We start from the raw sequence: 144,179 nt of genomic DNA, 5'->3' as shown, positions 1-144,179 counted from the left end.
TTTTCATTTTTTATCTTACAGGTATAGAAACTGTGCTCTGAAACCAGGTTGAGTAAAGTGCCACAATGGGAGCTGGAGGACATCGGTGACAGCAGATTTCTAGGAATTATTTTGTGTTGGATGGAAGTATAGTGAACGGTAGTAACTGCTATCTTTAGTTCTATTAGGAAGTAAAGAAAAAGATACATGATGCTCACAATCAAACTTCCCCAAGTATTTGACTTTCATCAAGTACCCCATGTAAGTATTTCAGGTTGCAAAAAAGTTATTTTTCCTTGATTGTAATTGTGTATTATTTGGCACCACAAGTATTGTGTAATATAATAGTGTTTGTTGGCTGCATTATTTTAAACATTTTAAACTTTCTGGTAATTCAGTTGAAACACATTTCTGTTTTATTGACTTTTGCTTTTTGTGAACTAAGTTTCATTTTTACCTGTGACCTGGTTTGAAAAAAAGGTTAGGTGCTGTCCAAATAAAATTTTATTTGACACATACATTTTTGCTCAGTACAATATACATGAAATACTTAAATAGTGAATAATTAACTCTGTTAATATCAAATATTTACATTAACAGGTTTCTATTAATATTATAAAGGTAGTAAATAAATAAGCTAATATAATAGAAAGTTAAAGTACTGTATACACCTTTCTCTTTATACTTATTAATGTAGTATCTAGAATTATGCAATTAACATAGTCAAATAATCAGAATAGTATAATAGCAATACATTTTATTTATGTAGTACCTTTCCCATACTCAAGGTAGCTACATGCAGGATAATTTATAAACTCTTAGGTTTTTGATGATACTGTAGATTTCTCACATTAACATTTTTCAAGATGTGACACCTGTTTAATGCAATAGTTCCTTACAACTTAAAGCTTTACAATTATTCATCAAAAATGTATTGGGTATACCCGTCTTTCTTTCAATTGTTTATCTTTAGTGCTGTAAAATTTCCATACAATACATCTGTTACATGTAAAAGCAATGTTACAATTGAAAAAACTGTATCTAACAGTTAAAGTTCTTCTATCCCTATCTAACATGAGTGAATTGACATGAGGGACTTGTTCACAAATGCTAAAAGAACCAGCAGTCTAGCAAAAGTTTAGCACGCTATGTATAACATAGGCAAAATGCATACCAAATGATTTGTTCTTGATAAGATGTATTTCATTTTTCCTAAAATGACATGGTATGACATTTTCACATTTTATTGGGATAATCAAGTTAGGCGTCTTCTAATATAACAAAAAATAATGGCATGCTAACAGCATGGTGTGATCAATCACAATTGAGGTAGAATATATTTGAAGTCAATTACAATTCATTATTGTAAAAGTAAATGAAAAGATTTTTTCTAATGTTTTTTCAGATTGTATTAAGATTCCATTATTTTATAGCTGTGTTTAAACTAGAGGATAAAATTTGTGCTGCAGATAGTTGGGCATTATTAGGAAAGTAAGTTGGGTTTCTGTATGCTCAATCTCTGACTTACACGTAGTAGCTGCTGTATTTTAATGAATGGTTGTAATTCAGGGAAAGTTGTTAAAAGGATGCAATTATCAGTATGCAAGTCTCTGAAAATCTCAGTATCAGCAACATTCAATATTTAAAATAATACATACTTAAGCGATAGTGTAAAATGTATTTAAGAATGCACTTAAGAGTAACATCTTGCTTTCAGGTATTGCTTAAGTGCTCATCATATTACTAATAATTTTACATGTACAACACTAACTGTATCAGTAAAACATATCTTTAACAGAACAGTTCCATCTAATATTGTACTTTGTACCACTTAAACTCCTGCCACCTTGGCCTGCTCTACTGTATGGATAATTCTTGCTTATAAAATGGACCACTTTGTGTTACAACAGGCTACTGCGAAACCTACTGCAGACACATTTACTATAAATGAAATACAAACTGCTTTTGAAGATATAAAAAACTTCTTTCCACAGATCTACATTTTGGATTCCATGATACCTGTATCTGTCACTTACGAGATCTTTCTGTTCATCATTTCAATCCTTTGCTGTTTTTGAGAAGTGGAACCAAAGTATTTAGCCAGCTATTTGCTTTCAAATTTTGGTAGAACACCTGTACCACACTGCCTTTGTTGACAACTGGTATTTACTGTATTTGGGGCGACCAAGCTTGTATAATTATTTGGTAACATTAGCAAAACATTAAGTAAATTATGACTTTTTAAAAGTGAAGTTGGCAGTAACTTGATTTTGACATCCCAGCTTCGCTCGCCATCCTCCAGTTTTGATTAACCCGAAATACATTTTAAATAGATTATTTTTTTTTTGGTAATTGTTACATATGCATTATGTTCACTTTTACTTTAAAACTTCAGTTAAAACAATATTTGGAATTAACTTAAAGATTGCATTGAATTTTGATTCCTTGTTTGGTCTTACATTGTGATAATGCAACATATAACTGGCCGTGAGTGAATATTGTTTCTTTTTCTCTTATAAATAAACTGACTTTTTTGAATGGTTGTCCTTGGGATTTGTTAATTGGCATTTCAGAAGTTTCTTTATGAAGTTCTACTTTGTCTTTTATTTCTGACCAAGATTGGACCTTTCTATTCCACTTGTTCCGGCTGATTATTACTTTACTTATTTTCTGAATTTGCACATAGATTCTTATTGTTCTTTTTTTCCTTCTTTTTAGCATTCTTTTGTCTCCAACGCTTTTGTGTCTCTTTTCGCTGCGCAGCTCTTTCTTCTTTGCTTAGTCGTTTATGAAGTTGTACTTTGTCTTTTACTCTTTGTCTTTTATTTCTGACCCCATTTGCTTGCTCTTCTTCGCTTATTAATTTTTGTAGTTTTACTTTGTCTTTTTCTCTTTGTCTTTTATTTCTGACCTGGACTCCTCTTTTTTCTTTGCTTAGTCATTTATGAAGTTCAACTTTCTCTTTTAATAATTGTCTTTTATTTCTGACCCCATTTGGACCTACTCGTTTTTCAAATTTACTTGGTCCGGACTGATTATTACTTTCCTTATTTTCCGAATTTGCACATAGATTATTATTTTTCTTTATTGCTTTTTTTTTTGTGCATTTTTTTCTCTCCATCGCTTTTTGGTATCTTTTCGATGCGCAGCTCTATCTTCTTTGCTTTTTTTTTTTTTTTAAAGCTGCTCTTTGTTACTTCGCTAAGTCTTTGCTTACATTCCTTTTTTTTCTGATGAATTTAGTGCACTCGTTAAAATTTGTCCTATTTTGTTTAAATAATTCAAGGATCACAGTGGGATGACGGGATAGAATAGTGCATAGACCAGGGGTGTCAAACTCATTTTGGTTCAGGGGCCACATACAGCCTAATTAGATGTCAAGTGGGCCGGAGCAGTACAATCATAACATAATTACCTATAAATAATAATAAGTCCATGTTTTTTCCCTTTGTTTTCGTGCAAAGAAGTACCAAGTACATTACAAAATCTTAATTTAATGAAATATCCTTTTACAAAACATATCAGCATATCAAACCATATGAACAACCTCAGATTTCTTAAGAAGAGTGTTTGCACAAATACAAACAAAACTTTAAGTCAAAGGTATTTGGAACTGAAAAATATAGTATTGCACTTCACAATTTATGGCATTGCATGAACAATAGGATTCCACCAAACCAAACTCTTTTGTAGTGAAGCTGTTGACTTACATTAAATTGAACATTTTTTAACTATTTCTACAGCAAGAATTCATTTTCACAGAACTGTATTCTTTAAGTGCAATCAGTGTCTGAAGTAACATTTTAAAGGAGTTAGTCACGTCTAGACTACTTTGTTTTTGCTCCTGAAATTTGGTATCTTTTGGTCTGCACAAGTGCATCAGTATCAGGTGTCATGCCCTGACTAGCAGCCAATCTCAGAATGTCACCTAAGTGCTTGTGTGTGAGCCTTGAGCGCAATTTTGTTTTATTGATGTTCATTACTGAGAAAACTTGTTCACAAAGGTCGGTTGTCCCAAACATGCACACAATTTTTGCAGCCAGGGTTGTTAATTTGGGGTACCCTGGCAAGAGATATTGATAAAATGTGTCCAAGCCAACTGAGGCAAACTTGTCCTTCAAATCTGTATCACATTGCAAATCAGTTATCTCTAGTTGGATGTCGACAGGCACATCAGAAACTTTGACTGTGAAGGGTGAGCGAAAAACTTCAAATTCACCAAAGATCTGAAACCGTTTCTCAAACTCACACAGCAATCCCAAACATGCACACAATTTTTGCAGCCAGGGTTGTTAATTTGGGGTACCCTGGCAAGAGATATTGATAAAATGTGTCCAAGCCAACTGAGGCAAACTTGTCCTTCAAATCTGTATCACATTGCAAATCAGTTATCTCTAGTTGGATGTCGACAGGCACATCAGAAACTTTGACTGTGAAGGGTGAGCGAAAAACTTCAAATTCACCAAAGATCTGAAACCGTTTCTCAAACTCACACAGCAATCCTGCAATCTTGTCTTTATACTGTTTCATGTCAGCATTAATGCCTGTTGCACATACCTCTCTTAGGCAAGGGAAATGTGCAGGGTCACCACTTGACAGCTGTGTCTCCCACAAAGTCGGCTTCAACTTGAATGCACGTATGCTGTCATAAAACTGTGTGACAAATGTTTTGCGGCCTTGCAACATTTTAGTCAGAATATTCAAGTGCTCTGTAATATCCACCAGAAATTCAAGGTCCTGCAGCCATTCCTGACATTGTAATTCCATCACTGGATTTCCTTTTTTCTACATGAATTGTTCGATTTCCTCATGTAGATCAAAGAAACGCCTCAGCATGGCACCTCTGCTTAACCATCTTACTTCAGTGTGGTATGGCAGGGTATTAGTAACGTGATTGTCACTGAGAAGGCAGTCAAACTGACGATGATTCAGGCCTCTGGCTCGTTCAGACAACCACCTCCATGACGTGATCCATTTTTAACGACTTGCAACACAATGCCTCCTGGTGCAAAATACAGTGAAATGTCCAGAAACCATCTTCTCCATTAGCGGCTTGTACTTTCTCTCTGACTTTTGTCACAACACCTGCTTTTCTTCCGATCATTGATGGCGCGCCATCTGTAGCCAGGCTGATGGCACAGGACCAGTCCACCCCAACTCTGTTCAGCGCGCCAACCACAGAGGCGAGAATTTCCTCAGCTGTTGTGGTGTCACTCATAGGCACCAATTCAAGGAACTCCTCAGTGACGGTCAATGTCTCATCAACTCCACGAATAAATATGGCCAGTTGAGCAACGTCTGTAATGCAAGTGCTCTCATCATATGCATCAGAAAATGCAAGAAATGACTTGACCTTGTGTTTCAACTGCCTGTCTAAATCAGCCGATAGTTCTGATATCCTCTCTGCTATAATATTTCTCGTCAGACTAATGTTGGCAAATGCTTGTCGCTTCTCAGGACACACGAGTTCTGCAGCCTTCATCATGCATCTTTTAACAAACTCACCATCGGAATACGGCTTTGATGCTAATGCTATTTCATTAGCAATTACATAGGTGGCTTTTACTGCTGCTTCACTGACCTCTCGGCTCCGGGTGAAAATTGACTACTGTTTTCTCAGACCCAACAGCAAATCATTTTTCTTCTCTCTCCACAGCTGTCCTTGCAAGATGTCGTATTTTCCACCATGATGAGTTTCATAGTGCCGCCGAATATTATATTCCTTGAGCACTGACACTTGTTGATTACACACCAAGCACACAGGTTTCCCATTTATCTCTGTGAATAAATAGGAAGCGGTCCATTTCTCTTGGAAAACCCTACACTCTGTATCCACTTTTCTCCTTTTTGGCTAATGAGGGTGTCAGGGTGAGTAGAAAATAAGGTAGCCTACACCATAATTAGCTGAGGGCACATTGCTACCATCTGCTGTTCAGACTGAGTGGCAGAGTTGCTGCTTCTTTTACTCTAATTAAAACAGTGCAGCCCTCCCCTTTGACTAACATAGTGCACCCCTCTCCTCTGATTAACACCCAAGCGGACGTTTTAGGAATTGCATTTTATTACAAATTTTGAGTTTGTGTCTTTTATGAATTTTTTTACTTTCAAAATACATCCAGCGGGCCGGATTGAACCCCCTAGCGGGCTGTTCGTTTGACACCCCTGGCATAGACATTATATTATACATCAGACTATCATTGTTGGGGATTTTAAGCCATTCCAAGTTACTTTCCTGCAGTCTGTTTTAAATATCCCATTATTTTTTGAGGTAGCTTAGTATCCTTCAAAATCTGGTGATAATTTAATTTCTGAGTTTCCTTTTGGTAATAAAAAATGTAGTATCTTAAATTTTGGTGATTTTAATACAAATATAGACCGTTGTTTCTCAGCTTTTACTACCTCATGACCCAGATTTAACTATTTGAATGTATTGACGACCCATAAGCAGAGTAGGCAATAAAACAAGCAGTAATGTAAGAGCTGACCCCCTTGGTATGAAAATGTGAGCAGGATTACAGTCCTTGTCCTAAAAAGTCTGCAGAAATAAATAGGAGTAAATATTATACAATGTTGCCAATTGCTTAGATGACACACTGCAACACACATTTTCCGCCAATGATTGCAGCCCATTACGCACTTTTGGATGCAGTGGTTGAGAAACAATGGATCATCTATGACAGTAACACTTACTGGACCATTAAAATATTATCAAAGCTGTTAACTTTGTGAAGCAGGTTAATGGTCATACAACTTAGCATTTCCATACTGCAGATTTAGTTTTAGCATTTGATGATAATATTAATCTTGTACCATGTGCTATTTTACTGGATCTTAATATTTTTATTTCTTTGTCAATTGTATTCAATCACATCTTTATATATGATATTCGACCATTGCTGTTTGTTTGTCTGTCCAGGATTTTAAATCACCTGTAGCTTGCAAACCGTTTGACCTATTAACCTGAAATTTGGTACACATATATTACGTGATGTCAACTGTCCGCTTTTGGAGTAATGATTGACCTCTGAGGTCATTCCTCTTTTTTTTTTATTTTATTGTAGAATCAGCTCTTGACAGCGGCCAGTAGTTCTCATCCCTATCACCTTCGCCGTCACTTCCCCTACCTCTTCATATCTTAAATCACTTTTGAGGTAGATTGAAGACTTAAGTGCCAGCTTAAGTGATAAAATAAAGAAAACGTACTAAGTAATTGCAACACAAATACTGACTTAATCAGTGGGTAGGAGTTGGAGGAGTATGCTAAGGATCAATTCATGGATAGACAGTAGAAGAATCCCCTTGGATTACCAAGGTGTGTACCTCATCCACCAGAGCCTACCTTGTAGTTAGATACTTCTTCCAAATGGTCTGAAGTAAAACAGGTGGTAGAACGTGCGAGAGCTGCATCTGAACCCAGACCAAATGGCATACCTTATAAGGTGTATTAGAACTGCCCTGTGCCCTTGAAGCTTTTGTGGAGGCTGACGGTGGTTTCCTGAAGAAAACAGTCTATCCCATCAGCTTGGAGCTGAGCAGTCACCACCTTTATCCCAAATGAGAAAGATTCCCACAACATCCATCAATTTAGAGGAATCACTTTACTAAATGTTGAAGGAAAGATCATCTTCTCGGTGGTAGGGAAAACGTATGACTATCTCCTGGCAAACAACTATATTAACACCAGTTGACAGAAGGCGGCCTCCCAGGTTCCACACAGCCTTGATTTTCTGAACAAATCTAGACAGCCCAGGGCAAGTTGGATCTCCACATAGCATGGCTGGTCCTTGTAAATGCTTATGGGTTGGTTCCCCACCAGCTCATCATGTTTTCTGTCAGTTTCTTCCACATACCATTGTGCATTCAGAAGCTTGTTGCGGGCTATTTGTACCACTTTTGTATCTGCTACACAACAAAGGAGACCTCAGTTGATTTGCACAGGATGGGAGAAAGGGATAACAGTAATCTTTTGCATCTCGCAATAGGATTTTGAAGTTTAAATTAAGTAAATTAAATACTCTTTGAACAGCCATTCTTTCCTGTTGGCTTGTATTAACTTGTCATGTAAGATGCAGTATTTTAGTTCTTCCTTGCATGCTTTGAGTGATTTTCAGAATGTTCATGCCGGTATTATGCTGAAGTGAATTAAGTCTTTAGTTTCCTTTTTAACTGATATAACTTAACAATTAAGGACTAGAAAATTAGAGTTGCGTGGTGAAAGTTTACAGTGACCTTACAATTTAAAGATCTTACTTACTATTACTTATGTTCTGTTATTTTTATTGTATTGTATTTACCCTCTTTTTTCTGACACCCATTGCACACCCAACCTACCTAGGAAAGTGGTCTCTCTTTGAACTGCCTTTCCCAAGGTTTCTTCATTTTTTTTTTTTCCCTACAATTTTTTTTTTGGGGGGGGGGAGAGTTTTTCCTTGTCTTCTTAGAGAGACAAGGCTGGGAGTCTGTGAAAATGCAGAACCTGTTAAAGCCCATTGTGGCACTTCTTGTGTGATTTTGGGCTATGCCAAAAATAAATTGTATTGTATTATAATTGTAAAGATCTAATAAAAAAAATAGCAGGTTATCACCAATAGGGAGATACTGGAGATTTGTTTTAATTATTAGGGTGTTAAAAAAAAAATAAACACACCCTCACATAAATGATAAAAGTCGCAATTGATGGTATTGAACACCAAAGCAGTGCTCAATTGTCAAAATGGATAAGCAAGTATAACAGGCTACATCATTTATAAAAAGATGTTCCCCTTCAGTACATAATATATACAGTATAGCACATACATTGTTTCCTAAATGTATGCACATTTTATTAATTTACATTGGTGAGTTTAGACTATTTACCAATAAACAGTATAGGAATATGGGTGCTTGTAGAATTTTTGGCTTCACCTTTTCAGCAATGCATTTGTTTCCTTGTATACATCAAAAAGCTCATCACTGACAATTGTGATATTAAGTGTATAGTCCCTGTGTGTCATCCTCATGCAGTCGATAAGAATTTGTTACAAGGAAGGCTTTGTGTACTCTTAGCAAAAATAAATAAATAAAAGCACCGTCAACAAGCAACATTATATTGACACATGATGTGGCACAGTGCTGTATAAGCACCTAATCTAAGTATGAATTAACAAAATATAAGTATTTCTAATCAATGATGACATTACCTCTGGCTTCGTTCGTGCACCACCTGAATGTTTTTATTTTTTCTATGAACAGTTTCATGTATTTAAGAAAGTGTTAACACAGCCGCATGAATTTTACTGTGTATTTGCTGAAGGTCAAAATGATTCCAAAGCCTTTTACAGTTTAAATGTCAGTATTGTTTTCATTTATCTTCTCTGCTGCTACACTGTATTTGCAAACTTGTTAGCCTTTCCTTTCCTTCGTCACTGAAGATGTTGCTGTTTTAATATTTAGAGATAATTTCGATTACTTGCTTACCTTGCATTTGCTAGAAGTGTACAATAATAATGACAGTTTGAAATCATGAAGGAATTTGTTTGAAGTTTAACTGCATTTAACTGCCATATACAGTTAGGTCCATAAATATTTGGACAGAGACAACATTTTTCTAATTTTGGTTCTGTACATTACCACAATGAATTTTAAATGAAACAACTCAGATGCAGTTGAAGTGCAGACTTTCATCTTTAATTCAGTGGGTTGAACAAAATGATTGCATAAAAATGTGAGGCAACTAAAGCATTTTTTAACACAATCCCTTCATTTCAGGTGCTCAGAAGTAATTGAACAAATTAAGTAACTGGAAATAAAATGTTCATTTCTAATACTTGGTTGAAAACCCTTTGCTGGCAATGACAGCCTGAAGTCTTGAACTCATGGACATCACCAGATGCTGGGTTTCCTCCTTTTTAATGCTCTGCCAGGCCTTTACTGCAGCGGCTTTCGGTTGCTGTTTGTTTGTGGGCCTTTCTGTCTGAAGTTTAGTCTTCAACAAGTGAAATGCATGCTCAGTTGGGTTAAGATCAGGTGACTGACTTGGCCATTCAAGAATTTTCCACTTCTTTGCTTTAATAAACTCCTGGGTTGCTTTGACTGTATGTTTTGGGTTATTGTCCATCTGTATCATGAAACGCCGCCCAATCAATTTGACTGCATTTAGCTGGATTTGAGCATACAGTATGTCTCTGAACATCTCAGAATTCATTCGGCTGCTTCTGTCCTGTGTTACATTCAGTAATAAACACTAGTGTCCCAGTGCCACTGGCAGCCATGCACGCCCAAGCCATCACACTGCCTCCACCGTGTTTTACAGATGATGTGGTATGCTTTGGATAATGAGCTGTTGCACGCCTTCTCCATACTTTTTTCTTGCCATCATTCTGGTAGAGGTTGATCTTTGTTTCATCTGTCCAAAGAATGTTTTTCCAGAACTGTGCTGGCTTTTTTAGATGTTCTTTAGCAAAGTCCAATCTAGGCTTTCTATTCTTGAAGCTTATGAGTGGCTTGCACCTTGCAGTGCACCCTCTGTATTTACTTTCATGTAGTCTTCTCTTTATGGTAGACTTGGATATCGATACGCCTACGCCCTGGAGAGTGTTGTTCACTTGGTTGGCTGTTCTGAAGGGGTTTCTCTTCACCATGGAAATGATTCTGTGATCATCCACCACTGTTGTCTTCTGTGGACGTCCAGGTCTTTTTGCTTTGCTGAGTTCACCAGTGCTTGCTTTCTTTCTCAGGATGTACCAAACTGTAGATTTTGCCACTCGTAATATTGTAGCAGTTTCTCAGATGGGTTTTTTCTGTTTTTGCAGCTTAAGGATGGCTTCTTTTACCTGCATGGAGAGCTCTTTTGACCGCATGTTGTCTGTTCACAGCAAAATCTTCCACATGCAAATCAACTCCAGGCCTTTTATCTGCTTAATTGATAATGACATAACGACGGACTTGCCCACATCTGCCCATGAAATAGCCTTTGAGTCAATTGTCCAATTACTTTTGAGCCCCTGAAAGGAAGGGGTTGTGTTAAAAAAAATGCTTTAGTTGCCTCACATTTTTATGCAATCTTTTTGTTCAACCCACTGAATTAAAGATGAAAGTCTGCACTTCAACTGCATCTGAGTTGTTTCATTTAAAATTCATTGTGGTAATGTACAGAACCAAAATTAGAAAAAAGTTGTTTCTGTGCAGATATTTATGGACCTAACTGTATAGCACACTATTTCTCTTTCAGAGTGTGTCTGTATGAATATATGTTATTAATATGCCTTTTGATAAATAAACCTGTTGTATTGTGGTTCTTATGCTTTCTTATACAGTACACAGCAGTAATATGTTGAGGATATTTTCTAAGTAATTAAATTGCACTTTTACATAAGTAATTTTGCTTTCTTTATCTGAGAATTTTCCATGTCATATGCATAAGTACATTTTTTTTTCGTCGTAATACCACCTCTATATCAGTAAAATGTTTTCTGTACTGTTTTCACCTCTGCCTGTTACTAAGTGGACTGCAAGCTAAATATTACCAATACTTGCAATCAGCTAGATGTCCCTTTCTGTTTCTTCTCCAGTATTTGAGCATTTCAGTACATACTGTATATTGAATATATTAAATTTAGAAAGTACTTGGATTCTTTCAGTGTTTTTAAATATAAAAGGTTTCTTTTTGTGGTGAATTGGGCAGGATAGAGAAGCTTGTATTACATTCCTCTGTTTCATAAAACATTTAAAAGATGCCATCAAAAAATCTATGCGCCATAGCAGTTAAGAAGATATAAACCCAAAACTTTCCATCGATTTTCTCAGTCCCAAATAAGAATTATTTTGATCATGAAATCAATCAAAAAAACAAAAGTGGTTTTCTCACAACTGGACAGTCAGTGAACCTTAGGTCAGAGGCATATTACATTAGTTCATGACATGGGACATTAACTTTCTAATAAGCAAACTGAATTCCAACTGAACTTATACGTATACCTGTATAAAAATATAGGAGCAAATAGAAGTACAAGTACTGTAAAATTCAATATAAACCCTTAAATATTCTAATATAATATTAAAGGCCTTTTAGAGACTAACTTTTTTTTTTTTTTTGCTTTTTTTTCCTGCATCTTTGATTTTCTGCAGCTCCCTATGGACATGAAGTTCTGGAGCAAATCTAGTAAGCAACATGTGTAAGGAAGGAATAAGCCTTCAGAGCTAGACTAGTTATTCATTGTGCAGCCTTGACCACGCATCTATACTCATTGACAGCTGGCCAAGTTTAAACTTGCAAGTAATACTCTTGATATACATTTCAACTGTGAGAGGAAGCTGGAGTTCTGTCAGGTGGACATACAAATTGTACAATGAAGGCATCCCTGTTAGGAACTGAGCTCAGATGTAAATGTTATGATGCAGCAAATTTACTGGCTGCTCACTATATTCATCATATTTTCACTTTCATTCTTCTGTATTTCAGTACTTAGTATGTTTGTATTTGAGATTCTGCAGCATATTTACATATTACAGTTAGAACTGTTTGGTAATCAGGTTTAATTAGTGGCAAATAAGAGAATCTAGTTTTGAAAAGTAATTGTTGTGGACCTGCATTGGCTGTTTAGCATAGCATAACTTACAACAGTGGTTTTCAAGTTAAGTCTTGGAGGCCCCTTGTGATTGCAGGTTTTTGTCCCACCCAGTTTCACAATCAGTCATTTTTACTTTTAATTGATCTCATTGTTTAACTGTCCTTTTTATTTCTTATTTTGCATTGAGAACTACACTGGAAATTAATTTTTGCCAGATCTTTAGATGCTTAACTCATTAAGCAAATTTATTTAAAGTTGACTTTTTCTGTGGAGTTTGCTCTCTAAACTGTAACCTGACAATAATGACAAGCAAAGGAGACTCTGGGGCAGACAACAAATGGCATCTATTTTTGTATTACCCACTTAATTTCTTATTTATGTCATTATTTACTAATAACCAGAAAGCTAAAAAAAACATATCTAAAGCAAAAATGCATTCCTAATGCCTGAATCACACATACTCCTGCTTCATTCAGTAAAAATTTAGCTTTACAACAACAACAATAACAACATTTATTTATATAGCACATTTTCATAAAAAAAATTTAGCTCAAAGTGCTTTACAAAATGAAGAATAGAAAAATAAAAGACACAGTAAGAAAATAAAATAAGTCAACATTAATTAACATAGAAACAAAAAAAAAACTCCAGACGGCTAGAGAAAAAAAAATAAAATCTGCAAGGATTCCAGACCATGAGACCACCCAGTCCCCTCTGGGCAATCTACCTAACATAAATGAAACAGTCCTCTTTGTATTTAGAGTTCTCATGGAAGAATTTGATGATGATGGTCACATAGACTTCTGGCATCAATGTTGGAGCATCATGATGCTTTGAGTATGTGGTGGTGGCACAAGCAAAAAGAAACAGAAGAGAGAGTAGGGGTTAGTACGGATTTTAGAGCCACTATGAATGGTTATTATGATGAATTGAACATGCAGAGTATCCGGATTAAGTTAAAGTGAAGTTAGGAGAAGGCCATGTTAAAGTAATGTGTTTTCAGCAGTGTTTTAAAGTGCTCCACTGTATCAGCCTGGTGAATTCCTATTGGCAGGCTATTCCAGATTTTAGGTGCATAATAGCAGAAGGCCGCCTCAACACTTCTTTTAAGTTTAGCTTTTGGAATTGTAAGGAGACACTCATTTGAGGATCTAAGGTTACGATTTGGAATATAACGTGTCAGGCATTCCGATAAATAAGATGGAGCAAGATTATTTAAGGCTTTATAAACCATAAGCCGTATTTTAAAGTCAATTCTGAACGACACAGGTAACCAGTGTAGTGACATCAAAACTGGAGAAATGTGTTCAGATTTTCTTTTCCTAGTTAGGATTCTAGCAGCTTCATTCTGCACTCTTTGCAAATGATTTATGTCTTTTTTGGGTAGTCCTGAGAGGAGTGCATTACAGTAATCTATTCGACTGAAAACAAAAGCGTGAACTAATTTCTCAGCATCTTTCAATGATATAACAGGTCTAACTTTTGCTATGTTTCTTAGCAAAACACGTCCCAGCTTTAGCTGCCTCGAAAGCTTGCATATTGTAATCTGTTCAGTTACACAATAAAAGTTGTCATTTTGCTTGACTTCTCATTGCATCCATAATGCCTAAAATAGTACAACATACATCGGCATACTTGGTTTATAATTTCTGGATTGATGCAAATCACACACACACACACACACACACACACATACACACACACAACTGGACAGTAACAACTTGCTTAATTAATGTAACCCTAACCCTAATTAATCCAAAAACTTGGTTGAGGTGAAAACCTGCTGCCATAAGGAGCCTCCAGGACTGAACTTGAGATCCACTGAAGCATGGATAGGAGTCTCTTTTTTCCCAGCACACTATAGGAAAGGCTTGAATATGTCCAACTAATCTTGGACTAAGCTATTAATATTTAATCCAAAATTCTATTTGTAGAACTGCAAACTGCCCTGGATGAGATTACATTAGCCCTCCAAATAGAGTGATCGAAAATAAAAAATTGCAGTAGAAAACCTAAGCCTGTGGCTGCTAAATCATATATTGTCATGTATATTAAAAGATGATAGTTTAATTAAGAATGCCATCTTAGGAACATTCTTATAGAAGAGTTCTTCACTCCAGCATATCATATGTTAGCATTTTTTTTAATTAAATATTTCTCTTCCTTATCTTGTTAATTTTAATTGCATAAGTTTCAAAGTCTTGCATTTCAGATGGTAGAAGTAAACATAATCTATAATATTTATTGCCCTTGAAAGTTTGTAATTGATCACAATTTATCAGACCCCTGGAGATTTCTAAACCCAAACTCAAGAGCATATTCCTTTTTCTCCCTAGTATACCACTGTTATTCTAGAATTGATTATTTCTTTATAGTTAACCATTTCTTGCCCACAATCAAATCTTGTAAGTTGTTATCTCGCTATCTTGCTAGTGTTATCTCCGATCACGTCCCTTTGATCCGAGACCTCAAATCATTATGCCCCACATGCACAGCTGGCGTCTTAACCCACTTTTATTAGCAGACGAGAATTATACAGTTTATATCCAAGCAAATTAATTTTTTTCTTGGAGACAAATATGTCCTTGGTGGTCCCTGCAGGAAGTACTCTGGGGAAACTCTGAAGGCTTTCTTAAAATTACAAATTATTTCATATCTTTCCCACAAAAATAAATCAGAAACGCAGAAGGCATCAGAGTTAATCAGTGAAATTACTAGATTAGATCAAGAACATGCCAGGTTTCCAAATGAGGCACTTTACAAGAATAGGCTTTGCATTCAGAACTCAACGTCTTGACAACAAACGAAACAGGGCAACTCATTTTTAAATCACAACATCATTACTATGAACACGGAGAGAAGCTCAACAAAACCACAACAGAAAGTTCACAGTGCAATACCAATAATTACCAACACAGATGAAGGCAATCATTGACCATAAAAATACAATGCATACATTTAGAGACTACTATAAGTACTTATACTCTACTCAGTTTAAAGAAGACAAGACACAACCTAATGTGTTTTTGGATGCATTACAAATGCCATAGCTAGATACTCTCAGTGCAGTGGAATTGAATAAACCTCTGGCACTCTCAGAATTACTAGATACTATAAACTCATTTCAAACTGGGAAAGCAGCAGGCCCAAATGGCTACCCTGCCAAATTTTATGAAAAAAAATATTCAATTAACTTAGCTCCCCTTTTTATTAGGAACATTTACAGAAGCCAGAGACAATAAAATTCTACCTCAAATGTTTGCCAGGCTTTAATTGCCATCTTTCCTAAGAAAAATAAGGACTTATTACAAGGTGCATCATAAAGACCAATTTCACTTCTGAATAATGATGTTAAGATACTCGCCAACGTTCTAGCTAGAAGGATTTATTAAAATCGGACACTTAGCTTCCAATATTCAACGCCTTTTTAATGTAATATATTCACTCACTGGACACATTATCGTTGGATGCAGAAAAAGCATTTGATATGGTTGAATGGGACTACCTTTTCACTACATTGGAGAAATTTGGGTTTAGTCCAAACATATGTGCATGGATTAAACTCCTGTATACCAGTCCAGAAGCATCAGTTTGTATTAATAACATTATTTCATACTACTTCAAACTAGAAAGTGGTACTAGACAAGGATGCCCCCTGTCACCAATGCTATTTGCAATCGCTGTTGGGCCACTGGGAGTTCACTTTTGAAATGCTTATGAGACAAAGAATATTATCAGAGAGGGACTTGAACAGAAAATATCACTTAATGCAAATTATATTGTACTCTATAAATCAGGTCCATAAAATACTGTGCCTGCAATCCTAACCGCACTAGCAGAATTTCAAAAGATTTCTGGACTCAAAAATAATTTGAGTAAAATTGTCCTGTTTCCAGTGAACTCTGTAGCACAGATCAGTTTAAATATATAGGGGTAAATATCACAAGTATACATAAATTTTGCTGTCTGCTTGACTTGGACAGCATTTCTGTAATAAATCAAAACATTTTAAAGCCCCTTCCTTTCCGAGATTACAGAGTACAGTGGGAAAAGGATCTCTTACTCAACATTTCAGAAAAGGAGTGGAAGACAGCCATGCACAGAATTCACTGTAGCTCCATATGTGTAAAGCACACAGTTATTCAACTTAAAATCCTGTATTGAACACATCCTCCTCGTTTAAAATTGTCCACAATGTTTCCAGGGCAAGTTCCAACCTGTAAAACTTGCAATCGAGCTGTAGCCTCACTGGGTCACACCTGCACCAAATTAACAACATTCTGGACCAAAATCTTTAAATGCCTTTCAGATAGCCTTGGTGTCACAATCTCTCCAAATCCATTTATAGCTGTATTCAGTGTACTCCCAGATGAACTGAAAGTGGAGGAGGACAAACAAATTGAAATTGCCTTTACTTCACTATTGCCACATAGACTTATCTTGCTCAACTGGAAGAATCCTAACCCACCTCTTTTAAGTCAGTGGCCAACTGATGTTGTACACTATTTGAAATTGGAAAAAATCAAATTATATATTAGAGGATCTGTTAAAAACCTGACAGGATCTAATCAATAACATTTTAGAATAAGCACATAAATTGGGGAAAAGGATTTTCTCCTCCTTTTTTTTTTTTTTTTCTTTCTACTCTTAAAGTTTTACTCTGGCTTTTGGCCTTGCTCTCTCTCTCTTGGGTGGGAGTTTATTTGAACTTAGTTTTGTCAAGCTTGACTTGCTTGTATGGAATGTTACTTGCTTTTAATAAATGCAGTATTTTGTTTGTCTAAATAGCTTTTTTACACACTTTTTTATGTATTTTTTTTATTCTAGTCTTCTATACATGAATGCTATTATTTGAAAACCTAAATAATTGTACCATTTTGAAGTCAGTGGGGAGTTTTGTTAAAATACGATAACATGAAAAATAGGTCCTATTATTCTACTTGTCTATTGGTGAAAAAAAGTACAGTTTTGTCTTTTTTAAGTACATAATTTTTTATAGTGTATGCAGTATATTGTAGCTCAGTCAGTCAGATATTATCTATATTGCTATATATGAATATTTAGGATCTTTATTAGTGTTGAATTACTACATGTGTTTGTATGGTTTATTACTGTGGTAATCATGACTAGCATATTTCTAATCCATCAATATGTTTTTCAGGTTTTCCGTGAGGATGGCATTATTTCTGGGTATCGGCATCCTCGCAGTTCTGCTCTAGACTGCGTTCTTAGCAGCTTCCAAATGACAAATGAGACCATCAATATCTGGACCCATTTCCTACCTACATGGTGTGTGAATAGGAAAGGTTTTTTTTGTTCTTTTTATTTTGCAAAATAGCAGATATAAGGAAAAACTAACATTTTAAAAACAATTTCAATGACTTATAATGCACAGCTTATATGTGTTTGTAATACCTAGTGTCTTTCTCCAGATGTTTCCAAAAACTGTTTATATTAAAATCAATGACAAAAGTATTTTACTATCCATATACAGTGGAACCTCGGTATACGTCCTTAATCCGTTCCAGACCCTTTGACTTATACCAAACAGGATGTATACCAAACAAATTTTTCCCATAAGAAATAATGGGAAAATGATTAATCTGTTCCCATGAAATATATATATATATACATATATATATGTATATGTATTGTGGCCCCCGGCGGGACGCCCAGGAGGACGTGAGGAGGGCTTGTGCCTCCTCCAGACCGCGAGGGGGCGTCCGTCCTGGTTCTGTTGGGGGCCACGGGTTGAGGGCATGGAAGCCCTTCCCTGTAGGGGCCCGTGGTCACCGCCAGGCGGCGCCCCGATGCCGGTTTATCCCGTGCGGTTGCCGGTTGGGGCTGGAGCCCGGCCGGGGCGCCTTGGAGGACGGAGGAGGGCGAGTGCCTCCTCCAGGCGGAGTGGGGGCGTCCGTCCTGGTTAGGCAGGGGCCTCGGGTACAGGGCTTTGAAGCCCAGCCCTGTAGGGACCCGTGGCCACCGCCAGCGGCGCCCGGTGCCTAATATCCGGGAGCCCGGCACTTCCGCCACACCAGGAAGTGCCGGGGAAGACTTTGTGTGGCACCCGGAGAGCTGCCAGGAAGACAGCCGACACTTCCGCCACGCTTGGGCGTGGCTAGAGGCGGAAGCACCTGGGGCTCATCCGGGGCATTATTTAAGGGGCCGCCTCCCTCCAGTGATTGGTGGAAGTCGGGAGGAAGAAGGACTGAGCTGGAGAGTGAGGACAGGAGGCGGCCAGGAAGGCACAAGAGACTGTGGGCCCTGGACTTTGGGGGAATCGGTGCAAGAAGGCACTGGGGTTGCGTGAGTGCACTGAACTGTAAATAGTGTCAATAAACAGTGTGTGGAGCAAAGTATGCTGTCCGTCTGTCTGTGCCGGGGCCAGCCTTCACAATGGCGCCCGAACAGGGACCAACCCCCTGCTAAAAGGGGGGGACCCCGTCTTTATAAATATTTTGTGAACGGCCCGGCGCAGCAGCGACCCACACACTGGCGCGGAGCGCCCGTACCTAACCCCCGCTGGAGCGTTTTACCCCGGAAACCGCCGCCGGAATGAAGAGAGGCCATCCCCGGGTGCGGAGGAGGAGCGGGCCTCGCTGGAGCGCAGCGGGCTCCGAAAGTCGCGCTGTCGACACGGACAGCCAGGCGGCGTGGCGGCGCAAAGGCCACACCGAGGTGGGGCCTCGGCAAGACGGGATCCGGGAGGTGAGTGCCCTGCCCTGCAGTAATCGGCCCTTCGGGGTCGGTCATACCTTGTTTTCCACAGGGAGGGACAGACCGGATCCGCGTCTGTGGCAGGAGCGCGCCGGGCCACGGGCTGTCGGCAGTGCGGCTACGGAGGCAGCAAAGGAGGCTGCGGAATCGGAGCCGCTGCGGCTCGAGGAATCGCTGCAGCTACAACGCGGTGAGGAGGCACGCCTCCGCACTCCAGCGCAGGGGAGACAAGATGGCAGCGGGCGGTGGTCCCGCCAGCTGACAGGCACGGGATTGGCGGTGTGTCTTGCGTGCCGCCGATGATTGGATAGAGGCGGGCCCAAGGAATGCCAGTCTCGTGCCAAACCGAGACCCGATTGGGCCAGAGGGAGTGGCCCAGAGGAGGCAGGCGTCGCGTGGAGCTGATGGACAGGTAAGCCCACCGGCGTCTGTCTCTCTCTCCACCAGCGGCTCGGCGTCGCGCGGAGGAGTCCCTTCGGCCCGCCAAGCCGCCTTTAGAGGAACTGCTACGTGTTCTCGCCGCTCAGTGTGAGCAGCTGATGGAGATGGCGGTCGCGTCGAGAAAGCCACCGACTGAGACGGAGGATCGGCGCGGCGCTGGAACCGGAGGCAGGCAGAACACGGCGGGAGTGGTGAGTGTTGCCGTTCCGTAGAGCAAGGGGGTTCGCGAACATGGCGTGACCGATTACGGGACGACCAGCTCCGGTAGGCAACCTCCCAACAGCGGATGCGGCGGTGCAGACAGCTAGCGGGCGAGGAGCTCGAACACGCAAGGGCGGGTAGGATCGGGGCTGCTGAGTGCCCTGGGTCCTAGCGCCCTGCGCTTCAAGCCTGCAGCTGTCTCCTGTCGCTCTGCCTGGACGCAGACGGGCTGGATTTGAGCTTTGCTGTGCTCAGACCCAGACCGTCAGCGCGTCCAAGAAAAGAAGGAGGAACCGAAGGGTGAATGCCGGTTCCTCCGATAGGAGAGGACGCGGCGCTGGGTGCGCGCGTCCGGAGAAGGGCCGTCCTCTGGATGGACAGAGGAGATCCCCTGGGCGGCTGGACGAGCTGCCTGCGAGGCGGTGCCGGAGACCGGCGAACGGACGGGCATGGAACCTGCGGCGGAGGACTTCAGCAGGCAAGTTGGGGGCTGTCGGAGGGGGCAGGAGCACGGTCGTCGGAGACCGACGGGGCGCTCGGGATGAGTGTCCTGGCTGTGCTTCTGGCCCTCTTTTCCTTTATTTTACAGGCCCGAAGCCCCGACGAGCGCTGAGGCCGACGTCGACAGGGACCTGCCCTCCTGGAACGGGCCGCTCCGCGGGAGTGCTCCACGCCGGGAGGACTACGGTGACCCGCTGGGGAACAGCGAGGCGGAGCGGCGCAGACCACAGGGGGACGTTTGCGCCGGCGAGGGTGCCGAAGACAGATGTCCCAGGGTGCCGTGTTGGACCCTGGGGACATAGTAGGACCCTCGCTGGGGACGTGCTGCCCTTTCGGGTTGTGCCGTTCGGACCCACGTGTCTCCTCCAGACCGCGAGGGGGTGTCCGTCCTGGTTCTGTTGGGGGCCACGGGTTGAGGGCATGGAAGCCCTTCCCTGTAGGGGCCCGTGGTCACCGCCAGGCGGCGCCCCGATGCCGGTTTATCCCGTGCGGTTGCCGGTTGGGGCTGGAGCCCGGCCGGGACGCCTTGGAGGACCGGAGGAGGGCGAGTGCCTCCTCCAGACGGAGTGGCGGCGTCCGTCCTGGTTAGGCAAGGGCCTCGGGTACAGGGCTTTGAAGCCCAGCCCTGTAGGGACCCGTGGCCACCGCCAGGCGGCGCCCCGGTGCCTAATTATCCCGGGAGCCCGCACTTCCGCCACACCAGGAAGTGCGGGGAAGACTTTGTGTGGCACCCGGAGAGCTGCCAGGAAGACAGCCGACACTTCCGCCACGCTTGGGGGGCTAGAGGCGGAAGCACCTGGGGCTCATCCGGGGCATTATTTAAGGGCCGCCTCCCTCCAGTGATTGGTGGAAGTCGGGAGGAAGAAGGACTGAGCTGGAGAGTGAGGACAGGAGGCGGCCAGGAAGGCACAAGAGACTGTGGGCCCTGGACTTTGGGGGAATCGGTGCAAGAAGGCACTGGGGTTGCGTGAGTGCACTGAACTGTAAATAGTGTCAATAAACAGTGTGTGGAGCAAAGTATGCTGTCCGTCTGTCTGTGCCGGGGCCAGCCTTCACAGTATATATATATATATATGTATATATATATATATATATATATATATATATATATATATATATATATATATATATATATATATATATATATATGTATGTATATATATATATATGTATATGTATGTATATATATATATGTATATGTATGTATGTATATATATATATGTATGTATATATATATATATGTATGTATATATATATATGTATGTATATATATATATATATGTATGTATATATATATGTATGTATGTATGTATGTATATATATATATATGTATGTATGTATGTATATATATATATGTGTATATATATATATATGTGTGTATATATATGTGTATATATGTATGTATATATATGTATGTATATATATATGTATATGTATAGTAAAATTGTACAGGCTATCTGAGTCAACCGAAGTCATTGTCATGTTCATGGAGACAGTTTCAAATAATACACGCTTTGTGACATTATCATTTGAAATTATCCATTTGAAAAAATAGTACATTGTGGCCTTTTAGTGAGATATTATTGCACATGGTCTGCAACAAGGCTAGATTTGCTATGGCAATCAAATGATGTTCAGCAGATTTTAACAGACCTATTATGCACAAAGAAAACATTTCTAATGAAGATTACACTATTACCACCAGGTTGCACTGTTGACACAACATAAGATGAATTTGTTGACATCTATGCCAGATTTTGACTGTGCCATTTGTATGTTGCAGCAAAAATCATCTTGTTCTTAGCTGAAGAAAAGCAGTGTCTTCGGCTGCTGTAAGGAATGATATGTTGTGCATTCAAAGTAATCCTCCTGTTAACTACTTTTGTAGAGAGCTGTGATTTGAGTATTTCTGTTAGCCTGAATGAGCTCAGCTTTTCTCCTCTGACATCTTTTAAATAAAAGCTATTTTTTGCTCTCCAAGCTGCCACACAGGAGGGCAGCTGTTTCTGAGATGCTGGCAATAACACACTTTACACCAGTTCTCATACAACAGTCCAAGGTTACTTAGATGAGGCATATTTTACCTATTCAGATGTTTCATTGAACAGCAGCAAATGGCTATATGCTTATGTATTCAGGTACAGAAACAAGATCGATTGTGTGGAGGCGCTGCATATATGTATTAAGCATGTGAGCAGGTGTATATAATGAAAGGAGTCTCGGAGTGTGTATGCCAGACTGTAGAGTTTCATAGGATCAGAGATGGATACAATTTCTCTGCCAAGTAAATACTACCATTGTAGTGGACTTATCAAGCAGTTTCTAAAACTTGAAAATGTATTCTTTATTTTAGTAATTATTAATTCTAGGATAGAGTTAAGCAAAAGTAACAATGTTTTGTACATGTCGGGCATTATGGTAATTCAACAGTGAAAATATAAAACATGCACAAATCTTTCAGGTGCTACTATTTGAAGAAATAGAAGAATTTGGGCAGTATTGTGCAACTACCATATATACTCGTGTAAAAGTCAGGTCTCGAAACTCGAAAAATCTATCATAAAATCACACCCATTCAAAAATGCGACACTTACATTTTTTTCTTCTTGCCTCCTCCAGTCTCGCATCAGTTTCTCAGACACATTGAATTTTGTTGTAGCAGCGCAGTTACCAATTTCTTTCACCACATCAAAAGCTCTTAATTTAAAACCAGCTTCATATTTTCTTCTGATTGAATGTTCCATCGTAGATAAGGGATGCTCTTATGATAAAGGTGTATGAGGGTGTGAGATACAAAAATAGTTTGGGTATTACTGTGTGGTCATGTAGGCACAATACATATAGAAAAAAAAGGCAGTGTACTCTGTGGTTAGCGTTAGCATATCATAACCTCTTGGACCAATAGTGTGAGTTTTCCGCATTCGACTTATACGACCGACATTATAAAATACCAGAAATTATACGGTAAAATCAAGTCTCGACCCTACTTTTAGGCAAGTATATATAGTATTTAAAGGAGTATTTTGCAGTTAAAGTATGTTTGGCCCAAAAGACATGATATTAAGATTCCTAACCGAAAACCTCATTATTTGAGCTATAATTATTAGATAAAAGAAGAAAATATGATATCGTCATGCTCTTGGATTCAGAGATGCATTGGAACAGGAATGTTTTTGTAGTCCACGGTCACAATTAAATGAGCAAAAGTCCTGAATATTGTAATTAAAAAATCGAACATTTTATAATAGTCAAGATGTTCTTATTGACATGATTTCTGGATCTTCATTCTGTTAATGTTGCATATGTTTAGTTATATTTTAGCCATGTTAATTTTTTACCTTTGCAAAAATATCCATTGCAGACAAACATGGAGTTCGAACAGAATACCTATTTTAATATTATCTAAGTTAATTTGGTTAGATGCACCAAATTAACACCATTTTGGACAAACATTTTTAAATGCCTCTCTTAGGCAGCCTGGGCGTCACAATCCCTCCTAATCCACTAACAGCTGTATTTGGTGTACTTCTAGATGGGCTTAAAGTGAAGAAGGACAAACAAATTGTAATTGCCTTTACTTCACTATTGGCACGTAGACTTATCTTGCTCAAAAGGAAGAATCCTAACTCACCTGTTTTAAGTCAGTGGATAACTGATGTTATATATTATCTAAAATTGGAAAAAATCTAATTCTCACTTAGAGGATCTGTACAAAACAGTTTCAAAGCCTGGCAGAATCTGATAAATAACATTTTAGAACAAGCATTTAAATTGAGGAAGTGGAGTCTCTCTCTTTTCCTATTCTATCTATCTATTTACAAATTTTTACTATAAATAAAGTGCTACTCTTTTTCATGGGTGGTGCTCAATTTGTTTCAAACCAGTTTTGTTAAACTTGACTTGCATGTATGGAATGTTTTTTGATTTTAATAAAATAAAATATAAACAAAATCTAAATTTAAGAATAATAGTCTTCAACGTAATACACTCGAGAAAAGTAATTTCCAACAAGTATGTTGAAAGGATAATCAGTTGTTCATTTCTCCAACTGTCTGGTCATTTGTCATATTCCTTCTCCTCATTAATTAATATTTTAGTTATTCAAATTATTAATTAGCTTTGTTATTTAGTGGCTGTCATACTCAGGAAGTAGCTGTTGCTATGTCAGATAGTGTCCTTGTGAGGAAGTCCGATGTCGCACCTTTCAACGAGCGTATTATGAGACTCGGATTAAGGCACTCTCTGGGTGCCTTCTCTGTTATCTCAGGATATGCTCCAACCATGTTGAGTGATGTCTCAGTAAGTTAGAAATTTTATTCGCAACTTCACTCGATGGTTAATGGGCGCCTGTGAGGTGACCCTCCTCCGGTCATGGGTGACTTCACTGTGACCACTGGCACTGACTGGGCTGGCAATAAGGATTGTGTTGGTCCCCATCAGTCTAGCAACCATGGTGAAAGTGGCTCCATTTTCCTTGACTTTGCAAAAGGTCAGGGGCTGCGGATCGTTAGATCCTGGTTCCAGCACCCTGAACCGCATCGTTGGACTTGGTACTCCATTACTGGTGATGCAGTGAAGGAAATTGATCACATCCTCTTGGGAAAATGCTGGAGGCTTGTACATAACTGCAGGGTCTACAGAAGTTCCCAGTTTGTGAATTCTGATCACAGACTTGTTGCTATTCTGAACATCCAGTTTAGGTCCAGTAGGCTACCACCTACTAGGAAAATGAGGCTTGACCTGGCCAGACTCCAAGATCAGGCTGTTTGTAATGAGTTTGCATGCAGTTTGTGTGAGGAACTTACAGACTTGGTTGCGACTGCTGATCCTAATGTGATATGGGAGACCTTCCGTGACAAGACTCTGAAGGTTGCTGAGGGTTCTATGCATTAAATTTCCTAGTGTTCCCAGATGGAAGTGTTTTGTCTTGCCTGGCACCCTGGATAACATCAAGAGGATTCGCAGCACACAGCTTGATGGCAACTCCAGTCTGTACTGGGAACTGAGGAGAGTTGCAAGGGCTCTGAGAGAATCTGTGAGCAAGTGACACACCATCTAAGGTCTAGCCACCCACATCCTGCTTACAGAGGAATCAAAGTATTACATACATCCAAAAGTGTTCTGCGTAAAGTTGCAGTCAGGGCGGCTGATGAAACTGTCCTTACTAATGACACTACAGTTGTGACTCGCTGGGCTGGCTACATCGAGCAGCTGTTTAAAGCTGAGCCTATGGCAAGGGCATTGGATATCTCTGGGTCCACGGTTCTTGAGGCTGATCCTCTAATTAGTTGTGGACCACCCAGTCTCACTGAGATTGCACAGATGGTGAAAGAGCTAAGGTTAGGGAAGGCTGCAGGGATCTGTGGCATTAAGGGTGATCTTCTCCAGGCTGGTGGTAAGTCTGTCTTAACATTACAAGCAATCTTTGCTTCCATATGGGAGACAGCCTTCATCCCAACTGACTGGAAAACAGAACTTGCCGTCCCTGTCTGGAAAGGGAAGGGATTGTGGCAACTTCAAAGGGATAACACTACTGTCTGTGCCAGGTAAGGGCCTTGCTAGGATCATCTTCAATAGGATCTGTAAACACTTGCTCACCTACCAGCGACCAGAGCAGTCTGGTTTTACATCTAAGAAGTCTACCATCGACCACATCCTGGCACTGAGAGTTCTCATGGAGCGCAAATACAAATATCGGCAGAGTTTCTTTGTAGCCTTTGTCAATTTTGTTAAAGCATTCGACTCATTTGATCAAGCTGTCCTATGTGACATCCTGAGACTTTGCGGGATCCCCTCAATGTTGCTGGATATCATGGCTGGCCCGTACACTAGTACTGTGAGTGCTGTGCAGAGTGGAGGCAGAACGTCTGCATTTTTTCCCAGTTGATTCGGGCGTTTGTCAGGGGTGTGTTCTTGCTCCAACTCTGTTCAATGCTTGCATGGACTGGGTGTTGGGGTTTAGGAGCTGTGGGGCATCTGTTGATGAAGAGAGATTCACTGATCTTGACTTTTCCAATGATGCTGTGATGTTCGTGGAGTCAATGGAGGCTCTAATCGGGGCGCTCAAGAGACTGAGCGAGCAGTCTTGAGTGGCTGGGCTTGAGATTGTCCTGGATAAAAACCAAGATCCAGGCCTTTAATGACCTCAGCATCAGCAGTGTGTCTGTCTGCAGAGAGAATGTCGACCTTGTCGAAAGGTTTAATTACCTCGGCAGCTACATTCATGTCTCTAGCGACACTTCTTTTGAATTCAGTAGACAAATTGGGAAAGCATTGAGCGATGGGGTGGGGGTCATGAGGTTGCTGGAAAGGGGTGTGTGGCACTCCCAATATCTTTGCAAAAGGGCAAAGTCTTTAGAGCCCTAGAGTTTCCTGTTTTGCTATATGGTTATGAGACATGGGCACTATCTAGTGACCCGAGACAAAGACTGGACTCCTTTAGTGCTGTGTCTCTTTGAAGAATCCTTAGGTACCGCTGTTTTGACAATGTTTTTGAATGAGCGCTTGCTTATTGAGTCTTGAATGAGGCACATTACCTGCATTGTGAGGGAGCATCAGTTGCGACACTATAGCCATGTGGCGTGATTCCCTGAGGATGATTTGGCTGGACCAGGCCAAGGGGTTGCCCACGTAACACCTGGCTGTAGCAGATAGGTGGTCATTTCCGGAGGGTGGGACTGGACCACATGTCTGCCTCTGGGGGGGTTGCCAACCACGACCCTGAGCTGTTTTGTCATGTGGTGGGTGTGGCAATGCACTGTACTAGTGCATGCTCCCGTAATTATAAATATATTTGTATTAGTTCTGCCATATGTAGGCATGCCATTTGTTATCCATGTGAGGAATTTCTGTTGGCTTACATTTCCTGAAAGCTAATATTTCGGGTCAGGTTAGCAAATAATTTGTTAGTAATTATTTTAGGAATGCAGTACTTTTTATTATGTTGAGGTATTCTGAAGCCTTTTATTGTTTTTGTATATTTTATGAATTTTCTTAACATTACAAAACTTTTGAATAAAGGTTTTTGACTAGGAAAAAAATAGTAAAATTATAAAAAATAACTTGATTCTCTTTCCATGTATCCTCTGAAATTACTTAATCTAATTTAAGGTGACCAAGGCACATTCACATATTTACCATTGATTACACATGTAACTAAATTCTTACTTTAGGATATGAACATGCATTTAAAAAGTAAAATAATTTAGGTTTCTTAACTTTATCATTTGCAAAGTTTCTTGTATATGACCTCGTACAAAATTTATATATATTTTTTTTGTATTGTCAGGTATTTCCTGTGGAGGTTTCTTACACTGTATTCAGTACTTGACTTCTGCAATGAGCAGTACACCTGGCCCCTCCTGGTCTACATGCTGGTCATCTGCTTGTACCCTTTCACTTCCAGTTGTGCACATACATTTAGCACTATGTCTCCTGAAGCTCGACACATCTGTTACTTTCTTGATTATGGAGCCCTAAGCCTTTACAGTCTTGGTAAATATTTTTTTTTCAGTCCCTCTGTCAAATTATTGAAAATAAGATCAATGAAGTGAGTTGCACTCTCTAAATTAGAAAATGTGAAATAGAGACATAGAAATAATGTTGTGCTTATTTATTCTTTTTTTGTATATTTAAATCAGTGCTATGGGAAGAAATAAATAATGCTAGTATTCACTTTCAGTTTTCATATTCACTTTTTTTTTCTTTCTCTCATGTAGTGTTTAGCCTATAAGAGCCTGTTGAAAAGTTGTTTAGTAGTTTACGAGCTACATTGATTTTGGAAAGGGCTTTTATTTTATGTTTTTATAGTCATTGTGTACCGTGCTTTATGTGCTTGTCATTTGTCTGAACTTGTATTAAATGTTTATATTTATCGATCAAATATAGTATATTTTTCTTTAATAGGTTCTTATTCGTGCATATGAGACAATAAACATTATGACTGTTCTACTGTACATATGTGGAAAAAGGGACATCTGTCTCTTTGAAGCAAATTATAAAACTGAATAGGGTACTAAAAGCTTTTTTTGAACACTCAACAAGAATGACAGGTTGCAGAAAAACATTGATTAACTCTATGGAGATGAAAAAATGTACATTGGAAAGTTGAAAAGGAAATGGTTGTGCTGCTTTGTCTACTTGTCTTTTCTAAATTAGTGCAGGGTCTTGTGCAGGTTTAAGATAATCTTACTCCAGATGAAATTCTCCAGTTTTATTTGGGGATATGCAATTAGGTTATAACACTCCAGTTCAATTAATTTTTATAGCTGTGATATCACATCCTTATTTTAACTGGTCAACCGATTATATATAGGGGGATCATCCTGAGGCGGAGCAAATTTTCTATTTGTAGTTAATCTTCTTTGGGCCCTTTTAAAACAATCATTGGTGGGAATAGTGCAGCTTCGTCTTTGCTTTTACATCTGTACATGTCATTTGGCACCCTAACTGCTCTGTTCTGCTGATAAATATAAAATATACATGTTTATTGCATACATAAAGTACTGTCCAAAAGTCTTTGGCTAAGAAAGTTATTTTTAAGCTAGATATCTGGGCACTGTTTATTACCAAATAGAAATATGATTGATTGATTGATTGGATGTATTTATTATCTGTCCTTTGAGTTTTATTCTTGTTTTTTATGTTTCTGCTGCTGTATGCATTTGAATTTCCCCATGGGGTTAATAAAGTTCATCTAATCTATAACATTTTAATATGCATACATGGTGGTTCATACAAAAAAGTAGCAGGAACATCTTGTGTTTTTAAAACAAGAAGGTATTTTGTGTGGCCTGTCTTAGAATGCAAAACTGAAGCAATTTGTTTAATATAATGCTGAAGTTTTCCCAATTCTCTCAGTTGTAAATTCTTCCTGGCATTTGCTGTATTTTCCGTAACTACTCTTTTGACTTTGGTGGGTTTTTTTTTTTTTGATTGTTTAATTTCCTCTGTCCTGGTGGTCCTACATAACTTCAGTTGTGTTGAAGCTGTGGTGATAAGTTGGCCAGTCTAAAACTTTTAGTGTATCATTTGTGTTTTATCTGTATTTTGAGTTGTTTTTGTTGATGAAAATTGATGATTTTGCTAGTAAGTAATTTTCTCATGGGAACAACATGATGAGTAAAAACCTATTAATATATCTTGGCAGCATCCTTTCTATTGATTTTGACTAGTTCTTCTACATTGTTAGTTAAATATACCTCCAGACCTCCTTCTTCTTTCAGCTGCTCCCCTTAGGGGTTGACACAGCGGATCATCTTCTTCCATATCTTTCTGTCCGCATCTTGCTCTGTTACACCCACCATCTGCATGTCCTCTCTTACCACATCCATCAACCTTCTCTTAGGCCTTCCTCTTTTCCACAAATTGTACACTGAAACTTTGTTCTGTGTAATATTTTGTGTTTTTTTTTTAAATTTCAAAACACTAAAACTCTATTTTTTCACCAGTGACATTGTTTTATATTAGGGAAAAAAACCTTAAAAAGAATACTTCACCCAAAAATTATGTTAAAAAATTGTTACTCACCCTAGTGATGTCATGATACCAGAATTTTTGTATTCACTACCAATAGCAGTGAAAATTTATGGTACCTTTTTGGTACCTCAGCAAAAACAGAAAAACCCATTTGATGGCTTTATGCTAAAATGCCTCAATTATGTATTAAAGTGAACAATATTGGTGCTTTTTCTGTGATACAATATATAAAGTTAAAGTTTAATGTATGGTGGGGATGGGGATCCCCCTTGTGTAACAGTAAATAGGGTTTATTGTCTTTGTGGGGATGGGATTTCAGAATAAGGTTTATAATCAATCACATCATAAGCTATATGATTTATTTTCACATGTGCACATTCTAAATTTAGTTTAACATTTACTATCTAGTAACTGAAACGTACTGTTTAAAATCCATACTAAATTTAAAAATTCAAACATGATTATATATTAAATATTATATTATATGTTAATGTAATATATGTTAAAGTCTGGTTGGTTAGTGAACCACTCTGTTAAGTTTGTAGTATTTGCTATTAAGATTTAATATTTGTATCATTAGCTGCTTAAAAAATATTACTGAAGAGTAATATTTAATGGATGATTCAAATTAATTGAAATTTCAAGTATCAGAAACTTGTGGTGCTTTAATTTTCAAAATCTGTCCCTCCTTTATTTATTTTTTTTTATGTTTGTCCCAACTTTATGGCTTCGTGTGAGAAATTAAACTTGTCAGTTTTACATGAATCCTTTATTTCAGAACTCCTATTAAACAGCTTTAGCTTTGATGTGTTAAAGGTTTCTTATGTGAGTGATCATATTTGTAGTGGCTGTCATTACGTACACTCAAAAATGTGTAACTGTGAGGCAGCATTACATTCTTCAACATACCATTCAAATGCATGACATGTGCTTTCATTTGTGGGTAATGCAAATGAACGGTAGTTTGCTTTCCAAAGCCAAATGAATGACACAAATTAAGGACTTGCAGGTTCTTATTTAACAATGAAGTATGCTGCTTTATTTGTCCTTCTAACTGGATGTTTTAACAATTATACATTTCTGTAACTTCGAAGCCTTGAAACACTAAATGCATTTTATTTTGATATTAGTGAATGGAGCAACTCATGTCATTGCTGGTGTAAATAAGCCACTTCCCACAATCCTATACGTGTCACTGTGGATACGTCTACGGTCCCCCTATTCAATCTGCAACATTAAACTCTGCACGCAAACTGGATGGATGCTTGAACTGAAGGACATTTTTAGATGTGCTCATTACCACCAAAGAATGAATATGAAGTCTCCATTCATTTATCGGGACTGTGCAAGACACTATTAAAAGGAACTAATCTTGTTACTTTTTCATCTCCTCTTACAAATGCGTGAAAATACAAGTTTAACTATTACACTTCATTTGACCGGTAACATTATTTTGCTTTCAAAGCACATGCAAATCTGCCTCTGAACTAATTCGTAATGGGAAAAGTGGCAATAATGGTTTGTGCTTGTGTGTTTTTTATTTTCAACATGTGCTGATGCAGTGCTGTAGCAACACCATTGAAAGCCATTTTTATATATAGTTTTTACTTGCCAATTTTCTCCTATATTTTTGTGCTTTCCATAATAATTTGTCTACTTGCAGCCACACATGGGCACAGTACTGACTTTCTCTGTACTACCAATACTGCAAAAAAAGATTGTATCATTACATTTTCGAAAGTTTGGTATTTAATTATCACATAGATATTGTTTCTTGTGAAATCTCTACCCTATGTAGTCATGTCCAAGAACAATTTTAAATGATATTAAAAAGTCCATGGAAAAATGGGGGAGGAAAAAAAATTACTCGTTTCACATAATCCACATGTTAGTTAAACAGTCCTATACTTAAAACGTGCAAAATACTTGCATCTTTTGCTTAAATATTGTAGCGAAGCTTTTGGAAAAATCATTGCACATCATAAACAAGAAGCATAATGAGATTGCCTTTTTAAATTGAAGACAGGTCTTATGTTTTCTTTTTTCTATTTATGGATATTTTTCAAACAGTTTGTTGTTGGTTGCCATTGGCTTGTAGAATATCAAAACTTTATCTTCATTAAAACATGAGATTAACAATGTTTTCAGCTGTCACTACAAATTACATGGGGTAAGTAACATATAAAAAATATATTTGTAGATGGAATATTCCTTTAAAAGTTACATATACTAATGGAAAAATAAATGCAACACTTGTTGATGAACAGAAATGTCTGCCCCCTGAAGCAATAACAATAAAAAAAAGAAGACAATGACTGGAAAGCATTAAACAACAGCAAAAAATAGCTACAATTAGGTTGCATTCCTTCAGTATGTTGTATGATTGCCTCTTTCAGCTGCCACTGCTTGACTGATCTGGTACAGGGAGCTAATAAGCAATTGAAACTGTAGTTGGGGTGGGTGTTATCCCATTTCTGAAACCAGATCTGACTAAGGCAGGAAGGAAGAAGGGCACATTATGATTCTGGGTATCCAAAAGGTGAAGTGAAGGGAAGACCTTGAGAGCATCTGCACACTAGTATTTATTCTTCAGGGCAGTTTTGACCACAGCAGCTACTTATGAGCTGTCATTATCCTTGATTGTGGGGTTGGGTTGTTTGGAGGAGTGAGTATCTCTGACAGGTTGTTTTGCAAAAGTCAAGGAAAATGGAGCCACTTTTCACCATGGTCGCTAGACTGATGGGGACCAACACAATCCTCTTTGCCACCTCAGTCAGTGCCAGTGGTCACAGTAAAGTCACCCATGACCAGAGCAGTTGCCTTATGATCAGTGGCATGGAAGCTGTCCCTCACTGTCATATTGTTTCAGCAACAGTATGGTTAGCAGATCTGAAATGATGTCTCAGATGGAACAATCTGACAGGGTGCAGTCTCTTGAGGGTGACTATATTTTGAATGGCAGTCTGTTTTACCAGTCTGCTGAAACTTTGCCTGCAGTCAGGATGTGGTCTAATCAACAGTTTCTGGTAACGATGCTTGCCTACCTCTCTCCTTGCAGCATGTTAGTAGCTCTCACCTTTGCTTCTGGTGATACAGTATGTAAGGTATTATGGAATGCATAGAAAACTTGGAGTGTGGCTTTTGTCTTGCTGAGATCTAAGCTTTAAATGAAGGTCTTTTTAAGTTGATCTGATCAGGCATTGTTCAAGCTGGACCTCTTTGGTTGAAAGTGCACAAAATTTGTGTTTGAGAATTTGGCAATGTGTAACTGTACAAGCTGCATTCCTGGTCAGAGGGTGTCAAACAAATTGAAAACTATTTTTGAAAGTAACCAAGCTATGTAAAATGTTTTTTCCAATTTTAGACAAATGTTTCTTTTTTTTGTTATTGTTTGTGTATTTCTATTAGTGTTGTGCACTATACTGGTAATAAATACTGCCCACCAAACTTTTTAAAATTGTGCTATACTAGCAATTATGCTAAATTCTATAATGTTGCTATAGGAAAATGTGAAATGAAATTGTTTTAAGCTTCATTTATTGAAAAGTAAGAACTCTGTATTTAAGAAAGACAGCATAGAGTAGGCCTGCTGCTGGTTCTGTGCATGCAGTGCAGTGTCTGTGTGACTTGCATAAAATCAAATCATGTTAGCTGACCTTTGTTACCTACTCTTCAATTAAGTTTACTAAAAGAGAGATAGAAACAGTTGATAACACTTGTCATTCGCATCTTGGTGATATACAGGAAAGTCGACGTGAGATAGGGCAATAATTTGTTTATAAGGCAAATGAAAAGGGTGAATCTGAAGACATTACAGTACCAGTTTGCTAACTGTGTTACAAGGCTAGCATTTTTCCCTCTGTCATCTAGACAGGTCTCAGATGATATGTATAGTAAAAACAAGAATAGTGCAATGAAACAGCAGTGTAGAATCAAATTAAGCCATATTATTTATTTATATTGTGGTTTTTCACCTGGCATTATACTAGGCACTCGAAAAAGCGTAATTTGAAGTTTACAATCGTATTATGCATTGTGCTGCATCGAAGTAAACATCATATTAATATGGACTAAAATTAATACAAATTCATTGTCTGCTCAACATCATATATGAAGGATAATGATTTTTTCAAGAAAAAGATTTAAAAAACAGCTGTTCTTGCATTTTAAAATGGAGCTAAAGGGCAGAGATACGAATGTGGTAAAAGAAAGCCTTAAAATTTGCCAAATACATGAATTGTTTGATCCAGGAGTATTACTGAATACTGATTTATATCTTAAGACTGTAGGTATATTGCAAAACTGTATATTCATGTCATTTTAGGAAGTTGAAAAAGCAAAAAATTTTTGTAATGTTTGGCCATTTAAATAAAAAAGGGCTGCTTAACCTCACTGCTCATTTCCTTCTGCAACAACATTTTAGATGAATTCATCTTTTTCATCTGTAAGTAATGAATATATGCACATTTATGCTGTTAAATGCCAGAGAGTCCTGTACAGTGCAACAAATTGTTAATGATTGCACTTGAGAAATAGGAGGAAATTATTTATTGAAAGTACTGTCTATCTTTTGGTCATTTGATTTTTATTTTGAAAAGTAATAATGAAAAAAAGAAAAGTTGATTATCTTTTTGGTCAGCAGAATGTGAACAGTTTATTTTTCTTCGAATATGAAAATTTTAAAATATCACAATAACGTAACGTCATAATCATATATTATTTTAATCTAATTGGCATTTTTACAGTACATTGCAGCACAGGTTAATTGATTGTCTGTATTCTAGTTGCAGAGTAATGTGAGAAAGAGGTCTCTATTGAAGTATAGAGCATATTTTAAAAAGACTAACATTAAGAAAAAAAGAGTTAGAATTATAACTTTAACATAAGTGACAGAATTAGCACCCAAGGTACTCATAACATTATAAGGAAATTGAAGAGATTTGGTGTCACCTTTGTAGATGAAAACATAACAATGTATCTGATCAATACAATCACTTAAGAAGTTATTTAACTGAAGAAAATGCAAAACATTCTTCAAAAGCAGAAACGGAGATTAGCAATGCTCAAAGCAACTCCCATTGCCACAGCTTTATGTTGTCTAGAGAAAGTTATCAAAGTAAAAAAAAATCCCAGTTCAAAGCTATTCCAGTTAGTTAATTGATAAAAGATGACAAATTGACCACTGAGGAAAAGTTGAATGTACAGTCTATATGCTTTTTTTTTTTTTTTTGAATATTGGTGTAAAGTTAAGCTAGTATATAAATAGATTAGCAAGATATATTCTTTAGGAAGCATATGAAATCAGTTGAGTTTTTAACATATCAGTAAAATAAGGAAACAAAATCAGAGCAATTTACCAATTGTATAATAGGTTGTAAAGTAGATTCCCCTGAAGTGACAGTGGATCTTCCTGGTAGATGTTGACGTTTATGTACCTTTGGTAACAGATAATGCAGGTGTGCATGGATAAACATTATATAGAAAGTTGTGTATTTCATATATGAGATCAGGGTTAACTATCTTCTTTAATAAAGCAGCAATATTTAAAGTAGAGTCAGTTTTCAGAATTTCATATCATGGTCGGTCTGTTAATTCCCACCAGCCTCATATTAAATATTTGTGTTGCCTTGATGACTGTGGCACCACCTTAATCTGCTTGTCTGATAGTAGTGGTTAAATCATTTCTCAGTTGACATAACACATTGCACTCACAGGTAGTAATGTTACAAAAATGATTAGGGCATTGCAAAATCTGTTTAACCTCCCTCTACCACTTTAAAGAAAGCATCATTGCAAGGATCCCAAATGATCATTTATTCTCCCTTAATTTGTCCATTTTCTTTTGATTTCATAAAAACTTTGCATATACTAGCTATATGTCAGTACTACCATAATTCCTTGTTTTAAACAAACTAGCACAATCCTCCTAAAGTGTTGTTCATGCAATATGATGCATCACTCAGCCCGTATAGAACTATATATGATTATATATATGTGATATGAATCACATATTGGCCCAGCATTTTACTAATTTGGCTAAATAGCAAATGTGCCATTTGTTTGCTGTTTTTTGGGCAAATATTTTCTGTGACTGAAAATTTGGTAAATCTCTGAAGATGAACATTATATATTGTAATTATTTAAAATAAACACCTATTTCCAGTGGTCTAGAAAATACAGTATTTTGACTTGCTGAATGTAAATTTTTAAGGAAAGGTTTTTGCCTCTATGGTGGCCATTCAGATCCCTCATGTGTATCCTGTCTAAAGCTGATTGTTAAATCTGTCTATGTGTTCTCTTAATTGATGGTGTCCCGAATAGCTACTAGAGTAGTAGTACTAGAAAGTACATCCTTCCCCATATTCAAATGAAGACAGGACATTTATATTTTGAAAAGGTTGTTGTTTTTATCATGTAAAATGTATAGAAGAGCTATAATATTCTAAAGCGTATATTAGTGATCAGTTGTAGCAGCCAACTTGAGTGATACAATCAATTAAATATTCATTTTCATGTGACTGTATATTAGATGTCTTTGCAAAGCCATACTCGGAGGTCTTATTTATGACTGTGATTGGAATGCATGTTTTAATTATTTCTAAATTACAGTATAAAATGTGCCTAACATATATAGTATGATATAGGGTGTCCTAAACTTGTACCTTGTATTTTTCAGGCTGTGCTATCACATACGGATTGTATGTAATGCCTGATTGCTGGATCAACAGCCTTCTTCAACAATACTTTATTCCATTAGCTGTTTTCAACTCTCTTATTTGCACTAGCCTGTCTTGCTATTCAAGGTGAGTGTTTTTTTTTGTTTTTTTTTTTGTATTGTTCTGTCCTTTTAATGTAATGAAAATATAATTAAGTTAATGGTCACTCAAAAATTTTAAGTGCTGTAGTGGCTGTAGGCTTGGTGTCAGTTCTTCATTTACAGTTAATCCCTTCTAATTTATTTAGTTAAAAGACTTGACAGAAATTTCAGTCTGAAATTTGAGAAATAGGCATTTTTGTTGTTTTTCTTGGCAGTGACTGCTAGCAAGACAGAGGATTATTACATGCATAGTGTACAATCAAGTGACAAGAACAGAACAAATGTTATATACATACATTTAATTTTAATCTGGTTAATGCTTAGCAAGATTAGCACAGATGCTTTAACATAGGAAGAGTGGTAGCACAGAGCTAACTTTCTCACAGTACCAAGTGTCTGCATGGAGTTTATACAGTTGATTGGCAACAATCAGCATGTTTAACTGTGGATGATTGCTGTTTTCAAAAAATACTGGAAATGTGTCAATAATACTTGTAAATTACCAACAATGTTTAGTAAATTTCATCCATCTTTTTTTTTTGTTATGTATGGAGACGTAAAGACTAGAAGTGATTGTGTGACATTTTTTTACTTGTCTACAGAGTACAGGCAGCCATTCACATCTCCAACGCATTTTTTTATTATTATTATTATTTTGAAAGCCTCAGTCTCGCTAGCGATCTATAGAGATCAGTAATCTTCTTGTTACAGCGCTTTTCGATACACTTTTGCTAGAAGGAAAGTTAGCTTTCTTGATTTGACCTTGATTCTCTGAGAGTACATGAGTAGCGAAGAGCAAATAGCTTCTAAAATGGCATGTGGAGAGATACCAAAATGAATGCTTAAAGCAAAACTTTTTTCATATTATTGTTGAATCAGATTTGTCGAACTCCAATTTTGATGCAAGTGATGTGGAGATGTAGATCAAAACAAAAGTGAGGTACCGACACTTACGATGAGAGGAGGTACAAACCATATTGCAACTCCCACCCCTGTGCACCTGTCTTGCAAAGACAGCCAGCCAGCCAGCCAACCGTGCATTCCTGCTGGCCATCGAGCTGCTGCTGCAAACAGGCACCAACAGCAGGCAAAACAGGCAGCAACAAATATTTTATGTTGATTTATGTGTGAAATCATTTCTTTGTGTGCTTTTCAGAAAACCCTCAAAGAGTTCCTACTGAACACAGACTGTTTATGTTGCTCCCTGATGTTTCTGCTGGTATCTGTTCAGATAACATTTCTAAATCTGTTTTCTTTTTTAACTTCCGTTTACTCAGAAGGAGCCTGTTATAATGTTATGATCATGGCTCTGGACTCTGAGGGTAACTTGTTTTTCTTTAACAAACTAGATAAAACGCTAATTCCCTGGCAGTGGCAAATAGCTTTGGTTTTATATTTGATTTGATTGCATTAATGTTTAAGTTGAGATTTACAAGAAATATTTTAACTGCTACTATGTAAAGGGAATACTGCTGTTAAAAATCATCTTATTTGTTTAAAGTGTTTGCAAATCAAATACACGCAATACACTGCTTTTGAGTTCATTATTGAATTTTGCACACAGCAATGTGATTGTTGTGATTGTCTGCGATTAATCACGATTAAACATTTTAATTGTTGCCTATTAAAATACCACTACTTTTTTGATTTTTTTTTCTTCTTCATAAAATGCCTTTTGCAAAATGTGTGCAATCACAAGCTGTAGATCAATCAGTACTTGAAAAATTTTGGCACATTTTAAGGCACTTTTTTTTTCACATTTGGACCTTGGTACCCTTCACCTCCATTTAAAAGCACAAGAGTAGGTTAGGTATTTTTTTAATTTTATAAAAAAAATGTTCCCTTTTAGAAAATATTTAATATAACTATTTAATATGGATAATTTAATACAGCGGCACGGTGGCGCAGTGGTAGTGCTGCTGCCTCGCAGTTAGGAGACCCTGGTTCGCTTCCCAGGTCCTCCCTGCGTGGAGTTTGCATGTTCTCCCCGTGTCTGCGTGGGTTTCCTCCGGGCGCTCCAGTTTCCTCCCACAATCCAAAGACATGCAGGTTAGGTGGATTGGTGATTCTAAATTGGCCCTAGTGTGTGCTTGGTGTGTGGGTGTGTTTCTGTGTGTCCTGCGGTGGGTTGGCACCCTGCCCAGGATTGGTTCCTGCCTTGTGCCCTGTGTTGGCTGGGATTGGCTCCAGCAGACCCCCGTGACCCTGTTCGGATTCAGCGGGTTAGACAATGGATGGATGGATGGATAATTTAATACATTCAATGATTATTGAAGGAAAAACCTGGCCTTGAAAAGTGCCAAACTTATTCTTTTAAGTAAACCAAAGGGCTTTCATACAAAAGGCAAGGCATACAAGCTAATGGATGTTTGATTTGTAATAGTGTAGATGCCTGGTTGTAACAATTGCAGGTAATGACCATCAATTTGGGTACAGTTGGTCCTTATTTATACAAGTCATCTGCATTATTTTGCCCTTTACTTTTTTCAAATTTTAATGAAAATGACTAGCAAGTAGAATATTTCATAGGCAATCCAAAAACATTTAGGTTCATCTTCAACATTATTCTCTGATAGAAGATGGTTAGACCAATAAAGCTCATTATTACAGTCTATCACAAACATCCCACTTATTTTAGTCTCATTTTACAGACTTTTCAGAGCCTGCTTTGTAAACAGAATAGTAGAAACTGATGGTAATTTAAAGTCCTACAATTTTTACTTCTTTGTAATAGTGTGCAAATATTGTTCTGTAAATGGTGATACACCTATTGCAGAAGTAAACATACCAGTTGACAAAGTCAAACTGAAATTCATTTTAAATTTGAGTTACAAGTTCTGTGCTCTTACAAAAATGTTTTACACGTCCTACATAAATTATTTCTTTAACTTGAAATCAATAATTTTTATGCCACCAGGAAGCATATAGAAATACAATATTAGCACTTATATAAACCCACCTATTTCAAACATTGATAAAGTAAAGATGATTTTATACTTGGACATTGCCTTATAATGATAATAAGGTTGCTGTCAGTTTCAAAGAAATTTAATGGGCATAGGGAATGTTATTAACATCTCTACATTATTTAGTCAGGACTAGTACCAAATACTGTAACATAACAAAACACTGTAAAATGTATATATACCTGTACATCCATAAACTGTTCAGATGTGCAGTAAATACGTTTTGTTTTGTAATGTGCAAAAATACAGTTTATAAAGTGCTTACTGCAGAGAAAATGCAGCACTTCAGGAATAACTGCATCCCAGCCAAACGTCTAGGGATATTACCTACTTCCAATTACATCAGGTTTGTCATGAGTCGAAATTTTTGTGGAAATTGGTGTAATTGTCGTGCATATAGCTCAGCAGCAGGCCAATATCAAGATCCAAAAGAGAACCCATGGTAAAGCAAATGAAAGTCAGTTCCTTTAGTGATCGAATATTTTAATTTAAAAGACTGTGAAAAAGTTAATTAAAGAGAAACTGCTGTCATCTTTTGGAAGGAACATTTATTAATTTTAATTAAAGGCAAATAACTATTCATACAATCAATTCCAACTTAACAAAACCAAAATTCAATCCCCACTCAAAAGAAAGAGAGGAGATCCAGCCAACAGAGCACATCTTTGAACAAGCAAGGAAGGAAGAGTATCCTTTTCCTCGATATAGATTATTCTGTAATGTTATTGATTAGATCTTGCCATATTTTTAAAGTTTTCAACAGATCTTCTGAGCGAGAATTAGATTTTTGCCAGTTGAGCAAAATAAGTCTACGTGCTAATAGTGATGAGGTAAAGACGGTTTGTCTTTCTCCACTTTAAGTCCATCTGGGAGTACAGCAATTAGGGGTGATTGTGACACTAAGACTGTCTGACAGGCATTCAAAGATTTTTGTCAAAAACAGTGTTAATTTGATGCACGCCCAAAACATGATTGCATGATTGCAGTGTTCACAGTTTGAACCTTACCCTGGAAACATTTTGGGCAGTTTCAAATGAGATAAATGCACTCGATAGAAGATTTTAAGTTGAATAATTGAATGCTTTGCGCATAAGGAGTTAGTGTGTATTCTGCACACAGCTGACTTCCACTCCTTTTCTGAAATGTTAAGTGAAATATCCATTTCCCCATTGTGCCCTGGCATCTTTGAAAGGAAGGAAGTGACTTTAAAATATTTTTTAAATTGTGGAGATGCTATTTGAATCCTCTGGAATAGAAACAGGTGGAAAGTGAGAAATTGGGCAGGTTCCATTTAGCAAAGTTTCTAGTTTGAAAGCAGTGGAAAAATTGTTATGAGAAGTTAAATTTGAAGCTTAATAAATGTTTTAATTCCAGACATTTTCCAATCATTAGATACTGTGCATGTTTGAGAGGACAGAAAATATTGATTGTAGAGGTGCAACAGAAGTTCTTCCTATATTGGTTCTATATTCTGCGTAGTGTATTGATGATAGTTAGTACTATATTTACTGGAGCACAGGGCAGGGAATATAAAAAAGTATTGCAAGATTTTAATTCAATTTGTATTGAAGTCCAGGGGCCTAATGTATAACACTCTGTGTAGAATTCACACTAAAACATGGCATACAGACAAAAGTGGAAATGTGTGTATGCACAAAAAAAAATCCAGATACATAAATTTCTGCGTACACCAAGTTCCACACATTTCCCCATTACAAATCCCAATGAATGTGAAACTTTACGGACGCAACTGCAGCCCCACCCCAACTCCTCCCATAATTTCACGTATTTTAATATGCAAATCAATTTAAATGTCACCTTCCCTTCAGTATTTGTTTAAAAAACAACTGGAAGAAGCATGTGAAAAAAAGAATTTCAGTGAATGCAAAGTGGAAGCCAAGAAAAGAATACTATTTGTTTTCTAACGCAGCGGTATAAGTAACAAAAAGTGTGGCGGAGACATTAGAAAGTTCAATTTCAGAAAGTCTCACAGTGCTCGTTAAAAAATAAATGTGGCATCTGATTACCTGTTTTTACATTCTGCTAATTACATTCAAAGGAAGTTGTAATGCTCTCCGAAATGGCTGATAATTTGGTGGCTCAGGGTCAGGTTCATCCTAGCACAGGGGTGCCCAACTCCAGCCCTGGAGGGCCGCAGTGGCTGCAGGTTTTCATTCTAACCCAATTCTTAATTAGTGATCTGTTTTTGCTGCTAATTAACTTCTTTTGAATTAATTTAATTGACTTGATTTTTAAAAAATGTTTCCCTGAATTTCTTCATCGTTCCTCTGAATCTATATTTTTCCTTAAATGTCTCCCAAACAGAAGTGAAATGTGAAGTGAGTGAGCCAACAGAAGACCAACTAAGTCAGGGCCTCAAACTCCAACCAGTTTCTTAATGAGACGCTGAGTCTTGTCGTTAATTAAACCTGTTCTTTAATTCCATGGCTTGTTGCTGCTCTCATTGTACAATAGCAGACATTTCTGAAATTGTGAATTTTCTCTTTTCTAAGAGCATATCAGCATTCCTAAGAGCTTCACCTTTCTTTATTTTCAGATATTGTATGATGGTCACAGTTTGCTGGTCCTGTTTTGGCTCATTTTGTATCTCATTATTGATTGGCTGCTAATTAAGGAAAAAGAAACAATTGAGGGGTCTGAGTCTTCAAGAGCAAGTCAAATATAATGAATTCGAAAGAAGTTAAGTAGCAGCAAAAACAGGTCACTAATTAAAAAAAGGGTTAGAATGAAAACCTGGAGCCAATGCGGCCCTCCAGGACTGGAGTTGGGCACCCCTGTCCTAGCGCATCTGTTCAGGTACATGCCTGCACACTATGACACACTTTCTGTGCACTATAGAGCAGCACATTAATACAGTGGAAACGCTTTCTATTTACATAAGCAAGTTGTTTCTGTGAAGGTGCCTTTGTAGTGTAGCGGCAGCACTGAGTACCACAACAAATCGATTCTGTGCTCTTTACTTTGAGGTGACTCGCTATCCTGAAAAGAACTGCTTGCCTTTTGCTGCACTAGTTGGAAACAGCACCTGCAACTCTGCAGAGCTGCTATTTTTATAGGTTTCCCAGCTATATATGATATAATGCCAGCTCATTTTTTTGGGGATTCATCCCTGGCTAATGTAGTTTGTCCAGCACCATTGCAATAGCAATGTGTGTACAGTTGACTGCTCCGATTACATTTAGAAAAGCAGACGTTGTGAATTGCGCTTTTATGTTTTCCAGTTCAGTGTACGGAAATCTGGATGATAAGTGGATAATACCATGCTATACAGCTGGCATGGTTGTGTGAAATACCTGATCCTCAGCAAGTTCATGTTGAAAAGCTCCTGTGAATAAAAAACTTAAATGAACAGAACACAAAGGAGCAGGTACAGCACAATTCCCCAAAGTCTTCATTTGTAAAGCCGGTGCCAGTTCAGCACATAGCTCCTAGAGGATAGTTCTTGGAAATCAAAATCAACTTAGAAGCTAGTGATCATAATCTGTAAATATGCACTCTCTTCTAATTGTTCCATTTGTGATGTCTTCTAACAATGCTAAAGCAGCCATGGTAGTTAGAATAGTTTGGCTATTCTATGCACAATTATATTGTTACAGAATGATTACTATCAAGTGAATTCATTTGGTAAACGATATGGAATTAATTTCGGTACATTTGATAAAACCTGCATCATAGATGTGACTCTAAAAAAGAAAAGCAGACCACAGATATAGTAGCACTGCTTTGAAGCTGGGTACCGCCAATTTACAAAACCGAGCAGAAAAGTGTTTATGCAAGGGGGGACCCTGCCATGAAAATGTGCGTAGCTTTTCTTCAAGTTTAGTTTCTATACATCTTGAAGTGAGCATGGAAATGGATGTATGCAACATTTTTGTGTGTACGCACTGTTTATGCATGAGACCCCAGGTCTTTATGGCCTGTTTATTTGCCAGCCAGTAATAAAACTGAAAGATAGAAAGTGCCATGCCCCATTCTGCTTTAGGTCGTTGTAGTGTTGCCCTTTGGATGTCTTATCGTATATAGGGAAGGTGTGAAATAGAAAAAGAAGCTTGGGAAGGATGTTCATCTTAACAGTGTTGATTCTCCCTGCTAATGATAGATGAAGGGTGGACCATCTATTTACATCTTGTTTAATTTTTTCTCATGTAGACAGCAAACCTTTGTTGAAAAACAGCTTTATATTTACTTGTGATAGTTACCCCATGACATTTAAACTAATCTGCTAAGATAAACGGTAAGGTGTCCAGTCTAGTATTGTGCGCTAGAGCGTTCACTGGAAAAAGCACACTTTTATTCAAATTAATTTTGAGTCTAAATATCTTTTCAAAATCTTGTGGGTCAGATATATGCAGTACTATATCATCTGCATATAATGATATTTTCTGTTCAAGTTATGTTCTGTGAAAATCCCCTTTATCTCTGATGCTTTTCAAAAATAAACCGCCAATGGCTCAATGGCAGTTGCAAAAGCAATTGTGATAGGGAATGGTCCTTGTCGAGAACAGCATTGTAGTTTGAAGTAGTCTGAAATAAACATTAATACGAACGGAGGCTTCTGGACTAGTACAGAGTAGTTTGATCCATGCACGTTTTGGCCAAACCCAAATTTGCGCAATGTGGTCAATAGGTAGTCCCTTTCAACCATGTCTAATTCTTTTTCTGCATCCAAAGATAGTAAGATTTCTGGGATGTTATATTTAATGGGTGAATATATATACTATTAAACAAACATCGAATATTAGAAGCTAAGTGTCTGTCTTTAATAAATTTGGTTTGGTCTTCTAAAATTGCAGAAGGAAGCACTTTCTCAATCCTTCTAGCTAGAACTTTGGATCTGCATGATACATATTGTAGTAAGTCCTTGTTTTTCTTAGAAAAGATGTAAATTAATGTTTGGCGAAACATTTTAGGTAGAATTTTGTTATCTTTAGCTTCTATAACTGTTGCTAATAATAGTGGAGCTAACTTGTTTGAAGAATATTTGTAAAATCCTACTGGATAGCCATCAGCCAGCTGCTTTCACAATCTGAAGTAATTCTACTTCCACAGCATTAAGAGCACCTAGTTATGGTATCTGTAATGAGTCAAACTCATTAGATTGCATCTTATCTTCTTTAAACCGAGTAGAATATAAGGACTTCTAGTACTCTCCAAATGTGTAGTTATATTTTCATGGTCTATGATTTTATCTCTGTGTCGATAATTGCTATTATTGCATTCTGGACTTCCTGCTTGTGAATTTGGCCCTCTCTCCGTGTTCATAATAATGATGCGATTTAAAGATGAGATGTTCCATTTTTTAATAGTTCAGAGGTTAAATTCTGATTGCAAAACCTATCTTTTCCTATACAGTGTCTCATTTGGACCACTGTCTTTTTCTAGATCTGTTACTGGTAATTTCATTGGGTAACTTAGATGCCTTCTTGGTTTCCAATTTATTTTTGTGAGCAAGATATGAAATAATCTGAACCCTTAAAAATGCCTTCAGAGTTTCCCAGAGTATTCCTACAGAGACCTCTGGGATGCATGTGTCTTCAGAAAATAATCAATTTGCTTGGATATGAATTCTGCGTAGTGGTCATCAGCTAATAACAGGGACGCCAGCTACTAGATGAATATGTAGGGCAAAGTAAGTTACGCTCCATGATCAGAGGGACGTTGTCGGAGATAACCATAACATTGTACTTACACGATTTGATAATGGGCATAAAATTATTGTCTATGAAGAAATAATCAACTCTTGAGTAACAGGGACAAACTTACACAAAGAAGGAATATGCTCTAAGGTTAGGATTTAAACGTTTCCATGGGTCTGATAAGTTCAAATCCATTATAAACTCTGTAATTATTTTTGTAGTATTAGATGTTATCGTCGCTGTAGCTGAAGATCTATTCAGGTCTGGATTTAAAACACAAAGTCTCTGACCATTATAATTTTTATGAGTGTTCACATTAGGAGTAGATGCAAATAGATTTTGGATGAAATCTCTATCATCCACATTAGGTGCATAAATATTCATTACAATCACTTTAGCATTAAATAAATTGCCCATCACATTATGTCTGATGCTAGAAATTGGATAGTTCTGTAAATTAACACTAGAATCTCTGAAGCTTGTGAAAATATTCATAATGCTGTGCCACCTTAAATTTCCTCACACCTACTCATCAGCGTGTTTGTTTTGCAAATGTGTCAACAGCACTTGCAGCAAGCAGCCTGCTAATCCTATCCAACACCAAGGTAGCAGAAGTTGGACACAAAATTCTCCCAGCTGACATCTGTGTATCTGGGAGTGAGGTGTCTGGAATTGTATAGGGTAAATTAATATATCGTTATTTGGAATACATACTTTTTATGTGTGTTCCATGTCTACAACGATTTGTATAAATGTAGGATGACAAAAATTGCAAGGCAGGAAATGTTGAACACACAACTAAAACAGAAACCTTTTTTATGTTATAGTAATAACGACAAAATCTTGACGTGAAGTGTATATAATCTCAAATAAACACTTTCACAAAAAGTGTAACGAAACAAGTGCACTTTTATTCAAGAATATAACAAAAGAAAAATAGATTGTTCAATTTACATGTTTCTTTCAATATGTAAAAACTGAATCTCAAATATCAATCGATAAGAATTTGAGATGTCTGCTTGGCTGGTACAGGGGTAAGAACTGGTCTTTCATAATCAAGAGGTCGCCAGTTTGAGTCTGGGTTATCCTTGCATTTAGCGTTTTTGATAAGTGAGCTGCAAGTATTATTACTATTCCAGTCATATGAAAAAGTTTGGGAACCCCTCTTAATTCTTTGGATTTTTGTTTATCATTGGCTGAGTTTTCAAAGTAGCAACTTCCTTTTAATAGATGGCATGCCTTATGGAAACAGTAGTATTTCAGCAGTGACATTAAGTTTATTGGATTAACAGGAAATATACAATATGCATCATAACAAAATGAGACAGGTGCATAAAGTTGGGCATCCCAACAGAAATATTACATCAATGCTTAGTTGAGCCTCCTTTTGTAAATATAACGGCCTCTAGACACCTCCTATAGCCTTTGATGAGTGTCTGGATTCTGGATGGAGGTATTTTTGACCATTCTTTTATACAAAATCTCTCCAGTTCAGTTAAATTCGATGGTTATTGAGCATGGACAGCCTCCTTCAAATCATCCCACAGATTTTCGATGATATTCAAGTCAGGGGACTATGACGGCCATTCCAGAACATTGTACTTCTCCCTCTGCATGAATGCCTTTACAGATTTCGAACTGTGTTTTGGGTCATTGTCTTGTTGGAATATCCAACCCCTGCGTAACTTTAACTTTGTGACTGATGCTTGAACATTATCATGAAGAGATTGTTGACATTGGGTTGAATTCCTCTGACCCAGTCCCTGAACTAGCCACACAGCACCACAGCATGATGGAACCTCCACCAAAGGTGACAGTAGGTAGCAGGTGTTTTTCTTGGAATGCGGTGTTCTTTTTCTGTATTGCAAAGCGCTTTTTGTTATGACCAAATAACTCAATTTTCTTCTCATCAGTCCAAAGCACTTTGTTCCCAAATGAATCTGGCTTGTCTAAATGAGCATTTGCATACAACAAGCGACTCAGTTTGTGATGTGAGTGCAGAAAGGACTTCTTTCTCATCATTCTGCCATACAGATGGTTTTTGTGCAAATTGCGCTGAATTGCACAATGAATTACTTCTGAACTTGTGTTGACATTTTGTAGTCTTAGGTCAAGGTGGTGCATTGTTACATATGATAGCTTTGACACAGATTTCATATTATTGCCAGGTGATATAGCTGTGTAGCCTATTATTATGTTGGCTCTTTTAGTTATTGGGGTAGAAGGGATTAAAAAAAAAAAGAAAGAAATAGCATTGCTCACTTTCTCTCTCTCTCTCCCCACTCCAATGCACCCCCCACTTTGCCTCCAATAGTGAGGCAGACCACACTTCTCGAAGTCCTGGTCCTCTGACATGCCAAGAGAGACAGCACATCCTGAACAAAATGAACCTCCCAGCATAGGTGCAGAAAATGTTAAAAGTGAGGTATCTTTTGAAAGTACAGCCCCAGTAAAATAAACCTAGGGAATGATATTAAAAAGTTCCATGGAGACTGAGATAACATATATGATAGTACATTCCCAATACAGTAAATCAAGGATATGACGTGAAAAAACACACTGTAAATAGCTAGTTAGTTTGTAGTTGCCAAAAAGTATATATATTCAATTAAAGAAATTTCAATGTAATATTTGAATTAAAAAAGGGGGAAAGGGAGACAGAAAGGAATTAGAATGTATAGGCATGGCAAATGTCACAGTACAAATGGTCCAAGTTACAAGCAGAGTCTTCTTTGCCTTGTCAGAACACCGTTTGACTCATGATCATGTTTCAAAAGGGTGTTGGGATCAGTCTGCTAAGCTTTCTTTCTGCTTCATTCGGAGAACTAAAAATGTAAAACTGAGTTTCAATACTGTCTTTTAATTTGGCAGGGTACAAGAGGCATGTGAGATATATGATATCAGCACTGCGAAGATGCTGTTTAATACTGTACTGTAGTATTCAGTGCGTTTAGCAACTGTAGCAGAGGAGAAATCTGAGAAAATACAAATTCTGTTATTGTCAGATACAATCGCCTCTTTCCGTCCGAGAAGGGACATGAAGTTTTGCTTGTCCTGTAGTTTGTCAAAACGGACAGTAAGGCTTCTTAGTTTTGAGGCATTTGATCCACATATACTGTAGGCTCCTGAGATCTCGGTGTCCGATATGAAGTCCTTTCCAGTTATTTTAGAGAATAGTTCAGCTATGAATTTCACTGGGTTTGGACTTTTTACATTTTTCTGGGAGACCTTCAGTTCTGCTGTTGTTCCTTCTATATCTGTCTTCCAACACAGCCAGTTTGTTAGCGAGCACTTCGCATTCTGATTTTGCAGCCGTTGCCTTTTCATCAGTGGCAGATGTTGATTGTTCAACTATTTCAATACGAGTCAAAAACATTTGCTTAACATCTTCAAGCTGTGCAGCGAGTGCTCTGATTTTACTCTCTAACTTACTTGTGTCTTCCTTGTATTTTTTCATCATTTTTCCTAGAATCTCTGTAAAAGCTGTGCTAAACTTAGTACTTAAATGTTTCTTCAAGTCTTTTATATATTGATGCTGTTTCTCATTGTCTTTGTTTAAGTCCTATATTTCTTTCTATATATGCTTTTTATATAGAACATTTCTGAAATCATATTAGTGTTTGTAGTTTTAATCCTCAACACATGATGTGAGACAAGTTTGGAATTTTTTTTTTACCACATAATGAAGTGAGAGACATCCCACAGAAAATGGGGAAAAAAAGAAAAATCAGACATATCAAAAAAAAAACCTACATGCCATTATTGAAATTTCAGCGTTTGTAGATGTGAATGTCATAACCTGTTTCATCTTTGGTAAAGTTGAAGATGAACAATGTTGCATTACATGACTGACATACTCTCATGACCACCTGTTGTGTAATGTGACATTCCCAGTGACTCGGTCATACTGGTCTGCGACTTGCCCTAACATTTTTGTCTTCAGTTGAAGGGGTTGTCTCTTGTGTTTGTGAGAATTGACATCCAATGAAAGTTCAGACAGAAGCGCAAGAATAGAATGAAAGCAGGTGTTTTCTACCACTCAAATAGAAGAGAGGTTTATCTATCCAATGTATCTTACTTGTTATACGATGACAGAAAGGAAAAAGACAGGTCATGATTGTAGCTGAATTTTGCCACACCTAAAGAAAATTTGTACAGCCACCGCCACTTTAATAAGTCAACATGGTAATTTGGTTTCAAAATGTGGAGAGGTTGTGATACTTTAGGAAATTTGAAACTGCTAACTCATGATGTAGTTGTGTGATCTGTCATTTCTTGTGATTCCTAGTCATAAATATTTGATATCTTTAAGGCAACAACATTAAGCATCTGCAGTTGCTAAATTTAATGTGCCTCTGACTCAAAATCATAGTGTGCTTCTGGCTTTAACAGGATGGGTATATATGGTTTAATCCATAGTATGGTGATTTGGATGGACTTGGAAGAAGTGATTGCAAAGTCATGCATGAGGAAAGATGAAAGCGTTTGCCATGCTAATTTATCTATAATGGAAGAAAATGATGGAGGGTAAAACAGAAAAGATGCATGTGGGTTTATTCCTTTATCCAGGAACAAATGCAACACTGTGATTTTCACAAATTGAAAGTATAGCCACACAAATTTGCTAGCAATAATTATATCAGTTTCATCATAATGCCATAGCCATCACCCATTCATACCATAGCAACTGTACAGATACAAGTTTAGTTAGGTACAGGACGTCTAGGCACAATAAGTATAAAAGTTTCCATGTCTTCTTTATTACGTCTGTGTGACTGTATAGATTTACTTTCAAGATTCTGGTATTTTTTGTTGTCCGGTAAAATCCTATATTGTCCATGAGTATTCACATTCTTTAGGCTTCTGTATAAGGGGCATCATTTCATCCATGGTGGGTGTTTTCCCTGTCTTTGTGCAAGATGAGAATTGAATTACATTTTTTCGCCTCTTCAGGTTTCCAGAGCTTGAATATCCCCAATGGAGTAAAGTTCTCCGCACAACAGCTTTTGTTTATCCATTCTTGTTTGATAACATCCCTCTCTTTTACCGGGTAAGTTTAATTCTTTTTTTTTTTTTTGGAATTTAATTGATTTGTTAAAGGTAGTGTGGTATACATGATTATTATGGTTTATACAGGTGCTGGTCATAAAATTAGAATATCATGACAAAGTTGGTTTATTTCAGTAATTCCATTCAAAAAGTGAAACTTGTATATTAGATTCATTCATTACACACAGACTGATGTATTTCAAATGTTTATTTCTTTTAATTTTGGTGATTATAACTGACAACTAATGAAAGTCCCAAATTCAGTATCTTGGAAAATTAGAATATCAATTAAGACCAATGCAAAAAAAGGATTTTTAGAAATGCTGGCCAACTGAAAGGTATGAACATGAAAAGTATGAGCATGTACAGCACTCAATATTTAGTTGGGGCTCCTTTGGCCTGGATTACTGCAGCAATGCGGCGTGACATGGAGTCGATCAGTCTGTGGCACTGCTCAGGTGTTATGAGCCTTCAGCTCTTCTAAATTGTTGGGTCTGGCGTATTGCATCTTCCTCTTCACAATACCCCATAGACCTTGGACCTCAGAAAACACAATGGACCAGCACCAGCAGATGACATGGCACCCCAAACCATCACTGACTGTGGAAACTTTACACTGGACCTCAAGCAACGTGGATTCTGTGCCTCTCCTCTCTTCCTCCAGACTCTGGGACCTTGATTTCCAAAGGAAATGTAAAATTTACTTTCATCAGAGAACATAACTTTGGACCACTCAGCAGCAGTTTTGTCTTTAGCCCAGGCGAGACGCTTCTGATGCTGTCTCTTGTTCAAGAGTGAGTTGACACAAGGAATGCGACAGCTGAAACCCATGTCTTACATACGTCTGTGCGTGGTGGTTCTTGAAGCACTGACTCCAGCTGCAGTCCACTCTTTGTGAATCTCCCCCACAGTTTTGAATGGGTTTTGTTTCACAATCCTCTCCAGGGTGCGGTTATCCCTATTGCTTGTACACTTTTTTCTACCACATCTTGTCCTTCCCTTCGCCTCTCTATTAATGTGCTTGGACACAGAGCTCTGTGAACAGCCAGCCTCTTTAGCAATGACCTTTTGTGTCTTGCCCTCCTTGTGCAAGGTGTCAATGATCAGTCTTTTGGACAACTGTCAAGTCAGCAGTCTTCCCCATGATTGTGTAGCCTACAGAACTAGACTGAGAGACCATTAAAAGGCTTTTGCAGGTGTTTTGAGTTAATTAGCTGATTAGAGTGTCGCACCAGGTGTCTTCAATATTGAACCTTTTCACAATATTCAATTTTTCCGAGATACTGAATTTAGGACTTTCATTAGTTGTCAGTTATAATCATCAAAATTACATCAATCTGTGTGTAATGAATGAATCTAATATACAATTTTCACTTTTTGAATGGAATTACTGAAATAAATCAACTTTGTCATGATATTCTAATTTTATGACCGGCACCTGTATATTGCCAAAACAGGGTTAAAGGATGCTACATTCTTTTCACTTCATACTGTCCTACAAATTTGGGCTATAAAAAGTGCTACGCCAAAATACTGTTTATAGGCTACAGCTCAGCATTTGACATTGTTGTACCATTAAAGCTGATCACTGAAAACTCCTAGACCTGGGACTTGGCATGATTCCCTGCATTTGGATTTTTAGAGTTTTTAATTGGTAGATAGCAGGAAGTGCATTTTCAGCATCACTTCCTCCACTCTGGTTCTCAACACAGACACTGCATAAAGTAGTATGTCAACAGCAATACTACAATACTACACTCCTTGTTCATGTATGACCTACATTATTAAATTTAACAATGACGGGCCTCATTTGTTGATTGCTGGCTATCAGCCCTATAACAATAAGACCACTTAACAGAGAAATGTTCTTTCCTGGACAGTAGTCTCTCCCCTAAAGTTAAGTCACAGATTTTTAGGAGACCAATCATACTCCATTATATATATCAGACAAATTCTATATACTCTACAAATGATGATTTATTAATTTTTTGTCTCTTCTTGGCATTGTATTACTGAAGCTAGTCTGTGGAATTAAAAACTATCTATACAACATAATAAAAATAAATCTGAACAAATGGCACTATTATAATACATTGCTAGTGAATATTGCACCAATACACCATATTTGATAAACCCTACATGTTTATCTGTCAAATGTCCATATGTTGAATGAAACTGTTCTTGCAGTTCTTTTCTAATTTAGTTCAGGGTTGTGGTATATTGGTGCTTGTCCCGGTATAACTGGGCATGAGGCAGTTAACAGCCCAGGACAGAGCAGCAGTTCGTCACAGAATAAAGAAAAAGATTAATATAATGACAGAATACTACAGCTGAGTCTACTTTACAATATAAAAATTCTTTCTGTGCTGCACAATGCCTTAAAAAGTTTAAGTTTGCACTTTTGACGCTGTAGTATTTTTCCATCCACAAGATGGAGTAGAGTGCTGTGGGAATAGTTCTGTACAAGCACACTGTTTTCATGTCATCCGTAGAAATCCTCTTGTATATTTGTTAACAATACCATGTATTTTTGAGTAAAATATTCAGTCATATCACTTGTATATTTCAATTTGGCATGGGCTCATTTTGAAAATGAAATGTTTGGCTATCCACAGTGTATTTTCAATGCCAATGGCAAGTAGGACTACTGCTTTAATCACCAGTCAAGTTTGTTTTCATGTGTACAAAGTACAATGAAATTAATGCTTGTGTTCCTCCTCATAACAGCTAAGAAAAATATAAACAATAAAGAAGTAAAAATATTACACAGCTTCCAAATGAAGGCGTGGGCCAGACTGAGAGGTCGTGGACCTGTAACAATGTAAACTAATTGATCCCTTTTGGTGGATTACTTTGAAACAGTACCACTGTAGGTCCAGGAACCAGCTAGTCATTTGAGTATCTTACTCTTTGTGAGTAGCCATCCACTGTAGAGGAATATGACCAGTAACTAGTGTGATTTTCCATCTAATATACTGTACAGTAGGCACCATGGTTAACATCTTCGTAAGGTCATTGAATGTAGCCTTTGTTATGGGATTCTAGACCAGTTGGTAGGGGCTGGCTTTGGCATCAGGTCTGTTAAAGATGGAGCCGTTTCAGAAAACATAAGTGTAAAGCTTTAGTATTTGCCAACTAGTCCTAAAAAGCTTGCTCATTTTGTGCGTGGCTAAGGCCAAACTTGGATAGCATCTACTTTGGTCCTCTGTGGCTTGACTTGACATTGCCTCAGTACATATCCTAAATAATTGGATTCTGTCAGGTCAAACTACTCATAATTTGGGTTGATGACTGGAAATATATATTTCTTTTTTGATTTATACATTACAGGATTATATTATGTTACAATCTTAATTGAAACATAAGTTGAAGGTTTTAGGTTGATGGCTTTATTCCCATTTTCCTCAGCTTGCACGTTTTTTTATGGCAAAATGAATTCCTGTGGTGTGTTTATGGATCGCCTCAACTGCTCAGACACACACAGCATTCATTTACCTAAAACTTTTTTTGCACAGCAAACTTTTTAGAGAAACCAGAATCAAACATGCAATTTCAGTATCCTTTATCCTCCCTGTCTCTGTGAAGATGGTGTTTTGTCTGTGCCAGGATATTATTTCTATTTATTTAGTAAATACATTTAACCATACTCCTTGTTTTTCTGTATTTGTTTTTTTTTTTGTTTAACCCCTTTTAGGTAATATGAATATGGTTAAATGAGAAGTGATAACAAAATGTCCATGGAGAATATTCATAAATGCAAATTGATTTAAAACAAACACATTTCCAGGCAACAAAGTGAAAAAATAATGAGATAAGTTTGAAAATAATTGGGTAATTTCCGGAGTATGTAATGTTAACTTGTTAATCATTTATTTATAAGTGTGAAGGTAAAGAAACTTCTAATTATCCTGTGGCGTATGGTCACTTACATAAATGGATAATTTGTACTGTACTGTATATATAGTTGTTTTTTTTTTGTATGAATGTATTTGATTTGGTAGTATGAAATGGATTCAGCCTTTAACCATTTAATGAAAAGAAAGTATTAGCTGCCAATGTATGCTTTATAGTTGGCATGGCAACTCAAAAAGGAAAATTTCATAAAATTTGGTGCTCTTTACACAGTAATGGTGACTCTTCAACAGTGTAAACTTTGCTGCTCCTTAAGGCATGGCTCATAACCCAACAGATTTTTGTGCTTAGCTCACTTGCCACCTGATGAGTAGCCATGTTGAGTGACTATTATATTTTCAATCAACCAAAATGAGTGTTTAGCCTGGCTTTGAATAAGGAAAGGTAAGAAGCTCACTAAGATGCCTCCAACCCTACATTTAAAATCACATTGCAGTCATGTCTGAGAGTATTCTTAATTTTATGCATAGTTGCTGTTTTTATCCCCGTATGATAACAGGAAAGAGAACTATGTAAATTACCTTGCTATAAAGTTCTATTGAGTATTATCTGAACCTTATTTATGATGTGCCAGTTAAGCACCGTGTTAGTATTATTTGTGCAATTACAAACAACAGCATATTTTCTCCCTCACTAGAGTAGAATAATTTGTATTCCATGTATGATACGGCTTTGAGACATTTTGACACTTTAATGTTGAAAATGTGTCTAATGATCACAATCATACTTCTTTTATCACAAATAAATCTGCCAGAAGCAACATACCTACTTTTCCTTCCATTACTCCTTTTCTACTGTAGGGGTCTTACTGCAGAATCAAATCACCAAAATTAATTAAGCAAAACTATACCAATGTTTCTACAAGAAGCATTTAGACTGACTGACTGAAAAAGGTATGTCAAATACAGATTTCATACATACAAATTACAATTTAAATTCAGTTAGCAGGCAGATGCACTAAATACTACAGAAAACATTCAATACTAAAATCAAGAGTATTTATGTAAAGCCTGAATTTATCCTAAATAAATCTCTCATTGACTCAGTTCTGTGTCTCTTTTACAGGTGCTGCTCTGGGCAATGGAGGGATGCATTCACAATGATGCCATTTACAACCACTGTTATCATCTCATTTTTGCTTTCTTAACTGGCTTCCTTTTTGCCTCCCACCTACCAGAAAGGTTGGCACCTGGCCGATTCGATTACATTGGTGAGTGTATGAATGTCGATTTTATTTTTCCATAGACAAAAAAGGCACAAGACTGTGAAAAAAAATGTATTCTCCGATTTCCTCTTCTACAGCATATTTTTGACACTGAATACTGAACCAAGTATAGTTGATAAACAGCAAATACGAGAACAAATGATGCTTTTTTTTTTACTTCTTTTGTTTTCTGAATGAACATTATTATCCAACATTATTTTTTTCTTACAGTGCCAGTTAATTTCCCTATTATACTTAATAACTGGTTGCATTATCTTTAGAGTCTGCAGCCAGATACTTCCTTTAATTATCAATGTCAGTGTCAATTTATTTATATAGCACATTTAAAACAACATAGGAATGCTGTGGCCAAAATGCTTTACAATAATAGAATAAAAGTAAACAAACCACATAAATAGAAATAAAATATATGAACATAAATAAAATATATAATAAATAGAAGTAATGTCATATAATCACAATGAGGAAACCATCAGTATTACTGAAGGTCACAGAAAGCAAGTGAATAGAAATGAGTCTTTAATCTTGTTTTGAACAGTTCAATTGTAGACGACTCCTTTATGAAATGAGGTAAAGAGTTCCACAGGCGAGGAGCAGCACCTGCAAAAGCCCTGTCCCCCTTAGTTTTACACTTGGTATGAGGGACACCAAGAGACAACTGACCAGAAGATCTAAGCACTCAGTGTCAGTCTTTATTGGTGTTTTGTCGGAAATGATATTTATGAGATAAGTCATATATTCATATATTTTGTACATAAGAAACTCCAAAGATTTGAATATGTGGCGACTTCTTTAAGATGAGTACTGAGTACAGTAGGTTAGTGAAGACTGCAATTTGTAGATATTACATTCAAGTGCTCCTGGTAGTATTCCTGCCTTAAAATTTTGTCAACAGTGATACCACTAAGTGAATAGTGGAGGAGATCTGTAGATATATAAAGGAAAGGTCTGAAAAAGATAAAGGGACTTTTTCAAAATGAAATATCTACCCATTGTTAATTCTCCCTGCTAGAGTAAGATGGAGAGATGATGCTTGTTTAATGCTTCATTTTGTAAGTTTACAAAGATATTCAAGTTTCCTTGATCAATGTTAGGCCTAAATGTTTACATATTTTAACAAGTTGAGCAAGAAGTAAACACTTTTAGTCCTGGCTGTGAAAGAATACACTGGGTAGAGAAAGCTCCAGTTGATTTTAAACACAGATATTCTAAGAAACTTCCATATTTAGGACAAATGGTAATGATGAGGTGGAGCCTAAGATATCGAACACCATGTCATCACATTTGTTCAAAACTTTTACTTATGATTCATTTTATTTTGGGCTACATCCAGAGATAAATAGCTACAAGTTCAGTAACAATTACAAATGGCATTGGAGGTAATTTGGCATCCCCGTTTGATTTCACGCTATTAATTTAAAATACTTTAGTACATATTTTTTTTATATAAACTAAAGGTTCTGGCCTGGAATACATGTACAGTAATTCATTTCATGTCCATATATTGAGGCCAAACTCAAACTTGAATAGTAAATACATAATCCCATTAACCTCAATCAAAAGTTTTTTTGTTTTTTTTTTTATCTAGAGATAACAGAACTTCTGAAAACTCAGTACTATAGGGAATTTATAGTACGTTAAATAACTTTTGAATATTTAAAACTAAATATCTAGCTTTCTCTTTTCTTTTAGCTGAAATGTTAGCCAGGATTTTGATGTGATTATTCAGATGAAAGTTTCATCTGTATCCTCAACTGGATCTTTATTTTTCTTTAGAAAGACAGTAATTCCTGAACATTTGATAGAATGATATGTGCTCTATCTTTAGCAGACATTAGCAGCATAAATGGTATTAATTTAGCAGAAACCCCTTTTTTTGCAGTCCTGCTAGATTTCCTCCTGGGCCTTAGACTTTAAGGCTTTGCAGTGAATTTATAGCATCCTGAATTTCACAAGATGTAGGACTTTGTCCATTGCCTCTACACAGATTGTGTCCAGGTTTTGCATTTGAATTTTATCAATAAAATCATTCTTGTTTTGCCATATTTATGCTTTATTTATTTCTTCATGTGTTCTTTTTATTTTCTCATATCCATAGTGTAGACAAAGTGTAGGAATTGTGAAAAAATTCAACTTCGAGGTTTTGATGAATCTTGACATTTTAGACATTCCAAAAATACCATTTTTGAAATTATGTCTGTCAATGTGTCTTATCTGTGTGTAAGCACGATAACTCAAAAACGCTTTGACCTAGGTCAGTGGGATTTTGTACACTTGCTTTATATCAGAAATTAGGAATCCTATCAACTTTTGGGCCACTTACACTGACCAGAAATGGTACTTTACCTGAACACATTTCAGATTTTTTCAAGTAAATTATGGCTATAAATAAAGATATATATGATTCAAATATTGTGTAAATATGTAGTAATGACAAAAATTAAGTAGATATGAAATTTGAGAAAAATCATACAAATGTAGGTTGTACTTTACCTGAATAACACATTTTCAAGTAAACTATGGTGATAATTACAGATAGATGATTCAGATTTTGTATAGCTACTTATCATGATAAAAGGCAAACAGATATGAAATTTGACAAAAATTACTCAACCGGACGTAGTATTTTATTTAAACAACCATCCACATTTTTTTGCAACGATATTAAAAACTGTATTCAATATAACACATATTCTTTCATTATCTATTATTAATTTTATTTTAATTTAAACCTCATCAGTTTAACAATAACTTGTAAACATTGAACATGCCATGTAAATATAAAGATGTATTGGGAACAATAAGCTGATACGTCACCGTTTTATTCCTGGTAATACATTTAATTTTATGACTTTTTAATTTTATTTCTGCCATCATTTTTATAATTAAATGTGGCTAAATGCAGTTTTACCTGTAACAATTTATTGCAAAACATATTGTATAATACTAACACTTTTTCTATGTATTTAGGTGAGTTTAACTCTTTTTACTTTGCACATAATCTAGGTAATGCATATGTAATCATGAAAAAATTCCACCACCGTTTTCGACCTCCCTAAGTGCGAAAATATCATTTTAATGTAAGGTTTGATTATAAATTGTGATAAATGATAATATATCAATATTATCAATTAGTTATTATGAGAAACAAAGAGATGATATTTAGGAAATACTGCCCAACTGTAAGTGGTTCTAATGACCTTTTCCTCTATCTCAGTCGAGGGGAGCACAATCGCGATTTTTGTAGTTGCAACTGTATTGCTAATCTCTACTATTCAATTGTATTCTTGCTTTTTATGTATTTGTAATGCTAAATCTTATTTTTCCTTTTCTCCATATTTATAACAAGGGTGTGACTTTTAAATGAGCTGCTCTTTTTCTCTTGCAATCGAGATGTGAAAATGTTTGCTTTGACAGCCTTTTTATAAAGTGCATTGGTTGATTTTAAATATTTTTGATCAAATATAAAAATCTCAAAGATCAACTGTGATGCTCTTCTAACTTGCAGTTTATTTTTATGTGGGCCATACAAAATTATTTTTTCCTTTATACATGCCTTATGCAATTCTCAAAGATTTCCTGCAGATATTTCTAGACATATTTTTGCCCCGAAAAAAACTGATTTGTATAGAGGTTTGAAATGTATAAATTCCTCTTCCATTATCATTAATCGATTAAGTAGCCAGAGAAGAGTTGTACAGGTGGGGCATAATAATTTGATCTCAAGAATAAGAGGAGCATGATTAGAGGTAGTACAAGTACTGAATTTACAACACTCAAAGGAGTATAGTAAGTTATTATCAAAAAGACAGTTTGTGCAAAAAGTATGAAATACTGTTGTAAAGATTAAATTTTGTGTCATATAAGGGTATAATAATATCCAAGGGTCAGAGAGGTTATTATCCTTGATAAATTGTGAGATGACTATTGTGGTTCTAGATATTGTGGTCACAGTTGATGAAAACTTTTCTAGATCAGGGTTCATTATACAGCTAAAGTGTTAAACCATTAGGGGTTTATGAGAGCACCTAATTGGAACTGATGCAGTATTGTTTGCCATGAATTTAACTCACTGATATTCAGTGCGCATTCGTTAGTGTGAAGGAAATTTACAGACACATCCCACTGGAGTGCCCCGGTTTAGGCAATAAAACACAGGCAGGAGAATGCACCAATCTTTATTTTTTATCTAAATCTCGCAAGAGGCAACACTTAACAGTGCAAGCAATTGTTACACAGAAAAGGAGTGTCCTCTGTGCTATGTTTATACAATTCATTGATAAGATCACAATTCTAAAGAGTTCATTACATAATCAGAAACTTTTAACATGATTGGTTACGCCCAGTTGCTAACAGGACATGACTAAAAATTAACACCTTAAATAACCACAATTAACCCAGTCTGCTAGGTTGATTGACAGTCCCTTCAGTTTTGGAATACATGACTTTTTAAATGTGTTTATGATTGTGAGATCTTGTGCCTTTTTCCTATTACCATTATTTGTTAAACAATGGCCTAATTTTCTTAATCCAGCTGGGGTGCATCAAGAGGAAGCTTAGCCTAAGCATTACAATACAACAATGATTATACATTAAATTTAACCTTTTCTCTTAAGCTTTATATATATTTTTTTGCTATAACATAAAACTGCATTATCTTAATAGCTCAGAAGATAAAAATAAGCAACTTGGCCACAAACAAAGCAGAAAATAAAGTTGGGATATTTTTTTTTTTTTTTAAAACAATTGCCTGGTCACATGCTAGGTGCGATCCCACATTAGCCAGAGTCAGCTTAGATTCAAACAGATTCCCACCACCATTTGATACTGAATTGCTCAATAAATTTGAATTTCCCACTCCTCTGGTTCTCTTACAGTGGTTGGAGTGAAATATTTGACTTCAGGGAAGATAGGTGTAAAAGAAAGTTTTGCCTTTTAAAGACATGGTTGAAACCCTTGATATTCCAGCTAGTAAAATATATTGAATGATCCATATTAATCTGTTTCTGTATTTTAGGAGTTGGCTCCTTGAGTTATTATACAAAGATGGAATCCTTTCAAATAATGACTTTAACTATCAATAACATATTTGTTATTGCTGTGCCTTACTGTTGTTGAAGAAACCTACAGTCATTTTGATATATATAGTTTTTTTTATTTAAAGATTCTTCCAACTTTTTGGATGATTTTATGCCTTGTCAATGGAGTAACGTTTGCAAGATAGCCACTCCTGGGAAAATGCACTACTAGTTCAGTTAGACCTGAGCAATACGGAGTTAATAATTTTAATAATTACAATAATTTAAACCCAAAATACGATATTTGATATATCTTGATATGATGTCAATGCACTGAAGATCAGCACCATATAGGCATGTGTATTACGTTTCCATACAGATTACAAAACCCAGTTATTTTCTTACAGTAATACTGTGAAAGACTATGAAAGGAAGCAGGTTTTTTTTCATAAGCAACTGTGGCTCAAAGAAACAAGCTAAACAATTTTTTCAACCATTTTTGCTTTGTATTCTTTCTTATTGTTTGTAAGTTTTTATGGAGTATATTGTGTTCAACACCTTTGCCAACATTTTTGTGTACAGTCACTGTCATCTCAGTAAACATTACACTTCTCTCTCTTTCCTTCTGTGTTTCTGTTTGACTTTATTATAACAATACTATTTCTTGAGTGAATTTAAAATAAACTAAATTAAGACCTTTGTACACAATCAAGGTGTTGTTTCTCAGTGTGTCATATTTTAATAACAATGATCATGATACCATTATGTGAACACTACTATTAAGGCCTGTTGCGAGATTATACATTTGTCCAACACATGACCCAAGGGATCACATAACCTAATGTTTGTAGGCCAATACAGTATCTGTTTGGAGCTTCCAGGCACTTGTGCTTTTTCAAATGCACTCATAAACTAGTAGTACTAGCATTTCGACAGCTTCTGATATATATAAATATAGTTATGCAGCTATTTATTTTTGCTTGTGCACCCTTCACCCCTAGTGAAAAATGAGTAAAGAAAGGTTATTTGGGTATTGGATGTTTATAGCTGAATTGAAACTTTGAAGGATTCCACAGGAAATAACCTGTAGAACTGGGTGCTTTGCTGGTAATATATGAGAAAAGTTCACCATCTAAACATAAATCTTTTTTCTTCTTCTTCTTGACAGGTCATAGCCACCAGCTGTTCCATATCTGTGCCGTGGTGGGCACACATTTTCAAATGGAGGCCATTTTGTCAGATATGAATTCCAGGCAGCTGTGGCTCACCGCCAACACTAGCAAGCCTTCCTTCCTTGGCACAGTGGGTGCTGTGTCTATTGCTGTGGTGCTTAATTTGGCAATTATTGGGTTTTTTTGTGCAAAACTCATATGGGGAGAAAGCTCCATATCTTCTTGTAGTCGTCATTTTAACAATAACAACCATAAACCTACACATAAAGTAAAATGAAGTGTTTTACTTATAATTACTGTCAGAATGATAAGTTAAATTGACAAGTATTAGATTAATGAAAATATGAGCATTCCATAGGAATGTAATCAATGTGCCTTATTTTGAAATTACAGTAGGCTGTTCTTTCTTATTATAGAAAAGCAGGAAGTGATAACTGTCATTGAGTAAACATATTAATCCACAGTTTAATGGTGATATTTTCTGCATTATTAACTTAACTAAATTGTTACAACCAAATGTTTAAAGTAGGTCTAGAAGCTTGCTTTTATGTTGGGCCAAATTGAATGTCTTCCATTTGGAGATCTTTAAATCAATGTTGTACCGGAAATGCTGTGCCATATACTAAACAACACTTTAATTTGTAGTTCAGGTTCTAAATCAGTAACATCCCATTGCTGATTTACATTGGAACCATTTCCCTATAAAGAAAGTTCAGCTTGGACAGCCAAATTACTGTTTTTGTTTTTTAATATATTGCTACTAAAGATGACACAATACAAGGGATATAAAAGTATTGCCCTGTAGTAATACTTTATTAAGGAAAATTCTGCATAGCCTACATGATCATATATCCCTCAAGTTAATTGAGTATTATCAGTTTGTACAGCCTAGGGTCAGAGAGACCTATAGAATATTTTTATTTTAGAAAGTGAGTACAATTTGCAAGAGTCCATTAAATTAATTATATCATTCTAACAAATAGCAAGAGGCAGACCAAAGAAAAAACATTTTTTGTGCACTTGGAACTCCTTGTGACACAAAAGCCATACCTTGATTTCCCCTGCCCTGACTCTGGACATTAGGAGTTTGTATACTTTATTGAGAGGATGGTTATAAAAGAATCTACAGATATGTAAAATATGACAGCTGTATCTGAGACATACCTTCACATACTTTATTTCTTGTACTGTTGAGCTGATTATTGAATAAGACTATACAGTGCCTTGAATTTCTTCTAAGGTTTACACAGAATGTAATTTAAACTGTGCAGAGTTGAACTGATATACAGTATTGACAGTAATAAAGAATCCCTTTAATATAGCACCTGAAAAACAGTACTGTAATGAATAGCTTAAATGGACATAATCTAATAAAAAAATTCTTACTGTAACATACAGAACCTAAAATGTTTTTCAGTAAGTTTAAAAAATTGATATTTCCTTTTATGCAAGTCATAGACGATGCTTTTTTGTGATACATTCTTTAAACATTATGCTCAGGAACACAGAACAAAACAACTAAAGCTTGAAGGATTCGGTTTGAGTAAGTGGTGTGCAACAGACCAGATCTTTTAAACAGTGCAATTAAAAGTAAGTTAGACATTCCAGCCAATTTTTCCCTCTGTGCTCTACATTTCCAATCACATAGAGATTCTAATTTAAAAGAAAAAGTACCCTACAATATTTAATTAATGAATCAAAGTGTGTTAAGAGTAAGCTGTCAGCTGCCATGTCAAAAATGGGAAGCATATAGCGTACAAGTAAAACTGAATGATATTTCAGCATTGTTTAGGTTCCAGTTACCTTGTCATTTTGCTCTCATTAAGTATAACATTGACGTGTGTTTATATATCAATAGGTTACTAAGAATGAATCTTAACTTTCTTTGAAAGTCTCAGTCTTCTGAATCTGTAGGGAGACAGAGCTACATTGGAGAAGTTGTAGGACATATTCTTAGTGAAATTTTTAATGATAATTTGAACACCAATTGAGAAATCTTTCTCCTTTTATGAATAAAATTAACTTTTGAGAAATAATCTGATATATTTCAGATGTTTTCGAAATTAAGAAAATAACATTCATTTCAGCCATCACTTATTTACTCAATAGTGTTAAGTGTTATATTATGTAACATTGAGCCGATCTGCAAAAAAAAAAATGTTAGAATAGCAACATGAAAAATTTCATTCCTCCATTCACATCATTTTTTTCATTTGAACTGCATAAACAGCTGGCTCATTTTTATTAAAAGGGTAATTTTGTTAAAAAGAGTTTTTTTTTATATATATATATTTTACCAAAGTGTTTTGGGCTGAAAGTGTGTCTTACATTGCTATACACAATAATTATATGTTCTATATATGTACTGAATATTGCAGGTACAAATGCCACATTTGTGTATTCAATCTTCACATGTTACAATGAATGGCTGTAAATTTTCAATTTGATAAAACTTTTTCAAGAACCTAATAATCCCAGCAGACATCGAAAGTTATATACTGTTCCCATGTGTAAGTTAATATGATACAGAGAAAAAGTTTGCTTTATGAAAAAGAAATTTAGATGTAAACAAAGATAGTCTTGCTGGAGAAAGTCATAGATTTTAAAAAGAAGTGTCAAAGCTCTGAAGGAAATAGAAAGTGACAGAAGGTTTAGTGAGGGGTAGTGCTGGAACTTAATAGTTTCTGTTAGCCTCAATGAATTCAGTTTTTAGAAGGAGATGAGTAGGATAAACTATGCTACCTTTAGCATTAACACATGAAACTGGAATATGGATAGTGGCAATTTTTCCTGTTAATGCTTTTAAGGGAATAAAGTGAATGTTTGATTGGCTTTCTGATACTACTTAAATGATAATGAAGAAGGCTGGCTTTTTCTCCTCAGCACAAATGTAGAATATCGTGAGAATATGACTTGGTTTTGACTTAATGTCACAGTTATGATTTTATGCATTAACCTGCTGTATGCGTTGATCTCTTTTCTGTGCTCCTCAGAGCATAGGAGGACATTAGACCACGTAAAGCTGTAGTCTTGAGGACAGGATGACCTGTTAAGAGAAACAAGTAATGATATAAATAAGCTTTCATCTTAATAAAACTATTGTGAAAAAGTCAGATTTTAACTTGGACAAAAATTATAACTCATTGTAACACTTATACTTTTTATCTTTTCAATTCAATTGATTAGTTTTAAAATATGCATATTGCAGATTATTTGACATTAATGTTAATTTCAGCCACACATTACTGTTATTACATGATATTCTGAATGGTGCAATGACAAGGCAATTGGTGTTATAGTGCTAATAGTGAAATACTGGTTGGTAAAATAAGTATACTCTAGGTAGAAGTGATTCACATATTCCTAGATTCATGTTGTCAGACAAGTCAGGAAAAGTGCAACGGATTGGTAGAAGTGCAGTCAGATAGCTAAAAAGCTGCATTTAACACCACGTGAGTTTAGGATCAGTCTCACCTGTGTTGCCCTTTTTGAGTAGCTAGACTTCTTAAATTTTAGATTCAGCAAATGCAAAATGATGCATCTCTAAACTGTGCACTGGTCATATAAAGCTTAATTAAAATTAATGGTCCACTTATGCCAGTGTCTACTGTGGTAGGCACAAGTCCATTGCAAATGCTATATACAATAATATACATATGCATAACTAAGTTCCTTGCAGCCAGCAGGCCCCACTATCCTATTAATCCACCTTGTCCTAGGTTATGTGACTCTGGAATAAACCACCGTGTTTGTACATCATCATTGCATTTTTCTACTTATGTCTAGTTACACATCGAAAGCAACAGTTCTATAAAAGGAAAATGACCAAAAGCAACATTCCTGTAGGAATGAATATGGGTGGACATTATGCTGATAGACCCAATTTTTGGATATTTCACAAAATTCAGATTAACTTCAAGACTCAATGACTTTATTCGTCTGCTGTCTGTCGCTGTTAGAATATTATTGTCTGTTCCATGAAAAGGGAAATCTGCTAGCTATCTTTATTACACAGGGAACTCACTCACAGAACAGAACTCATAGTGTTAGCTGCAAATGCCTTCCTGCTCTGCTCTACTTCAAACGCCATCACCCAAGTGCGACAACAAATGATCTGTTCAGTTTCAAGACCTTTTTTGATATAAGGTGATTAACAAATTGTAGACATTAATATTTTATACTAAAATGTTAAAGTTATATTTACTAAGTAAAGCCTCAAGTATAGCACTGATGTCGTCTTTGTATGCCTTTTTTCTAAAGTCCAAGAAGCTTCAGATTACTCTGTAGACTTGGTTTTCTGTGTGTAATATTTTTGTGCATTTTTGTCCTTGTCAGCATTTTTTTGTGATAAATAAAACTCATTTCAGAAGGATTTTGGTGTTCATGAATATAAAAGAAAAAAAGAAAACATTTACCACTTTTCCAGGTATATTTCATTCTGTATTTCATTTGCACTGTCTTAGTTATTTTAAAATTAAATTAAATTTACTATGTGAATATCAACTAAAGCACATGGGCAGATAGAAAATGCTTGAAAGGTTAAGCTTTGAAGTATCATGGCAGTTTCCCTTTGTAAGACGCAGCGGTTGTTTTCCATAGACAGGTTTGTGAGCCTGCTAAATTCCAGCTCTGCTGTAGCTTATGTTGCGGGCATTGACAGAATATTTGATTACATTGTGTTGTCTTCTGTGTTTAAAGACAATAACCTTTACTGTCTTCCTTCAGAATTCTTTCACCTGTACACACCTGACCTTGCTCAGATTTTTATAATACTCTCGTTATTATTTTGTACTACATTCTATTAATAAACTCTAATGGAAAAGCAAAACATGAATACAGTCATTTGTATAGCTGGTGTCTAATCATACATGAAATCTGTATAATGGGATATGTCCGATGCCAGTTTAAGACATTAAGAATTACAGTGCCTATAAAAAATTGTACCCCAGGGAATTTTTTTTGACAGTTTATTGATATACCACATTAAATCACAGTGGATTTAATTTGATTCTCTGACACTGATCAACAAGCAGAGACACTTTAATTTCAAAGTGATAAAAGATCTCCATGAAAGTTATCTAAACTGATTACAAATATAAAATGTAAAATAATTGATTACGGTACTGTTCACCCTCTTTTATACGATTCCCATAAATAACCGGCAGTGCATTCAGTTGTTTTCCCAGAATTGATTCAGTGGAGATCACCTTTCGGGGTTTTCAGTTGTACTTTGTCTGGATGGTTGAATTCTACACCATTGGGACAAAAGAACACCCCAGGTAACTCCAGGAAAAGATCATTGAAAAGCACAAGTCAGGAGGTGGAAACAAGAAAGCCAACCTCCAAGTCATCAAATATCCCTTGGAGCCCACTTAAATTAATAACTAAGAAATGGAAAGAGTATGGCGCAGCCGTAAACCTGACTAGAGCAGAATGTTTTACAAAAACTCAGCCATTGTGCAAGAAGACTAGAGTGCTCATCAGTCTCTTGGTGGCCTCCCTCACTAAAGAAGTGATAAAGAGTAGAGAGACTGTGCGTACAACATCTGTGTCCTTTATGGGAGTGTGACAAACAGAAAAAAAAATGCACACAACATTTCAGCAAGATTTTGCTAGAAGGCACATACAGTGGATATTCTGAAGTAAGCTGGAAGAAGGTTCAGTGGTCTAATGTGATCAAACTGGAGCTTTTTGGCAACCAGACTAAATGTCATTTTTGAACACTGCACATTGTTAAAATCCCGCTATCCTAACCATGAAGCATGGAGGAAAATGTGAAGCAGTCTGAAAGAAACCTGTACGTTAGAAGGTTCGTCTTCCAGCAAGACACCAATGACCCCAAGCAGAAAGACAAAGCTACAAAGAAATGCCTTAAAAACAGTGTTAATGTCCAAGGGTTTCATTTATAAAAAATGTGGATTTGAGCGTGAAAGCATTTGTATTTTTATAATCTTGCAGATGCACATTTCTATACGTTTTATAAATTGCAGTCGTCTTGTAAATGTGTGTATGTGAACGTGCTTAGAACCCCATATGGTGGCCACCCTGAAACAACCATATGGAATATGCTAATTAACTTCCTACACTTGCAATCACAATGCTGCAAAACTTCATTGGCTGATAGGGCAGCCTCCCATCTAAAACATCCTGGACCTGCCAGCTGCATTTGAGGAGTCTTATGGTGCTCACCACAATTCTGTGTGTAAGATCATGCACGGCAGTATCACACCTCTGTGTTCTGAGGGTCCTAGAAGGGCATAAGGGGATAGTGTCTGAGCAGGTAGCTAATGTAACCTGGCATATGTAATGACATGATTGCTGTTACAATGGATAATTCTATTCATATAAAACACTGAAGGTTCAGCCATTTACCTTACCAACAATCCAACAACCACTTGCAGCACTATCACTTCTGTCAAAGCTACTTTGCCTTAAAGTAAATGAATCCTGGGTTTATCCAGGCTGCCAAGCCATGTTTGTCAGTCTCATCTAGGCATCACTTGCATATTATTGTACAAGTATATTAATGAAATGTCACTGCTTCCAGCTAAAAAAAGTAACTTCATTCTCACTAGTTGCTCTTACTGCAATATGAGTGCAGTCAAACATTGTCCCTCTTAAAATGACACAAAAATATAGTCTGTATGTCATATTAATCGTTTTTGAGGTGTGATATGTTTGTCACAACAACGCACATCATAATAATGGCTCATCGTGTGGTGGGTGCGGCAACTTGTTGTATCATTGCATGCTCCCAACCCCTCTCTCTCAGTGATGTGTATTATGAGGGCAAGTTGTCCTTAAGCTTGTTTGACTGCATTTCCCTACTAGGTCAAGGGTGTCGTCATTTCCCACTTTCTCTAAAATGATGTGTACGTATGGGTAAGAGTTGCTATAAATATGTGTACATTCTTCCATCTAGTTTCCTTTTATAAATCCTGAGTTTGTCATGCAGAGTTATATATTTACATTTCGGGCCTCTCTTTGTGTGTATGCCAGTTTTATACATCTGAGTCCTGATCTCAGTCTGAGAATTTGTGGCTGGCCTTGAGAAGGGCTGTTCACTTACAATCCCCCGTGAGCCTAACAATGTTTCAGCAGTGTTGGCAAGAAGAGCAGACATTGCAGTGTGCAGATGTGCAAGGCTGATCAACAGTCAAGGAGGTCATGGCTGCCAAAAGTACAACTAAATGCTGACTTCAAGGGGGTGAATACTTAGGTGGCCAGTTTATTTGTAAAGAATTTATACAGCATACGTATATACTGTATGTAGATGTGTCTGCGTGTGTTTAAGCATTATGCATTGGTTGGCATTCATGCATGCATTCATCAGATTCATGAATATGCATTCATCATACCAGTGCCGAAGAAGTAATCAGTGACATGCTTGACGGACTACCGACTAGTTCCACTCACGCCAATCATCATGAAGTGCATCAAAAGGTTAGTCATGTCACACATAAAGACTAACATTAACCCTCTTCAGTTTGCATACCGCTCAAACAGGTCAACTGAGGATGCCATATACCCTGCTCTTCACCTCTCCCTGACACATCTGGATAAAAAACACACACATGTCAGGATGCTATTCATAGACTTTAGCTCTGCCTTCATCCCTCAAAAGCTGGTTGTAAAACTAAGCAGGTTGGGCCTGAACACCACCCTCTGCAATTGGATCCTGGACTTCTTGACAGAGAGGCCCCAGTCAGTTCGGATGGGCTGCAACACCTCCATCATCATCACAGTGAGCACTAAAGTGCCACAGGGCTGTGTGCTTAGTCCACTGCCCTTCACCCTGCTGACTCACAACTGCACAGCCACACACAACACCAACCACATTATCAAGTTTGTGGATGATATGATGGTAATGGGACTGATAAGCAGGGATGATGAAACAGCATACGGAGATGAGGTGGAATGGCTGTCTGCATGGTGTGAAGACAACAATCTATCTCTCAATGTCGACAAGACAAAAGAGATAATCGTGGACTTCAGAAAATCACATCCTGCCCACATCCCACTCAGCATCAACGGTTTAGATGTGGAGTACCAAGTTCCTCGGTGTGCACATAACTGAGGAATTTATGTGAATGCATAATACCTCATCACTAATCAAGAAAGTCCAGCAGAGACTACACTTCCTGAGGCAGCTGAAGCGAGCATGTCTTCCCCCTTCCATCTTCACCATGTTCTACAGAGGCACCATTGAGAGTGTTCTGACCAGCTGCATCACTGTCTGGTACGGCAACTGCAACATATCCAACTGCAAGCGCCTGTAAAGAATAGTGAAGACAGCAGAGAACATTATTGGGGTGTCACTCCCTTCACTACAGGACATTTTTTACAAATGTAGTGTCCGCAAGGCCTGCAGCATTGTGCAGGACCCCTTACACCCCTCACATGGACTTTTCACACTTCTGCCATCCAAGAGGAGATACTACAGCATCAAAGCCAGATCTGCCAGGCTGCCGGAGAGTTTTTACCCCCAAGCTGTCAGATTCCTTAACACCTTGCTGCCCCCCTGGGATCTTCCACACTGCCTCTAAAAACACTGTCCTGCAAAGACGAGTGTGCATGTAGAAAAGAACTGAAAATCTCATACTGATCTTTAAGGATTTTGACACTCTTGATATCCTTCTGCTGTGAAACATTCTGACCTGTCATTGTTTACACATGTCTTAAACAACTATTATCATACACTGATAATTTCTGTATTATCTATATCAATTATTTATTATTTATTTATTATAGAACATATCTATTGACTATATTTATGTATCTAGATTGCAAATACCATACATTGCATCAATGTTCATATTGCTAACTACACGTCAGTATTGCTGCTACTTCTTTGTCATGTTATTCCACAGTGTCTTGTCTTGTTTGTGTTTTAAATTTTAATTTTAATTCTATTTTTAATTTATTATTTGCACATCATGTTGTTACACTGTAGACCCCGAGCTTCGCAATTTCGTCTGTCTGTATACTAGTATATGGTTGAGATGACAATAAAGTTCACTTTGACTAAATTTCACTCTAAACTTTCTGAAGGGTAATTTTTTTACTGGAATGTTCTTTGTTAATTTTGGAGGGTTAGAGTATCAGAGATTATTTGTTTATAATTATATTTTTTTATCCTCTTGGGCTTCTGGAATTATGTAAATATTACGACATGCTCATTTTCACCACAGTGCCATTTTTTTTTCCATCTGTGCCACCATTTTTTGGCCTTGTTGCCACTGTACATTGCTAGGTTGCATGGTTCCTGAAGTCATGCTACGTGGTGTCACCATAATGCTTGAATGTGCCTTTTAGGTGGCCTAAGCCTATGTTACATTAAATGAGTTTTTCAGCGTGTTCGTTCGTGCTAAACGGTCCGTGGCGTCTGGTGAATTTTAAATAAATAATCACACCCCGAGAAGATGCAGATACCAACTGGCTGTGGTTGTGTGAGTACATTTCACTCCACGGTTAATTGAGGAGCTGGCTGAAGGTGTTGCATACACGTGCGGAGGTGGCCAGGTCAGGTATCTCAGTGATGCTATGGAGGGCACAGTTCATCACACCCACCCTTGCCTAATTAAGCAGCAGAGTACAAAAAGAGCCTGCATGGGAGATTGGATAGAAATAGAAAGAGCAAGAGAGAAAAAGAGACTAAAGAAGGAGCGGCGATGTCATGAGAAAAGCATCAGGATAAGCCAGCCAGCCTGTGTGTGAGAGGCAGTGTGGTTGATGGCCCTGCGAAGGAGCAAAGAATCGGCACTTTAGGGGCAGATCATCCCCACTGACTATTACCTGAGGAGTGTGTGTGATCGAGATGGACTCCTGCCACCGGCATCCGAGATATGCCATGGGAAGTAGAAAGAAGACGGGAGGACAATTGACCCCGAGCGGTCTGGCTGGCACCACTTAGGGGCACCTAAGAAGGGGTTCTGGAGGTGAGAACCGTGGCTGCTAGTGTCTTCACTGGCTTAGCAAGCAATGGGTAAGCCGGGGAGACGAAGAGGGAGTAGTGCTGGGCTTGTCTGACCCGATGGCTGTTGGTCTTACTCTCGTTTTTCATTTTGATTTGTTTAACTCCTGGACAGATCCCATTTTTATCAGATTATTCATTTATTGAAGATTTGGACAAATTGCACTGCCTTATTTATTTGGACACTGTTTGCTTGGAATTGTTTTAAAGAAATGTGCTATGTGTGAGTGTTCATCTCGACAAGGTTATCGATGGTGGCATATTCAAGAGGCTCCAGGACACAACAGGAGCTTGGAACCAACCTGCACCCTCACAGTGTTTTGAACCTTACCAATGGAAGAGAAGCTTGTTTGTCTAGTGTCTCATGTTTTATATACTAAAACAGAATGGGAAAAAAGAAATAAAGGGCCGAGACTGCTGCTGAACTCTCCGTAGCTATAAACTCTTTGCGGAGCACTGGATCTGTCAGGCAGTATGCTGTAGGCTGTCAGAAAAAGTGGCAAGCACAACTGTGCTGGATGGACAGCACTTGATCACAAAATATGACGTGGGCTGTGATGTTCGGTCATTTAAACTGACATAGTCCCATGATGAGATTAGCAGCTGTGCTGTCATACCCTATGACTAGAAGTCACATCATGTGACATCAGATTTATTGGGAATTGAAACTCTTGCAGTCCTCCTGTTGACAACAAATTAGGTTTAGCATTTTGGTGTTGGCAGTTGTTCTTTTGGTATCCTGGTGTTCAGTTTTGTTTATGGAGTACAGTATGTTTCATCTCCTGGTCCATCCTATAACCATGACTGCCCAGACAGTACATAAATAAATGGAGAAAACAGAGGAGGCCGGTCCATTTTAATACTGTGCTAAAAAAATCATTTTGATTTCCTGTGTGTATTGTAAACCTTTTAGCAATCGTGGCCTTTCTCTAAACCAGCACATCCAAAGAGGCTGAACAAGTTAGTGGTGTTCTGACAGGTGAGCTTTTTTCAGCTTGAGGTGGACACCCCCAGCCTGGCCAGAGGCTTGCAATGAGGTATAATATGTGACTTGTAAACTTTGCGGAGCCTTTCCTGGAGCCCCCATCCTGTTCCATTGCGTAGTTTCAGTTGCACAATGGAGCAGGCTCATTAAAAACAATCCTTGACCTCTGTTAGTTTCCCCAACTCCCAACATTCAACTCCCAGTTTGAACAAGTTCATCCATCCATCCATCCATTATCCAACCCGCTATATCCCAACTACAGGGTCGGGGGGGTCTGCTGGAGCCAATCCCAGCCAACACAGGGTGCAAGGCAGGAAACAAACCCTGGGCAGGGTGCACACACACTAGGGACAATTTAGAATTGCCAGTGCACCTAACCTGCATGTCTTTGGACTGTTGGAGAAAACCGGAGCTCCCGGAGGAAACCTACACAGGGAGGACCCCGGAAGCGAACCCGGGTCTCCTAACTGCGAGGCAGCAGCGCTACCACTGTGCCACTGTGCTGCCCAGAGAACAAGTTAAATAGTAATAATAATTCCCTGGTAATAAGTATCCTGCTGTTTACCCTGATAAGATAAGGAGAATGGCAAACTGTCAGTGCTGTCTTCTCTAGACCATTCCTCTTTATTAAAAGCTTGTGCAATGATTGACTTAGCAGATAATGAAATGAAGGTTCCCACCCCGCAAAAGGCTACTTCAGTTTCTCTTTAACATGCAATGGCCTGAGCATGCGGGTTTCCTCCTTTCATTGGAATAACTGACCACACCAAACTAAGCAATGGCCGTGCCACCTGACGAGTCAGTTATGAGGCATGTAGCCTATCTTAGCCATCTTAGCCAGTTAAATGACTAGAAGTGGCTGCAGTGTGCCAGTCACATGTCATTGTTATGATGACTAGGGCTGTCTGAATTGTGTGTATGGAAAGATTTCCCATAAACTTTTTGTATTTAAACTCTAAAACTTACATTATTCATATCGGAGGCAATAAAAGGCATCCTAATAAAAGACTAAATGTGTGCAGTCACTGTGCAAATGAGATTTTCCTTAAAGTATGGCATTTCATTTCAAACGATTTACCTTTATGCCAGGCATTCAGTCATTCACTCGGGCAGAAGTGGCCATGGCGCACACTGCTATTCTTTGGTATTTTCCATATTATAATTAATTACATCTTCATTTTATACTGATAATATTGTGATTTCCATCACAATCACTTCATTGGATTTATTCAAAATTAAACACTTATCAGCCTGGGAAGGACCCTCCATTTATCAAAGGATAGACAAGAAGGGGTGCCAACGCAATGCATGTCCTGGGGTATGTGTGGGGGCACAAGATGGTCTGTGCAGAAATATTGCTTTTGTAAAATGTCATCAAGAACAGCCGTGACAACTGCGTTTGGAAACAGGAGACGGGACCCGAGCCATTATGTACAAATCAGCTCCCTGCTTCTAGCACTTCACTGATCACAAACCAGACAAGTGTCCTCCCACCTCAGCCAGATTTCATTTATTCCACAGTTGGCCAACTGAGCTGTCCTTTTGAAGACACTGGTTTGAAATCCATGAGAAAAGACCTCCTCATGCACAGCAATGTGCCACGAAAGACTCAACAGTGTTGCAGTTTTGGCCAAAGGGGATCTTGCGCATCAATAGAATTTTGCAGATGTCATAATTGATTTTGCAACCGTGAAAGCTCCTTCGAGGATTCTGTAAAATGATTGCAGTAACATCGGACCCGTTATTTACTGTATCATTTTACGTGATGTTAAAAGGACGTTTTGTTGCAGTTGTTCTGCATCGTTAGAAAATACACATTAACGTTTTGTATGAGGATTGAATTATTAAAAAAAAATACATGCTGATAAAGGTTTGCATTTACCTTGAAATGTTCCGTAATAGGTGTTTATAATGATTTGCAATTGATTTATAATGGTATAAAATTCATGTCAGTAATGTTCTGTTAGATCCTAATAGGTGCTGAAAATAGGCCCATTAGGACAATCCTGTACCAGGCCCTGACATAATAACAGTGTCCCTTACTGATCTAAGCAACTTTTGACAATTCATGAAAACTGATTACCCTGAGAAAATCAGCGTGGAAGGGGTGGTGGGATCAGGCAGCCTCCACAATGAGCTGGGAAGGGAGCTGAACTGAGCTGGCAAGGCAGCATCATCCACTGCACTCCTCAGGTACCTCTGAAGCTACTTCAGATCCCAGAGTGGTTCGATGGTTGTGTGTTGGCTCTGTGACCAGGGGAAGCAGGTGCCTAGCTTTAACTAGAGAGAGGTCCGTTTTCATCTGACATGCACATTAATCTGTACTAAGAGAGAGCTGATCATACAGTGCTGCACCTCGACACCCAGCCATTTAATGCAGTGCGGTAATTCTCACCTTTAATGGTGCACCTGAGCTTGAGGCGGTCGTGAATTGTCCTCCTTGGTGATTTCACGAGCCCAGAGCATTACAAACAAATGTTTCAGTCAGTCATTTGGGTTTCACTCCCTCTGATGTTGTCACCTGCTGCAGTCCGCACCTCCCTAGTGACGCCACTGAGTTGCACTAGGCTTTTTATTTTATAAATTGCTTTAGAAGCTGACAGCAGACAGTAGCCATGCCATCAGCTCACTGTCACAGTAGTTAAAGACTCTTTTTATAGTCTAGAATGACCTTGTGAAATGAAAAAGAGGAAAAAAAATGGTTTTGTAACCATAAAACAATCGTTCATATCAACTTTAAAGCCCTGAGCTATGTGAACCTAAAGTATATCCGTTCAAGCAATTACCTTCAATGTCTACGTATGCAATAAATTCCACAGTGCTCTTTCCAGAGTTGGTCCCAGCCTTGCACCATTGTGGCAGGCCTATACAGAAGTTTTATAAAGTTATCCTGTGGGATTTATTTTCTGTACTTGACTATTCAGCAATATACAGTATAAGTTGAGTTTGCTTCTGTCTTCTCCCAAATGTGGGTTTCCTTTATGCATGCATGCTCGGATGAATGGATGCGCTTTATATTACCACTAAAAGACACTGCTGTCCACATAGAGGTGCAGGACTGAGCCACAGGTATTCTTGAAACAAATAGCAAAAACAAGGTAAATGTAATAGCAAATCAAAACTAGGAAATGAAGTCTTTTAATGACTGGCCCAATATTGTAAGCACATTATTGCTGACCAACGACAAGATGGCTTGTGCTGCAGTGTTATTGCGGAGCTTTGTTCTGTTGACACTTCAAAGGTCAGTAGATGTTGATGAATTAATATGAAATCCTATCTGAGATGGAAGAGCAGAAAGGTGCCCTCCAGTAAGTCAAAGTCTTCATTTTGTTTATTTTTACTCTTGGAGATTTCCAGTGTAACAATATTTTGCTTCATGATTGAATGATTTTGCTTTGCTTTTTTTTTTTTTAGAAGAAGTTAACAATCCTCTAAATCAAGCACACTTTTGGTGGGTTGCTTTTTCATCTTCTGTGACTGTCCATTAGACCGGCTGTTTTATCAAGTGCCTTTATCTCCCCTTCTCTTGATCAGTTGATAATGTTCGGAGTACATCAGTAAAGTCATCCTTGCATTAGAAGACTTGGGGGGGTACAGGTGTTCAGATGGGTTCAAATCCAGTCTTGGTCTCCTATGTTTTGGGGTACACCTACCTTTATCTCACATCATAAACGTGTCTTTGTTCAGCTTAATGGTGACTCCAGACTGACCATCAAGTCAAGTCAAGTCAAGTCAAGTTGGGGAACATGCACTGGTACAGCGTGTTGCCGCACCCACCAAACGATAAAACAGCTCGGGAACCTGGTTTGCAACCTCCCAGGCAAACACGCGGTCCAGTCCCACCCTCCGGAAATGACCCTCTATCTGCCGCAGCCAGGTGTTACGTGGGCGACCCCTTGGCCTGGTCCAACAATGAGGATCTTTCGAGCTGGATCACCTTTGGGGAATCGCGCCACATGGCTGTAGTGCCATAACTGATGCTCCCTCACAATGCAGGTAATGTGCCTCATTTGAGATTCCAAGAGCAACCACTCATTTGACACAAAGTCAAACCAATGGTACCCAATGATTTTCTAGAGAGACACAGTACCAAAGGAGTCCAGCCTTCACCTCAGTTCACTGGATGGTGTCCATGTCTTGCAACCATATAGCAAGACAGGAAGCACCAGGACTCTAAAGACTTGGATCTTCGTCCTTTTGCATAGATATCGGGAGCGCCACACACCCCTTTCCAGCAACCTCATGACCCCCCATGCTCTCCCAATCCGTCTACTGACTTCATAGGAAGAGTCACAAGAGACATGAATGTCTCTGCAAAGGTAAGTAAATCTCTCAACAAGGTCAACACTCTCTCCGCAAACAGACACACTGCTGATGGCTGTGCCCAAGAGGTCATTAAAAGCCTGGATCTTGGCTTTTATCCAGGACACTCGCAAGGCCAGACACTCGGACTCCTTGCTCAGTCTCTCGAGAGCCCTGATCAGAGCCTCCATTGACTCCACGAAGATCATAGCATTGTCAGCAAAGTCAAGATCTGTGAATCTTTCTTCGCCAACAGATGCCCCACAGTTGCTGGACCCCATGACCTTGCCCAACACCCAGTCTATACAAGCACTGAACATAGTAGGAGCAATAACACACCCTTGACAAACCCCAGAATCAACTGGGAAAAACGCAGAGGTGCTACCTCCACTCTGCACAGCACTCACAGTACCAGTGTACAGGCCGGCCATGATATCCAGCAACCTTGAAGGGATCCCACAAATTCTTGGGATGTCCTATAGGGCAGTTCAATAAACTGAGTTGAACGCTTTATGAAAATCAACAAAGGCTGCAAAGAAATTCGTGTTTGCACTCCATGAGAACCCTTAGTGCCAGGATGCAGTCAATGGTAGACTTCATAGGAGTAAAACCAAACTGCTCCAGTCCCTGGTAGGTGAGCAAGTGATCATGGATCCTATTGAAGACAACCCAGGCAAGGACCTTACCAGCACTGAGAGCAGTGTTATTCCTCTGCAGCTGCTGCAATCCAGGCGATCACTCTTACATTTCCAGATAGGGACGGCAAGTCCCGTTTTTCAGACTGACGGTGCTTACCTGCATATATATATAAATATATATATATATACCTGGTATATAAAATCAATTTTGTGTTCCTAAGAAGTATTTCAGAACCCTTTCTTTTTTTTTTTTTTTTTGGTTTGGTCTGCTACTTCCTGACTCTCCAGTGCAAGAAACCCCCCACATATACTATTTGAAGCATCCTAATGGCTAGTGTCACACATGTGTGCCTGAAAGACAATGCCAGGGCTTGTCAACTTGTAATTTTATCCCAAGCCAAAGGATGATGCTGTCTTGTAATGTATCTCCTCTCATGAAATCACTTCCAGTTCCAGGGCTCCTGGACCTGCTGCCCCTTCATAACTGGCACCACCACTACCTTTCTCCTGTCTAATCAGAGACCCCTGTTTAGAAAGATGATATACTCACAACACATTAACTCATGTTTATTATTTTTACTTTGCAGTATACAGGGTTTGCCCAAGGGTACCCCAACACTTTATCTGTGTTTCTGTGCTTTATTTACTCTAGTTATGCAAAATGTCAAACGTTTTGGAGTTCCACCCTGTTTTTGACACTCTAGATCCAAAATTCCTCAACTGTAGGCCATTTGGAGCACATTATGCCCAGGAAATTACACCCTTATGATAAAGAGTAAACCAATAGGTGTCTTCAGCAAAAAATGATTTTAAGGACTTGAAGTTGTTTAATCCACATCAACCGACCCAAGGGGTCCACTCCTTTCATATGTAGGTAAAAACAAAATTAAACTCCCCTGGTTTTAATTCCTGAGACAGTCTTCAGCAAGTGCTTTCTTATGTCCATGCAGACTGTTTGGGTGTCTGACTAGCGTGCCTGACTTTGGTGATCACATTATGGCAAACCTGTCTGACACTCCTTGATAATATCTAACTCTAAGATCACTTCAGGTGCAAAAGATTCTGAAAAATGGAGAGAAGGAAAAACATTTCATATCTTCTGCTTTCATTAACCCCCAGGACCATTAAGGTATTCCTTCGACGTCAGTATTACTGCTTGGGTTCTTTTGGTTTTCTTAGCTCTTTATGAAAATCATTTTGTTTATGGCCTTTAGCAACACCTTGGGTATGAAATAAGAAGTCAAACTGACATAAATTATACACGTTGATTTTCAGAGAGGCTGGCAGCCCTGTTACTTCAGATGGATGAGTAGACAGTGGAATAAAAAGTAATCTGAAATTAAGAACGTGAGTCGGTGAGCCTTAGCTGAGCATCCTGAGAGGTGCACTTAAGTGTTTTGATGTTCTCTGTGGATTGTTAAGTCTGTCCAGATGATTCTGAGATGCCTCAGGGCACCATAAACCTCTCTCTTTACCGACTGGAATTCTTGTGTGACAGTTAGTGGCACTTTAGGGGTTCTGCTTAGGGGCTGAAAACCATAGTCTCTGCCTGCTCACATTGCAGGAACTGGTCAACCTGCTGATCTGAGGTAAGCCACTTTGGATAGCTGCACCAACTAAATAATTGTAAACTGCACCGTGATTGTAAAATTTCAATATAAAATGGTTTCCTTATTGTGTAAGCCCTCACTCTAAATTAGTTTCAATTTTGTCATAACAGAGTGCCACTGTCCCTGGCAGCACTTATTAAATGTAACTCAGCCACAGTAAACAAGCAGAAAAAGCAATTCAGTTTACTGCAATAAAGCACATGTCCACTGAAAAGCCCAGTACACTAGACACTAATTACAAATACATAAAACACAACATAAATAATACATTAACAATAAAATAGAAAATCTAATATTGAAACATCAACAGAAAAACATCAGACAATGCATGCAGAAAATCATCACACACAGATCTGCATGTATGGTGAGTGTGTGTACTTACATATATCAATACACTAAATATATGTGCTATAATAATATTAGCTGCTCTGTAAGATTTCTCTTGAAGGCCAACTTTGGTAGTTTTGAAGTTAGATATTTTTTCACAATAATGGTAATCTTTCATTTGCCCCCAAAAATTGCATTGTTAAGTGAAGCATTTTTATAATTATTTTAATAATAATAAAAGTGTCTCCTCCAGCAGCTTAAGACAACAGTGTACAGGGCAGCAGAGCAAATGTGTAATAATAGCTGTAAACTGTACCACATAGATCCACTTAAACCCTCAGAATGTTCTCGATTTTTAATGATCATGAATTTGAAAAAGTAGAAATCCATTCTTTATGAGACTCTTTTTACCTATGCAGCAAACTTTCGCCCCCAGGCGTGTGGTGTGCAGCTGCAGACTGAGATTTCAGCACTCAGACTGTAATTTGTTCTAACATAATCTTAGTTTTTCCAAGAGTTCAAATGGATGAGCTTTCGTTTTATGAGCCGCTGTGTCTCACTGTGTACTGTTAAACAATGAAGATGAGAAAATGTTTAGCCTCCTTGCTGAATCTCACCAGTAAGAGCCAGAATATATTGATGAGGAGCTTCAACAGACTCATGACCAGAGACTGAATGAAGAGAACTGGAGAGACAGAAGGAGGAGAATAATCAGGCTGAAGAAATGATGAGGTTCAGGGCAACTGGAACTGCACGTGTGATTAAATCGAAATACTGCATGAATGTCTTTGCTGCAAAATTGTTCCATGATGTTGTCATTTGTCTTACTGATGCAGATGACTTTTCATACATCATCAGTCCTGGAGTTCTGCGGACATTTTTTCCAGGAATGTTAAATTAAACTGGAAGGAAGTGATTGAAATGGACAGAGCCATAGGGACAGCTTTTGCTGGAGTAACTCTGTTTATTGGTCTTGTTGCATGCAGCACATTACTTAGCCCCGATGCCTCAAACCTTCAAGTGACTGAGTGGAATTTGCATGTTCTCCTGTGTTTGTGTGGAGGTTTTCCCAGGTTCTCTGGTTTGACTCGCACACCTCAAACATGTTCTTGTCACAACTGGGCCCAATCGATGTCACAAGACATATTCTGATTAATTTAACTCAATTATTCTAATGCTTATAGTACAGTAAGGTAGTGATGGTATCTAAAGGTTTCACTTTATCATTTTACTTATGGGAGTTCCTGCGCTGTACTTGCATGTGTAATATGCTTTGTGTATTCTTCACAAGTCGGAATTGTGGAGTTGGGAGGCAGGCAGGACAGAAGTCTTTTGTCATTCAAAGAGTATGCAACAGCTTAATCTAACCATACATTGAGGGAAATGTCTACCAACCCAGCATCCGCTGTCAGTCTTGGTGCTGGTGTGATCGTGTTAAGGAGATGCTCTTCATGATTCTTGCTGAATACAGAGGGGAATGTTAATGGCAACAACTACTAAGATGCTGCCTGGGTAGTGTAGTTAAAGAAAGACTTACAAATTTTAACATGTCTGCTTATCCAAAGCACACAGCCAACTCGACTAAGGAATACCATAAAAAAACAATATTATAGACCAATATTTATTCATATATTTATTGTCACATGTCACAATATATTTACTTCTTTTTGCATTTATGTACATCATTTTGTCCGTAATATTTTTCCATAGTCTAATTCAAAATGTACCCTTGAATGCAATCTGAAGTTCCAATGTCCTCTCAAGTGTACAGGATGTTGTGAAGTTCTTGCATGCATTTCTGACCAACAAGCCACACATTGCCAAGTCTTTTACAGGAATGTCTGTGTTGAATGAACACTTGTGTGTTATTGTGTCAACTAATGCAAAGATAGCGAAACAGGAAAATGAACATCTCGACAAGTTTCCCAAAGAAAAGATTAATAAGATGAGAAAGAAAACAGCTGGAATAAAGATGTGAACGAAGAAGTGAAATGAAAAGATCTAACAGAAGAAAACAACTTGTGGAGTTCTCACACGATGACTTCATGAAACTTGCTTATCATTCGCAGAACTGTTTTGTGGAACAGTACAGTAAATACAGAAAATAAGAGAAAACATGAATTATTTTTTTGTGTCACTTAATATAATATCACAAGTAATGGAGATGTTACTTTCCGTTTAACCCTCATATATGAAAAGTAAAGTTTCCTCTTATCATGAACTCCATAAGCAGTTGATAATAATTCTGACATGAGCAAGCTATCATATTTAGCTGGCTGAATACCAAGTTTGAGCTTCAACAGTGATATTACAATGTGCAAAGGGAAAAGTATTTGTATTGACACCTAAGACCTTTAGACAAAATGTTAGATAACTTGCGTCAAACACTCACTGAACTCCGTCACACCTCAGGCAAAAGTAGGAACGCTAAATTTAATTCATAAGAACGTTAAATAAAATATAATATAATTAGTGAGTGCTCTGTAGGGAAATAATAGCCATTTTTGGCTCTAGTCAGATGACTTCTTTCTGAGTTGACAGACACGCACTTGATTGAGCCACAAATTCCTCACAATCTAAGGTGTGGTGCATTATACTTTTATGTGTATCCTCTTTATAGAGCCATAGTCTCTTTATTATCCTTTCAGAATTGTTCAGTTCAGTCTTGGAGCCTTGCCGACTAGGGTAGAGGCTATTTTTTTTAAAAGAAATGTATTCTTTCCCAAAATACTTTGTAGTGGTTATGCAAACTCCATTATGCACTCCACACACCATATATGCAAATCAAACTGTTTCGAGAGAATAGCAAATGAAAACCTCCATTTTCTTTACTAAACACAACAAAGGTTCCAGGTCATGGCCACCAGAAAGGTCTGTGATTTAAACATTGTTCAGCAGAGATGCTGGCGAGACAAGGGTCTGTAGTCTTGTTCTTGTTGATCTCCGTCTACCACTCTGGGGTTTTTGGCAGGGCTCGGGGCGTAAAGCATATTGGACCTAACTTTAGGTTACCTGTGAGTTTGGGGATACATTGAACTTAATGGTGTTGCCAGGTCACTGGACATCAAATAGCTTTGTGGTGCACATTCCTTAGATCTATCTCTTATTCCAAAGAATTTGCCCCATTTACCTGAGTGGAGAAGCATTGCCAACCAATTTCAGTTCCAAATGCACGTGAGGGATAACAAGTGTACGAGTATAAGCAGCGCAAGCCAAAGACGGTGAATGTAAAATGACAGCATACGTTCCCTCTGTAAGGTGAGGCAGATAGTCTGTTTGTCCACTAAAGTACTCTCGCCTCGTTTCCTCCATCCACCGCAGTAAACTGCTAACCACGGTAACTGTCTGACCCCATGCTAAGTGAGATCTACTAGAGGGTCTGCATTTGAAGGGCTGCCTAAGGGGCAAGTCAGTGTCAGATATCTGTGCACTCTGTGGTGCATTCCTCTCTTCAAGTGCTGCTACCTGGCAGCCTGTGCTATGTGGCACTCAGTGTGGGATCCACATGAATTCCTGAACGGTCTCCCTGTAGGAGTGTTACCCATTCCTGGTCCCTCTTATCTGGCACCAGGTATATTTTGCCTTTGCTTGTAATATTTATATGATCATCTGGAGAGATTGCCTTTATTTCACATGCACCCCTCTTTTTGATTTATCTGAAGGTAAAAAAAAGGGTTTGGCAGGAGCAATTGGTGACAACGATGAGTCCATGGCAAAGGTTCTTTCAATTGACGTTGATTTATTTGCACATGTAAAGTACAATTCTAAAAATGATTATGAAAGCGATGGAAGCTGCATGAGAGTTACAAGTGCTGCTACTGGCCTGCTTACTATCTATGTAAAGTCTGCATGTTCTCCTCGTGTGAGTGTGGGTTTTTGACCATGGACTCCAAGTTTTCTCCCATATCTCTAAGGCCTTCTACTGTATGTTAATTGGTTACTCACGCTTGGCTTACTTCCCGTACTTCCATATCCTCCACAGATTCAGTAGTTTAATACCAACAAATGACCATTAATAGGTTTAAGAGGTGATTCCTGTCACACATTTTAATGAGAGTCTCACTTGCATTTGCTAATTCATTTTACAACATCTCTGCTGCCCTGATTAGAGAGTACAACTTTGAAACTTCTGTTGTCCTTACCTAAAACATCCAGCATCCTATTCCTTCTGGCCTTTAATAGTGAAAGTGGATTCTGAAATTAGATACATGCAATTTATATGTTCCTGTTGTAAACCTCTCTTAGATATGTGACTTTAGATTACTAAGTAGGAGTTGTCTTTTATTTTGGAGTAGACTTTGCCCAACAGACAGATGGTATACCAGTCTCTAATGACAGGCAGCATGTTGTAATATAATTAGTGGCAAGATCATACTGTAATTTAAGAACACATTATTGTTAGGCAAGCCGCTTCAGTCGCCACATTCAAATCTCGCCTAAAAACGCACTTCTTCACATTGGCTTTTAATTCTTAACCTGTTTCATTTTCCACTTGCCTTTTGCTATTTTCTCTATTTTATTTGGTCCCTTGACCTGTTTTTAGTATCTCTGTTTTAATTCTCTCTTAATGTTTATTTTTAATATTTTGCTTTTAGTCCTGCTTGTTGTAACTGTACAGCGCTTTGGTCAGTTGTAATGCTGTGTTTTTAAGCGCTCAACAAATAAATATGGTATGGTATTATTGGACGATAGTTAAAGCTTCCTAAGGTGTATGAAGATAGGAAGTGAATGACAGCAGAACTGAGAGCATCTCCATGCTTATAAGTGACAAACCGTGTGGATGGTCACTTCTGGATTGTTTGAACAGCAAGGTTAAGAGATTGAAATGCAACTTAGAAATTCAGAGATAAGCTAGAGGGCAAGGCTGGCCATAGGCCCGGCACCAATGATAAGCGTGTGGGCGGTGAGCACATTGCACTTACGTCTAAACACACACTATGGATTTTTAAATTTGTATGTAAACGTGACTTGCAATAAGCAGACTTGGAAAGTCACTGAAGGTTTGCTTTGCTGGTTCCATCTCATGATGATTTATTGATGAGATTTAAGTGGTGTGTATAAGGAGTTTTCATTTGAAGACCAGACTACAAATATGTAATAAGTGAGAGAGCCCGTTGAAAGAGGAACCTGGCAAAACCAGTCCTGTCTTTTATTACAGCAGGTAAGTCCCCTTGAGTGAGTAGCAGTTGGCAGGGGTTGAAAAAATGGCAGCCAGAATGTGGAGACTCTTCAGATACAATGCATTTATCAGCAGCCTTTGCCTTCACATCATCTTGCTGTGACACCACATGCAGGGGACATTGAGCCCCTGCCCATTTAGAGGCCATACAGGAAAATGGAATTTAGCTGACTGCACTTTACTGGTTTTAAGAAAGTGTCTGCTGTTAGACTTAACATTGCATTACCAACTTAAATGTAAATGTCTTTATTTCTAACCTGCACCCTTTTCTTCCAGGTGTGACTACGGTGTTTTGTTCCCACAATGTTTGCTTAATGTGGCTATAGAGTGTGTGTTTGTAACAATTTAATAATGATCACCCACTACATTGATCTTAAGTGAGAGCTTTCCTTACTGCTGGTGACATTGCATTTATTTACTCAAAAAAACAAAGTCATTGTTTAAATGTTTTTCCCAAAAGCTAATGACAAATAATATAAAAAGTATGTTGTTTTTACTGCATTGGGCTGGCACCCTGCCCAGGGTTTGTTTCCTGCCTTGTGCCCTGTGTTGGCAGGGATTGGATGCAGCTGACCCCCGTGACCCTGCAGTTAGGATATAGTAGATTGGATAATGGATGGATGGATGTTGTTTTTAATTTGAAAAATCTTCTATGCAGAAAATGCTAAGGATTGTTCGTTTGTCACACAAAAACTCGCAAACCACTGGGCCTTGATCCTTGGTCTTAATTCAGTACATATGATATGCCTAAGATGACCCACAAACCTATGTGCAACATTTTAATTTTAGATAGCACCAGAATTTAAATAAGGGCAGCCCTGTGGCACTATGGTTAGAGGCCCACCCTTCCTAAAACATTTTTACTCTGTCAGTGTGTTATTAGATAAAGAAATGTCTCTGGCCAAATGGCAGTAAAGTAAGAGGTGAGTTATTTTGAAAGAAACCAAAAAACAAATCAGCTTGCCTCACAGATGGTTAAAGTCCTACTTACTAAGATCAGATCTGTGCAAGATATTCCTAGCATGAGAGCTACCACCGGCACAGTCACTTGGGACTTTAATTAGACCCTGAAAAAAGATGGCATACATGACACACAGCCAGTGCTACAAGAGTGGTGCTTGCACAGGTAAAGTTTTTGGAAAAAAGTGCCCCAGATATGACATGGGACATGTGGGCCTTCATGAAGTCCTACTGCAACACTACTACTAGGACATGGCTGGTTGTAGTATCTATCTATCTATCTATCTATCATATAGTGCCTTTCATATCTATCTATCTATCTATCTATCTATCTATCTATCTATCTATCTATCTATCTATCTATCTATGTCTGTCACATGACACAGAGCAACCATTCACAGAATGAAGTGGATACAGAGTACTGGTGATGATGTCAGTAATCCCATCTCAATTACACAGACTGTCAACTAAAACAGGTCATTCATTCATTTATTTTTCGTGGTGCTTTTTCTACTCTTTTTTTCTCTGTATTTGTGTTAAATGCAATAAAGTGTTTTCAGGAATCCCATCAGGCTTGCTAGTTGATTAAAGATACCGAAATGCTATTAAAAAAGCATATTGGTCAGTCATTTCTTTCGCTGTCTGTATGCATTGACATTTCCTTTTTTTTTTGCCCTTTAATGAAGCTACGTAACGCAACTGTCATCAACAACTGGTGGTTCTGAGGTCTCTACACCAATGTATACATAACAGCCATTGTTTTATTTTTTTCTTTCTCTTCATTCCTTGTCTTTAATCAGTTTTTTTGTAAATAGTCAGCAATATACATAATGAAATTAAGTAAAATCTGAAAGTTTCTGTGGTGTGACTATCTTCTCTAATCACAATCACCAACTCTTGCAACTAAATCAGTAACAATGGCTGTCATAGTAGCCTCCCTGACAAGTGCCATTCTTGTTTGTCTGCTAAGCCTGGAGGGTGGGATGACCAAGGATGTGTGGCTGTAGTTTCATATTTTTTCCACTCCTGTTTGATGGTCTGCACTGAGCTCCTAGGTATGTTCAACACTTTTGAGGTGGTCATATACCATTTCCCAGATCTGATCTTTACAATTATATCCCTAACGTGTTCAAAGCGCTGCTTGTCTTCATTTTGCTTTGGTTTGTAGAACATCTCTGCTGTACTGCTGGATATCAGTGAGAGAGGGGTATATCATTCTTATATATTACAACGTGTGAGTCACTGTCTTGCACCCCAAAATACAAGGCTGTGTCTTAGTACTTTAGCAAAACCAGCTTTATTCAGCTAGAAAAAGGAACAGCACGGTCATTTAATATAGCAGGATCTAGCAATCTCCTATACACAGAAACAGCAATCAGGCAGGGTTGGGGCCAGGTCAGTGGCCAAGTTATACTGTTCCCTGCATTTATAATGTACCTTGCATCATCCATCAGGGACAGGCACTTGTAGTGCAATCAAGATCGGCTCATATTTGTTTCCGCATCGCTATGCTGCTGCACTGTGAACCAGCAGTTGCCTCAGCGATGAACAAGCAGCCCTCCAGAGCAATCGCAGTTTGGTGTGTCGTTCTATTAGGGTGGTCCCCAAAAGAGTTCAGAAAACTCACATCCCCCCTTAGCTTTGTCGACACCGGAATATCCCAGATGATGGGTTTCAAGGGTGTTCATAGTTACTTGCATATGCAGAATCGGAACTCAGGATCTGGTCCATCATCTACTGATCCACTTTGGTCTACTGATCAAAAGGGAGCACCGTAAATTCAAACAGCATTCCAGAGTGGTGAATGCAGTCTTATTGCTGTTGGACTCCTCCAAGGGCACTTGCCAATATCCCTTCGTGAGGTCTAGGGTGGAAATTTATGAGACCTGCCTAAGCTCCTCTAACAGCTTGTCCACATGCGGCATCAGGTATGCATCAAACTTGGAAATCTTATTTAAATGCCTACATTATCAATACAGAACAGAACTGAACTGTTGGCCTTTGAGACAAGTACAATAGGACTGCGCCATTCCCTTTTGTTCAGACAAATCACGCCTATCTGGAGCCTCTTTCTCTCCAGATAGTAAGAGTCATTTGCAATGTGGGCTTGTTTGAATGAGAAATCCCAAGTTGCTATTGGCTTGTTGCAGGCAAGCAAACTCTGTCTAAATGGTCCGATGCAGCATCTCGCTCACCTCCCACTGCTATTTTGTTTTCGTCTGGGTCAGTATTAGGTGTCCAGTCTGGGGAGGCCGTTGGTGCGAGCAACGGCATGGAAAAGTCTGTAAGCTGTCCCGGGTCTTCACTTGATGTCTCCCACATCACTGTACAACTCCGGTTCAGTTTCAAAACCGGCTCCTTGACTGACGTTGTCGGCAGATGGCCAAGACCCATGGGAAAAGGGCATTCCTTTTTCCTATTAAAAGAGGCCAGGGTGAAGTGTCTGATATGGTAGTTCAAACCTTGAAGTTCTTCCCTTTAAATTTCAGAGGGAGTAATATAGTCTTGTATGTTTTAATGTCCCCATGGATGCAGCAAATGTTCCCCTGATCTGTGGTCTTATTATGGGTCTACCAGAGCAAGTGACGACAGACTACGCGGAGGCTGCCTGATCGCTGTGTCTGTGTATAGTAGAATGGTAGATCCCGCTACAATAAATATATTAAATAACTTTGCTGTACATGTTTCGAGTTAATAATGTTGGTTTTGCTAAAGTACTGAGACTCAGCCTCGTCTTTGGGGTGCACGTCACTCCAACTCGCATGTCACATGATACCAGAAGTGGGGTCTTGCATTAATGGAACTCCAAGAGGCACGTAACATACCGATACCAGGGGAGCAAAATGAGGCTCCTGCAGGCGCTCCTGTCTTCACACTCCCCAGGGATGTGCTGGTGAAGATGGCTCCCTCCTGATGACCCCAAGTGCTTCCAATTCTGCTTCAAACGCACAGCAACATTGATGCGCTGGGACAGGGGAGCCTAGGCAGCTATTGTGGCCCCGTTTTAAACTGGGGAGGCCTTACAGGTCGTGCAAAACTTCCCACCCAAAAGGCTTGGATAAACCTGAATGAAGCTGGTTTTGCTAAAGTACTGTTTTGGGGTGCAAGACAGGGACTCACAATTTACCAATGCTCTCTCACTGACCTGAGTGCAAGTTCTGTTACTGCTACTATTGTCAGTTTACTCACATTCTCCTTTACGCCACTCACCTCACACATACAAAGGAATGCATGCAAGTCTTATTGGTGACAAAAAGGAATGGCCTCTTTCTCTCCAGCAGATCACCCTGTACTGAAAGAGGTGAGGTCATACAATGAATGGAGGGATCTTTACTTTGCTTACATTAATGACTAATGTGATCTTAAAGCACACTTGCTACCATTTAAGTATGCTTTGAAATTGCTGGCTGCTTAATGTCTGTGTTGTTGGTGACCCCTACACTATGCTGGGAAGATACCCATTATTCCCCTTGTTGTAATATGGGATTTTAATGGCAGGCATACATTGCATTATATATTTTAGCATAGGGTAGAATTTATTGAGCTGTGCCAGAGAAATAAAATTTAAAAATCAATATGTTTTAGGGTCAGGCAAGCTGAAGAGGGGTATTATGAGGATGGCACAGGGTAAGGAATCTTGTGGTGAACCTCATGAATAGAGAAATGCCCACTCTGGCAATAGGAGAACATCTCTACATGCCAGTGATGGACAGGCCTCCCTGCAAGCTCAGGGTCTGAAAGCCCCGCTTTACACAAATGAGCTGCAAGTTACAGACTGAGAGTGAGGTCTTCACCGGAGTCCCTCAGGTGTCTGTCCTTGGAGTGGTACTATTAGTGACAGCGCTTGTGAAATTCAAAGCTGATACCAAAACGGGCGGATTGGCAGACAATAAGCTGACAGGAAAAGCAACTCAAACAGATTTTGAGAAGCTTTAGAACTGGGTGAACACTTGGAAAAATGCAGTTTAATGTAGAAAAGTGTAAAATGTAGAAAATGTAATGGAAATACACAACGGCAGACACTGCCATATGCAAAAAAAAAAGCTCTGGAAAGAACTTAGGGGTTTATGGTAACGCAACATTTTCATCATCAAAGCCATGCACAGGAGGTATTAAAAAAGCAAATAAAATGTTGAGTTATAACGTAAAAACTGTTGAATACAAGTCAACGACCATATAACACACTAGTGACACAAACGAGACATCATAGTACTTGAAGCTGTCCAGAGGAGAGAAACCTGGACTTAGGAACGTAACCTACTCTGACAGAGAGGAGAGAATTAAACATGTTTAGCAGAGGAGACTGCGTCTCAAAGGCATTGATGAAATAGACCCACCAGAAGTGCATACTTGAGGACATCAGTGGAAATGATGGGAAGTGCATTTAAAACTGAAGCCAGGAAACACTTGAGTAATGGACAGAGAAAGGACAGAGCCGACTATACTTCCTTAGAAGGCTGGCGTCCTTCAACATCTGCAATAAGATGCTGCACATGTTTTATCAGACAGTTGTGGCGAGTGCCCTCTTCTACGCGGTGGTGTGCTGGAGAGGTAGCATAAAGAAGAAGGATGCCTCACACCTGGACAAACTGGTGAGGAAGGCAGGCTCTATTGTAGACACGGAGCTGGACAGTTTGACATCCGTGGCAGAGCGACGGGCGATGAGCAGGCTCCTGTCAATCATGGAGAATCCACTGCATCCATTGAACAGGATCATCTCCAGACAGAGGAGCAGCTTCAGCGACAGACTGCTGTCACTGTCCTGCTTCACTGACAGACTGAGAAGGTCATTCCTCCCCCAAACTATGCGACTCTTCAGTTCCACCTGGGGGAGTAAATGTTAACATTATACAAAATTATTGTCTGTTATACCTACATTTTTATTAGTCTTTAATTAATATTGTTTTTATCAGTATGCTGCTGCTGGAGTATGTGAATTTCCCCTAGGGATTAATAAAGTATCTATCTATCTATCTATCTGGAACAAACTAGCAACACGTGTAGATGAAGCAGAAACCTTGACAACCTTTAAGAAAAATCTGGAAGAGATATTGGGACAGCTTAGCTATTAGATAAACAAGCGGGCGCAATGGACTGAACGGTCTCGTCTCATCTGTCAAATGTGCGATGTTCTTACGAGTGAGCAATCAGCCTTTTTGTCTTCTAACTGCAACAGTGTGGGTGTCAAATAATGCAGCAGCAGGGTTCTTTCTCACTTTTGCTCCTCATTGCCCCTCGCTTTTAAAGAGATGGAGATGGAGATGGAGAGGGGCCGGCTTCTGGCTTGTAAGGAGCAGTACATGTTTCCTAGTCAGCAATGGTTAGGCCATATTGTCTTTTTATGAATGAGGTTTAGGAGGCGGCTACTCATTACCTCCATTTTATTAGTTACTGTCTCCTGCTGGGAGTAGGGGGTCTCCACCTGAAGTAGTGTGCAACCTGTGACGTCACACCTCACGACTTCACATGGTGACAGTACAATCGCTGGTACTTACACTGAAGAGAAGGCATATTTATTTTTATTTTTAAAGGGGCCAGACCACAACCTAATCAAAAAATGATTTAAAATCTTTAATCCTAACGCAAATAGTAACTCCGAATCATTGCAGTAATATCTATGGCAAAGGTTCAAAATAAACTGAATTCATAACGAAGCAGACATCCTTTGTTTTTAACCTAATCACAGGTAATCCAGAGATCTCGCCTCAGTGACGTCACGCTTCTTGCTGCCCCGGCCAGTTGCTATAGCAACCAGCACAACCAATGCTGGATTAAGACCCCCGACAGGCCCCTGGGTGGCTTAACTCCATAACAGAGGGATGATCATACTGTTAACAATGCAGTGTGGTATTTCTCACTTTTGATTTCGGCTTCATCGAGTTGGGGTGAGCCCCGTCTTGATCATTTTGCTGCACAGGTTCTCCGTCGTTTCATCAAGGGGGGTAGTTCCCCGTGATCATTTTGCTGTGTAGATATTCCATCATTTCATCGAGGAGGTTGGACCCCCTTGATCGTTTTTGTGTGTGGATACTGCATCGTTTCATTAGTTCTGTAAGGTTGTTTGATGGAAAGGCCCCCTAGCTGTCACGGGACCCTGGATGTGCACCCAGAATGCCCCAATAGTAGATCTGCCCCTGAGCTCAACAAATAGAGCAGCTCCCATAAAGAGGAGTTGAGAAAAACATGAAAGATACGATCGTCAAGTCTGAAATACTTACAGAGCACAAATGAATTCTGCAGGTTGCCAAATCTTGGTATTAACATAAAAGGAACAGAAAACATGCAGAAATATCACTGAAAAATGTATTCTGACCATTCCGACGAACAGCTTGAAAATACATACAATTACAGCGACTGTGTGAAACAATAATAAAAAATAATAATCTTAATATGAAAACAATTGTGCAGAAATGAGTTCTGTAAATACCAGAACCCCAAACTGGGACCCTACAAGATGGGGTTACAGTCATTTTATGTGAGATATTTGGGGGCCTACAGGTGGGAGGAGAGCCTGGACTAAGGCCTGTGGCGGTGGGAGACTTGCGTGCTTTGGTGGAGTAGCTGAGAGGTGGGCAGATATGCAAACTATCCACCTGTACTGGGCAGTGCCAGGGAGGGCAGTGGAATTCTTTCTGTTCTTCTCCTCTTGTACTTTCGTTTTTGTCCTGTCAATATCCCCCTGTGTGTACTTTACTATCCTAATAAATGCACTTTTTGATATTTGTGTCTCCACTGATATTCCAAGAGTGGAGGCAGCAGAAGGACTTTGTCTATTTAAAAGCTGTAAAGCATTATAATTTCTTTTTAATTTCCCGAATATAATCAGAACTAGAGCATGCACGTAACTAACTAGAAACATATAAGCAATAGATGACACCCATTTTATGGCTCTAGGGCATCCCATAGTCCCATGGTATCATGTACCATTGTGTGCTTTGAAAATCGCTGATAAAACTCATTGTGAGTGGAAAAAAGATTAGGCATCAGCAAGGAGCGCCTGGTCACAAACCAGGGGCCAGCCAGCGGCATGCGTGAATCTGTGTAAACGGAAATCCCATAAGCTTCTGTCCACAGCACTAATGACTTCGAGGCGTGTTGTAGCTAGGACTTTTGTTTGTTTTTTTTGTTTTTTTTTTTTTAACCCACAGTATTTCAAAAGAGATAAGAACCGTTCTGGAAAATATCCTTCAGTGAAACAATGGATAACAGAAACAGTCGCACTCCTCACATGCAACGTTTCCCTTTTTCACTTTCAACTGGCACACATTAATAATGTCGTTACTTAATTATGACCATTAATAATGCTACACTCTACTTTATCTCAAAATCAATAAAAGAATTAGGTGTCCACATCATGGGAGACAGCCAATAAAAGGCTGTGCCTCTTTCACACCAAGCGCATGCACGTCATATGCAGTGGTAAGGTTTACTTGAATGCCATCTAACAGAGGCGAGCGGAAACCAAAAGCAGTTGTCAAGGGCTCAGGGCTCCGAACACGGAGGGTGTGGGAGCATTAAGGTTGCTTCTGAGGAGAAGAAACGTCTTCTTGACCATCACACTGTGTCCTCTGACTAAGCTGACATTAAACATTTCTAATAAAATGGTGCAGCAAGACACTTTTCATGAGACAGCTTTCCTCCAACTCTCCTAGTCAGGGCATTGTGAAGATTAGGTGATGACTCGTTAGATTCTTGTCTGAAAGGAGTGATTGGATCTCAGCCCTGTGAATAAATGTCATTATGTGGGGTAGGGGCTGCAGGAACTGGACAGCATGTGACAAACAGGGTGTTGTTAGTAAGGCATTTGAAGGGTCTTCTCTTGGACTTCCTCCTGAAGTAAAGGGCACTTTGTGTGTGGACGTGCACATCACCACTCCTAGCGCTGGCTGGTTTAGTGCTTTCCAATTTGCATTCCTTTCTAGACCTGAGACTTGTTTTAATTTAGCCTTGTTACTTGAGGGGCTTCCTCAGGACTCAGTCAGTGCTGGAGGTCTGTAGGGGTTTGGACAAAATGTGTGTTAGGATATGCAGGTGCATCTCAATAAATTAGAATATCATCGAAAAGTTCATTTATTTCAGTAATTCAATTCAAAAAGTGAAACACGTGTATTAGATTCATTACACATTACACACAGAGTATTATATTTCAAGTGTTTATTTGTTTTCATTTTGCCGATTATGTATTACAGTTAATGAAATCCCAAAATTCAGTATCTCAGAAAATTAGAATATTGTGAAAAAGTTCAATATTGTAGACTCATGGTGTCACACTAAACTCAGCTAAATTAATGCAAAACACCTGCGAAGTTGTCCTAAGCCTTTACATGGTCTCTCAGGCAGGATCAGAAGGCCACAAAATCATGGGGAAGACTACCGATTTGACAGTTGTCCAGAAGACAGTCAATGACACCCTACACAAGGAGGGTAGGCCACAAAAGTTCTTTGCTAAAGAAGCTGGCTGTTCAGAGTGCTGTATCCAAGCATATTAATGGAAAGTTGTGTGGAAGGAAAAAGTCTGGCAGAAAAAGGTGCACAAGCAACAGGGATAACTGCAGCCTTGAGAGGATTATGAAGCACAACCTATTCAAGAATTGAGGGAGATTCAAAAGGAGTGGACTGTGGCTGGAGTTAGTGCTTTAAGAGCCACCACACACAGACTTCCCCTTACCTGGGCCAAGAAGAAAATGGACAGGACTATTGCTCAGTGGTCCAAAGTCCTCTTTTCTGATGAAAGTAAATTTTGCATTTCATTTGGAAATAAAGGTCCCAGAGTCTATAGGAAAGGCACAGAATCCAAGCTGCTTGAGGTCCAGTGTGAAGTTTCCACAGTCAGTGACAATTTGGGGAGCCATGTCATCTGCTGGTGTTGGTCCACTGTGTTTTATCAAGTCCAAAGTCAGCGTAGCTGTCTACCAGGAAATGTTAGAGCACTTCATGCTTCCCTCTGCTGACAAGCTTTATGGAGATGCTGATTTAATTTTCCAGCAGGACTTGGCCAACTGCCCACACTGCCAAAAGTACCAATACCTGGTTTAATGACCATGGTATCACTGTGCTTAACTGGCCAGCAAACTTGCTTGATCTAAACCCCATAGAGAATCTATGAGATATTGTCAAGGTGAAGATGAGACACCAGACCCAACAATGCAGACGAGCTGAAGGCCGCTATCAAAGTATCCTGGGCTTCCATAACACCTTACCAGTGCCAGAGGCTGATCGCATCCATGCCAGGCCAGATTGCAGTAAGTCATTTAAAAAGGAGCCCTGACCAAGTATTGAGTGCATCAGTAGGCCAACATTTCTGTATTAAAAATAATTTCTTTTTATTGGTATTATGTAATATTCTAATTTTCTGAGATACTGAATCTTGAGTTTTCATTACCTGTAACCCATAATCAGCAAAATGAAAAGAAATAAACGCTTGAAATATAATACTCTGTGTGTAATGAATCTATATAATATATTAGTTTCACTTTTTGAATTGAATTACTGAAATAACTGAACTTTTCAATGAAATTCTAATTTATTGAGATGCACCTGTAAATCAGGCCACCAAACACCTACCTAATAGAAACAGCTCAATCGTGCAATAAAAGGAAAAGCACACCGAAGTGAGCCTGTATTGGAGGAAAGTCTCCTGCAGGGAAGATCTGGAGCATCAAACAAGTGGCTGGCCATTTCTGAACCCCGGTGTACGATGGAGAGAGCAGCATGGCAGAGTGCACGGTGTTGAGAACAGGCCCAGGAATTTGTGCTGGTATGGTCTTCATATTACATAAAGATTCAGCAGACTGACGCTGGACAAGTGGGGTCAGAGCAGTGCGGAGGTATTCAAGGGGTTTGCTCTTGTCAGGTTGAACAAATGGAGTTCTGCCAGAAGTGTTTAACCGTGTTCCTCAAGAACCTGAATGGAAGTCTGTATTCACGGCACACAGAGCCACAAATACGTGGAATAAAAACATAGCAGTTGTACTTTGGTCATCTTCATCTTCAGCATGTGTGATGGTTGAATATGGACTGACCGGCTTAGTTGAGCTGAATAGACTAGGCTTGACAAAATTGTTCTTAACAGATCCATTTTACGGCTGTTTTGTTATGATGTTCTGATCAATTTGTGCTCAAACATACAGTCCGGAGTGATCATCAATGAAAATGGAACCACTCTAAACAATGCTGTCTGTATAACTTTCATGCAAACGTTTAGCTTCCAGATTTAATAGAAACGTCAGGAGTGCCCTTCTTTCCTGACAAAAGTCAACTCGCTTGTCTAACAGACTGAGTCTCAGATGTCATAACAAGAAGGAGTGGAGAGAGAAAAGGAAATGTGAATTAAATCCTCGTGTTGTCAGGCCATGAAACACTCGTCAACAAGGAGCGAACAGCTCACTTTTTATAAACAAAACAGAAGGTACTATAGCAACATTATATGGTGGCCATTGCCGAAGTGAGACAGCTTAACTTCCTGAAAAGGCCTTGTGTTCATTTGCTTTGTTCAGTGCTTTATGTAAGAATGGCTTCCATAATCTTTGCTGTTGTCAAATAAAAGCGCTGATTTGTTACAGGCGGAGTGGTGGCTCTGAGGCTAGGAAGCTGCACCAGCAATCGGAAGGTTGCCAGTTTGAATTCTGTAAGTGCCAGAAGTGACTCCATGCCATTGGGCCACTTGAGCAAGACCCTTAACCTGCAATGGCTCCATACTCTGTCATCACATCCCCCTGTAAAAGAGAGAGTGTCAGCCAGTAGTGGTGCCAGGACTTGGGTGGGCCTAATATTATTTTTATTACTAGTATATATACATTCATTTAAAATGTACACCTAGTTTGAATGTGGTGAATATAAATTGACTGCCTACCTTTTGATGATATGTATGACATACCAGCGCATTGCGAGGCACAAATCACCAAATAACATCTGCCATAATTTTGACCAGTAAAACATGGTATAACAGCAAAGAGCTTGATGGCTGTTTTGCCATTCTTTGCAATTTGTGTTTGCATATCTGATACGCGCGTTTACAGTCTCTTGAACACAAGAGTGATTCTATCCTCAACTAAATTATTACAAGAATGTCAAAATGGCCTCCATGGATATGCCATCGTTAAGCTGCACCCTTTTATCTGTTGTATCAATGAGCCACAAAACTCCACGCCTTACCGGCGGTAACAGAAGTTGGAAACTTTTATTTATTTTTATTAATTTTATTGTAATCATTCCATACAAATCAATCAATTTTTACAAAAAGTAGGAATGAGAACAAGTCGCCCCCCACCTCTAAGAGAGAAAAAGGAGTAAAACATAAGGCTTGTAAACATACCTAAATCGATGAGTTTGATAAGCCAATAGAGATGAATGGAAAAGAAAAAGAAATACAGAAATAATTGCTTCCTCGGTGCTTAAAGAGCTTATTCTAAAATATTATTGATTAGATTCTGCCATGTTTTGAAAAATAATTCTGTACAGATCCTCTAACTAATTTGATTTTTTCCAATTTCAAATAGTATAAAACATCGGTTTCCCACTGACTTCAAAGAGGAGAGTTTGGATTCTTCCACTTTAGCAAAATAAGTCTGTGTGCCAAAAGTGTAGTGAATGCAATCCCAGTTTGTTTTTCCTTCTCCACTTTAAGCCCCTCTGGAAGAACACCAAACACAGCTGTTAATGGGTTAGGAGGGATTGTGAGTCCAAGGCTGTCTGAAAGGTACTTAAACATTTTGATCCAAAATGATGTTAATTTGGTGCAGGACCAAAACATGTGACCCAGTGAGGCTGGGACTTGATTGCAACGTTCGCAGGTTGGATCATGCCCTGGAAACATTTTGGAGAGTTTTAGTCGAGACAGATGTGCTCGGTATATAATTTTGAGTTGTATAATTGTATGCTTTGCGCATATGGAGCTTGAGTGAATTCTCTGCATTGCTACTTTCCACTCTTTTTCTGATATATTGATTAAGAGATCGTTTTCCCAGTGTCCTCTTGGATCTTTGAAATGGAGTGACTGCAAAATAATTTTATATATTGCAGAGATGGTGTCTAAATCCTTGAGATTGAGCAATATTTTTTCCAGCACGGATGAGGGTGCAAGATGAGGAAAATCTGGAAGGGTCTGTTTAACAAAGTTCCTGATTTGAAGATAGTGAAAGAAATTTGTAGCTGGAATGTTAAATTTGGAATGTAATTGTTCATAGGATGCAAAGACGTTGTCTATATAAAGATCTCTAAGTAAGTTAATCCCCAAATTTTTCCAGATATTAAAAACTGCATGTGTTTGTGAAGGTTGAAAGAGGTGGTTCTCTTGCAGGGGAGCCACCGATAAAAGCTTCTCCATCTTAAGAAGTTGGAAACTTTTAATATCAATTGAGCTGGTGGCTCGTGGATATCAGAAAAATCCATGACCTGGCTGGTCCTTTGGCGTTTGGGTGGATGTAGATTTCTCAGCATGCTCATAGCAATGGTAGCACCCCCATCACTAAGGTGAACACAGCTAGCAGTGAGGTTTCCACTCGCCGCTGAAGCACCACTGAAATTTTCATTGCCGGCATCAGATTCTGACGCGTTTGCCATTTGTCTGTTTCCGTTCACTGATAAAACCTAAAACTGCTGTCTGTCGAGACGTCCTTCACGTTTCCTTCCACCGAGACAGCCCACCAGTACCACAGTGTGGTTTTTTTGAATGTCTTTCTTTAGTGAATCTTTTCATATGAATCGATTCAGTGGAGTTCAACGAGAGTGCTAAAGTAACTTCAGTAAGATACTAGTTGATAGGCCCCTGTTAAGGTCGTGATTTTAGTAGCTTGGACTGGCAACATTTCCAGTCAGTCTAATTATGTAAACCTTGTTGTGAAGACGTATGCTGCATAATCGACAGTCATATACAGTCGGCCCTCCGTATCCGTGGAGGATTTGGTTAAATGACCAGGATGCTCAGGGCCCTCGTATATAATGACACAGCATTTGCATTTTACCTACGCACCTCCTCCTATATACTTTAAATCACCTCCAGATTACTTATCATGCCTAATACAATGTAAATGCTATAAAAGTAGTTGTTGTAATGCATTGTTTAGGGAATAAGGACTTAGCCAAGCGCTGTGCCACTTTTCATTAGATGTAAGATTTTTATTTTCTCGCCAATAGATAGCACTTTACGCTCCCACTTAGCCTTTGAGGGATTGCTTTGACCACCTAATTGCTTTTTAGGAGCCATTTTTTCACAGAAATAAAGGGTGCACACAATGTGACACCAAGGTCCTCATGGCATCTTACAGTCGGGATTGCTGCCTGGACAGCTTTAGTTTATAGAAACGCAGGGCAGCGCTTGGCACAGTGTGCATGTGTGTCCCTGTCAGCAATAATGGGTTCTCTGTTGAAGTTTGAGTATTTAATTTACTGCTGCTCTGATCACCTACCAGCAACCTGTGCGTGTCCAACCCATTTCTAGCCGGCACGGCTCTTTGCCCGTGAGTGTGTGTGTGTGTATTGATAACCTTACCTACGTTTAAAGCCGGTACCCTGGCCAGGCGTCTGCAGGCTGATTGATAGACTCACTTCCATTGGGGCAAGCAACGGTTTGTGGATATCTGATTTCAGTGATAGTTTAATCTTCTTTGTTTGAGTCTCTTTATTTTCCAGAATTTTTTTCATGTCTTTTGCGTTTTGTTTTGGGAGCTGCAGCACTGCAGGAAGTGTAAAGATGAAAACTGTTTTCCACTTGGGTGAATGGTAGCGCTCTGAAGCCGAGGAGGGATAGGAGAGCGAAGTCGATGGATCTACAGAGTACCCCGAGGATGCTTTATTGGAGCAGAGCTGGCCAACTGAAGAGCAGTGTGGTGGCTCAGCAATTGGCTACCATGTAGGAGTTGTAAGTTTACTCCTATAAGCCAATTTATTGAGCAGCGACAGTATGGTGGGAGGCTGCAGCAGGGTATAACCTGCAGATCATGTCATTCAAGTTCGAGGTCAAGTTTTACATTTATGCACTTTCTAGATTATTTTTTTTTTTTTCCAAAATATTTTCGGCCTGTAGATGATTGATTCTGCAAATGTGGAACCCGCAGATACAGAAGCCCGGCGATATGTGCTTTCCAAATACTATTCAAGAGTTAACTGAACCTTTCTAGTGAGAAAGCTAACACTGAGGATTTTGCTGTGCACGTTTCTAATCAGCTGATATTTTAAACAAGGTATATATATATACTAGCAAAATACCCGCGCTTCGCAGCGGTGAAATACTGTCTGAATATTTTTATTAATAAAAAAGTAAACATTTTTAGACTGAACGAAAATATGTCAAAAATTAATTGTTAAGGATCTCTCTGTATACCACGTTGTCAGTTCGGCCCTCTGGTTGTAATATGACTAAGCTGTGTGCTGAGCTCACTCTTGAGCATGCAACATACAGTTGGCCATGTGAAAAGCAATCCCGCCTCAAATCAATGCCAGCCTTTTGTAGTGTTTGTCCCTGAGACTTATTAATTGTCATTGCGAAGCAGAGCCTTACTGGAAATTGAACGCGTTTGAATTAAAATGGGAGATTAGATGGTATAACGGGGATGCGAGTAATAAAAACTGTGTCACTGAGGCACTGCCAGTAAATATAGTTGCTTCAATTAGGTTGTTTTGTAGAGATGTGACCTGAAGTCTTGTGCCGTTACAAAGTTTCAGTGGTTGTAAGTTTCTGCTTCCTTGGCGAAGGTCGTAAACGAAAGAAGACACCGCAGTGACACACAGAAGAGAACCCGTGGATTAAATAAAACCTACACAATAACTGTAACAATCGTAACAAATGAACAATAAAATAGAAGAGAACCCGTGAATTAAATAAAAAGGTTGCTTCGTTGGTGAAGCAAGGAAAAAGCACTTTCTTATATGTCGTTCGTTTTAAAACAGTGCAGAAGCTGTGAGAAGCTGCTTCCTTGGCAAGCTCAAACGAAAGAAGACACCGCAGTGAACACAGAAGAGAACCCGTGGATTAAATAAAACCTACACAATAACTATAAAAATCGTAATAAATGAACAATGAAACAGCGGAGAACCCGTGGATTAAATAAAAGGCTGCTTGCATAAGCAAGGAAAAAGGACTTTCTTATATATCGTTCGTTTATAAAACAGTGCAGAAGCTCTGAAAAGCTGCTTCCTTCGTAAAGTAAGGAAACGACTGAAGAGACGGCGGTGACGCTGTAAGTGTTCTGCAAGGCAGCTGAAGCCCTGCATTATGGGATCTGTAGTTTATTGTGTTACCAGTGCTTCATATCCCGGGCCATTAATAACAATAATACAGTATATAAAATGATCTCGGGCGGATATAATTACACGCCGGGCCAGATGTTGCCTCCGGGCCTTGAGTTTGACACATATGGACTAAATAGAACTTGAAAAGATATATTTTTTCGTACATCGAGCCAGCGTGCTATTGTGGTTTTGCTTGCATGCCTCAATAAGTCATCCTCCCTCGCTCTTACTTTTTTACCGTTCATCTAATGAATACACTGAGTATGGCTTTACCAAAACAATCATTGATGTTGAATAAAGTATCCATTATTCGAGTATGTAGATCGGGATATATATATATACATATATATATACCCGCGATCGCAGCGAGAAGTAGTGTGTTAAAAAGCTAGAAAAGAAAAGGGAACATTTTAAAAATAACGTAACATGACTGTCAATATACAGTATTTGTTTTGTGAGTGTTACTGAGTGTTGCTGTCATCAAGGATTTGATTATCATTATTTCTTTCAATCAGGTTCGTATTTGTAGGATGTGTTGTGTTCAAGTTACATTCCGTGTTTGTCAATCGCTGTAAAGATGACAGGTTTCATTCATCGATTTGTTTCTTACTGCATCAATAAACAGCTCGTCTTCTTCTTTATCTGAGACCTGACACACTGCATGCACGTTTTTTTACACTGTCTTCCTTTAGCGGGACATTGACTTTTTCCACCGTGTGCTTTGTTTCGCAGTAGCTGGATTTATGAATATGCTTATCAGACGCTTCATATTTTTTGCTGCCTTTTCAATTGTGTAATTCAGTTTTGTTCAGCGCTCTTTGGAACTGTTGCTTTTTATCTGTGCACTGTGTCAGTTCACGTGAGCCGCTCGGTGTACATGCATCGAAGGTTCCCAGCTGTGCTGGTGCCATCTCGTGCTATGTCCATGGCTGTATTTAATGTTACCTTAGTCCTGGCACTTAAAACTTTCTCTCGCAGTTTCGCTGAGTTTGTGTCAAACACCACCCTGACCATCTCATCTTCCTCTCCATAAGCACAGTCCTTCACCCGTGAATATTTACCCGTGGCAGTTTGCTATTGGATTGCCGCTGACGGACGGCCTTATATGGGCAGGCACTAAATTACAAACGCCAGCGGCAGCCTGTCTATGAACTTAATTTAAAGTGTAGGTTTACATCGTGCTTTGTTTCCGAAGTAGCAGAACTCATGAATATGGTTGTATATGTCACTCGCCGCTTCTTATTGTTTCGCTGCCTTCTCAATTATATAATGCATGTTTTCTTGAGCGCTTTTTGAGGTCTTCCTGGTTTTCTATGTACTGCGTGATTACGTGGGAGGCGTGATGATGTCACACGAAACTCCCCCACGGCGTTGAAGCTCATCTCCATTACAGTAAATGGAGAAAAACAGCTTCCAGTTATGACCATTACGCGTAGAATTTCGATATAAAACCTGCCCAACTTTTGTAAGGAAGCTGTAAGGAATGAACCTGCAAAATTTCAGCCTTCCACCCACACGGGAAGTTGGGGAATTAGTGATGAGTCAGTGAGTGAGTGAGTGAGTGAGTGAGTGAGTGAGGGCTTTGCCTTTTATTAGTATATATATATATATATATATATATATATATATATATATATATATATATATATATATATATATATATATATATATATATATAAACTGCTCAAAAAATTAAAGGAACACTTTGAAAACACATCAGATCTCAATGGGAAAAGAAATCCTCCTGGATATCTATACTGATATAGACTGGGTAATGTGTTAGGAACGAAAGGATGCCACATCGTTTGATGGAAATGAAAATGATCAACCTACAGAGCCCTGAATTCAAAGACGCCCCAAAAATCAGAGTGAAAAATTATGTGGCAGGCTAGTCCATTTTGCCAAAATTTAATTGCAGCAACTCAGAATTGTACGCAGCACTTTGTATGGCCCCTGTGTTCTTGTATACATGCCTGGCAACATCGGTGCATGCTTCTAATGAGATGAGAGATGGTGTTGTGGGGGATCTCCTCCCAGATCTGGACCAGGGCATCACTGAGCTCCTGGACAGTCTGAGGTGCAACCTGGTGGCATTGGATGGACCAAAACATAATGTCCCAGAGGTGTTCTATTGGATTTAGGTCAGGAAAGTGTGGTGGCCAGTCAATGGTATCAATTCCTTCATCCTCCAGGAACTGCCTGCATACTCTCACCACATGAGGCCAGGAATTGTCGTGCACCAGGAGCCACTGTACCACAATAGGGTCTGACAATGGGTTCAAGGATTTCATCCTGATACCTAATGGCAGCCAAGGTGCATTTGTCAAGCCTGTAGCGGTCTGTGTGACCCTCCATGGATATGCCTCCCCAGACAATCATTAACCCACCACCAAACTGCTCATGCTGAATGATGTTACAGGCAGCATAATGTTCTCCATGGCTTCTCCAGACACTTTCACTTCTGTCACGTGCTCAGGGTGAACCTGCTCTCATCTGTAAAAAGCACAGGGCACCAGTGGTGCATCTGCCAATTCTGGTATTCTATAGCGAATGCCAATCGAGCTGCATGCTGCTGGGCAGTAAGCTCAGGGCCCATTAGAGGACATGGGGCCCTTGGGTCACCCTCATGAAGTCTTTCTGGTTGTTTGGTCAGAGACATTCACACCAGTGGCCTGCTGGAGGTCATTTTGTAGGGCTCTGGCAGTGCTCATCCTGTTCCTCCTTGCCCAAAGGAGCAGATACTGGTCCTGCTGATGGGTTATGGACCTTCTATGGCCCTCTCCAGCTCTCCTAGAGTAACTGCTTGTCTCCTAGAATCTCCTCCATGCCCTTGAGACTGTGCAGGGAGACACAGCAAACCTTCTGGCAATGACACGTATTGAAGTGCCATCCTGGAGAAGTTGGACTACCTGTGCAACCTCTGTAGGGTCCAGGTATCGCCTCATGCTACCAGTAGTGACACTGACTGTAGCCAAATGCAAAACTAGTGAAGAAACAGTCAGAAAAGATGAGGAGGGAAAAATGTCAGTGGCCTCCACCTGTTAAACCATTCCTGTTTTGGGGGTCATCTCATTGTTGCCCCTCTAGTGCATCTGTTGTTAATTTCATTAACACCACAGCAGCTGAAACTGATTAACAACCCCTCTGCTACTTAACTGACCAGATTAATATCCCATAAGTTTCATTGACTTTATGCTATACTCTGATTAAAAAGTGTTCCTTTAATTCTTTTGAGCAGTATATATATATATATATATATATATATATATATATATATATATATATATATAAAATGCACATACATTTCATTTGAGGAAAAAGAACTTTAAAAAACTTAAGCTACAGGGTGTGCCAATGGGGACATTTGGGCCCAGTACTGGCGCTGACCCTGGTGTCGGCTGCATTTAAGCTTTTGGATCATTTAAACAAAATCTTTTCCAGTGCATTTCACTATTTTTGATTCTGGCCAGTTATTGCAAAGTCCAGTGTTGAGCTCCAGATTTGCTGGATTTCTCTTAGACTTGTTGGTACTGTAGAAAGTCTCCTGCTAGCCCCCTGACTGCCATGCTGCCTGCTCCACACTCCAGTGTTCACCTCAACACTTATGACCTTGTCAACTCAAGTCTTACTTCACGTACAGTCACTTAGACATGTCTTGTTATATTAGACAGGATAGTCAGGTTTACGTTCTTTGAAAAAAAAAAAATTTTCTCTTGTGCTCATCTTGTTGAATAGAAACAGTAAAGCAGAAGATATTCCCATTGGCTGCAGATTTTGATTAAAGCACAGCGGATCAATTTTCTCTTTGCAGACATGTTTATTGTAGTGAAACGCTCCTGAGTACTGTGACTTTTCCGTTATTTCTGTATAGAGTGTTTAGGATTAAAGACCACCATTTCCACTCAGACAGGCCCTCAGATGCTGGCCTGCCTGGATTTACGCACAGTTGCTGACAGCACTTCATGTTCTGCATCCTCATGCAGCCACAACACCAGTCTCAAAGGGACCACTTCAGATTCAGCCCCATGCCAACCTGTTTTGTTCTCCTGACTGCTAATATTTAGACCAAAAATTACAAAATGATACATTTGAACTGCTTGATCGTATTAGAAATGCTGACCAGTTTTATTGAATATACTGTACTTTACTATTGATGGTGCTTGCTGTCTGCTGACATTGTGTCTCACATTCCACCTTTTTCTTCATCTACTCGCACCTTGGGCTCACAGGCCTTGTATTGATTCACTGCAGTCATAAAATTGGGTAATAAAAGATGGCTTGAAAGAGAACGTCTGCCATTTGGTATTTACTTCAGGCTTTTCCTTAAGCAGACATCCTTCTAGCAGGTGAGCTGCTGATGCCACAGTGTGGGGGGGATCGAGGAGCTGAGAGCTACCTGGCAATGGCAAAAATGTACGGTCCCCCCCTTTAAGTAGACTGCCATGTGACGATCTTATTAGACACTGCAGACCAGTGCTGCCCCGACCCAAGGTCCGCAGGCCTGTTACGCCTGAAAGGCATCTTCAGACACTGACAGATGTTGTAGATACTTTGTGTAATGCGTTTAAGCTGATTTCTTAAAGTTCACTAGGGGTCAAGACTTGTGATGCAGTCATGAGGGTTAATGAGTTGATTGATTCAAATCATAAATACTGAAACGAATTTCTAGAGCAAACCGAAAGGCACCACTTCTTTAAAAGACAGTGTGGTGATCAATTGCACAAAACATGCTCTTGGTATTTCAGAACTTCAAGTGAGGTGCAGAAGAAGGAGCTCTTGCTTTGTCAGCTGTGGTTTATCGGTGGCATCTCACAATCACAAATGCCAAACTGCAGTCCCATACTGAAATAAGCCTTTTATTTGAACAAGCTTTTCCTTCAAACAAGCACAATTCAATCCTTTTCTTCCTCTCCCTTCATTACAGGGGTCAGCTTTATAAAACAGGCGTATGCACAGTACCCTTGAAATGGCATATGCAGCTTTCCTCCCAAACGTTGAGATTTATAAAATAAGACTTGTTAGGAGAACTTGTGTATATTTATGGCCACTTGGACCCAACCGTATGCAACATGGCAGAATAACTGGGACATGATGACACCCCTGATCACATAGGTAAATGCAGGTAACCAGCTAATTGACGACACATGCATAGAATAATTCATATCACTCAGCTGCTATTATAAAGTGCTTTGAAATGACAAATATATTAACGCTTAAATGTGATGAACATACGATGGATAGACTCCATTTTAGTTCACTTTTAACAGGTGCCAATGCTGCACATTAGCACTGAAGAACGTTTTGCTTTGCACCCTCCTGCACCATAACCTATCGTCTGCGGAGGAGGACCAAAAGCTTTAGATTCGTCAAAAATTTTGCTCACCATTTTTCAATGGATCTCGACATTTTAGGATCTCCTGATACCGAAAACATCGATATCTCAATGACGGGTGTGTTCCTGTCTATGTGTAACGGTCAAGAGCTAAAACGGCTGGACGGAAAAATTCCAAACATGAAACTTAAGCCTGTTATGAGATGATGATGTGCTGATTCGTTTTTGAGCTAAATCATGCAAGAGAAAGAGGAACCCTCAAATACTGTAATTCTGGAATTAATTATGAATTGTTCTCATCAATTGCTATCGTAAAGGCCTATTTTATAATCAGAAAGATCAACATTAGAATGGTAAATAATTACTGAAATGTTATAGAATAGTTTGGGTAACTTGGTTCCTAGAGCACAAAGCCTACTGACGCTCACATCTGAATTGTCAGTTAACAACCAAAGCGCAGTAAAAACACAGACGCGATTCAGTCCCTGCCTATAGGAAGCTCTGAATGTCATGCTCTACAGCAGTGGCCTCCAAATCTGGTCTTTGAGGGCTGCAGTGGCTGCAGGTTTTCATTCTTACCCTTTTCCTCATCAGTGACCTGATTTTGCTGCTAATTAACTTAATTTGCTTTCATTTTAATTGACTTGTTTTAAAGATTTGTTCCCCATGAATTGAAGCATTTCCTTCCTTAAATGGCTCCCAAACAGAAATGAAATGTGAGGTGAGTGAGCCAACAGAAGACCAGCTAAGTCAGGGCCTCAAACTCCTCCAACCAGTTACTTAATTAGGCACCAAGTCTTGCTGTCAATTAAACTCGTTCTTTCCTTCCATGGCCTGTTGCTGGTCTCATTGTACAACGGCATACATTTGCAAAATTGTTGATTATCTCTCCTCTAAGGGCTTTGTTTAAATGTTTTGTGGACCCGAGCAGATCAACATTCCTGAGACCTTCACCTTTCTTTATTTTCAGATATTGTATGATGGACACAGTTTGCTGGTCATGTTTGTGTCATGAGGTCGCTGGAAAAGGGTGTGTGGCGTCCTGATATCTATGCAAAAGAACAAAGGTCCAAGTCTTCAGAGTCCTGGTGCTTCTAATTTTGCTGTATGGTTCTGAGACATCGATGCTATCCAGTGACCTGAGATGAAGACTGGACTCCTTTGGTACTGTGTCTCTTCTGAGAATCTTTGGGTAGCGCTGGTTTGACTTTGTGTTGAATGAACAGCTGCTCATAGAGTCCCATATGAGGCACATTACCTGCATTGTGACGGAGCGTCAGTTACGGCACTACAGCCATGTGGCGCGATTCCCTGAGGGTGATGCAGCTCGTAGGAAGCTCATTGTTGAGGACCCCATTGGCTGGACCAGGCCAAGGGGATGCCCATGCTATCGCAGATAGAGGGTCATTTCTGGAGGTTGGGACTGGGCCACATGTCTGCCTGTGGGGTTGCCGACCAGGATCCCGAGTTGTTTTGTTGTGTGGTGGGTGCTACTGTACCAGTGCATGCTCCCCAACCTGACCTGTCCTGGGGCTGCATTTAAAAATAGAAGCCTACAGTTGTGAAACTCACTCAGGTCACCTCTTGGTAGGCAAGGTAAGCCATTGGGGTGGCCCTGAAGTAGTCACAGTGAAGGATCTAAACTAAGAGAAAAACAATGGAGATATATATGGCAGGAAGTAACTAAAGTTTCTCCACTCCAGTAGATGGTAGCCGAGTAGCACCATCCACAGTTGGAGCCATACTTCCATTCTGAAGAACAACTGATCTTAAAATATTTAAAGGTCTGCACCCCTAATTATGAGAGAGGACCTGTGGTGCAGAGACACTGAAATGTCACCCTGAGATTTGCTCAGTACACACAGTATGGCCTTGAGTGACATTAAAAGCCACCCCCTACCACAGCAAGACTGAGTTTGGATTTTATAGCAACAGCTGAAATGGCAATGAGAAAGAAAGAGCAAGGGGGAACACGGGGTTTGGCTTATGAACATGGGGAAGTGCCCCCCCGAGTGGGCAAGGGGCAACCTGTGTAGCGATCTACAGGAGGACAACACCATCCCTTTCTGTGATTAGGTGAATAAATTATTACTTGGTATACAATTCTAAGTTCTTTGACATATTTCATATGTGGGTTAGCCTCATTTGCATGGAAATGCTATCTCTGAATAAACTGGTCGAGGTATTTGTGCCATTGGCCACAGGTCCAGGCGACTGGGTTTGAATCCTGGCCCAAATGTGTCTTTTCCCAATGTCCACAGGGGCTGTTCACTGGGTATTCCAGTTCTCATCTCATTTCTTAATGGTATTTGTGTGTGTGGTGGATTAGTAATTAGTCCCCGTGACTAAATGGCGTCTCATCCTGGATTTGCTCCTGTCTTCAACCTGATGCTGTTGGGCTTGACTACAACTGCCTATACCTCTCTACTCAAGTAAATGGATGAACGGTCAGGTTATGTTCTAGCACACACACACACACACACCAGGGCCAAATTAGTTTCGCCAATTCACCTGACAAGTATATCTTTGGACAAGGGGAGGAAAAACACGCCGACACGGGAGAACATGCAAACTCCATGGTGGGAGGACCCGGGACGAAGACCCTGGTCTCCTTACTGTGAGGCAACAGCAGTACCACTGTGCCACCATGCTGTCCGTAAATAGATAGCTGGGCTGATATGTATATATAATGCTTTATAACACATATACACTGCATGGCTTTCTAGTGTCATTATATTGTCACATACAGTATACAGAGCACAGGGAAATTCCTTCTTGCATATATTAAGTGACATGCAACATGTCACCACTCTCCAGTGCCACAATTTGTAAGTAGAATTATCTTACCTCAAAACATCTGCCTCCTTATAATAATGTGTACAGATACAAACACACACACTCATGCACACAAACTTTAATCTGGTCATCTATAAACATGGCACATGTCTGCGTTCATATGCTGAAAATTATACTCAATGTCCTGTACTGTTTAAACACCAAACATTATGAATAATAAAATAATCAGTCTAAATGTGCTAATTGTTACAATAGCATAACAAGAAGCACTGGTGCCTGACAGCGCCCGTCCCCCAGCTTGTTAACTTTGGGGGCTCCTGTTTTCATCCCAAGACACGCCGTCTGGTTGGCAGGTGGCAGTGCATCGACAGGTGGTTACTCAGGGTGCCTTTAGATATGTTCTGTGACGGACCCCCTGACCAGGGTGGAGTGCTATTTTATGTCTGTGGCTGCTGGGGTAAACTCTAACTCCATAGCAGCTACCAAGCAGGTTCACAATTTGACAGATTTAAAAATAAAAAATTAATCAGAGTGTAAATCTTAAAAGCAATAAGTAAATTGGGCCAATAGCACAATATGACATATTAGCTCTTACTGCTGTTACCTTTCAGATTGTACTATACCATAGAGAATTGTCTACATTTTGAGTTATACCATGCAGTTTTTACATTTGCCAGTTCCTCAAACAGTTCATCATTCCTACACACACTTGTTAAGATATCATTTTACTTAACAAATCGATGTGCCTTGGATCATTGCTGGATAAGGCGGGTTTGAAAATATTATTGTATATGGTGTGTCCAGTTGTATAATGTAAACAAACAAAGCCTGGCGCTCACATGATATAGGAGTGCACCATAAATGAATAAAGCGCACAACCAGGCTGTTTAGCTTGAAGTTCTAAATGGAGCTTTTTATGAGCTCTTAACGTGTGCATGTAAAGTGGGCACACCAGAAGTGTTCACATCTGGAGCTGGCAGCAGCGGCGGGCTGTGGATGGGTGTCCCTCTGTTCTGAGCGCCCAATAAACTGCCGCCTGTTGCACGTTTTATGGTGGCAGCTTCTCGTCGTCGGTCGCCTGGGAGCAGCGCGCTGTCCTCCGCTCTCACTCGCCATCCTATTTCTGCGGCACGACAACGATCGGCTCGGCACTTCGCACGCTGCCTTTTGCGGTGAACTTCTCCATTGACTTGGCCGTTGATGCACGCAGCAGGTAAGTGTTTTTTTTTTAAGAGGAACAAAGTGCAGCGTTCGGAATTTATTAGCGCGGCTACTGGAGATTACAAGTTATCAGCTATGCGCGACTCGCCGTGCCGGAGTTTCGTAAACAGACTGACTCGGAGGGCTCTGCTGGAGGTCCGCCAAACGCCACGGACGAATTTCTCGATTGTATTTCTATCTCCATAAAAATACCTGCTCAAAAAGTAAGATAAAAACAGTGTATTCAAAATAAACGCTCCTTAAAGGTAATTAACAAAACAAATTAATTCAGCAGTACGGCCTGACAGACAGCTCCATGAACAAAGTTACTGGCGCTTGCATTGCTTGAGCTGGAGAGAGAAATCTGCTTGGAAACGGAGCCTGCCGCCTATGGCTGGAGCTTTAGGGTACCGTAAAATTCGGAGCAAAACTACAGTGAGGGAATTCGAAAAACTGGGTGTCATCCAACATTTGAAGGTGAGTCACTATTATTATTATTATTATTACTACAAAAGCATTGAATAGAATGAACGTGATGGCTCCACTCTGAAGCTGCGGTTATTTCTAATACTTTTGTCACTGTTAAACATTCAGGAAACTTGTGTAAACCACGCTGTGGGCGAATAAATAAAAATGGCAGTTTTTATAATTTCACAAAATGATGAATTTTAAGAGATGCTGTGCATGCAAAATGTGCTGTACAACCCCCACAAAAGTAAGGGTACAGTGTAATCATGGCATATATTTACCTCTGTTACTCATGTTATTATTTGTTTATTTTGTTTTATTTGAACCAAATTCATAATATAGTGCATTTTAAAGTAATGTTAAAGTGTTGAAATAAAACCAATGTTTTCCATTTTTTATCTACTTACTGTATCTACAATATCATTTTATCATACAGAATACCTTTGCTATGTATGTACATACAGCGTCTATCGTTTAACAACATTAACAGATACAAATGGGTTCTACGCAATATCTAAGTGGGTTGTTACCAACCCCAATTTCCGAAACGTGTGTTGCAATTTAAAGCAGTGTGCAGCATGATGTCTATCTGTGGTGTTTTTTGAACAGAGAAAATAGATAGAAAATAGAATGTAGAAAATAGAAGACTGTTTGAGCTGTGCTTATTGTTTGTGTTGGTGGGGCCGAGCGGCTCAGTGCTTGGTGCTGCTGCCCTTGGTGCAGTTTGTTCGTTCTCCCTGTGACTGCACCTCAGTTTTTGCTGCAGGTCTCACTTTGACGTAGCCGGCTGCCCTTTTTGAGTCTGTGTGTCTGCCCTGAGATGGGCTGATGTCCGTCCGTTGTGACCCTGAACTGGACTGAGGGTGTGTGGAGATGGAGATCTGGACATTCTGTGGACAACCATCCAGTTCTTTAGCAGCTGTTAGTTTGGGTGATGAATTTTAACAACTGCAAAAGAACAGAACGAGTAGCTGAACTTCTTAGCTCTTTTTTTGTTATGAGGTTCAATAGTCTAAAGAGTCACAGTTGTTATAAGCAAAATAACAATTGTTTGTTTTGTAATCTCACAGTACAATATCATTTTAAAATTATATCTCTCATGCAATGTTATCTTTTACTATACTTTAAGCATTTCTCTTACTAAAATATTAAGAGTTAAGATTACTTTAGGGATTGAAAAACGAAGAATAGTAAACATTGTTGTTTCCACTGTCAGGTAATTTTGCACGTCTCTATTTCATCACAGAGTTTCTGTTTCTGTTGTACTGTCAAGTACAAGAATTGCACTTACACCGACACAGACACGTGCGAATGAGCCTGAACTGGATTAAGTGGGGCCGAGGACATTATAGTCTGTCGCTGAATCTCATTGTTATTGCTGTGATCACCAAGGTCTTCTGATGGAACTAGCATTTCTGAAAAGAGTGTATTGACATTCGCTGAATCTTATATTTAATTTTTACATGTACACTTAATACAAAGTGATGTCTCATGGGAGTAAACATAACCCAGTAACATCAGTATAGGGGTTGTTTTGAACATGTGTAGCAGAACCACAAGTGAAGAGCTATAAAACTAGCATAACGAAAATGATCAAGTAACAATATGACAGATATCCAGAAAGCAAAATGCATTCATTAACAGTTTGACCAATATCTGCTGAACAATAGGGGGTTCAATCACTTCTTAAACACACTGAGGGAGTCAGCAGTTCATGTAGTGGTGGGCAGCTCATTCCACCAACTAGGAGCTACATATCAAAAGAATGTCTGGATTGACATTTGATACCATGCAGAGGTGGCATCAAAAAGTGCTGCTCATCTGCAGACTTGAGTGGTCGAGGAGGAGCAGAGCACCTCACTAGAGTTTCCATATAGAAAGGTGCTGACCCATTGACTACTCTGCAGGCCAGCATCAAAGATCTGACAGTCATGCATGCTGCTGAGAGGTTACTCCATACCTTTCACACTAACTGTCTGACACTTGGTGGTTGAGGAGATGATATCTCTTAAGGATGAGAGGTAATACACAGTATAGTAGGACATTTTCTAAATGCTTGTTTGAGACATCGTTGACGGACTTGGTGTCCTCTCCGGGCGGCTTCCTGTTTTCCACCAAGTGCTTCAGGGTTAGGCTCCAGTTCCTTCAGACTTTGAATTGGATTAAACAGGTTTGAGAATGTTAGGTTATACAGTCAGGTCCTTAAGAGACACAATTTTTATCATTTTGGCTCTGTTCGCCACCACAGTGGATCTAAACTAAAGCAATCAAGATGTGACTGAAGTGTACCTGACTGTAGTAACTTGACTTGTTAACATGGTGTCTCTTCTGTGAATTCAGTTTGATTCTGGCCATTTGTCATTAGATACATAAAAAATGAAAATTAAATATTTTTGTGATGAAATAACAATATAAATTGTGGGAATGCAGAATAAGGACAAGATGAGGGAGAACAGAACTTAGACTATGTAAAGTGTGGCAAAAAAAGTTGAAATAATGTTAAATCATTTAGAATTGATGATGATTTCTTGTTATTAATCATCAATGATTATTTTGAAATATTAAAAGGCATCTTTTTGTTTTAAACTGCATGAAGCTAACCACCTCTTGACCCTGAGAGTCTTCCCTGTCTCTATACCTGTCTGTATGTGCTAAAATACAATTTTATGGGCGAATACCGTGGACCCAATGTCTGAGTGTCACCAAATCAGTTCACTCTGACTTACTCTCATTATATTAGCATGGAGTTTTCTACAATTGTAAAATAAAGATGTACAGTAACAGCAACAAATACCAAGAGGAGAGCTCACCCGCATTGTCCTACCTGCAGCTGCTCTTATTGCAGTCAATTCAATGACAAGAGAAAGGAATGGCAATGTCTGCCAAATAAACCTCATGACTGAAGGACTACCCATCTTTTTCATCAGGGAAGCCTCTAAATGTTCACCTTGTGCTCTTTGTGGCTTCTCATTCTTGCCGTCTTTACCCCATACTGCACGGCTTAGCCTGTAATCAGCATCTCCTTTAAAACGTTTGACTGGAACGCTGTGTATTTTTGTCAACATGAACTCTGAGATACCCAGCTGTAAAACATTAGAGGGCCTCAAGAATTCATAAAACAAAGCGTTGTGCCCAGGTGAGCCCAGCTGGAATGCTGAGTTAATTTCGTTTCGTATTTTTAATCCTAGCAGTAGTGGCTTTGGGACGAGTGCAGAGCACAGTGAAATTCTTACTTGTTTGATCGACGCGCATTCAGCATGTAACTGCTCTCAGCTACTATACACTCACCTAAAGGATTATTAGGAACACCTGTTCAATTTCTCATTAATGCAATTATCTAATCAACCAATCACATGGCAGTTGCTTCAATGCATTTAGGGGTGTGGTCCTGGTCAAGACAATTTCCTGAACTCCAAACTGAATGTCAGAATGGGAAAGAAAGGTGATTTAAGCAATTTTGAGCGTGGCATGGTTGTTGGTGCCAGACAGGCCGGTCTGAGTATTTCACAATCTGCTCAGTTACTGGGATTTTCACGCACAACCATTTCTAGGGTTTACAAAGAATGGTGTGAAAAGGGAAAAACATCCAGTATGCGGCAGTCCTGTGGGCGAAAATGCCTTGTTGATGCTAAAGGTCAGAGGAGAATGGGCCGACTGATTCAAGCTGATAGAAGAGCAACTTTGACTGAAATAACCACTCGTTACAACCGAGGTATGCAGCAAAGCATTTGTGAAGCCACAACATGCACAACCTTTTGGCGGATGGGCTACAACAGCAGAAGACCCCACTGGGTACCACTCATCTCCACTACAAATAGGAAAAAGAGGCTACAATTTGCACGAGCTCACCAAAATTGGACAGTCAGAATTTGGCGTAAACAGAATGAGAACATGGATCCATCATGCCTTGTTACCACTGTGCAGGCTGGTGGTGGTGGTGTAATGGTGTGGGGGATGTTTTCTTGGCACTCTTTAGGCCCCTTAGTGCCAATTGGGCATCGTTTAAATGCCACGGGCTACCTGAGCATTGTTTCTGACCATGTCCATCCCTTCATGACCACCATGTACCCATCCTCTGATGGCTACTTCCAGCAGGATAATGCACCATGTCACAAAGCTCGAATCATTTCAAACTGGTTTCTTGAACATGACAGTGAGTTCACTGTACTAAAATGGCCCCCACAGTCACCAGATCTCAACCCAATAGAGCATCTTTGGGATGTGGTGGAACGGGAGCTTCGTGCCCTGGATGTGCATCCCACAAATCTCCATCAACTGCAAGATGCTATCCTGTTGGGCCAACATTTCTGAAGAATGCTTTCAGAACCTTGTTGAATCAATGCCACGTAGAATTAAGGCAGTTCTGAAGGCGAAAGGGGGTCAAACATCGTATTAGTATGGTGTTCCTAATAATCCTTTAGGTGAGTGTAATAGAAAACAATGTGTTAAATGCAATTGTCAAGATAACATATGAGCTATTGTTCATTTTCAAAATATTTATTTGTAATAAAACATTGCTCAGCTTTCCTTATATTCTCATGTGACTGGCCTTTACTTCCAAATATACTGATGAAATGTACAGTGGAACCTTGGGTCACGACCATAATTCGTTCCAAAACTCTGGTCGCAACCCGATTTTGGTCGTAACCCGATTTGGTCGTAACCCGAAGTAATTCAGGATAGGATTGTATGTAAATACAATTAATCCGTTCCAGACCGTACGAACTTTATGTAAATATATTTTCTTTAAAGATTTTTAAGCACAAAAATAGTTAATTATACCGTAGAATGCACAGTGTAATAGTAAACTAAATGTAAAAACATTGAATAACACTGAGACAAACACCCAGGCACCCTGCTCAGCAGCTCGCTCAATCTTAGATGCACGTGAGCCTGCGCTCTCTCTCTCTCTTTCTCTCTCCCTCGCTTGCTCTCTCACTCTCTCTCTCCCTTTCTCGCTCTCATTCTCTCGCTCGCTCTCCTGCAACCTCCCGTTCTTTCCTGTTCTCTTTTTCCCTTTAGCCGACTTGTGCTTCTATTTATGAAGAAGCGTGGTAGTTGTGGCAATCAGCAGCTCCTGGGAACAATTACGGATGTGGACTGCTTCTCACCTGTGCACTTTGGTGAGAAACGCCCACATCACGAACTCCTCAGGAACCGCTTCGGCCACACACCACCACGTCCCCTCACTAAGCCGTGAGTGCGATGATTATTTATTAAAACTGGCCTTTTTGACGGGAGCTGTGGACTCGCTATACCACTGTAGGTTACAGTTTTGAGGGAGAGACCCTCTGTGTGATGCGCTGAGAACAATGTACAGTACAGGGAGAGACTGAACATGTGCAGAAATCATCGGCACATACAAACTGGAAGGGAAACTGGCTTGTTCGTCAACCGAGTGTTTGGTCGTGAACAGATGCAAAAGTTTGGTGAACTTTTTGGTCATAACCCGATTTGTACGTGTTCAGAGACGTTCGTGAACTGAGGTTCCACTGTATTTTTAACTCTGAACGGTTACGCCCATGACCTTGGTGTGCGTCAGTAACCCTTAGAGCTACTGTATGTTGTTGGGAGATATGTGCTCCTGACGGTGGTACAAGTGACCATCCATAAAGTGCCCTCACAAATGTTTCTGTCACTTAAACTGTTGAGGTCTTTCATTTTTGTGCTTTGAGATTCTGGATGTATGAGGTTTACATTCCACACTGGTTAGTCATGCTTTCTTGTTTTCTTTGCTTTTGCAGCCCATTGTGAGACTGTCTACAGGACATGTAATTGAGGACGCTGCCAGGATTGTTGCAAGTTCTTCCCTTTCGTTCAGTTTCTGCAACCATGAATGCCATCGAAAGCCTTAGTTTTATGCAATACTACAATGGATCCATCTGCTGGAAAACAACTAGCTGCAACTATTCACAGAACAGTGAAAGTCTTCAAGATGGCAGCATGCTAGGTGATGATCTACCATTAATGAATGTGACCTTATCCATCATCTACTCATTGGTCTGTGCAGTGGGACTAGTTGGCAATGTCCTTGTGCTCATTCTCCTTTGGACTGGCAAAGCTACAAGAAAATCCAGCGTCAATGTCTTTGTTTTTAATCTGGCCACAAATGATTTGCAGTTTGTGCTCACCCTGCCATTTTGGGCGATAGAAATGGCGTTAGACTTCCGTTGGCCTTTCGGAGCAGCAATGTGTAAGCTGGTCACCTCCGTGACTGTGCTCAGTGTATATGGCAGTGTCTACTTCCTCACTGCTATATGCATCACCCGTTATGTTTCCATTGCCAGTGCTTTGAAACCTCAGCGGCAGCTGATTGGGGTCTGCAAGGCTAGGCTGATAAGTGTTCTCATCTGGCTTGTAGGTGTTTGTACCACCATTCCCACTGCTGTGTTTGCTACCACAGAGATGGTTCATGGAGATGTCGCTTGCCTGCTGAAGTTTCCAGAAAACGGCCTCTGGCTTGGAGTTTATCATTTGCACAAAATGGTGATAGGCTTCCTTATCCCTTTAGCAATCATCATATTCTGCTACGTACAGCTGGTTCTTTTCCTTAGCCAGAAAAACTTCAGTGCCATCAACTCCAAGCGCCACATAAAAGTTTCCAAGTCAGTCATTATTCTTGTACTGTGTTTTTTCACCTGCTGGCTGCCTTACCATGTGATCACATTTTGGGGAATTTTGGTCAAGCTTAACATGATCGAATACGACGAAGCCCTGCACTTCGTTCAGACTTACATCTTCCCGGTCACCATTTGTTTGGCTTACAGCAACAGCTGCCTCAATCCTGTGATCTACTGCCTGATGAGGAGAGAGTTTCGTAAAGCCCTAAAATCGATCTTGTGGCGACTCTCCACCAGTACAGCGCGCCACTCGTGCCTGTCCTCTGTGGGCTATGGCAGGAACACAGAGAGTGCTGGGGCAATGGTTCCGCTGAAGCGAGTGGATGGGCACAGCCTGCCTGCTTCTCAATCTTACACCAAGAAATCAACTTTACCTTTTGTGATCACCACCACCATGCAGAAAAACCCGGGCCTGACAAGTTACTACTAGCATCTCAGCTCCATCCCAAGTGCCATTCAAGTGACATCTCTCAAAGTGCTGACACTGGCCGACCATCTAGCTGCTGCTTAAGTCTATGCTTTCAGCTATTTGATTTCAGCATATTTTTGCCTCAAGGACAGGGCATGTGGGTGAATCAGTCCTCTTACTGGACATTTAATTTTTTTTTGCCCAGCACACTCTGTTATGCTTGCCTTCAATACAACTTAAACACATCCTAATGGGATAATACAAGAAACGCCGTGAGATTTTGCTGCTCATAAAGTAATTGATTTCAAGATGGGACAAGAACAATCAATTTATGTGTCTGGAAATAACAATATTTCTTACTTACAATTGGACAAAAGCACTCAGGACTTTAAGCCCACTTTTCAGTACAGAACATAGTGTGTGTGATTTATACGTCTTATTTATAAAGAAGAAAAACTTAAAAGGATACATGTTGATGGGATGAACTGCAGAAGATTTTTGAATTGTCCAGAAGGCTCTCAGGTAGTGACTGAACTCTTAGCATTCACCTCAGCTGTTTTCTTTTATTTATTTTTGGATCCCCGAGCTGTCACAGTAATTGGAAACTCATATTTAAAGAGATGAAAGCTGAGAGAAAAAAACATAAAAAGACATTTCAGCTGTGTGGCTCCATGCCAGTCTAAAACTACTACACAGAACAGTCGGTCTTCTATCTTTCTGCTCCGTTATTCCCACCCAGATGGCACTTCATCAGAAAATTGACTGAACAGGAGGTTTGTAATAAAAATTGCATCTTTCTTACTAGATGAGAAAATGAATGGCTTTTGTGAGTTCACCCTTTGCTACTAATCCTTTATAGGGAAGCCATTTTAGTGTTTGTCTTTGACTAGCTATAATTGTGTTCTGAAATCAGATATCAAAAACACATTTCTGAAAAGTCATTATTCAAATTGCAGATACGTACAATCTAGGTTTCAGTTGTCAGCATATGAACTAAAATATTCTTCAATACCATTTTTAAAGGTACATTTTAGATATCTTTAATTCAAATAAATTCAGACTCATCAAGGACTGTATATATTTTAGTTAGGAACCTAAGGGATGTATCTCTGGTGTTAGTCAAGAATGTCGTCTTGGACAAATGTCCTCGTGTCATCTCTGGCGTCAACGTTTATGGTTCACAGCTATTCTGATGCAGTTGTGATGAGAATCCAAAAAAAGTGAGGTCATGGTCCTGCCCTGGAAAAGATTGGCTTGCTTTCTTCAGGTAAAGTTGAGCAGCCACCCCAAGTGAAGAAGTTCATCTGTCCAGGATCATACATACATCAGAGCAGAAGTCATTTTGAGAATGACCTACAAATGGGTAAAGCCACAGGGGATTTTGTGGATGTTGTAATAGACCATGATGACGAAGTATCAGATACGGCCTTGGATGATGCTTTTAATTAACCAGTCAATCTACATCTCAATTCTCATTTGTTTACCAGAGCTGTAGCCCTCACAAATGAGAAATGTAGCTTGTCTTCCATGTGTTCTTTCATATATGAAGGTGTGAGTGTGTTAGTGCAGTATATATTAATTTGTGTGTGTGTGTGTGTATGTGTTCATACACACTATACACAAACATGCTTTCATCATCATTGGCACATCTCCTTTATAATTGCACTATTCTGCGTTTATTGTGTAGGTTATTTAATTTATATTGTTGTGTTATTTTATAAGATACTCCAAAGCTACCAAGTTAAATTTCTGTACATTAAGTACTGGTGAATAAAAATGACTCTGATTCTGACTTAGAGGCATAGCTTTGGGTAGTGACCAAAAGAATGAAATGGTGAGAACAAGTGGCCATAATTGGGTCTGTGCACAAGCTGGGCTCCCTCTGCATTAACTTTAAGATGTTCCAAGTAGATAAAAGAAAACCAAAGAGTAGAACTGTTGCTTCTCTGTTTGTTTTGGTAAGTAGTTAAGATGCTCATTGGGCACCTCTCACAAGGGTATAACAGACTTGGCCAGCTGGGAGAAGACCCATGACACATTGGGAGGATTACATTTGTCATCTGGGTTGGTAGCATCTTGGGAAACCTCAGAAGGAGACTGAAAAAATTGCCAAGAATATGGTGGCTTGGTTTGTAGAGCTCATCATGTCGCCATCATGACACTAGGAAAGGTGGAGTCAAAATGAATGAAACATGTAATTGCAAATCACAAATTTGAATTGTGACTAATTAAAAGTTTAAAGTGTTGCAGTGTTAAGTCTGATCACCTCACAGTTCCAAAGTCCATGAGTTTGAATCTTAGCTTTGTTACTTTCTTTGGACATGTTCTCCCGTGTCTGTGTAAGTTTTCCTTCAGGGAGCCTTGTTTCTTGCCTCAAAGTCTTGTATTCATCAAGATGATTAGCAAATTGTGCTCAATGCTACCCAGATAGGCTTTAACTCCCATGACCCTGAATTGGACAGAATGCACGTATAAGAAATTAACAAGTGTATGGATGGATAAATGGAAGCTCTGCAGAAGTCAAAAGGTCTTTGGTTTTGATCTATACTAATAAAAGGCAAAGCCCTCACTGACTGATTGACTGACTGACTGACTGACTCATCACTAATTCTCCATCTTCCCGTGTAGGTAGAAGGCTGAAATTTGGCAGGCTCATTCCTTACAGATTACTTACAAAAGTTAAACAGGTTTCATTTTGAAATTCTACGTGTAACGGTCATAACTGGAAGCTAATTTTCTGCATATACTGTAATGAAGTTGAGCTCGAAAGCCGTGGGGGGCGGAGTTTCGTGTGACATCATCACGCCTCTCACGTAATCACGCATTACGTAGAAAACCAGGAAGAGCTCCAAAAAGCGCTGAAGAAAACATGCATTATATAATTCAGAAGGCAGCGAAACAATTAGAAGCGAGCAAGTGACATATAAAACCATATTCAGCGGCTCACGTGAACTGACGCAGTGCGCAGACAAAAAGCAACAGTTCCAAAGAGTGCTGAACAAAAACCGAATTACACTGCTACGCTCAAATAGACAAACCACACGCCGTGGCGCAATAGTAGAAGCTTTGCCTCTAGCGCCGAGGTTCGATTCCCGAGAGGGGATGCACTGAGTATGTACGCGCGCGCTTCCCAATTCATTTTAGCCTCGCATCCCCTTGGTTTGAGACGTATGAAAAAATATGTGGTTAACGCAGAAAGACAGATCACCAATTGAAGCTTCATGAATAATGGATACTTTATTCGGGATCAATGATTGTTTTGGTAAAGCCATACTCAGTGTATTCATTAGATGAGCTGTAAAAAAGTAAGAGCGAGGGGAGGGTAACTTATTGAGGCACGCAGGCAAAATCACAATAGCACGCAGGCTTGATGTACTGTAGTGCGCGTCAACTCGATCTGAATTACGCGATCACATTTGAAAAAATATATCTTTTCAAGTTCTATTTAGTCCATATGTGTCAAACTCAAGGCTCACGGGCCACATCCGGCCCGGCGTAATTATATCCGGCCCGAGATCATTTTATATACTGTATTATTGTTATTAATGGCCCGGGGATATGAAGAGCTGGTAACACAATAAACTACAGATCCCATAATGCAGCGCTTCAGCTGCCTTGCCGAACACTTACCGCGTTAATCAAGTGTATCTTATGATGCTGCAAGTTATTGTGAAGCTAGCTCACACGATGCTGAAGAGAAAAGTTGATTCTGAAAATAGAGCCTTTAAAAACCGATGGGAGGCTGAGTATATGTTTACTGAACCTGTGTGTCTCATTTGTGGAGCTAATGTGGCTGTAATTACAGAATTTAATCTAAGACGGCACTATGAGACAAAACATCAGGTTAACCTGAAAGACCTGAATGCAATGCATAAGATACAGAAAGCAGAAGAATTAAATAAGAATCTGACACTTCAGCGGACGTTTTTACCCGTGCACAATCACAAAGTGATTTCAAGTGAAGCTGCTTTTATGGGAAACACAAATGCACCAGTTCACCTTGCCCCACTTTCCCTGTTGCCAAGTAATGTTGAACCAAGTCGGCACAACGGTGTTCCCAAATACGCACTTTGCTGATAAACTGAGCGCACGCTGCACTGAGTTTGCACGGCGCTTTGGTGACTTTGAAGAACAAAAAAAGAATTTTGAGTTGTTTCGCAACCCATTTGCCGTCGATGTGGAAACTGCACCTGTGCAGATTCAGATGGAGGTGATTGAGCTGCAGTGTAATGGCACACTAAAGGCAAAGTACGATACTGCAGGGCCCGCACAGTTTATTCACTCCATTCGCACACAAATGCTCCAGCTCCGTCTACATGCGGCTCGAACCTTGTGCATGTTTGGTAGCACATATCTGTGTGAGAAGTTCTTCTCAGTGATAAAGACTAACAAAACAGCACACAGGAGTCACCTCACTGATGAGCACCTGCAATCCATCCTGAGAATCTCCACAACACAGAACCTCACACCAAACAGAAACGAACCTGTTGCCAAAAAAAGATGCCAGGCGTCCTGCTCTAAAATGACATATGAGCAAAGACAACTGAATGATTTGATTTGTTATTGCTGAAAAGAACAAATTTTATTTATATTTCCAGGTTTTGTTATGCAGCATGTTCATATTTGAATTTGTATAATTTTGACAGGATATATTTTTATGGAGAGCAAAATCTTTTGGGATATTTAAAATTTAAGTTTATTTTTTATATAAAATTACATAAGAGTAAAGAAATTTGAATGTTTGTTCTTTTAACGTTTACTTTATTTCTAACTTGTATAATTTAGACAGGATATATTTTTATGGAGAGCAAAATATTATAAGTTATTTAAGGTTTTAGTTGGTTTATTCAGGAATAATATTCTGTTGACTAAATAAAAATTCCTTCTATTTAAAATTTAAATAGAACTTGAACAGATACGATAGTTCATAATATCCACGCAGACTTGCACATAAGAGCGGGAGTCATACGTTTTAACAAACAGCGTATTGCACTGATACGAAATAGCCTGCCCATTTAATTATTTAGGAATGGATAAATAAATTAAGATTTTGTACAAATAATGTTTTTCATTTTTCTTCCTTGATGGATTCTGGCACCCCCAGCAACAGTTGCTCGCACCCCAAAGACTGTATATATGTGTGTGTGTGTGTGTGTATATGTATATATGTAGATATGTATGTATATATATGTTTATATATGTGTGTATGTATATATATATATATATATGTATTTGTGTGTATATATATGTGTATATGTATATATGTATGGATATGTATATACCTGTATATATGTTTATATGTGTGTGTGTGTGTATATATATATATCTATATATATGACAGCAACACTCATCACTCACAACAGTGACAAAACAATTACATTGATAATCATGTTACGTTATTTTCAAAATGATTCCTTTTCTTTTTCATTGCTTCTTTAACACACTACTTCTCCGCTGCGAAGCGCGGGTATTTTGCTAGTTTAATTATAATTTTGACTTTATCCTGAGGAAGGTTGCAATAGTAACTGGCTGAACTAGGCTATCCAAAGCAACTTCATCCAGTCCCTCTTAGAGAATTCCCAAATGCTCCAAGGCAATTTGGGACATACAGTCCCCTCAAGAGTGTCTTGGGTCTTCTCTCAGCAGGCTGCAGTGGCATTCTAACTACATGTCAGCGACTAGGTGATTCCAGGGCCACAGGAGCCTTTTCAGTTTAAGCAAAAGAAGATTAAGAAGAAGTCATGATTGAACTGTTTAAAATCATGAAGGGAAAAAGTATAGTGGATCGAGACTGTTATTTTAAAATGAGTTACGGAAATCAAGACCATGGGGACAGAGTTGGAAACCTGTTAAGGTAAATTTCGCACAAACATTAGCAAGTTTTACTTTACATAGAGAACCACAGACACATGGAATAAGCTACCAAGTAGCGTGGTAGACAGTAGGAATTTAGGGACCCCCCAGAACTCAACTTTATGTTGTTTTAGAAGATTTAAGTGGATAGGACTGGTGAGCTTTGTTGGGCTGAATAGCCTCTTCTCTTCCAGATTGTTCTAATGTTCAAACCGCCTCAAATGGCTCTTCTCTGTGGCTGAGCCCTTCATCATGGAACCTGAGCTGAGCAACCTAGCCCAGCAGCCATATGTTAGCCACTGATAACTTGTGATCATATTCTTTCAGTGACAACCCAGAGCTTATGACCACAAGCTGAGTGGTAAGTCAGAAGAACTGTCTGAGAACCTAAATCACAACGTCTACAATATCTCCAATGGAAATTTGAACTAGGTAAAATGTAATCAAAATATATAAAACAAAACTATATGCAAATGATAAAGCTGCTTGCCATAGTACTTTATGCCAGGCAGACACGGTCATGTGAAAAACTATGCACATTGTATGAAGAGTTTTTTTCTTTTTTAACATATGTGAACATAACAAGAGTTAATCTTCATTTAAACAGTACCTACTAATAAAAATGACAGAATACAACAAAAATCCTGCCACATTTACATTTCGCTGTTCATTGTATAATTTAAATAAACAGAAATGTAAATTTTGCATGTGGAAGAAATAAGTACACCCCTCCATTTATCATTCTATATCTAAAGTTTGAATCGGGCACCAGATGATTACAACATCAGATGAGAACATCTTGGAGGAACTGGTCTTATTCAAACCCCAGATGTTTAGTTTGGTTTGCTCTTTGTTGTTGAAGTGTGTCTTATCACCATGCTTGGAATGAAAGAGCTCACTGTAGCCTTCAGAAAAAAAGGTCATAGATGCCAATCTGGAGATAAACCATTCGTTTGTCTGGAAGATCATCTACAAGTGGAGGAGATTTCAAACATCAGCCAACTTATCCAGGCCAGGCAGCACCTCCCAATTCAGCCCAAGCACAGAGGGCAAGGTGCTTGAAGACATCAATAAGAACAAATGAATTTCATCACAGGACCTACAGGTAGCTCTTGCCACTGTTGCCCAAGTGCATGAGTCTACCATTAGAAAGAGGCTGCACAAATTAGACCTACATGGGGTGTGCCAGGGGAAGCGTTTGTGTCCAGAAAGAACTTCATGGTAAGAGAAAAAGTTGCCCATAAATACCTAGACAAAGACCAGGACCTCTGGAATAATGTGCTCTTAACAGTCAAGACAAAATAAGTGTTATTTGGCCACAGTACCAGAAAACATATTTGGCAAAAGCCAAAGACAGAATTTGACCATCATCAGATCATCTGCCAGAGGACTGAAGCTCAACCGAAAGTGCACCTTGCACCCTGACAATAACCCTAAACATACCAGTAAAAATCCACCAAGAAATGGCTGAAAAGAAGGAAATGGAGAGTTCTGGAATTGCCAAGTAAGAGCTTGGATCTGACTCCCATCAAGATGCTGTGGGTGGATTTGAAACTGGGCTGTGCATGTAAGACACCCCTCAAACATTACATACCTGATGGGAGCAGGAAAACCTTTTGCCTAGTCCATGTCATAGTCTGGTAGATAGTTATAGGAAATGACCACCTGAGGCTGGTTCTGCCTTCAGTACCAATTAACAGAGTCAAAGGCGTGCTTACTTTTTTCACGGGTGAAAATAACATTATCTGTTCATTTTGCATTGAATAAAACCCAGATTTTTTTTTCTCTTCAATGGTATCTCCTTTATCTAAAGATAGTGTTTGATTAAATCTTGATATGGACATATGTTAAAAAAGAAAAACATTTCATGGGGTGTTCTTACTTTTTTACATGACTAAGTTTTAAGTATGATCACAGTGTTCCTTGAGTATATTTAAAAAAAAAAAATCACCTTGGTTGCCCCATGTTCCCACCATTCCTTCTAGATCCTTCTTGAGTGAAGATATGATAGTCGTATCAAATGCTCTGCGTGTGTGCACTCAGCACTTCCAGTAATTCAGTATATTCATCTCTTTGAGGTTGGTGCCGTGGGCAGTGGTTAACAGGAGGCAGGTCTTTCCAGAATGGTAATCAATCAAATCATATTACATTTATACTTGAAAATGTACTGGATAATTAATAAAATCAAATAAGACTACAGCAGTTGTTTTTTTCTAATACAGCGTGGCGCACGAATAAGTGGCCTGCCTCCACAGAGACGACTGCATTACGTGGTGAAGAGAAAATTGATCAAATTTGGTACTCACATTTACAGAAGATGCTGAAAGTGATCTCCATGTGTGTCAATACATCTCTGTGTCCCGTTTCAGCATGTTCATGTACATTCGTTGCAACGTCATGGGATCAATTGCAGATGGGCCACCCTGTACAATCCACTTAATTGTACGTATGACAGCAACACACCCCACTTTCAAAAGCTCCATGACAGGCTGACAATCCTTGCTTTATGTTGATTATACTACAGTCGGACCTCGGACCATGTACAAATCAGGTTACGACCAAAAAGTTTGCCAAACTTTTGCATCTGTTCACGACCGCACACTCAGGTGACGAACAAGCCAGTTTCCCTTCCAGTTCGTACGCGCCAGTGATTTACACACGTGTTCAGTCTTTCCCTGTACAGTACATTTTTCTCGGTCAGACGTGCATCGCGCAGGGCAACTTTGTGGTATAGCGGGTCCACAGCTCACGTCAAGAGGCCAGTTTTAAATAAATAATCGCCACGCTTGCAGCTTAGCGACGGGACGTGGTGGTTGATTGCTACAGTGCAAGGTGGCTAAAGGGAGGAAAAAGAAAAGAAAGACGGAGGTTGCGGAGTGAGGAAGTAAGCAGGAAGCAGTGTGGAAAGAACCGGTGTGAGTGAGCAAGCAAGCAAGCGAGCGCTCGCAGGCAGACAGTGGGGCAGTGAGCCCAAGCAGGGGTTGTTTTGGCCGACACTCAGTGGGGCAGAAGGAAGCGGTCGCTCCAGCTGAGCGATCAAGGAGCTGGAGTGACCAGAGGAAGGACGGCTGGCCGCGTAAGGCAGTTCAAGAATGCACCGGGCATGTTTTTAAAGAAACTGCTTCCAGCATTGTTTTGACGTCGTTGTATTAAATGAAGACTTTTTTCTATTGGATTTTAACCTCTGCTTCACTTCTGTTTTTATGGGATTAGTTATTTATTGAAGGATTCTGAAAGCACTGCACTTTATTTGACTTGGAAATTGTTTTTGATTGTTGTTTTGTAGATTTTAATAAAAGCACTTGTCTTTAATGAAAACAGCCGTGTCAGATGGGGTTGTATGGATTGATTCTGAACACGACTGAGAGAATGAAAAGTGAATTAAAAAAAAAAAAAAAAGGCTAACCTTTACAAGGATCATAAATTGCACCGGCTGTTACAGACTGAAATCAAATGTATGCTTTTATTCTAAAATAGTAAGACTAAGAGCAGTTTACATCTCAAAACAGAGAGACGCAGGATCGAACTTGCAACCTTTTGATTCCCAAACAAGAACTAATTCTATTGAACCACGGAGGAAGTTACAATAAACCGCTGTCAATGTCGCATGTTAAGGCGGCTTTTTGTTTCTGCAGTTATATTTTTGAATAAAAGCGCAATTGTGTTATTCTTGTGAAAATGTTTCTTTGCTATTTGGACTTCAGGCTTCATACAATTTATAGTTTATGCCTACATTTTGTCATCTACTACTAGAATATAAAAAACGTTTCTGTTTTAACAATGTGTTGACACAGATTACTGTAGAAACGGAACAGACATGAAATGCGTGTGTTCCAAACAACGATCTATTATTTCCGCTCTAAAACTCCACTTCACTCCCAGATACTCAATCAAGGCATGAGCTGAGAGAAGTTCGTGCACGTTCTAAATTGGTGGGGGGATGGAATAGTCGGCTGCTCCGAGCTTCTCTTTATCAGCACATTTAGAGAACAAAGGACGCTGGTGGAGAGGTGTGAAGGGATTTAAGAAGCGATTTAAGGTGGGACGGAATTACGAGTTTTTTCGTAGGCTCTGGTAATTCTAGTGTTAACCCCAGACAATCAAAAATAAATTAGCCAGTATTTAGGTCTGTATGGTTACTGTATAGAGACTAAATGATTTTTTTAAATGTATATTTTCTCACAATTACATTGAATTACAATAATCATTGGATTATAGAGAAATACCTTTTATTGGCTAACTAAAAAGATTTCAATATGCAAGCTTTTGAGGCAACTCAGGCCCCTTCTTCAGCCAAGATGTATACTGAGTTGCCTCGAAAGCTTGCATATTGAAATCTTTTTAGTTAGCCAATAAAAGGTGTCATTTTGCTTGGCTTTTCTCTGCATTCATAATGGCTAACACGGTACAACAACCTAGTACTCCATTGGATTATACAAATTGGCAGAATGAAATGTACTTGTGTTACATGCTAGGACAGATAGATACAGTAGATAGTCTTCTAAGGAAGTATAGTCGGCTCTGTCCTCTCTTGCACAGAGCATCAGTATTGGCAATCCAGTCCAATTTATCATCCAGCTGCACTCCCAGGTATTTATAGGTCTGTACACAGTCTCCTCTGATGATCACGGGGTCCATGAGGGGCCTGGGCCTCCTAAAATCCACCACCAGTTCCTTGGTCTTGCTGGTGTTCAGTTGTAGGTCGTTTGAGTCGCACCATTTAACAAAGTCCTTGATTAGTTTCCTGTACTCCTCCTCTTGCCCACTCCCGATGCAGCCCACAATAGCAGCATCATCAGCGAACTTTTGCACGTGGCAGGACTCCGAGTTGTATTGGAAGTCTGATGTATATACGCTGAACAGGACCGGAGAAAGTACAGTCCCCTGTGTTGCTGACCATAATGTCAGACCTGCAGTTCCCGAGACACACATACTGAGGTCTGTCTGTAAGATAGTCCACGATTCATGCCACCAGGTATGAATCTACTGCCATCTCAGTCAGCTTGTCCCTAAGGAGCAGAGGTGGAATGATCTCACACAGAGAGGATTGTAACATGCTCTTGTTATGTGCAAGTGGAGAGAACAATGCACTCATGTTATGCATTGGGGAGGCCATGAATTGTTCATGTTATTCTTTAGAGGAACTCCTGTCTGACCCGAGCAAAATGTAAGGTCGGTGCGCAACAAGCTCGCGGTGTGTGTAAGGACAGGCTGTGACACCCTTTATGTTTTGGGGTCAAGTGCAATTGTTTGGACTTTCAAACATTAGCCATAATTAGAACTCACTTTGTCACAACATCTCACATGAACTGAGCTGGTCAGTTTACCCGAGTTACTTATTGAGCGGTGCAGTTTAACTTTTAGGTCTCCCCTCAGTTTTTCCTACTATTATGTTGACAGAGCAGTCATTTTTAGAGGGTTTTGTCATTTGTGTTGTTCTACCACACCAAAATGGCACAATGAAATCACAAAGTGCTGTAATTCCACAGGTTGTCTGAGATCACTGATCAGGGTAAAACTGCACACTTTCTGAAAAATACATTTCCCTGCCTCAAGTCTAATGCCAGCTTGAAGGCACCCACACATCTCAAAAAAGACAGCAGAGAACAAAACACTCCAACCTTAGAGGAAAAAATAGGACTTCTGTTAGTTTGTAATGCTGATTTCACTTCTTAAAACAAAAGGTTCTGTGAAGACTCTACATCAACATCGGCAAACAAGAGTCTCTGGTGAACAGGATCTTGGGCTAGCTTCTCGTCTGAGGCTCCGGTTTGGCCTCTTCAAATGTGTTCAGCTGGCATAGCTCAGAGAAAAGGTACAAAGACTGAATGGGCCAACGAATTCCAAGAAGGCAGCACTTAGATGCTGAACAATGAAGGCAATTAGATATCTGCTCCTTTTACTCAATTTCTCAAGCAGAATTTGAAGCATTTACCCAAAGAGCAAGTCCATATGTGCCCCATTCCCACTCTTTCCTTCTGTAACCAGTAGTACTAGGGTGTTGTACCGTGTTAGCCATTATGAATGTAATGTTAATATAATGATTACATCCTGCCTGAAGAAGGGGCCTGAGTTGCCTCGAAAGCTTGCATATTGTAATCTTTTTAGTTAGCCAATAAAAGGTGTCATTTTGCTTGGCTTTTCCCTTTGTAACCAGAAATTCTACCACTATTTGGACCTTAAACTGCTGAAATTGTTTCTTCTTGTTTTTTTATTTTTGATTAACAAAAAGATACTCAAAAATTAACTCAAAAAGACCTTATCCTGCAGCTTAGTCAGTTTTTCATATTTACAGTAAAAGATAAAATACTTAAAGTTAGATCATAAATCCAAGGCTGCACCGACACTCCTATATTTTCATTTAAAAACTGCATTTTTACCCTAAAGCGATCTCTGTCTACACTATACTGGCTAAAAAGCCACATTATGTAGATATTTGCCTACATTGGACATGTGCATCGGTGGATAAACCCTTGACTGGAATTGTAGCGACCAGAAAATTATTTGCATTTTGCGCATAGATGTAGCATTTAAACTGTACAAAACTCGAATTTAGGTGCATACAAGAAGCAATACAACAAACTCCATGGAAAGCAACTTCTCCATGTTGGCTGTGCTGGAATAAGTGTGACCAGTCAGGGAATGAGACATTGTAAGGAGCAGAATCCATGATCAGCAAAAACAATTCAGCGCCTCACTGTCACCTGCTGGAGTTCAGCTCTCACATTTTTCACAAAGTAACAACTCATCTGATGCAACCTCACAGGCCTCCAGATCTTCACAATTTTTATGGAGAAGAAGGAACTTGATCACAAAAGATTGAAACACACAACAAATTGTGATAGACCTGACGAGTTTGCAGGGAGGCATCAAAGACATTAGTCGTTTTTTAAAACGTTTTTGCTGCATACAGTACTTAGAAGTATTGCATAAACAGACCTGCCCAAATCCACTTGTAATCCAGTTACATTGATTAGGAGCTGGTCCATCGCAGGGTCCGCTCACACACCAGCTCCTACTAGGACCAGTTTGGAAACGCCAGTTAACCTAAGCTACGTGCATTTAGTCATATGGAAGTAAAGTCCACACAAACAAGGCAATTCAGGGTTCAAACCCAGGACGCTTGATCTCCGCAAAAGCTGTGCTGCACAACCATGGCTCCTATAGCAGTAGTAGGTGTGTTTAATTAATTGCAACATCAAAATGTTCCTGGTTTACACCTATCGCTGCTCGGATTGGCACCAACTCCCAGCGAATCTGAATTGGGTACACGAGCTTGAAAATGGGAGGCCAGCAGCATTGCCTTCACGTCAGGTATACACACAGTAGAAAACGCAGTCAGTGTGTGCGACTTGATACCGTGCAGCCTCCTCTTTTGAACTTCAGTATATTATAAACTCCAAGTTACAGGTCTTTAGGTCACCAATAAGGCCAAGAAAATTCAGTCAGTATGACTTGCTGAATCGACACACACAATAAAACACAATTAACAACAATCAAGTGGTGAAAAAGTCACTTTCAATCCAAACAACAGGTACAGTAGGGAGATGTGGCTTATCCAGTGCAATCCATATTTATGGCGACAAACATTAAATTGGGATTATGTGCTGTGCTATAAAACATGCTTTAGCCTGCTTTCATATTAAACCAATGTTGTAAAGTGTTTAAATTGTAAAAATATTGTTCGGGTTAATTTTTTAACTCGTCTATGAGGAAGGATGTGTTTGAACTTGCCTGTTCTTCAAAGGCCTTTCATCTGAAAGACAGATTGCTAAATCTTAAAAGAAAGAAAGAAAACAAAAATGTCCTTTTGATTTCCTTAACCTGTTAACAGTGGGATCGTTCTGTTGTTCTTCTGCATCATTGGCTGTACTGTAATATGACAAACTTGGCATATGATGATAGCCAACCACGCTGCCACTCTCACTTTACAACAAGTGAGGACGTGGTGAAGTGGCAGAGAGCTGACAAACTGCATATTTTAAAAAAAAAAAAAAGGTTAGGTGACTGTGGACTTCATCTAAATTTGGCTGCAATTTTATTGTTACTCCCTTTACTGTAAGTAGTTTACAACAATTGATGTGATGTTCATACCGTCTTTAAAAGGGGACATGGGTCCCGTATTAAATATAATGCACTCCTACAGTAAGCCATTCATGCCTGTGTCTCATACGTAATTCGCTGAGCTTTATTTCATTTGTTTACACAGACTCAGCTCATAAAACTGAATAACAATTACATTGAAATATAGGCCTAACACTAACTAGAAAGTAAATTTAAATGATTACAGTCTATCATCCTCATACTGTTGCTTGGAAAATCTAAATTATAAAAAGATCTTATTTGCCTTATTTAATTATGAAGAAACAATAATTTCCTAGGTTATACTCACAATTTAATTCACATAGCAAATACAATTAGCCCAGTGGAAAAACAAAAGGAAAAATATAACCATGTATTTCAGCTGATCAATTATCAGTGACAATGAAAACAAAAGAGGAAAAAGATAAGTCTCAGTGAGTCTTCATTTTTTAGAAATTAGTTTAGACTGAACATCAAAATCTGTTATTGTCAAAGAAATGCTTCTGGTGAAATGAATTATAATTAAAAATACATAACAATCCATCAAATCAATCTCAAAGGGAAAAACAAGTCAGACTTTTCAGGTTCAGATGGCTGTGTTGTTTTTTTTTTTTGCCTTGCTGCTCATTCCTCAGTTTTAGGGCCAACTGTGGGTTCTCTGAGCTCATCTGTAGGCCACAATGGCAGAAGGTTCTCATTTGCTGATTAAGTCTCACCTTACTTTGCTACTGAACTCATGGTCTGCAACAACTTCTTGAGGTTCCATGAGCTGCTCAGCTATCCACTGCTTATGACTACGTGTATTTCGTAGATGAAGGTGATCTCCAGGAAGCTCCTGAGATGCCATGTCTTCTAGAATCTGAACTACTTCTCAATCACATTTTTTGATATCCTCTATCTGTAACTGGTCAAGATCCAACACGCTATTTTAGGCTTTATTCAAAATCACAACATACATAGTGGACTGGCACGACAGTGCTTGAGTAACTCTTGGGCCAAGACATAACAGTGGTCCCATATATCAAGCAGACAAATCTCCAGCCCACTCATTCCAGAAATCCACAAAACTACTTTAGGGAGATTGCCGTCTATTGATTATGAAGTACGTTGTCAGAAGGAGGTGAAAGGTAAGGCCTTGGGATGTGCTCTGATCCACAGTGTGCATGTGGTAACCAATCGTAATTTTGAGAAACAAGGAGTAATGGTTTTCTTTTTATTTAAAAGTTCCCAAAAGTTCTTGCAGATAGAAAATGACTAGATGATATTTTGTAAAAGTTAGAGGTGAATGAAGATTGAGCGATTGGCGTTGGGAGGGGTGGCCCTCAGGGCCTGAATTATTGCACCCAGCCCCGGATGTTTTCTTTCTGTAATGTACAAGAATAATATCAGTATGCTCCTGATTCTCTTGCATATCCTATTTGATTTAGCCCCTGATAATTACATGACAAGAACAAAGGAGACCCCCGCCCCCCCACTGCTGTTCAACATAATATGTTGGATAGATAATCTTGAAACGTCAAGGGGGACACGCTCAACCTTCAATTTTTTATTTCAGCAAGAAAATCACAGAAGGGGAACTGGAACTGTCCGTATCCAAACAACTCCCCTGGGCTGAGTGGCCCGTTCTTATCAACATTGTGCTCATGTGTTTAACAGATCAATTGGTGTCTATTTATAACGGATTTAAGCTATTTTTTTCTATTTGGTGTCAGATTGACACTTCTTATTTGTCAGTGAGTTTTTTTTGTACAGATGAGCCATTTCTGATTTAGGAATGTGTTCCTGCTTCTACCCTGTTCAATGCTTGCATGGACTGGACGTTGGGCAGGGTTGAGGGCTGATGGTGGTGAAGAAAGATTCACTTATCTTAACTTTGCTGATGATGCTGTGATCTTCATGGAGCCAATGGAGGCTCTGATCAGGGCTCTTGAGGGACTGAGCTAGGAGTCCGAGTGTCTGGCCTTGCGAGTGTCCTGGATAAAAACCAACATCCAGGCCTTTAATGACCTCTTGGGCACAGCCATCAGCAGTGTGTCTGTTTGCGGAGAGAGTGTCGACCTTGACAAGAGGTTTACTTACCTCTTATCATGTCTCTGGTGACTCTTCCTATGAAGTCAGTAGACAGATTGTGATAGCATAGGGGGTCATGAGGTCGCTGGAAAGGGGTATGTGGCGCTCCCAATGTCTTTGCGAAAGGACGGATGCTTCATGTTAAAAAAATCTGAGTAGAAAATGAAATAGAGCTGCAAATGGATAATCAATCATTCAGAGTGAAATGTTCATTTCAGGTTGAGAAGTAGCGGAGCTGTTATTTTGGTAAAACTGTCACTTCTTCCTGAATTTATTTTACGGTGTGGTTACTACAGGCTGACACATGTAAGCTGTGTTCATTGCCGTCAGTACCTAAGCTGACTTAATGTGACTTTTTCCATGCTGACGTTAATTTCAGTGCACACACGTATAATGCATTTGCTCATACAGCGCTCACCCTGCATGAATACATACATTACACTAAGGCATGATGGAAGATGCAACCTGAATAAGGCACACCAAGCAGTAGCAAGCTGCTGCACATATTTACCTGCCAATAAAACTCTCCCATACACATATGAATTTACTCCAGTACAAACAACTTAAAGTCACTTGACTCTCAATGACTCTCAAAGTAATCAGAGCAAAAACAAAGAAAAAAATTAGTAGCCAATGTCACACAAAAGCCTGGAACATTTTTTTTTTAGCTGCATCAATCTCTGTATTGTTGAATCACATCGTGATCTATCCTGGGTCACACATTTTACACTGTGGTGTAACTTCAGTGGTCAGCCATGAACCTTATGATGCCTAGACAGGGCCGGATTAAGGTGGCTGCTATTGATGCTGCAGCATTAGGCCCATTCCTGAAATAGGCCCAGATGAAAACAGACGAGAATTTTCCAGAAGCTGAACAGTTTTCCTTTGCTATATTAACCTCAAAATTATTCTTAGAATGAAATTTGGAGTCCGACTTTCTGACGCCTAGACACAGCGTTACTTAGAACAATTAGAACAATTAGAACAATCTAGACGAGAACAGGCCATTCAGCCCAACAAAGCTCGCCAGTCCTATTCACTTGCTTCCTCCAAGAAAACATCAAGTCGAGTTTTGAAAGTCCCTAACGTCTTACTGTCTACCACACTACTTGGTAGCTTATTCCAAGTGTCTATCGTTCTTTGTGTAAAGAAAAACTTCCTAATGTTTGTGCGAAATTTACCCTTAACAAGTTTCCAACTGTGTCCCCGTGTTCTTGATGAGCTCATTTTAAAATACAAGTCTCGATCCACTGTACTAATTCCCTTCATAATTTTAAACACTTCAATCATGTCACCTCTTAATCTTCTTTTGCTTAAACTGTAAAGGCCCAGCTCTTTTAATCTTTCCTCATAATTCAACCCCTGTAGACCTGGAATCAGCCTAGTCGCTCTTCTCTGACCTTTTCTAGTGCTGCTATGTCCTTTTTGTAGCCTGGAGACCAAAACTGCACACAGTACTCAAGATGAGGCCTCACCAGTGCATTATAAAGGTTGAGCATAACCTCCTTGGACTTGTACTCCACAGATCGTGCTATATAACCTAACATTCTGTTAGCCTTCTTAATGGCTTCTGAACACTGTTTGGAAGTTGATAGCTTGGAGTCCACTATGACTCCTAAATCCTTCTCATAAGGTGTACTCTCGATTTTTCGACCGCCCATTGTGTATTCAAACCTAATATTTTTACTTCCTATGTGTAATACTTTACATTTACTGACATTAAATTTCATCTGCCACAAATCTGCCCAAGCCTGTATGCTATCCAAGTCCTTCTGTAATGATATAACGGATTCCAAATTATCTGCTAATCCACCTATCTTGGTATCATCTGCAAACTTAACCAGCTTGTTACTTATATTCCTATCTAAATCATTTATATATATTAAAAATAGCAGCGCCCTAGCACTGACCCCTGTGGAACACCACTCTTAACATCAGCCAGTTCTGATGAGGTTCCTCGCACCATCACCCTCTGCTTCCTGTGTCTGAGCCAATTCTGCACCCATCTAAAAACATCACCCTGAATTCCCACTTCTTTTAACTTGATGCCCAACCTCTCATGTGGCACCTTATCAAATGCTTTCTGAAAGTCCAGATAAATAATATCATAAGCTCCACTTTGATCGTATCCTTTTGTTGCCTCCTCATAGAATTCCAACATGTTAGTAAAACACGACCTCCCCTTCTGAACCCATGCTGACTGTTCAGAATAACTCCTGTCCTTGTCATGTGTTGCTCAATCTTATCCTTAATAATTCCTTCCATTAATTTTCCTGTGATGCTTGTTGCTTACTGGCCTATAGTTGCTTGGATCTGCCCTGTCACCCTTTTTATATAATGGGATGATATTTGCCATTTTCCAGTCCTTTGGAATCTCTCCAGTGCACAGTGACTTCCTAAAAATATGTGTCAAGGGTTTATATATGTACTCACTAGCCTCCTTAAGAACACGAGGATAAATATTATCTGGGCCTGGTGATTTGTTTGATTTCATCTTATTTAATCTGAGCAGCACTTCTCCCTCTACAATTTCCAAATCCCTCAGTACCTCCTTAGTAGTTGTGTTTACCTCTGGCAGGTTATCCACTTGCTCACTTGTAAACACCTCAGAAAAATGTAAGTTTAGGGCATCTGCTATTTCATTGTCTGTATCTTTTAATTCCCTTTACTATTCCTGATGAACTTGACCTCCTCCTTAACTGTTCTTTTACTACTAAAATACTGAAAGAATCTCTTGGGGTCTTCTTTCGCCTTATCTGCTATATTCCTCTCCAACTGTCTTTTAGCCTCTCTGATATCCTTCTTAATGGTTGCCCTCATGTTCTCATACGCTACGGTTCTCTTTGCAGTCATTAGTCTTATATGCCTTATACAGCAGTTTTTCCTTTGCAACTTCTTTTTAAATCTTTATTAATCCATCGTGGAGATTTTTTAGTTTCCTATTACTTCCAAATTTAGGTATGTATCTGTCCTGCATTACATGTAAAACATTTTAAACCTGTTCCACTGCTCCTCGACTGTCTCCACATTTAAAAGCTTATCCCAGTCTATCCTACTTAGACTTTGTCGCATCTGCTCAAAATTAGCCCTACTAAAGTTCAACTTAACAATTTTAGTCTTTGCATCTGTACTCTTACAAAATACTGAGAATTGTATTACATTATGGTCACTTGACCCTAGTGGTTCAATCACCTCTACACCCTCAATTCTATCCTGATTATTACAGAATACTAAATCCAGATAGGCTTCACCCCTTGTTGGTGCTTTAACATGCTGTGTTAAAAAACAGTCGCCGATTACTTCTAAAAACTCCTGCTCTTGTGCTCCTCCATCTGTAAGGTTATCCCAGTTAATATTTGGATAATTAAAGTCCCCATGACTATAATATCCCCCTGTAAACTTGCCTTTTTGATATTACTAAAAAGATGTGTGTTGAAATTACTGTCTGAATTGGGTGGTCTATAACACACTCCTAAAATGAGACCTTTTTCCCTAATATTTTCCAGGCGAAGCCACATGTCCTCACTAAGATGGGGCTCATCATCCAACTGAAGATGACTTACATTTAATTCCTGTTTGGCATAAACAGCAACCCCACCTCCTTTTCTGTTCTGTCTATCCTTCCTAAAAAATGTGTATCCCTCTATGTTACACTCATCCCCATCTTTGTTATTTAGCCAGGTTTCCGTTATTGCTATAATATCATAATTGTGCTCTGCTACATACAACTACTTATTATAGTTACTATTGTTTTGTGCTGTGACGTAACTATAACGTCATTGTGTTTATTGTTAACCGAAGATTTCAAGTTCGTGTTATCAATTTTAAGTTAAACAGTTTACTTAGTATTTGAGTTGCGTTTTTTGCAATATCTTGGGGATTCTTGCCACTTTATTATTGTTCGGGAAGTGCCACGTAGTAAATTTTTCACCTTGAAAGTTAGTTGAACAATAAAAATCGATGGCTATTTAAATGGTTATCTGTAAAGGTAAAATTAAAAGCATGGCATGGATGTTTAGACTTTATAAAATCCTCCACAGGATTCTGGTCTATTATGAAATTTAAATCGTGGACACATTTTTACCCTCAAGAGCCTGAACTGAGTCACTTTGGCCCAATGTCTCTGCAAATTCTTTCTTTCTTACTCTGTTTCGTAAGTGAATTGCGAAACTTTGTGTATTTCATTGTTAGGTTTTCTGCATTAAGTGCATTTTTCAGACAATTGCTATTAAATGTTGATGTTACATAGTTTGATGTTAATCTCGAGTTGTTACGATACAACGTCGTTATTATTATTCACGTTCAATAAAGGCTGGCTGGTTGCGTCACAAGCTCCTTTGTCGGTCTGAGTGCGCATGTACGGCGAGTGTCGAATGCACAGGCACCAATGCCGAGAAAAAATAGACCTTTTTTGTGCTGCAGCATCAGGCCCAATTTCGTCTTAATCCAGCCCTGTGCCTAGATTAGAAAGGCCATCAGAAGCAGCTTTCCTAACGCGTAGGCTAAAGGAGACCGCCATTAATACTTTGCACAGGGACAGCATCAGGTGAGCTCTCTCAGCCAGTCAGCGCCCACTGTGCTGTGCAGCAGCACCTCCACAATCCACCGGTCCACTGGGATGGTTCGTGGTGTGATCAGATGACAGGACAATCTCTGAGCTTAGTTTCATTTTCATTTTGTTATCCCTCTGCTGTTTTGAACTTGTCGTTATTTTTAAAAAAATATTTTTTACTATTATGATGTCCCCATTTTGTTTTTCATGGGCACCATCATTTTGTGTGGTTTGATTTTCTCATTTGCTAACAGCAGTTGCTGGTTGCCACCATGTGACTGGATGTTGCGCTGTGTGATGTTATCGCAGTGGCCCCATGTCAGGGTAGTGTTATTGGCCAGGATTGTCAATGAGCTCTGAATTATTTTGCGGTATATTTAGCGTTTTAAAACTATCCAGGTAAAACTGACTTTTTGGTTTCATTGTACACATTGATATTCCAATTAATAATAATAATTCTTTACCTTTATATAGCACTTTTCTCACTACTCAAAGTGCTCTCCATGCAGGCAGGACCTGGGAAGCAAACCCACAATCTCCTTACTGCAAAGCAGCAGCGCTAACCACTGCGCCACCTGAGTGGATTACTATTTTTTCCTCGTCATATGCCTGTCATTTCCTTTGTTTCTGCCATTTTTTTCTAACTTGACAGAAGAGCTGGTGCTTAATAGGAGTATCATATATTTTTATCATAAGAAATGTAATACTTTTGTGGTAAAAACATATTGTATTGAAATTATCAATTACAACCAATGCCTGCTTTGCGGAAATCTTTTTATCTTTAGTGATGCCAAAATAATAACATCCTTGGAAAATATGTACTTACTTTATGAAAGAGAACATTCCAAAAATAACAAGCACATCACATACCATTTAAATGAATTTCATTATTTAAGATTTCTTCAAGGGAAGGCCATTAGCTGCGCAGTTCTGCTCCTGCTGGGTGTTGCTGTGTGTTCAACTGCCCAGATATAATCATTACACACTACCGGCTCCAGAAGCTTATTTTCTTGGGGTTCTCTATCCATGAGAGTTTTGCTTTCCTCTTATCTGTGGTCTTTAATGCCACATTTCCTACCTTAATTTACTTTTTATTAAATTCCCACCATTAGGAGAACCAGATGTGCTGAAAAGACTTTTCAAAGGCCTGATAATGTGGGTAAGGCAGAGTATACAGAATGTGAGTCCTTAGAGGTGTGCAGTGTGTCATAAAGCATTTGTAAATGTGACTGTACAACATTCTGAGCTTATCCATAGAAAAGGAGCTCATTACACGGCCTAACAGCTTATCATGTTCCAGGAGGGCCAACCGCCAAACTCAGACACGAAACATGTCCTATAATAAGCGAAGCTAAAGGCAGGCTAAGGGACTATGATAGAAAAAAAAACACACACTTTTCAGGTTATGGGCTTCCCCAATTTTTTATACCAAGCTAACTTATAAATGGATACCTCTCAGTACTTTAATTTTTCAGTCCTGATTTACTCCGACTGTATAACTTACTGTTTTTTCTAGACACACCTGATGAAGGCCTAACCTTCTTTTTATTTTTTTCAGCATGTAAATAAATGTACCAATTTAATTCTTTTACAAATGCCCACTAATGAGGGTCTTTCCTAATACAATTATACTTTGGATAATATTTGACCAAATTCTTTCAGCATCCTCGTATAGCTCATCATTGAAAGACAACAGTTTATTCTCATATTTGCATACATTGTTGGATCTACCTTGTCTGTAAAAACTTCCAGTTTTCTGCTCTTCGCTCTGTCCACGGTGTGCCACCTCACGTATTCTCCCTTCCCCATGTTAAATTGATGTTGGCTGTGTACTTTGTATTCCAACATTGTGATGAAGTTTCTTTTTTTTATCCTAACTGCAATAACTATTGTGCTGACAGTTTTGCATATTTCTCTATTTTCTTCATCACACATAGTGAAACAAAGTGTTACACTTTTCAGCGATTTTCTAATTGGGTGCAGAAGAGAGATAGCAATTAACGTTTGAGCAACAAACTATCGATAGCAGCGGCAGGAGAGAATGTGTTGAGATAAAAAGGACAGGCCAATACAGTCAAGTACGAGCTGGAGGAGACAGGCAGCGATTCACACCTGGATAGAAGCACTAAACGGTATTAGTTGTAGTGGTAGTAGAGGGGTCTTTCATGTAAAAAAACAAAGAAAAATATCATCAATCATGTTTTTTGAATAGACGTTTAGAGTTACAACAACATGGACATTTAAAGTGCAGCAATTATTGGAAAAGTCACAGAAGGCCAGTAGCATGACATTCACAATGATGAAATAATGATTTAAAAACACAACACCAACTGGTATTAAAGAGGTTGCTGAATGCTCTCATTTAACAAGAATAGTTACTGTATAACTAATTAACATGACATTCTCAATCCTATTTAGTCCAGCCGAAATGAGAGCCTATTCTGGCAGCCCAGGCAGGAACCAACCACTCACACTCACACAAATTTGAGCAATTTTGGAATCACCAGCTAACCATAAGGCACACATCTTAAGGGATGTGGAAGGAAATCAGACGAAAAACCTCATGGAGAAATACCCATTCTCCACCTGGATAACATCAGGATTAAAGTTTTGGAATGTGTATGATGGATCTGAAAAGTGACAGCTCCCCCTACTATGCTTCTATCCTATAAGTATTGAATTAGTCAAATTATTATTCTTTCTGACCTTTGAACAAACCACTGTAGTCGTCCGCGGTAAAGATGAGTCAAACAATAGAAGAATTTTGAGGTGCCAACCCAGCCTTCCCTGTTTATTCTTAGTTTGTATAAACAAAGCAAACGCACGATGGCATATAATGCCAATGTCGATGTCAATGTATTTATATAGCACATTAAGTGCTTTACAATAATAGAATAAAAGAAAACAAACAAATAACATAAATAACATAAACAGAAATAAAATATATGAACATGAACAAAATAAATAGAAGTAATGTTGCATAATCACAATGATTACAATGAGTCTTTATTTTTTTTTTGAACAGTTCAATTGTAGACGACTCCTTTATGTAATGAGGTAAAGAGTTCCACAGGCGAGGAGCAGCAGCTACAAAAGCCCTGTCTCTCTTAGTTCTACACTTGGTATGAGGGACAACAAGAGACAACTGACCAGGAGATCTAAGCACTCTAGACGGCTGGTGTAAAGCACACAATTCAGATAAATAGGCAGGAGCAAGCCCATATAAAGATTTAAAAACTAGCAATAAGATTTTGTAATCAATTCGAAAACTGACAGGCAGCCACTGTAAAGAAGCTGATATTGGAGAAACAGAAACAGACTTTCTTGCCCCAACCAGAAAGCGAGCAGCAGCATGCTGGACCAACTGTAACCTGTGTATCAGGGATTTGCTAATCCCAGAATACAGCGAGTTGCAGTAATGAGCAAAACAAAAAATGAAAACAAAACCGTTGCCATGTAAGCTGTGTGGCTGCCATGAATCAGGCTCAATCATCAAGTCATCTCTTTATCAACTGCCACTTCCTGCTGGGTACTTTCCCTTATAACGCCCACAGACTGGCAGGAGTAGAGGCAGTTACCCTCACTAAGTCATTTCTCAGCACTGTGGTGGAAGGAGTGTCCCCTATTGGCCCAGGGTGGTATCAGTTTAGATGGAGATCCTCTGGCATGTATGACACCACACAAACTCCAAAGCTAGCTACAGAGTCACTGGCAGGTAAAAGCAGATCTGTACATCTTTGTACTATATTCATGTGAGGCTGCTTGTTGTGAAGCATGCCAAATAAAGCCTTGTGCTGTGCTTACTGTGATAGAACTCCATGAAATACTGAACTATTTCATGTGTGGATACCTCAATTCTGCAAGTGTAGATGGTCGATACGGTCAAAATTGAAGTCTAAAAAGGCTGGGGGAGCTCATTGCACGCCATTCTTGGGATAATGCTGCAGGAAAGGGTGTGGGGACCTCTATAAACTACTTTTTGTAGCTTCATTGAACATTGATGAAAAGAGACAGCCAACAACATTGTAAAGATGAAATGATTTCTCCATGATACAACAAAGCCAGGTTTGTTTTTGTGATATTCATAATATTTGGTCAATAGATAATTACTTCATCTGCTCTATCTAGCCTGTTCCTTTCTCATATCCTTGCCTATATGTGTAAACACAGTTCAATTGCAATAACTCTTTCCTGCAGGTAAGGGTTTGCATTCTGTCTCCTCAAGTATTAATAGAATGGTTGAATCATTTTAATGGCCAATTTCCCTCAGTAGCATCAGGCCTGTCGCTTGGTTATTCAAAGTAATTAGGCCAACGCAGCAATGGCTGCTGCAGCCAACAGAATTGTCTTCATCCTCTAATTGCCTGAATGGTTCTTGCATGGTGACTAGTTTTTTCCTGCATTTTCTTTCATCTACAGAAGACAAATGCTTTGTACGCTTATTGAAATCAAATGAACAGTGGTTGTGAATTGGGGTTTTAGTAACTTTGTTTTTCTGGTGCTTAGCATTCCGAAACACATTTGCAAAAGAAATACGATTGGTGGAACAGTACACAGCACCGAGATGATCATCACGCAGCACAATGTGACCACTCTTGTTTGTCTGTTTTTAGGCATCCCACAAAGCTGCTGAAGGATCCTGCCATCAAAGCCAGCCATCCACAAATGTGTATCTGGATCAAGGAGGTCTTCACAAAAAGAGCCCCAGTAAGGACAGACCCCAATGGCAGGAGGACGTTAATCTGGGGATTTGAGTAACAGCAGAAATCGTTTTGCCCAGGGTCAGTTTCAATAATGGTGACATGAATTCTGTAAGAAGACCACTCAAAATCCAAAACCGGAGCTATTAATTGGGTGCAATGACTTCTCTGTGGCTTGGCTCTCTAAGGAGGTGGTCATCTTGGCAGAGGACAGCACCCGAGTGTGTGTCCTGACTTGGATTATGAGCCATGTGAGACAATCCACAATATAAGCACAGAGCGCTCAAATACTTGCTTGATTCTCTCCTGTATGGCGTTTGCATGCCACCCTCATAAAGTGTGTTCAGGTTCACAGTGGGTTTGCTGTTGAAATTTCAGAAGGTAGCAAAATACTGGTTATGATATCTAATAAAAGCATATTTAGACAGGAAAAGTAATTTTCCTATCTCTAAATGCCATTATATTAACTTCAACTCTGGAGTGACTGACAATTCCTTTCACCGTCCAGCATTCTTTTTCTTTTTTGCATTTCTCCCAACATCATTTCTGTACTGACTGACATGCTGCCACTATTTGGGTTTTGTGCAGGCCACGTCTTTCAAATTTATGCTGCTTGCATTTTTATGACAACACCAGACAAGCAAAGCAGTCGGGAACAGGGAGTGGAGAGAACAACTCAAGCCCTAGTCACACTCAACTTAAAATCTCAAAAATGTATCAAAATGTAACCTTGAAGAAGTGGTGTGTATCTATCGTATTGTGAGGATTTATGTATTATTGTACTAGGAACTGTACTGATAAAAGTAAAACAAATTAAAATTGAAGAAAACTTTTCATCTCAAATTCTAAATGTATACTGTATGCTGACTGTTAGGTATTATTTTAATTAAACTGTAAAACTACTTTCACTTCTTTAAAAGTCAAATTGTAAATGTGACTGAAGGCATGTGACAAAAGATCATTAAATAAAGAGCATCAATATAACTGAATGTCTGGATCAGTTTAAAGGTCTGACTAGTCATGCGGTCATTCCTGTTCGTTCCACACCTAACCGCACAGCAGTGTGTCGTAAGTCAGTTAGATGTTCAAGTAAGAATTTCATTGCATTCTCTACACGTGACAAGATCTCAGCTACGACTGCTAAGTGAGCCAAATGGCTCTTCTCTTGCCTAGAAGCTTTCATGGAAACATCACCCCTTGAACACGTGTACCCTG

General features: G+C 39.1%; 2 protein-coding genes across 4 annotated transcripts in view; both read left to right on the top strand.

Annotated features, from left to right (window-relative positions):
- The window catches only part of paqr6 (progestin and adipoQ receptor family member VI), a 96,197-nt gene extending 29,689 nt beyond the window's left edge, over positions 1–66,508 (top strand). Inside the window, exons 2-8 of the mRNA XM_039752410.1 lie at positions 22–240; positions 17,689–17,816; positions 27,676–27,881; positions 36,541–36,667; positions 50,258–50,354; positions 55,331–55,475; positions 61,677–66,508. Of these exons, the coding sequence (XP_039608344.1) occupies positions 187–240; positions 17,689–17,816; positions 27,676–27,881; positions 36,541–36,667; positions 50,258–50,354; positions 55,331–55,475; positions 61,677–61,957 (1,038 nt within the window). The 5' untranslated portion in view covers positions 22–186 and the 3' untranslated portion in view covers positions 61,958–66,508. The remainder of the gene's footprint in view (positions 1–21; positions 241–17,688; positions 17,817–27,675; positions 27,882–36,540; positions 36,668–50,257; positions 50,355–55,330; positions 55,476–61,676) is intronic.
- An 18,102-nt stretch (positions 66,509–84,610) lies between these two features.
- Positions 84,611–143,929, top strand: LOC120528255 (relaxin-3 receptor 1-like). 3 transcript variants are annotated; one of them, XM_039752400.1, is made up of 3 exons: positions 84,611–84,676; positions 116,423–118,480; positions 142,878–143,929. In XM_039752400.1, exon 2 carries the CDS (start codon positions 116,511–116,513, stop codon positions 117,726–117,728), a length of 1,218 nt encoding a protein of 405 aa, XP_039608334.1. In that variant the 5' UTR covers positions 84,611–84,676; positions 116,423–116,510; the 3' UTR covers positions 117,729–118,480; positions 142,878–143,929. The 3 variants fall into 3 exon arrangements, with proteins under 3 accessions (XP_039608334.1, XP_039608318.1, XP_039608326.1); XM_039752384.1 differs by lacking the exon at positions 84,611–84,676 and adding an exon at positions 109,762–110,223; XM_039752392.1 differs by lacking the exon at positions 84,611–84,676 and adding an exon at positions 110,284–110,687.
- The last annotated feature ends 250 nt before the right edge of the window (positions 143,930–144,179 follow it).

The sequence above is a fragment of the Polypterus senegalus genome, chromosome 1 (genome assembly GCF_016835505.1).
Source record: "Polypterus senegalus isolate Bchr_013 chromosome 1, ASM1683550v1, whole genome shotgun sequence".
In the NCBI taxonomy this organism is placed as follows: domain Eukaryota; kingdom Metazoa; phylum Chordata; class Cladistia; order Polypteriformes; family Polypteridae; genus Polypterus; species Polypterus senegalus.
The sequence above is the reverse complement of the archived record's forward strand: the minus strand, read 5'-3'. Positions and strand labels throughout refer to the sequence as shown.

What these genes read in the sequence shown, in the direction of transcription:
- LOC120528255 (XM_039752400.1), top strand. Translation starts at nt 116,511, where the DNA reads ATGAATGCCATCGAAAGCCTTAGTTTTATGCAATACTACAATGGATCC.